A 144,179-nucleotide genomic window follows, 5' to 3' on the forward strand; every position below is an offset into this window, starting at 1 on the left:
GCTCATCGCCGGGTAATCAGTCAGGATCTACACAGTCGCCTGAAGTAGACTGGCCCGGGAGGCGAGTCCAAAGCGGATGCTACTGAGAACATGCAATAGTTGAGGGAAGCAATTGGTATTGAAGGTCCCAATCCCAATGGAGGTAGGAGGGAGGGAGACAGGAGCAGCTGCTGCTTTAAGAGCCGAACTGCTGGGCGCGGTGGCTCACGTCTGTAATCCCAGCACTTTGGGAGGCCGAGGTGGGTGGATCGCAAGGTCAGGAGGTCAAGACCAGCCTGGTCAACATAAACCTCGTCTCTACTAAACACAAAAATTAGCTGGGCGTGGTGGCGGGTGCCTGTAGTCCCAGCTACTCTGGAGGCTGAGGCAGAAGAATCGCTTGAACCCGGGAGGTGGAGGTTGTGGTGAGCCGAGATAGTGCCACTGCACTCCAGCCTGGGCAACAGAGCAAGACTCTGTCTCAAAAAAAAAAAAAAAAGCCGACCCAAGGCCAATTCCCAAGATGAGTTCTTAGACCCAGCGGCCACGCTCGAGCACGAGGTCATGCCTGTTCTCTCGATCAGACTCAGATCCGGGTCAAGCCAGGCTGGCGCACAGAGTGATGTGGCACCAAGGGCAACCTCGGGTGATACCTGAGGGCTGAGCTGTAGTTCCCTTGAGGCAAGGGATGCCCTCGTAGCCTCAGCTGTGGGGCGAAGAGAAAATGGGCTGCAAAGCAGGGCAGGGTTTCATTGCAGCAGCTCAACAAGCGGTAGAGCAGCAAGGCTGGGTTTGAAATCAGAAGTCTGGGGCTCTGACCTTGCCACTTCCTGCCGTGTGACCTTTAGAGTTAACTCTTGGCTGCTTCGTAAGAAACTCTCCAATATCCCTACCCTGTCCACCACACAGAGTTGATGGGTCTAGCAGATAAGCTGCCATCTGGGAAAATGCTTCGGAAACTGCAGCCCTGTTCAGACATTGTGGTGTTCTTCTGCTGATCCACGATGCTGTGTATTTTGTCATCATCTTTGTCCTGGGAGAAATCACTGGGGTTTGACAACAGGTGACCAGCTAGGTGTCATACAGGGCCAGGATGGTCCCCCCGGGTCCCAAGCTTTCTCATCTCCTATCTCCAGAGTCACACACAGCTTCAGGCTGGGGACTGGGGAAGACAGGAAGAAATGAAGCCTCACCCCTTTCTCCAACCTACCTGGCCCATGAACTCTCCAGCCACAAAAGGAGTCACTCCTCCGTGGAGGCCCATTAGTTTCAGGACACACACTCCCAGCCCAGCCGCTAGTCTCTTCTTCCAGCAGGTGCATGAGCAGGTTTAGCCACAGCCTCAACTCACTTCCATGCACAGATCCAGCAAAATCGGGATCCATGTGTACCCACTGTCCTAGGACTTGACATCGTCAAAATAACTTACTGGGTTGTTTCTGATTGTAAAAGTAATGTATCTTCATTTTAGAAAAGTAGAAAATTTAAAACAAAAACACTATTAATCTTGGCACATTTTCTTTTGCCTTGCTTTTTACTTTATTTCCATCAATTTCCCATATCTCCCTGATTCCTGAAGAATTCCATCCGACCTCTAACTGCCCCTCCCTGAACCCTACCTCAGGGAGGCTGAGTCCGGAGATCCTTCTTATTCCCTTCATTCAGCACAGAACTGGGGTGGGACAGTAAGGGTTAAGGACATTACCAATTCCCAGTGACTGAATTGTAATGAGGATGAGATGCTAAATTAAAGTTTATTGCAGAATAAAAGTGTGCAGTCAGCATTTGTAAGAGGCTACAATGAGATGCCTTCTAGGACTTGGCAATACAATTAGGTAGAGTGTTAAAACAGTAGAGTGCACACGCAGATGAGATGCACTGTCTGCAGGAATCACTTTAAAACATCAGTTAGCTTTAGGAAAGGCAGGGCTAGTCTTGAATGCTAGTCAAGAGGTGATTAAACATGGAAGAAGCAATGGCCTCATCAGAGCGTAGAGATATTTGCAGAGATATGGTGCGGGGTGGGCGGGCACTGTATGGAGGACAGAGAAGGGGACAAAGAGGGAAGCCTGTCAGTGTTTCTCCTCCACTGTGTAGGGACCAGGTGCACTGAGGTAGATGAGGCACTAGTCTGTGGGAAGGTGTCTGCTGGGTTAGGGGGATGCAGTAATGCAGACAATGGGCCAAGAGTGCGGACTCTAGAGCCAAAGTGACCGGGTTCAAACGCTAACTGCCACTCATGTACGAGCTGTGCCACACTGGGCAAAGTGTGGACTTCTTGAGCTCTTTTTCCTGATCTGTGAAATGGGGCTGCTGTAATCTCCCTCACAGGGTTGCTGTGGAGATTATGCATAGAAAGCTTAAGGTAGCCACTGGACTATAATTAATACTAACAAGGATTTTATTACTGATAAATAATTTTATTTAGCAGTTCCTAGGAAGGCTGTTCAATAGACTCCAGCCCCTGAAGCTGTTCTTTTCTGAGTATGGACTTGCTGTGCTGAGGCCTGGCCCCCGAGCCTTGGTGACCAAGCAACTCCCCCCCCAGACTCTGCAGGGCAGCAGCCTCCCTCGATGCCCAATCTTCAGTTAGAACTGCGGCCAACACTGCCCTACATGGCACGTGTAAGCCGAATAGAAAGGCTGTAACTGCGGTGAAATAAATGCTATTTGGTGGATGTGGGTATCAAGTTTTATTTGCTATAAACCCAGTGTAGCCAGAGTTCTGGGAGTTATCATGAGTGGTGACTGTGAGTAGATACTGCGGACAGTACAATTTATCTGCACCTCATGAGGTCTTGTAAAGGTTTAGTGGGGTAATGGCCATACACTGTTTCCCAGCATGCAGGAAAGACGTGATACATAAATGTTTCACACTTTGCAAACGTGAGTTTTGGTTTTGGGGTTGGGTGGGAGGCATTACTCTGCACTCCAAAATAGCAGATTTGTTCTGGTATAAAAGAAAAAAAAGTCACGTTTATTTTACAAGGCAGTATTTTCCTAAAGTGTTACGTATCAAGGAAAGTTGAGCTGTCTGTAGGAAAACAATATAATTAGTCAACATTGTGCTTAAAACTTTAAAATAGTTTTTAAAAATAGCACAGTGAGTGAATATTGCCAGGTATGAACAGCCTTAAAAAGTGAGGTGGACACAACGATATAGAAGCTCAGTATTACAGCCGCTAGTGATAAGTCGCTTTGAGAAGTGTTCAGGCTACTAAGAGAACACTGCTTCAACCTTAATCGAAAAAAGAATTCATAGCACTAACTGAGACATGGCCTTTTCCTAGAACAGCTAACTCTCAGTTATCTACAGTAATGAAAAAGCAGTGACAATTTTTAAATGGTGAATAATGCCAAAATTAATGTTGAGAAGTGCCTATTTATGTGTTGATGCGAGAGACACTGACATCCGGGAACTTACAGCACTGATCATGTGCGTGGAACTCCCACTGGCTTCTCCCTTCCTCCCTCCTCCTCAGTGGGAGAAGACAAAAATCATAACTACCGAAAAGCCGAAAATATAACTGGCCTCCTCAGTTCTGGTTCACACCTCCTCTGGAGAAGGGCACAGAGGAGAAAACTGTTAAAACTTTGTTTTCCTCATATAAAAAAGCCAGAACGTGACAATAAAATTTTGCAAACAAGATGTGGGAATAATTAAGAGCTGACTGTAGAAATATTTTAACTTGTGCTTTTTCTCCTGCCCAGTAGTATCTGTACCACTAAACTTAGATCTATGGACAGCTTTATAAATTATCCAGGTGCACCCTATGACCCAAGTCAAGAATTAAATTAGCATAAAAGGGGTTTGTTATCAGTCCCAAAATACTTGTGATGGTTCAAACAGACCAAGAAGTGGAGGATTAGAAGCAAAGCTGGCCGGGCGCAGTGGCTCACACCTGTAATCCCAGCACTTTGGGAGGCCGAGGTGGGCGGATCACGAGGTCAGGAGATCGAGACCATCCTGGCTAAAGTGGTGAAACCCCGTTTCTACTAAAAATACAAAAAATTAGCCGGGCGTGGTGGCGGGTGCCTGTAGTCCCAGCTACTCGGGAGGCTGAGGCAGGAGAATGGCGTGAACCTGGGAGGCGGAGCTTGCAGTGAGCCGAGATGATGCCACTGCACTCCAGCCTGGGCGAAGAAGCGAGACTCTGTCTCAAAAAAAAAAAGTAAAGCCACTACTCCCAAGATAGAATCAAATCCAAAAAGTATTTCAGGAAAGCAACTACGTTGTTTTGTTCTGCTCTTGGTGCTTTTGTTTGTTTTCTTTTGTATTGTATGACCTTGAATTACAAGTCTTCCCCTCCCAGGAAAGCAACTGTTCTTCAGGGCTCTCCTCAGATTCTTATTTCATATCTTAAAAATTACACAGTAAAAAAGACCTACATGTGATAGTAAACCCTTATTTTTTAATATACCAAACGGTTGTAACCACAAAAGCATTGTAATCATCATTTCTTGGAAAAGTTATAAGCATATTTGAAACTTGAAACTTCTAAAATCTTGGTTAGAGAAGAAAACTAAATTCTACGTTTAGTGGAATTAAGCTTCTACCTAATAGCTTTTATACCAACTTTCCAAAAGTAGGAGTGGCACCAGGTTTCCATGCAAACCCAAGAAAGCAGTTTATCCATCCACACAGCCCAACCCTTGCTCCAATGAGCATATTACTGGGTCCAAAGTATAAAGCTTTCCTATCTGTCAGTGTGCGAGTGTTAACCACAGGCTACTTCATGTGACTGTGTTCAATGTTATAGTGCATGTTGCAGTCTAAACATTTTCTAAAGTGCCTATAAGTATACAAATTAGCAACATAATATCAGTGTTACAGAGAATTCCTTCACATAATATAGAACAGGCCTAGAATTTAAAGTGAAACTACAATCTGTTTCAGTTGGTTTTGGAATGCAAGCATAAAGAAACAACTCCAGTTCAGTAACATATTTCAGAGTGTTATCAACAGTGCTAGGACAAAAATCTTGTGCTTATTTAGAAAAGGTCATTTTGAGATCCAGGAGTGTCTGATACTTAGAATCCAATGGAATGTCTCTAATTCTATATAGTAGATAGTAGTAAGTGAAGCTTAGTGAGTTTTTCATTATAAAGAGATTATGCAAATATATAAGGTGATTATCAACTATTATTAAATCCAAAAATTCCATTAAAATTGTGTCTAATCAGAATGGCAGTTCAAGAGTGTAATAAAACAGGAGCCTAGACAGAAGCCCTAGATGCTGCAGAAACGTGGCCCCGAGACCACATATCTCCATGGCTTTAGAAATCCGGTCAACTCCGCTGGTTTACTGGGTGGGAATGTGGGCCTGTACAGAACACTGACAGGAATGGTGTAGAGGAGAAAGCCCCTTTATATGCCCATCTGGAGAACGGGCTCACCCACAGGGTAAATCTAGACAGGGCCCTAGTGTTGCTGTTACGAACCTGAGTGCGTGATGCATGACTGCACTGCTGTGGCCTGACACACGGCTTGCAGGCATTTGGCTTCCACACCTGTCTTCAGTGAGCCACTCACGCAAGGCAGGCACCGAGAGCCTCGGGCAGGGCTCATCAGATGTCCCTGTGCCACCCAGGCCATGCCCGGGGCAGGGGGAAGTTCCTCCTGCCCACGTCTGCCTCCACCTGCCCTCTCCTGGGCCTGTTCCTAGAGCTCCTCTGACCCCCTTCTTGGTTTGTCTTGTTGAATCTTTAAATGTCAGTAAGTGGAGACTTTATGCTGCATTCCCATTTAGCATAGAAAGTTTTAACTCACACTGTTTGCAAAGGAAAATGCATACTCTGCCTTCTAAACCTATAGATGTCTTGGCCACCTAAACCTAAAAAAAAGTTCTATCTAATAAACGACTTAAATTATACATACACCTGGGAAAGCAGATTCTTCCTTGAGTAGTTTGTGAACAATGCCAAATGGAGGCTTCAGGGAAGAACACAACTTTTTCTTACAAATCCGGCTGGGCACGGTGGCTCACGCCTGTAATCCCAGCACTTGGGGAGGCTGAGGCGGGTGGATCACAAGGTCAGGAGATCGAGACCATTCTGGCTAACAGGGTGAAAGCCTGTCTCTACTAAAAATACAAAAAATTAGCTGGGTGTGGTGGCACGTGCCTATAGTCCCAGCTACTCAGGAGGCTGAGGCAGGAGAATCACTTGAACCCAGGAGGTGGAGGTTGCAGCGAGCCAAGATCGCACCACTGCACTCCAGTGTGGGCAACAAGAGGGAAACTCTGTCTCGAAAAAAAAAAAAAAAGAATGTGATGTAGAGATGTACCATAATGGTGCCAGAGCACAAGGGAATCTCAGAGCACAGTGGCCTGAGAGCATGCTTCTGGATAGTTAGGATGGAAGTACTGGTCTGTCTCCAACTCTGATGTTCTCATTAGGCCATACTTAAAATTTCCAGGATTTGAAACTATGCCTCATGGATAGAAGGTTTGGAGAAATAGCAGTTAACTGACTCACAAGAATACCTGGTATAAATGGAGAGTAGAAGTAGAATTCTGAAGAGAGCTAAACAAGAAAGAATTAGTCACTATTTTGTGCATGTGAGGGGAGAGAACACATACAACAGACAGACTGTGGGAAAGTGAATGACGATTACACTGAATATTTTCTCCTGACTTAGCAGCAAACTATTTCAACTGCTTTTGCATCTGCATAAAAATCCATGCATCATACTGAATTCTAATCCATTCCTCACTTTAGCCATATTAATGCTTCATACAACCAAATGAAGCAGAATTAATCAAACCTATTAGATTCAGTCCTAATCCCTAAAGGGCTTCTGTCTTTAGCATTTCCATGCTAACTAAAACTATTAATTGATTTTTTTTTTCCTTAAGATGTCAGATGTGGCTGCCTCCTAAATGTGATACCTATATAACTTCCTAAGAGTTTTTCCCAGACTTGAAGAACAATTAAAAGCAGAAAAATGTTGGGGAAGCCACCAAGAGGCCAGCTCAAATGCTGAAACACCTTCCCCAGCTGGCCCCAGCCAAGTAAATCTCATCCTGCCCCTGGGTTCCCAGAGCTTTCTGGGTGTCATGAGTTGAATGTGTCATATATAGGACTGTGGGCCCCTTCGTGGTGGGAATCAGGTCTTATGCTGTGTCCCCACAGCACCCTGCAGGGGACAGGTGCTCAGCTAAAGCTGGTTTGAGCATGAGACAGATGAGGTCATCTCTTCTCATGTGAATGTCTAGCTCAGCCCCAGTCATGGAGCCTTGTACAGACACTGGCCACAAACCATGGGCTGAGCTGGCCTCCAGTTACCTGCCAGAAGTAAGCCGAGGCAGCTCTGATCCAGACCCAGTGCAGGTGTGGGGAGAAGGGGAAGGGAAGAAACGGCATCTACCAGTGCACACTCAGTAGGGAGTGCTGCTTGCGTAGGACAAGCAGGACAGGACGGGAGTGCCTGTGAACATGCCAAAGGGAATGGCAAGAGTCTCTCTGTGAAGGACTGGCTACCGAGAAAACACTGGCTCCTTCCCTTTCGGTACCTCCTCAATCTGATCCAAGATTCTCTGCAACCATCACTTCACCGCCTTCAAATCTCCCAGTGAAATTAAGGCTGGGTCACAATTCATGACACCAGATGCTACATAGAAAGTAAGTCGAGATACAAAAGAAAACCGTTTATAATAAAAAGAATGTCTTAGTTGTAAGACGGAGAGAAGCTAATCAGCATACCACCGAACTGCTACGGTTGTTGGTGGGGTTGGGGAGTGCGTAGAAAATATCAACAGCATTGGAAAAAAGGATCCACCAGACAAAGGTACAAAAGCTTGGCGTGGGTGCGAGGCTGCGGCTTCCTGTCTGGACTCTCACACGGTCGTTTCTATGGTTTCAATCACTTCCAGGTCAGACTGCGACGGGGAGAGAAGGGTGCACTCATCCGGTTCCCAGCTGCTCTCTGGACTGTAATCTTCCTCTGAACTCAGTTCTGCTCCTTCTTCTGTGTCCTCGTCACACGATTCCACATAGTGAGCCCCGATCGCATTGATCCCAGAGTCCTCAGAACTTGAGGGAGAAGAGCAGTGATCTATTTTTGGTGTATTGCTCTCTTTTGAAATTAAGGCATCGTGTGCAGAGACCTCCTCAGGGCTCATTCTGTGGGAATGCGGCGCTGGCTGCTTCTGCACATAACACATCTTCCCATTAATACATTTAACCTGATAGTTGTCAATAAAGAGGTCTGAAATCATACAGTACCTTGGTGAGTCAGGGGGAAGGGGAGGCTGGAAGACAGATGCAAATTTCAAAAAGTGTTCAGTGAGCGAGACTGAGATCTGAATGGTGTTTGTGGGTTCCCGAGGCCTGGCAGGAATCTCAGTGCTTGGAAGCTGTTCCACAGGGGTCATAGGCTGATACATGTATTTGCCTGTGGAGACACAAAAAGACCCTTGAAATCTATGAGTATTACACAAACTATATTAACACGGCCATAATGGTTTCTGAGGACTCGATGTCTTTAAAAATATTTCAGTAACACCTCAAAAGAAACTAGTAATAAAATCATTCAACACTGGTATAGTCCAATTAAAAAGTCAGCATGGTATATAATTTTCATCTAAAAGACTCAATCTACTTTCTAAATCTCAATTTAGATTTGTGTCTTTCTGATATCTCTGAAGTAGGTGGATAGATACTATAATCCTTATTTTACAACTTTAAGTCATTTGCTCATTATACTAGAACAAAAAAGGTCCACAATATAGCATGGTAAAAAATACAAGTTGTACAGCCGGGTGCAGTGGTTCACACCTGTAATGTGCAGATCACTTTTAGGTCAGGAGTTCCAGACTAGCCTGGCCAATGTGGCAAAACCCTGTCTCTACTAAAAACACAAAACTTAGCTGGGCATGGTGGCACACGCCTGTAATCCCAGTTACTTGGGAGGCTGAGGCACGAGAATCCCTTGATCCCAGGAAGCGGAGGTTGCAGTGAGCCGAGATCGTGCCACTGCACTCCAGCCTGGGTGACAGAGTGAGACTCTGTCTCCAAAAAAAAAAAAAAAAAAAAAAAAATACAAGTTGTAAAACAGTATAATGTACTGTAAAATTATAATTCCATGGTTATCTCTAATAATGTTTGTGTTAATGTATATATTTTTCCAGTTTTTAAATGTATGTAAGTTTATCATCAGAATTATGGGAGATTTTCACTTTCCAGGTGTATGTTCTAATTATAATATACATACACCTATATATTTATTTAATAGGTAATGGCCCACTGGATTGTCCTGGCCACCCTCAATGACTGGGGTAAGGTTTAGGGTGGGAAACGGTTTCTCTGAGGACCAAAGCTCATCAGTGGTCTAATCAGGAGGTGTCTCCCCTGCACCCCCTCCCCGACACCAATTCCACTGGCACTAAGCAACCTAAGCCAAGCAGAAGCAAAGGGCAAACGCACAGAGGGATGCAGAGGGCACCCTGCTGGATGTTTCTAGGAAGCCCACAAGCTTATCTCCAAGCCTTCCTCTCTGCTCTGAGCCTTCAACTGTTTCCCACATAGTTGACATGGAAGTAAAACCTAAATGGATTTGGTCCTAATGTGTCCCTTTCCTCATCCCATTTTTCATTCAACATCTAGCAAAGCCTCCCACATGCTAAGGAAATAGGGTTGAAAATATCCCATCTGTAAGTCTAAAGTGATTTCAAAACAAAAAGCTAAAGCAGGGATGGGGAGGCCTAAAACTCCCAGAGACAAGTAGCCACAATTGTGGGCATCATTTTGAATTTTTCCTAATTTAGGCAATTTATCGGTTCACGTTGTATCTTCACCACATTGTTGACAGGGCTTTTAACCTTAGCACCACCTGCATTTTGGACCAGATAATTCTTCGTTGTGGTGGAAGTGGGGGGGTGCTATCCTAGGCAGTGTGGGGTGTTTAGCAGCATCCTCGGCCTCTCCCCACTAGATGCCAGTAGCAGCTCCTCCCCAAATAAGACAAATTCCCTGACGGGTGAAATCACCCTGGTTGAGAACCAGTGATTTATGGTATCTTCATGGGCATCTTTTTGTAGCCCAGTTACTCATATGTATGGCACTTGCTCCTGTTTATTTCTTAGACTGGAAATCCTTCTAGGACAGGATTCACATTTGTAAGGAAAACTAGCTTAGGTTTTATAATGTTAATGATGCCGCAGGAGAGCAGCAATTTCAGATGAGAAATGTAAGTAGTAAAGAGGCCACAAATCATGCAACATCAGTAATCTATTAAGATCAATCAAGCCTCCTTATATTTTTTGTTTTTTTTTTGGACTCCTGTACAAAAAAGCCACTCAGGTACCACAATTTCTTTATAACCAAATTACTCTAAAAATACCTTCATTTATATGAAAAAAGTACATTTAAAGTCATTAAGCCTCTGGGTTCCCAGGGTGCTTCCAAGCCTGGGCATACCTTATGCAAACCCCGTGGTCTGATAAAAACGCATTGAGAAGAACCCAGTCACACCTGCCTGGGGGAACTATGTTTAAAATATACCAGGCGTCTTCATTTCTCCAGCTCTTTAAAAGGTAGTTAGTACTTGTCAGGCAGAGTTAAAATCAGGTCAGATCTAAGAGGTGGTATAGTAGGACCTCTGCCCCTAAGCACTGTGGACACTATTGGCTGAAGGGCTAAAGAAGGCTGACCTTTACATCTCCCTCCCCTTTACACCTCCCTCCAGATCCTCCAGCCCCAGGATTAGAGCAATGTATGTTTGGGTACGGGAGAGAATGGACTTAGAGAACCTGGGGAACTACTCTTCTGTCCACAGAGTGGTAAATAAAACGTGGAATGAAGGTTTCGTCTTTTCCATTCTTGGCTGGTAGTTACTGAGCTCAGGAGGCTGTGGAAGGCAGGTAGTCAAGATGTGCTTGTTGTATACGCTGATTAGGTTCATCCTGTCCTAAGTAACCTGTGGTTTAGTTATCCACTTGTCACAGCCACAGGAGGATCCCCGTAGTTGATTCATGCCTTCCAGAACCATCCTCAGATCCAGAGGGAACAAGGCTGTATTTGTCCAAAGATAGAGGGAAAAGGTGAAGCCTGGCTTTGGGACTTCCCTCACTCCATCTGTTTTTTTCCTTCTCCTCTTTTATGCTTCTTCATCATTTCTTTGCTTTCTTTCCTTTTTGTTCTACTCTTTCTCTTGTCTCCTCTCATCCAAAGTTCTGTTTTTCTTTCTTGAAGTGTAGTGCTATGGAATGAATGTTTGTATCCCCACAAACCCTAATTCCCAATGTGATGGTATTTGGGGGTGAGGCCTTTGAGGAGTGCTTAGGTTTAGATGAGGCAATGAAGGTGGAGCCTCTAATCATTGGTTTAGTGCCCTATGAGAAGAGGAAGAGACCAGATCCCTTTCTCCTCTATGTGAGGATACAGCATCTGCAAACCAGGATGAGCGTCCTCATCAGACACTGACTCTGCCTCACTCTTAGAATTCTCGGCTTCTAGACTGTGAGAAATACACGTTTGTTGTTTAAGACACCCAGTCTATGGTATTTTATTATAGCAGCCCAAACTGACCAGGACATGTAGTAAAAGGGAAATGCAGCTGGGTGAGGAAGATGTGAACCAGATTCCACTTCTTTCTACAAGGTACATCTATTAAATGTGTTTACTCAGAGCGAGGGTGAGAGCCCATTATCTGGTGATATGGGGATGCAAAGAAAGAGAGAAGGAAAATAGTAAAGATGGCCACATAAAAAACAACCTTTAGTAACCACCTTTGAAATATCAATTATTATATAATACTATATTATTTATAAACAGAGAAATAATTAAACTCAAAGGTTTAGTTTTGTAGGGCTGTGAAGGGTTAGTGCTTTGCTCCAATCCCTGATAACTTATATCCCTGGGGTATCCTAGGCCGAGAATCCATGTTCACATAGCTCCGAGGCACTGCAAGATCCTGAATTATCAGAGAGATTCAATTATGTTTACTACAAGAATAAAATGAACACACTTCTTCAACAGCAAAGATTGAAACGAGTTTCTGGCGATTTAGCCAAGAAATTCAATAACCACTATATTCTCTGAACAATCTTAATTAAGGATTTACTGTGTTACTTAAAGAATAAATGGTTGAGAACTTTTAAAACCTAAAGCTCTAAAAGGAAAAAGATACTCAGAGGTGAGGGCTTAAAGAAAAAGAGCAAAAGGAGGATCATTTTGATCCAGCAATTCCACTTTTGGGTACATACCCAAAAGAATGGAAAGCAGAGTCTCGGGGATATTTGAATATCCATGTTCACAGCAGCATCATTCGCAACATCCAAAAGGTGGAAGCAACCCAAGTGTCCATATGAGCAGATAAACAAGAGGTCATATACACGTAAAATATATTAGCCGTTAAAAGGAAGGAAATCCTGATCCATGCTACAACTAGAAGAACCTTGAGGACACTATGCTAAGAGAAATAAGCCAGTCACAGTAAGACAAATACTCTGATTCCACTTGTTTGATGTATCTAAAGTAGTCAACTCACAGAAACCGAAAGCAGAGTGGTGTTTGCCAGGGACTGGGCATACGGGGGGATGGGGAGTTGTTGTTTAATGCGTAGAGTTTGGGTTTTACAAGATGAAAAGAGACGTGGAGATGGATGGTGGTGATGGTTGCACAATATAAATGGACTTAACACCACTGAACTGTACACTTAAAAATGGTTAAGATGGTATGTATATTTTACCAAAATTTACCAAGAAAATGAGCGGCCTGAGGTATACTGCATGCATAGTTCAGTTCTTTGACTTTATATATTTTAAATTAGTTTTACACTTTTTTTTTTTTTTGCGATGGAGTCTCTCTCTGCTGTGCAGGCTGGAGTGCAATAGCACGATCTCGGCTCACCACAACCTCTGCCTCCTGGGTTCATGCGATTCTCCTGCCTCAGCCTCCCGAGTAGCTGGGATTACAGGCATGCATCACCATGCCCGGCTAATTTTGTATTTTTAGTAGGGATGGGGTTTCTTCATGTTAGTCAGGCTGGTCTCAAACTCCCGACCTCAGGTGATCCACCTGCCTCGGCTTCCCAAAGTGCTGGGATTACAGGTGTGAGCCACTGTGCCCAGCTATACTTTTAAATTAGTATAATTCACTGTATTAACAGACTACAGGGAAAAAACCCATATGATCTGGAGTATTTAAAGAATTCTTGCCACTCCATAATGAGAAAACAACCCAATTTTCTTAAAAAGGGGTGTGGCTACATAAGAGTAAGACTGAGGGATCTTTACAGTGATGGAAATGTTCTGTATCTTGCCTGTATTCATGTCAACACCTTGGTTGTGATATTGTACTACTGTTTTGCAACTTAATTGCCATTGGGGGGAACTAGGCAAAGGGCACATGAGAGCTCTGTATTTCTTAAAATTTTACATAAACCTATGGTTTTTTTCAAAATGTATAATCTAAAACAACAGGGAAATATCACCATAGATGTGATGACATACCCTTTTTGGTGTATTATATCAGGAGGTACATGCTGTTGATACATTTCATTACAGGTGATGTTTATTAACTTTGTGGTGCCTGTCTAGGTTTCTCCATTGTAAAGTTACTATTTTTCTCTTTGTAAGATATTTTAGGACTGTGCAAATATCCTGTTTCTCACCATACTTTCACCAATTTTAGCATGGATAGGTGGCTCTTGTCTGCAACAAATATTACTGTGGTGTTTGCCAAACTGATTTTTTTTAAACCACACACCATGATTCTTCAGATCTTCTATTTACGTCATTCCTTCTACATTAATTGGAATTCTATGTGTGAAATTGAAGATACTGGGATGAAATCACATCTTGTCAGACCCAAACAAACTAAAGCCAGCAGAGCCTGAAGAGGGGAGGGTTTGTGCTATGTCTGAGATAAAGACTTGTCTCAAGGACTTTCTAAAATAACTCTGAGATTCTTTCTTTAAGACTGCAGCAATTCAGATAAGATGCCCTCAAAAGAACACCTGCCCAGTAACGGCATCTATACTGATAAACTCAGGCCAACTTGCGTTATAATTCCCAAATAAATTCAACATATTTAAAGACTTTTTTCTGACTTTTTTTTTCTTGGTTGACACAAGTAAGCACCAAAAGCTGTTCCTTCTCCCTTATTTATTTATTCAATTATTTACATAAGCATGGACCCACAGATATTTATTCTGTGTATTGCTACCTGTTACTATCATTTATTTTGTTACTTATACTGTTCCAGATTTAGCTCTTGGGACCTGTCCTTTCAACTATTCCCATCCTTGACTGAAGACTTCTTTACTTTCTGGCACTAGAAGACATTACTCGTTTATTTGTACTTTACCTGCAGCCATTTCTCCAAGGAGCCCTAGTTCCTTTTATTAAGAACTTACACACATTCTTCAGCTTGTTGTTAAAACACTCCTGTGAAGTGGAATCTTAGTTTGCTAATGACTCATTCAAATCACTCTCAGAGCTCATCCATAGGAAAGTGAAGATAATACCTTATTATAGTACCCAGCACCCATTTTAAAAATAATATAAAAATATCACAAACCCATTAATTTATCTTTAATCTTTTTAAAGGGAGCTGAAATCACTTTCTCAATAATGAAAGTGATCATACAACATGACTAACACAAAAACCAACTGTGACCAGAAAATGAAAAATAAAATTTTTTGAGGGTGGAGATACTGTCAGCTGTTTTTCAAAGGCCAATCAAACCACAAATAACTTCCACTATTAAAGTTTTGATTCATAATATTTATGTTTTCCTTCTTTGCTGTTTGGCAATAATATGCCTTTTCACAATGCCTCAATGAAACACTAAAAAAGATTTATATTCTCATCCTAGCTCTTTAGTTGAAAAAAGAAACAGAAGAGTTATTACATTCTCAAACTCTTATAACAAGATAGAAGTCAATTCTTAGACTCGGCCTTGAGACACCCTGTGTTCTTTCTTCAGGAAGATACCCATTACTTAATAAGGTTTAGATCATGCTCTATTAGTTACCCTGTCATTCTCTGCCCTTAGCTTCAGCTAACATTGCAATTTGCAGCACTGTATAATTACATAGCAGATATAATTCCTTGAAAATGTTTCTTTCTCTTGGTTGTAGAGTACAAAGGGAATGAAAAAGAAAAAATAAGCCCAAATATAGAAAATAAAATAAATGTATAAGCCCTGCTAAGCTACTGTGTGTACCTTGCTCAACTATTTGATCAGTTGTACGCTTTGATTCTTAAAAAGATCCTTTGGGGGGACAATGAGCTTTTTGCTTTTGCAGATAGTTTTATGGTTGTTAAATGTGTGTCCTGCTTGACACAAGTATACTGCTCTCAGGGAATGCAAAGTAATTTAAATATTTGTGCGAGCAAAATATAATTAGAAAGGTAAATCTACTGAAAAAAAATGAGTGGCCTGAGGTAAATTGCATGCACAGTTCAGTTCTTTGACTTTATATTTTGAATTACAATTATGTTTATTTTATTCCTAAGGGCATTCATTATTTTGAAAGTAATGTTAAATATTCTAATTTAAAAATTTCTGGAAGATGCATTTTTCACTGAATAGCATATCACAAACCAAAAGCAAATGAACTTAGTATTTATGATAGCCAATATTTTTTGTGGCCTGGCCCTTCATCCTGCCCCACTGGCAGTCAATACACCAATATTTTTGTACTTTGAGCTGTGAGGACACTAACGTTTGCATATTTCCCAAGAAGTTGAAATTCTCAATCAGAAATATATGCAGGATCCTAGTTTCTTCATTTTAAAATTGCATGTATAACTTCTTTAGTGTGGCGGAACATACTGTAAAGCAAATCTAGTGAGACAGACCACCAGACGCATGGCTTATTTACTCAGCAAATCCTTACTGCATATCTACCATGTTTATACTACTAAGTCAGATGCTATGGGGAAATAAAATGAAGTAGAGTATGTAGTCATGCTTCTAGAAGCTTTCAGATAGATATAGAAGATAAGTAAAACAAGAGTTGAATAAGACTATAGGCATATATGCAAGGACGTTCACCAGGCAGTGGAACAGGATTCCAAGTTTCATTGAAGGATTTTACATGGATATTAAAAGACAGAGACCGGTATTGTAGCAAGCAGAATGGCTTCAACGTCTATCAGCTCGGCATTTGGGGTTAGATAGTTGATCAAAAGGGCAAAGGAGGATAATGTTTCTGAGGAAGACTGAGGCTGGATGGGGCTTGGAATGCAAAGCCAAAGAGTTCAGATTTGGGTAGCAATAGTGAATGGCTACAGATTACTGAGGAAGCAAGTAATGACAAAAGGAGGGCTGCAGAGAATGTGGTCTGGTAAATGTGTGCTGATGGACTGGAAAGACAAGAGATGGGAGTTAAGAGGCTGCTACAGATTTTCAAGCATGAGGTTCTAAGTCCCATGGCTTAGAAGAGGAGGAGACACATCTTGTGAAGGTGGCAGAGCCCAGGGGGGTTAGGACAAAGACAGTAGAGTCAGACACACCTGGATATGAATCCCAGCTCTGCTACTTAGAGCCGTTTGACTTTTTTTTTTTTTTTTGAGGCAGAGTCTTGCTGTGTTGTTCAGGCTGGAGTGCAGTGGTGTGATCTTGGCTCACCGCAACTTCCGCCTCCCAGGTTCAAGCGATTCTCCTGCCTCAGCCTCTCAAGTGGTTGGGATTACAGGCACCTGCCACCACACCCAGCTTTTTTTTTGTATTTTTAGTAGAGACAGGGTTTCACTATGTTGGCCAGGCTGGTCTTGAACTCCTGACCTCAGGTGATCCACCTGCCTCAGCCTCCCAAAGTGCTGGGATTACAGGCATGAGCCACTGTGCCTAGCCTGTTTGTTTGACATTTTTGAAATTGTTTCTCATATTTTCAGTTTCCTCTTGTAAAAGTGATTAATGATATCTACCTCAGAAGGTGGCTGAATGGTTAAACATGAAAATGCTTTCAAAGCAATGACCCAGTATCTGGCACACTGTAAACATTCTGTTATTCTTGCTGCTTACAGAAGGCAAGGGCTGCCTGGAGGTGTCTCCAAGCCACTCTAGAGCTTTTCTCAGCTGCATTTGGCCATCCCTGCCAAGCCCAGGGCCCTTCCATTCTTAAGTTTCTGGTACCCAGCTTCCTGATTCAGTTGCTTCCATAAACTCCTCTCTGTCCAGATCTCTGCCACCCTACCTCACCTACCCCCAAACCCTAGTCTGCTTTCACTCTGTTTTTCAAACTAGTATTTATTGAGCCTCAATTATGTGCCAGGCACTGAGCTAGGTTCATGGGGTAAAAACAGCAGGCAAAACAGACAACCCTGTCCTCATGGAGCTTACACTCTAGGAGAGTATGCATACCTCAAATCTCACATGAAAAGATATAAATGATTAAAACCAATAAAAGTGATAGGCAAAAAGTGATAAGAAAGTAAAGGCAGTGATTAGAAATTATATATTTGGGGCCAGGCACAGTGACTCACGCCTGTAATCCCAGCCCTTTGGGACGCCTAGGTGGGCGGATCATGAGGTCAGGAGATCGAGACCATCCTGGCCAACATGGTGAAACCCCGTCTCTACAAAAATACAAAAACTAGCCAGGCGTGGTGGCTCATGCCTGTAATCCCAGCTACTCAGGAGGCTGAGGTGGGAGAATTGCTTGAACCCAGGAGGTGGAGGTTGCAGTGAGCCCAGATGGTGCCACTGCACTCCGACCTGGGTAACAAAGTGACTTGGTCTCAAAAAAAAAAAAAAAAAAAAAACCCAGGGTATAACTCATTACAAACCATTTACTTTGTATCAGGTACTATAATCTAGAGAGGATTTAAAATATACAGAAGGATGTGCATAGGTTAGACGCAAAATACCATGCCATTTATATGAGACAGCCCGTTGGCCAGGCTGGTCTCAAACTCCTGACCTCAAGTGATCTGCCCGCCTTGTCCTCCCAAAGTGCTGTGATTACAGGCATGAGCCGCTGCGCCTGGCCTATTTGTATTTTTTATTGTTGTATTGTTATTTCTTAGTTCTTTTCCCAGGTATTTTTAATCCATGATTGGTTGAATCCACGGATGCAGAGCCGGTGAATATGAAGAGCCCACTATAATGTGGCAAGAGCAAAACCCTTCCCTTGCCATGGGAGATGGGATATACTAAGAGTTTTCTGCTGAATAAACCAGCACGATGGAGCCCTTGAACCTGTAGACACAGCTAATTCCAGTTGAGAGAGGCTCCTTCTAGGGCCAGAGAGTTTAGAAACTTCTGGTAGATTAAAAAAAAAAAAAAAAGACGTCTCCTAGGCTTCCAGTTCCTATTACGTGGCCAAATAAGGGTTTCATATAGCAAATATGTCTGCTTGTTTCCATGTAAGTTGGAAAGTCATACTTATCCACCTGGAGCTATTCTGCAGAGCTAGCTGAATACAGTTATTGGTTAGAAAAGAGAGCTGAGGGAGCCTTCTCACAAGGAGAGGTCACTGGGGGTGAGACGAAGCATGAAAACCATATGCTCAGAAAAAGGACGGCTGCTGACAGGGCACACAGAGACTCAGCCAGTCTGTATTAAGTGTCTGCACTCTGCAGTGTAGGAAAACAGTGCAGAGAAGTGTGATGTGGGGAAGAGGCCTAAATAGGGGAGTGGCTGACTGCAGAAGCTACTGTTGTTACAAGGTGAGAAAAACTGCATGAGTACCACTGCTTTTCAAATCTAAAGATGGTTCTTCAATGAGAACTCATGGACACAGGAAGGGGAACATCACATTCCGGGTACTGTTGTGGGGTGAGGGGTGGGGGGGGGGCGGGGACAGCATTAGGAGATATACCTAATGCTAAATGACGAGCTAATGGGTGCAGGAAATCAACATGGCACATGGATACATATGTAACAAACCTGCACATTGTGCACATGTACCCTAAAACCTAAAGTATAATTAAAAAAAAAAAAATATGGTTCTTAATGTCTTTCATTTACATTACCATTATTATCTTTGATATTTTAGTAACAAGCCTTGACCTTATGGGCATTTTATGAGACCATCTCAGCCTCCTGTCCTTCTCTGCAAAAATCACTAGTGCGTGGGTTGAGTTACTAGACTGAACAACAGATTTCTAAAATTGCAGTCTGAAAAAATCCGTTTTGAGAACAATGAAGTCCCTATCGGGGGAGGGGCAGCAAAGTAGAGCCTGGAACATGATGATTCTCGTGTAGTTTTCTGCCATTGTTCTAGCACACAGCTGTAGAGTTCTACAGACACCAAACAAGTTATTAGCAGCCATTAAGTCAATGGACAGATATTGCTAACAGACTAAGCTAAGGGAACCAGTAAAAGACATCTGTCACATATTTATTGATAAGGGGATGAAAAGTTCAGAAAATTACAAGGGTGCTAACACGTCAACCTGATTTAAGAAAAATAAGATCTTGAAGCATCTGTGCTTAGCATAGGAACTCAGACTCAACATGTTTACTGATTTTTTTAAAAGATTAACTTAGTTAAAACTTTTGTAGGGGAACGTGTCTGTATATTATTCGAGAACCTCATTTTCAATATAAAACAAGCCAATACAGCATTCTGAAACTTTTTTTTTTTTTTTGAGACGGAGTCTTGCTCTGTCACCAGGCTGGAGTGTAGTGGCACGATCTCGGCTCACTGCAACCTCCACCTCCTGGGTTCAAGCAATTCCCCTACCTCAGCCTCTCGAATAGCTGGGACTACAGGTGTGTACCACCACTCTTGGTTAATTTTTTGCATTTTAGTAGAGACAGGGTTTCACCATGTTGGCCAAGATGGTCTCTATCTCCTGACTTCATGATCCTCCCGCCTCGGCCTCCCAAAGTGCTGGGATTACAGGTGTGAGCCACCATGCCTGGCCAAAACTTCATTTTTTAATAACCGTAATAAACACATTCAAAATATCAATGAGCTATTAACATATACATGAATTATAGTTCCCAATCTAATCAAAGAAAATATACTTATGTTTTTTCTTTAATAATTACCTCTCATCTCTCCTGAAACTGTAGTTAAACCAGCCAATTTCAAAATTGGTGCCACTGAGGAAATCCAAAGCATTAGGGGAAGTAATGAGTTTAATATTTACAGGTAACTAGTGTGTCTACTTCATTGTCTGTCTAACTACTCCTGAATGGGGACAAGAAAACTAAGATGATGGTACCAAAATTCAACTTGAAGCTTTGTTCCTGAACCACCTCTTCCTTACAATAGTTGGGTTGTAAAATCTATGAATGGAGTCATTCCACAGTAAGCATTAAATAGTAAAGAGAAAAAAGGGGTCCAGAGTACAATAAGACTATGAATGTGCTAGCTGTCAATTCACTGCCACTCAGCTCCAAATTTTCCCTTCCATATATGCTCTGCCGTAATGGACAGAATTGCTTTACAGCGAACGTGATGACGCTTTCTTGGTGGTGGGCGCAGAGGACTCTGCAGGAGGAAGGGGCTCTGCCGCTGCTGGCTGCTGAGAGTGTGAGGGGTCTGCGGGAGGTCTGCTCCAGCCATGCGCCCAGAACATGTGGTTCCTTGGCTCACTTACAGTCTTGGCTTGGCCTAATGATAACCTTCCCATGCCCTCTCCACAAGGCAACCAATATTCTGAAGACCTCCAGCCCACACTAAGCTTCTGCTCCCTCTACAGAGCCACACCACTAGTTGCTGATTGCCTGTGCCCACCTGCACTGCAGAGGGCTGCTTCCTGCTTGCCAAGCAACTGCAGACCAGTACAACCTGGGGAAGCAGCGCATTTCTCTGCTGTCCTTTGGGCTGAACCCCAGCTGTGGGGAGAGGACCTCCTTCCAACTTTGTCTTTCCTTGGGTATTCTCCCAAGGCCCTGGGGGACTGCATAGAATTTCCTTAATTTCTCAGAGTTTAATAATACTCTCTATTAAACTTCCTCCCCATTCAATCCACTGTGTGGTTTCCAACTCTTGTTTGGTTTTAAATTGATTCAATGACCAAGGTATGGGATTTCTTACAGTAGTAATTTTGATTGTCTACTGAGAAAATAGCATTAAGAAGTAGTTTATATATTTGGAACCTATACTAATAGATAATAAATGTCATATATTAAAATGCTACTAATTCTTTAGATGTTTATAACTGGACATATTGATTAATTTAACAAGTTTAATATTAATGGAGGAAGACTTTAGAAGAATGTATACTAAAACTATTTTTTAAAGAACATTATCTTTGTTACTTGAATATTCTATCTCAATAATATCAAAAATAACTAAGTGAAGCCAAGAGAGCTTACTGAATATCCTTGATTATTCTCCCCCAAAGGAATGGCATATAAAACTACTGAATTAAAAGTGTTTTTCCTGAAAGAACAAGCTTCGGAAAAGAACTGTGAATCCAGTCTTCGTAATAGATGAACACATGTTAATCTTAATTCTAGAGCGAAAAACTTTAGCAGCTAGGTGAGAGTAACATTCAGTAGCTTTATGAATGAGAGCAGAGCATCATGGCTGACCAAGGATAATACAGCTCTTTTTCCCAGGAACCTGGAATAAGCCCTCGAAGAGAAAAGAGACAGGGAGGAAGCACCCCTGCCTATAAAGCATGTGGAACACAGAAGGCAGAAACAACCATTTGAGAAAAGAAATGCTGATTTACGTGTGAAGTTCTAGACAAAACTGGAGCAGTATATAAAACCTAAGACATTCGGCACTGGGTTGGGTGCTGTGGAGCTTTATACCTATTTGTCCACGTTATGTGTGTAGAAACTTACAATTATAGCAGATAACTTTATGGTTTTAGCTTGAAATATCAATGAGATTAGGTAATATGACAATGTAGGTTTTCAAGACCAAATAAGATTTCCATGCATGATGGGGTTTTTAAGATTATCACTTGACAATATAATAGATAAAAGGTACCACCAGCACAAATATGACCCTTGCAGAGAGACAAAGTCATAAGCCTGCAGGGGAAAGGCTGTGACTAAAAAACACTGCCAGAGACGCCAGCCCCACAGCAAGGATGAAGCCTGTCCAGGTACAGCTGTTTTGGATATGCCTAGGCTAAAACTATCCTGGGAATTATCTATGCAGATGGCTGGCTCAAAGAGGTCCCCAGCTGTTCTTAACCTATACTAATAGATAATAAATGCTATGTATTAAAATGCTACTAATTCCCAACTGGGGAACATTTTTAATGTTGCTAATAAAAACCAAATAGGATTTCTGTGAATCCTTTACAGACCATGAGCCTAAAATGCCAGATGAGATCTCATGGATGGTTTCAAAGACATTAATTAGGATTTCATTACTTCGGTCTGGAATACAAGCAGGGCACATTTCAAACTAGTAGGTCCTGGAGTCTATTGATTAATGCTAATAACTCAGAAAATCTATAGTTTTCCCATAAAATCTCAAAGGATTACAAAATGTGATGAAGGCAGAAAGCATCTCCCTTTACAGTTGATATTTTTATGAATCCACAGAGAAAAAAATGTATTCATATATCATACTGAGAACTAATTTCAAAACTACTCATTTTACTGTGTGGTAGATGTGACGGCTAATTTTCTATGTCAATTTTGAGGGTGCTTTGAATGAGATTAACATTTAAATCAGTGAAGTCTGAGTAAGCCAACTGCCCTTCATAATGTGGGTGGGCCCAATCCAAACAGTTGAAGGCCTGAATAGAACAAATACCAGCTTCCCAAGCAAGAGAAAAATCTCCAGTGATTTCCCATGGACATCATCCACACTGTCAGCTCTCCAGGGTCTCCGGCCTGTCTGCTGGCCCACACTGCAGATTTGGGCTTACCAGTCTCTATAATCACGTGAGCCAATTCCTTACAATCAACCAATACCCATCTATCTCTGTTTCTCTGGAAAACACTAATATAGTGGAACTCCTTTTACCTGCAGTGGTAAGATATAGCCATAGCACTATAATCCAATATGACCAATTTTAATTTTAAGACATGGGGAGAGTGTAAGCAACATGGAAAACATAATTCAGGATATCATCTGGGAGAACTTCCCCAACTTAGCTATAGAGGCCAACATTCAAATTCAGGAAATGCAGAGAACCCCAGTAAGCTACTTCACAAGAGGATCATCCCCAACACAATCAGCAGATTCTCCAACGTTGAAAGAAAAAATGTTAAAGGCAGCTAGACAGAAAGGTCAGGTCACTTACAAAGGGAAGTCCATCAGACTAACTGTGGACTTCTCAGCAGAAACTCTACAAGCCAGAAGAGACTGGGGGCCAATACTTAACATTCTTAAAGAAAAATTCCAACACAGAATTTCATATCCAGGCAAACTAAGCTTCGTAAGTGAAGGAGAAATAAGATCCTTTTCAGACAAGCAAATGCTGAGAGAATTCATTACCACCAGATCGGCCTTACAAGAGCTCCTGAAGGAAGCAGTAAATATGGAAAGACCCTTACCAGCCACTACAAAAAACACACTGAAGGACACAGACCAGTGACACTATAAAGTAACCACATAAACAAGTCTGTAAAATAACCAGCTAACAGCATGATAGGATCAGATCCACACATGTCAATACTAACCTTGAATGTAAACAGGCTACATGCCCCAATTAAAGGGCATGGAGTGGCAAGCTGGATAAGAACCAAGACCCATTATTATGCTGTCTTCAAGAGACCCATCTCACATGCAATGACACCTACAGGCTCAAAATAAAGGCATGGAGAAAAATCTACCAAGCAAATGGAAAACAGAAAAAAGCAGGGGATGCAACCCTAATTTCACACAAAACACCCTTTCAACCAACAAAGATTTAAAAAAAGGGCATTACATAATGGTAGAGGATTCGATTTAGCAAGAAGACGTAACTATCCTAAATATATATACACCCAACACAGGAGCACCCAGATTCACAAAGCAAGTTCTCAGAGACCTAAAGAGACTAAGACTTCCACACAAGAATAGTGAGAGACTTCAACACCCCACCGACAGTATTAGATCACTGAGGCAAAAAATTAACAAAGATACTCAGGACCTGAACTCAGTAGTGGATCAAATGGACCTGACAGACATCTACATTACCTCTCCACCCCAAAACAGAATATACAGTTTTCTCAATGCCACATGAAACATACTCTAAAATCAACCACATAATTGGACATAAAACACACCTCAGCAAATGCAAAAGAACTGAAATCAAAACAACCACACTCTCGGACCATAGTGCAATCAAGTGGGAAATCAAGACTAAGAAATTCTGTCAAAACCATACAATTATATGGAAGTTGAATAACCTGCTCCTGAGTAAATTTTGGGTAAATAATGAAATTTAGGCAGAAAAAGAAATTCTTTGAAACCAATGAAAACAAAGATACAACATACCAGAATCCCTGGGACACAGCTAAGACAGTGTTAAGAGGGAAATGTATAGCACTAAATACCCATATCGAAAACTTAGATCTCAATTTAAAAACCTAACATCACAACTAAATGAACTAGAAAACCAAGAGCAAGTCAATCCCAAAGTTAGCAGAAGACAAGAAACAACCAAAATCAGAGCTGAACCAAAACAGCATTAGACATGAAAAACCATCCAAAAGATCAACGGGTCCAGGAGTTGGTTTTTTGAAGAAAAAAAAAAAAAAAAAAAAAATTTCACAAAATAGATCACTACCTAGCATAATAAAGAAGAGAGTAGATCCAAATAAACATAATTAGAAATGACAAAGGGTATATTACAAATGAACTCACAGAAATACAAATAACCATCAGAGAATATTATGAACACCTCCGCGCACATAAACTAGAAAACCTGGAAAAAATGGATAAATTCCTGGACACATCCTCCCGAGACTGAGCCAGGAAGAAATGGAATTGCTGAATAGACCAGTAACAAGCTCTGAAATTTAATCAGTAATAAATAGCCCACCAATTAAAAAAAGCCCAGGACCAGAGGGATTCAAAGGCAAATTCTATCAGATATATAAAGATGAGCTGGTACCATTCCTACTGAAACTATTCCAATAAATTCAGGAAGAAGGACTCCTCCCTAACTTATTCTATGAGGTCAGCATCATCCTGATACCCAAACCTGGCAAAGACACAACAAAAAAAAGAAAACTTCAGGCCAATATCCTTGATGAACATCAATGCAAAAGTCCTCAACAAAATACTCGCAAACCAAATCCAACAGGACATCAAAATGTTTATCCACCATAATCAAGTAGGCTTTGTCCCTAGAATGCAAGGTTGTGGATCAACATACACAAATAAAAAAATACGATTCATCACATAAACATAACTAAAGATAAAAACCACACAATTATCTCAATAGATGCACGCATTCATCCATTCTTGCACTACTATAGAGAACTACCTGAGACTGGGTAATTTACAGAGAAAAGAGGTTTAATTGGCTCACAGTTTTGCAGACCATATAGGCATCTGCTTCTGGGGAGGTCTCAGGAAACTTACAATCATGGTGGAAGGTGAATGGGAAGCAGATACATTTTCACATGGCTGGCAGGAGAGAAAGTGATGGAGGAGGTGCTACACACCTTCAAACAGCCAGATCTCGTAAGAACTCTGTCAATGAGACAACACTAGGGGGATGGTGCTAAACCATTAGAAACCAGCCCCATCTCCAACATGGGGATTACAATTTAACATGAGATTTGGGTGGGGACACAGCCAAACCATATCAATGCAGAAAAAGGCTTTCAATAAAGTTCAACATCCCTTCATGTTAAAAACTCTCAATTAACTAGGTATTGAAGGAACATGCCTCAAAATAATAAGTACCATCTATGACAAACCCACAGCCATCATCATACTGAATGGGTAAAAGGTAAGGCATTCTTATTGAAAACCAGCACAAGACAAGGATGCCCTCTCTTACCACTCCTATTCAACATAGAATTGAAAGTCCAGGCCAGATCAGGCAAGAGAAAGAACAAAAGCGCATCCACACAGGAAGAGAGGAAATCAACTATCCCTCTTTGCAGACAACATGATCCTATATCTAGAAAACCCCACAGTCTCGGCCCAAAAGCTCCTTCAGCTAATAAACAACTTCAGCAAAGTCTCAGGATACAAAATCAATGTACAAAAATGACTAGCATTCCTATATACCAACAGCAGGCCAACAGCCAAATCAGAAACACAGTCCCATTCACAATTGACACAAAAAATTAACCAGGAATATAGCTAACCAGGGAGGTGAAAGATCTCTCCAAGGAGAACTACAAAATACTGCTCAAAGAAATCAGAGATGACACAAAGAAATGGAAAAACATTCCATGCTTGTCATTAGAAAGAATCAATTTCATTAAAATGGCCATAGTGCCCAAAGCAATTTATAGATTCAATGCTATTCCTATCAAACTACAAATGACATTCTTCACAGAACTAGAAAATCTATTTTAAAATGCACTGGAACCAAAAACGAGCCCGAATAGATAAGGCAAAGCTAAGCAAAAAGAACAAAGCTGGAGGCATCATGCTACCCAATTTCAAACTCTACTACAGGGCTATAGTAACCAAAACAGCAAGACACTGGTACAAAAACAGACACACAGACCAATGAAACAGAATAGAGCCCAAAATAAGGCCACACGCCTGCAACTATCTAATCTTCTACAAAGCTGATAAAAACAAGCAACAGGGAAAGGAATCCTTATTCAATAAATGATGCTTAGATAACTGGCTACTCACATGCAGAAGATTGAAAATAAACCCCTTCTTTAAACCACATAAAAAAATTAACTCAAGATAGATAAAAGACTTAAATGTAAAACCCAAAACTATAAAAACCCTGGAAGATGGCCAGGAGCGGCAGTGGCTCATGCCTGTAATCCCAGCACTTTGGGAGGCCGAGGTGAGTGGATCACCTGAGGTCAGGGGTTCGAGACCAGCCTGGCCAACATGGTGAAACCCCATCTCTACTAAAAATACAAAAATTAGCCAGGTGTGGTGGCACATGCCTGTAATCCCAGCTACTCAGGAGGCTGAGGCAGGAGAATCATTTGAATCTGGGAGGTGGAGGTTGCAGTGAACAGAGATCACGCCACTGCACACCAGCCTGGGCCACAGAGTGAGGCTCTGTCTCAAAACCTGGAAGACAACCTAGGCAATACCATTCTGGACATAGGAACGGGCAAAGATTTCACGACAAAGACACCAAAAGCAATTGCAACAAAAGCAAAAATAGACAAATGGGATTAATTAAAAAGCTTCTACACAGCAAAAGAAACTATCAACAGAGTAGACAGACCACCTAGAGCATGGGAGAAAATTTTTGCAAACTATACATCTGACAAAGGTCTAATATCCATAATCGAGAAGAAACTTAAATTTACAAGAAAAAACCATTAAAAAGTGGGCAAAAAACATGAAGAGACACTTTTCAAAAGAAGTCATATGCACAGCCAACAAGCATATGAAAAAAAGCTCAACATCACTGATCATTAGAGAAATGCAAATCAAAACCACAATGAGATACCATCTCACACTGAGGGAGAAGAAAAGGAAAAGTCAGTTAGGTAAACAGTTAAGACTGGTCCTCAGAGAAGCAGCCTGCCTGAAAAATCATGGCTACAGGCAAAAATAGAGCAGCCTGGGGAAAACTCAGGCTGTACCTGCACAGATAAGCAGGTAAGATCCAACACAGAAGCCTTTTGTTCTTTCTGTGATTAGTGGGCTCCCAGGAAAAAGGTTCCTGTCCCTTTCAGGCATATACATGGTGGGCTCTGTGGGAACCTGCACACGGAGGAGGAGGACTTACCTAAAAGAAACCCACAGTTATACAAACAAGAGAAGCGGTGCTTTGTGCATGCCTAGAGACATATGCACAACTACACAGATAAGGGGGAGTTATGCAAACAGCTTTTCAGATAAGAGAAGTTACTCAAACAGCTACAGAGATGAGAGGAGTTTCTTATAAACGCTTTTGAATTCAACTGTAAAACAGCAATCCACTCTGGCTCCCGTCTCCGCTGTGGAGAGCTTTCTTCTTTTGCTTATTAAACTTTCCCTCCAACCTCATCCTTTGTGTCCATGCTCCTTAATTCTCTTGGTTGTGAGATGATGAGCTTGGATAACACCTTAAGACAACGAGACCAGTGACCCTGACCTGTTTCAACACCAGTCAGAATGGCTATCATTAAAAAGTCAAAGAATAACAGGTGTTGGAGAGGTTGCAGAGAAAAAGGAATGCTTATACACTGTTGGTGGGAGTGTAAATTAGTTCAGTCACTGTGGAAAACTTTGTGGCAATTCCTCAAAGACCTAAAAACAGAACTGCCATTTGACCCAGCAATCCCATTACTAGGTAAATACCCAAAAGGAATATAAAATCATTCTATCATAAAGACACATGCATGCATATGTTCATTGCAGCACTGTTCACAGTAGCAACAACATGGAATCAACCTAAATGCCCATCAATGATTGATAGACTGGACAAAGAAAAAGTGGTACACATACACCATGGAATACTATGTAGCCATAAAAAAGAATGAGATCATGTCCTTTGCAGAGAGATGGATGGAGCTGGAGGCCATTATCCTTAGCAAAATAATGCAGAAACAGAAAACCAAATACCGCGTGATCTTAGTGGAAGCGAAATGATGAGAACACATGGACACATAGAGGGGAACAACACATGCTGCATACCAGAAGGTGGAGGGTAGGAGGAGGGAGAGGATCATGAAAAATAACTAATAGGTACTAGGTTTAATACCTGGGTGATGAAATAATTTGTACAACAAACTCCTATGGCATAAATTTACCTTTATAACAAACCTGCACACGTACCCCTGAACTTAAAAAATAAATATCCAGCAACCAACAAGGTAAAATACACAATGCTGACAACCAATTAAAGATTACCAGACATATCAAATAAGGAGAAAATACAACCAATAATGTAGAAAGTATCAATTAAAATCTACCCAGAACTACACGTTCAAAGCAGTGTAGAGGGAAATTTATAGCACTAAATGCCCACAAGAGAAAGCAGGAAAGATCCAAAATTGACACCCTAACATCATAATTAAAAGAAATAGAAAAGCAAGAGCAAACACATTCAAAAGCTAGCAGAAGGCTAGAAATAACTAAAATCAGAGCAGAACTGAACGAAATAGAGACACAAAAAACCCTTCAAAAAATTAATGAATCCAGGAGCTGGTTTTTTTGAAAAGATCAACAAAACTGATAGACCGCTAGCAAGACTAATAAAGAAGAAAAGAGAGAAGAATCAAATAGATGCAATAAAAAATGAAAAAGGGGATATCACCACCGATCTCACAGAAATACAATCTACCATCAGAGAATACTACAAACACCTCTATGCAAATAAACTAGAAAATCTAGAAGAAATGGATAAATTCCTCGACAAATACACCCTCCCAAGACTAAACCAGGAAGAAGTTGAATCTCTGAATAGACCAATAACAGGTTCTGAAATTGTGGCAATAATCAATAGCTTACCAACCAAAAAGAGTCCAGGACCTGATGGATTCACAGCCGAATTCTACCAGAGGTACAAGGAGGAACTGGTACCATTCCTTCCGAAACTATTCCAATCGATAGAAAAAGAGGGAATCCTCCCTAACTCATTTTATGAGGCCAGCATCATCCTGATACCAAAGCCTGGCAGAGACATAACCAAAAAAGAGAATTTCAGACCAATATCCTTGATGAACATTGATGCAAAAACCCTCAATAAAATACTGGCAAACCGAATCCAGCAGCACATCAAAAAGCTTATCCACCATAATCAAGTGGGCTTCATCCCTGGGATGCAAGGCTGGTTCAACATATGCAAATCAATAAATGTAATCCAGCATATAAACAGAACCAAAGACAAAAACCACATGATTATCTCAATAGATGCAGAAAAGGCCTTTGACAAAATTCAACAACCCTTCATGCTAAAAACTCTCAATAAATTAGGTATTGATGGGACGTATCTCAAAATAATAACAGCTATCTATGACAAACCCACAGCCAATATCATACTGAATGGGCAAAAACTGGAAGCATTCCCTTTGAAAACTGGCACAAGACAGGGATGCCCTCTCTCACCACTCCTATTCAACATAGTGCTGGAAGTTCTGGCCAGAGCAATCAGGCAGGAGAAGGAAATAAAGGGTATTCAATTAGGAAAAGAGGAAGTCAAATTGTCCCTGTTTGCAGATGACATGATTGTATATCTAGAAAACCCCATCGTCTCAGCCAAAAATCTCCTTAAGCTGATTAGCAACTTCAGCAAAGTCTCAGGATACAAAATCAATGTACAAAAATCACAAGCATTCTTGTACACCAATCACAGACAAACACAGAGCCAAATCATGAGTGAACTCCCATTCACAATTGCTTCAAAGAGAATAACATACCTAGGAATCCAACTTACAAGGGATGTGAAGGACCTCTTCAAGGAGAATTACAAACCACTGCTCAATGAAATAAAAGAGGATACAAACAAATGGAAGAACATTCCATGCTCATGGGTTGGAAGAATCAATATTGTGAAAATGGCCATACTGCCCAAGGTAATTTATAGATTCAATGCCATCCCCATCAAGCTACCAATGACTTTCTTCACAGAATTGGAAAAAACTACTTTAAAGTTCATATGGAACCAAAAAAGAGCCCGCATCATCAAGTCAATCCTAAGCCAAAAGAACAAAGCTGGAGGCATCACGCTACCTGACTTCAAACTATACTACAAGGCTACAGTAACCAAAACAGCATGGTGCTGGTACCAAAACAGAGACATAGATCAATGGAACAGAACAGAGCCCTCAGAAATGATGCCGCATATCTACAACTATCTGATCTTTGACAAACCTGACAAAAACAAGAAATGGGGAAAGGATTCCCTATTTAATAAATGGTGCTGGGAAAACTGGCTAGCCATATGTAGAAAGCTGAAACTGGATCCTTTCCTTACACTTTATACAAAAATTAATTCAAGATGGATTAAAGACTTAAATATTAGACCTAAAACCATTAAAATCCTACAAGAAAACCTAGGCAATACCATTCAGGACATAGGCGTGGGCAAGGACTTCATGTCTAAAACACCAAAAGCAATGGCAACAAAAGCCAAAATTGACAAATGGGATCTCATTAAACTAAAGAGCTTCTGCACAGCAAAAGAAACTACCATCAGAGTGAACAGGCAACCTACAGAATGGGAGAAAATTTTTGCAACCTACTCATCTGACAAAGGGCTAATATCCAGAATCTACAATGAACTCAAACAAATTTACAAGAAAAAAACAACCCCATCAAAAAGTGGGCAAAGGACATGAACAGACACTTCTCAAAAGAAGACATTTATGCAGCCAAAAAACACATGAAGAAATGCTCATCATCACTGGACATCAGAGAAATGCAAATCAAAACCACAGTGAGATACCATCTCATACCAGTTAGAATGGCTATCATTAAAAAATCAGGAAACAACAGGTGCTGGAGAGGATGTGGAGAAATAGGAACACTTTTACACTGTTGGTGGGACTGTAAACTAGTTCAACCATTGTGGAAGTCAGTGTGGGGATTCCTCAGAGATCTAGAACTAGAAATACCATTTGACCCAGCCATCCCATTACTGGGTATATACCCAAAGGACTATAAATCATGCTGCTATAAAGACACATGCACATATATGTTTATTGTGGCACTATTCACAATAGCAAAGACTTGGAACCAACCCAAATGTCCAACAACAATAGACTGGATTAAGAAAATGTGGCACATATACACCATGGAATACTATGCAGCCATAAAAAATGATGAGTTCATGTCCTTTGTAGGGACATGGATGAAACTGGAAAACATTCTCAGTAAACTATCACAAGGACAAAAAACCAAACACCGCATGTTCTCACTCATAGGTGGGAACTGAACAATGAGAACTCATGGACACAGGAAGGGGAACATCACACTCCGGGGACTGTTGTGGGGTTGGGGGAGGGGGGAGGGACAGCATTAGGAGATATACCTAATGCTAAATGACGAGTTAATGGGTGCAGGAAATCAACATGGCAGATGGATACATATGTAACAAACCTGCACATTGTGCACATGTACCCTAAAACCTAAGTATAAAAAAAAAAAAAAATCTACCCAGAACTGACACAAATGTTAAAATTAGCAAATATACTAAAACAATGACTACAACTGTATTCTATATGTTCAATAGGTTAAGTAGATGTTGGGACAACTGGATATCCACATGTGTTGGGAGCAGGCCCCCCAAAACTGGCCATAAACAAAATCTCTGCAGCAATGTGACATGTTCATGATGGCCATAACGCCCACACTGGAAGGTTGTGTGGGTTTAAGGGAATGAGGGCAAGGAACACCTGGCCCACCCAGGGCGGAAAACTGCTTAAAGGCATTCTTAAGCCACAAACAATAACATGAGCGATCTGTGCCTTAAGGACATGCTCCTGCTGCACTTAACTAGCCCAACCTATTCCTTTCATTCGGCCCATCCCTTCGTTTCCCATAAGGGATACTTTTAGTTAATTTAATATCTATAGAAACAATGCTAATGGCTGGCTTGCTGTTAATAAAATGTGGGTAAATCTCTGTTAGGGGCTCTCAGCTCTGCAGGCTGTGAGACCCCTGATTTCCCACTTCACACCTCTATATTTCTGTGTGTGTGTCTTTAATTCCTCTAGTGCTGCTGGGTTAGGGTCTCCCAGACCGAGCTGGTCTCGGCAAGTGGTGTCCATCATGGGGGCTTGAATCCAGGTCGAAGGGTCACCGGAGCGACAGTTGGAGAACGTGGAACTAGCTGGAGGACACCAGAGTACTCTTAAAGCAATCCCTGTGGTGAGTAAGAAGGGGAGCTCGGAAGCGTCAGGGTAACAATGGGACAAGTGTGGGGTGTGGTTTGTTCCACCTTGGAACTTTTTCACACTGATGATGAGGAGGAAGGAGAGTATAGCAAAGTAACAGAAGAGGTTACAGAGCCTGTTTATTTACCAGCTAAAGTGGCAAAGGAAGGAGAGGTTCATCCCTATCCTTCTGCACCCCCTCATTATTATTTTGAAGAAAAAGACCCTCCATATCTTTCTTTTCCAGAGGACACTGGGCAAAAAGCAGTTGCCCCAGTGACTGTTCGAGCAGCGCCTCGAGCAACCGCTCTTAGTTTTATTCAGGCAGGAATTCAGCAAGCTAGACGAGACAGTGATTTAGAGGCTTGGCAGTTCCCTGTTAGAATACACCCCTTAGATCAACAGGGAAATATTATAGCTACATTTGAGCCTTTTCCTTTTAAATTCAGGAAAGCACATTTAGTTGATTATATCAAGGCCTGTGACGGTATTGGCGGTAATCTGCATAAAGCTACTCTGCTAGTACAGGCAATGGCAGGACTGAGAGTAGACAAAGGAAATACTCTGTTTCCTGGAGCTTGTTTTAACTGTGGGAAGCATGGTCATACTAAAAAAGAATGTGGAAAAAATCAGTGAGTCAGGCCGCCAGTGAGGGAAAAAAAGAAAACTGCTGAGCCTGAAATATGTCCAAAATGTAAAAAAGGAAAACACTGGGCTAATCAGTGTCACTCTAAGTTTGATAAAGAAGGGAACCTGATTTCGGGAAACACCATGAGTGGCCTGTCCCAGGCCCCATTCTAAACCGCGGCATTTCCAGCTCAGACCATTCCCTCACCCCTGTACAACGTCTGTCCCCCGCCACAGCCGGTAGTGCCGCAGTAGATCTATGCTGCACAAAAGCTGTAAGCCTTCTGCCTGGGGAACCCCCGCAGAAGGTCCCAATAGGAGTCTGTGGACCCTAGCCAGCGGGGACAATAGGATTACTTTTAGGAAGGTCTAGTTTAGGTTTAAAAGGGGTACAAATACATACAGGAGTCATTGACTCAGATTACAATGGGGAAATTCAAATGGTTATATCTACTTCTGTTCCCTGGAAAGCAGGGCCAGGAGGGAGCACAGCACAGCTCCTGATTGTGCTGTATGCAGAAATGGGGAAAAGTGAAATTAAACGAACAGGAGGATTTGGAAGCACAAATAAACAAGGCAAAGCAGCTTTTGGGTAAATCAAATTACTGATAAACGTCCTTCCTGTGAAATAACTATTCAGGGAAAGAAATTTAAAGGTTTGGTAGATACAGGAACAGATATTTCAATCATTTCTCTACAGCACTGGCCGTCCGCGTGGCCAATTCAACCTGCCCAATTTAACATAGTTGGAGTTGGTAAAGCCCCTGAAGTATATCAAAGTAGTTACATCTTGCATTGTGAAGGGCCCGATCGACAACCTGGGACTATTCAACCAATTATAACTTCTGTACCTATAAACCTATGGGGGAGAGATTTATTACAACAATGGGGAGCACAAGTTCTAATTCCAGAACAATTATATAGCCCTCAAAGTCAACATATGACACATGAAATGGGGTATGTCCCTGGTATGGGACTAGAAAAAAAATTGCAAGGTTGGAAAGAACCACTTCAAGTGGAAAAACAAAGTTCCCGCCAAAGATTAGGAAATAATTTTTGATGGCGGCTATTGCCATTGTTAAGCCTCCAGAACCTATACCTTTAAAATGGTTAACAGATAAGCCAATTTGGATAGAACAATGGCCACTAAGTAAAGATAAACTGGGGGCTTTAGAGAAATTAGTTACTGAACAATTAGAAAATGGGCACATAGCTCCAACATTTTCCCCTTGGAATTCTCCAGTTTTCCTAAGAAAAAATCAAGTAAATGGAGAATGTTAACTGACTTAACAGCCATCAATTCAGTTACACAACCTATGTAGGCATTACAGCCAGGATTGCCTTCTCCTGCTATAATTCCAAAAAATTGGCCTTTAATAGTCATAGACTCTAGATTTGCTAATTTTTTCAACTCAGCATTCACCTACTGGTGTTATTGTCCAAGAACAGGACTTAGTAAGAGTGGCTTTTTCTTCCAAATACTAATTCACAGACTCTAACTCCTTATTTAGATCAAATCGCTACTATGATAGGGATTGAGAGAACTCAGATTGTTAAATTACACAGATATGATCCTAGAAAAATTATTGTCCCTCTCACGAAGGCACAAATACAGCAAGCTTCTATAAATAGTCTTACTTAGCAAACCCATTTAGCTGACTTTGTAGGTATTCTCGATAATCATTTTCTTAAAACAAAACTGTTTGTTTTTGAAATTAACTAATTAGATTCTCCCTAAAATAACTAAATTTAAACCAATTGAAGGTGCGGAAAATGTTTTTACAGATAGGCCTAGTAATGGTAAAGCTTCTTATTCTGGCTCAAAAAGTAAAGTTTTTCAGACGTCCTATACTTCAGATCAAAAAGCGGAGCTTGTAGCTGTAACTGAGATATTGACTGCTTTTGATATGCCTATTAATGTGATTTCTGATTCTTCATACGTGGTTCATGCCACACAGTTAATTGAAAATGCTCAGCTACAATTTCATACAAGTGATGAACAACTGATGACTTTATTTACCCAATTGCAAACAGCAGTTAGAAGTAGAATGCACCCTCTTTACATCACTCACATTAGGGCTCATACACCTCTTCCAGGACCTTTGACTGAAGGGAATCAAATGGCCAATCGCCTAGTTGCTAATGCAGTATCTAATGCTAGACACTTTCACAATTTAACCCATGTTAACGCCTCTCATCTCAAACGCAGATACAGCATTACCTGGAAAGAAGCTAAAGCTATTATCCAGCGATGCCCAACTTGCCAAATGGTACATTCCTCGTCTTTTAAAGGAGGAGTTAATCCTCGAGGATTGGAACCTAACTCTCTTTGGCAAATGGATGTCACACATGTTCCCTCATTTGGAAGACTAGCTTATGTACATGTATGTGTGGACACCTTTTCTCACTTTGGGCTACATGCCAATCACGAGAGTCTTCTGCCTGTGTTAACATCACCTTTTTCAGTGTTTTGCGGTGATGGGCATTCCAGCTTCTATGAAAACAGATAATGCCCCAGGCTATACTAGCCAAGTTCTAGCTACATTTTTCTCTGTGTGGAATATTAAACACATTACTGGTATCCCATTCAATTCTCAAGGACAAGCCATAGTGGAAAGAATGAATCTCTCCCTAAAACAGCAGTTGCAAAGGCAGAAAGGGGGAGACAGAGAATATGGAACCCCACAGATGCAACTGAATCTAGCATTATTAACTTTAAATTTTTTGAGCCTGCCCAAAGGCCAGATGTTATCAGCAGCTGAACAGCAACTACAGAAACGAGCTGCAAAGACAGAAGCAAAAGAATTGGTTTGGTGGAGAGATCTGATAACAAAAAGTTGGGAAATAGGTAAAATAATAACTTGGGGTAGAGGTTATGCTTGTGTTTCTCCAGGTCAAAATCAACAGCCGATTTGTATACCATCAAGACACCTGAAACCTTATCATGAGCCAGATGCCGAGGAAGAGATTCTGGGAGGATCCCAAGGACCCCCCCGGTTGCAGCCACGTCAAGGCTAATGCTGAGGAGGACCCCAACTGTTACAAGCAACACCCGTCGAACACAGCTACTCATCTGGGGACAGATCAAGAAGCTGTCACAGATGGCAGAAGAAAACCTGAGGAAAGTGGGACAGCCAGTCACAATGAGTAATTTAATGGTAGCTATGACAGCGGTTATCACCACTGCTGTGAGTATTCCTTCAACAAGGGCTGACACAGAGAACAATTATACTTATTGGGCATATTTATCAATCTTGGCTGGCAATAATGCCTAGATGTAATCACTCTATGACACAGTTACACATGCTTTCTGATCTCAGGATTTACCATAATAAATCTGCTCCTATAATTGAGGCATACCGCCCTCAAAAACCTATTTGTAAACAAAATTGAACCTGGCCAGAAATAATGAACATACTTGTTTAGGAAGATTGCACTGCAGAACAGACAGAGGTGCTGTACAACGATTCCTATGGAATCATTATTGATTGGTCCCCTAAGGAGATGTTTAGCTTAAATTGCACCTCTCAGTCTGTGTGCCACAGCCACACTATGTTCAGCTGGTCTGAACAAAACGGTCAGATGGTAGAAATCACAAAAAGTATGACAAGAGTTCCTATTATCTGGAACCATGGCGGTATAGTGGCTCCTCAACCTCATATGATATGGCCTGCTGTAGGAGCTAAACACAAGGATTTGTGGAAACTATTAATAGCTCTTAATAAGATCAAAATTTGGGAAAGAATAAAAAAGCATCCAGAAAGACACTCTACAAACTTGTCTTTGGATACTGCAAAATTAAAAAACAAATATTTAAAGTATCCCAGGCACACCTGACCTTAATGCCAGGAACTGGAGTGCTTGAAGGAGTTACAGACAAATTAGCAGCTAGTAACCTATTAAAATGGATAAAAACACTTGGAAGCTCTATGATTTCAATGACAATTGTGCTTTTAATCTGTGTTGTTTGTCTTTGTATAGTCTGCAGATGTGGGTCCTGATTCCTGCGAGAAGTAGCTCACCATGACAAAGCTGCCCCTGCTTTTATCAATTTGCAAATCAAATAAGGGGGACATGTTGGGAACAGGCCACCCCAAAATCTGGCCATAAACTGGCCCCAAAACTGGCCATAAACAAAATCTCTGCAGCAATGTGACATATTCATGATGGCCATAACACCCACGCTGGAAGGTTGTGGGTTTACAGGAATGAGGGCAAGGAACACCTGGCCCACCTAGGGCAAAAAACCACTTAAAGCCATTCTTAAGCCACAAATAGGATGAGCGATCTGTGCCTTAAGGACATGCTCCTGCTGCAGTTAACTAGCCCAACCTATTCCTTTAAGTCGGCCCATCCCTTCATTTCCCTTAAGGGATACTTTTAGTTAATTTAATATCTATAGAAACAATGCTAATGGCTGGCTTGCTGTTAATAAATATGTGGGTAAATCTCTGGGCTCTCAGCTCTGCAGGCTGTGAGACCCGATTTCCCACTTCACACCTCTATAATTTTGTGTGTGTGTCTTTAATTCCTCTAGTGCCGCTCGGTTAGGGTCTCCCCGACCGAGCTGGTCTCGGCACACATGCAAAAGAAAGAAAATTAGATCCCTGTCTCACACTAAGTACAAAAAGCAACTCACAATGCATCATGGAACTAAACATAAAAGCTAAAGCTATAAACTCTTAGAAGAAAACATAGGAATAAATCTTTATGATCTTGAATTAGAGAATGTTTTGTTAAAGCATAAGCAATGCAAGAAAAAGTAAATTTGATTTCATCAAAATAAAAAATCTTTGTGCTTCAAAAGATACCATCAAGAAAGTGAAAAAAGACAACCCACAGAAAGAGAGAAAATATTTGCCAGTCATATATATGGCAAAAGATTTATATCAGAATATATAAAGAACTCTCAGAATTCAATAAGAAGACAATCTAATTTAAAAATGATCAAAAGGATTTGAATAGATATATCTTTAAAGATGGTCAATAAGCAAATGAAAAAATGCTCAACACATCATTAGCCATTAGATAAATGCAAAACAAAACCACAATGAGCTACCATTTCACCCCCATTAGGATGACTTTAATAAAAAAGACAATAAAAACGGTTGGCAAGACTGTGGAGAACTGGAACTCTGATAGTGGGGATGTAAAATGGTATACAGCTGCTTCGGAAAACTATTTTGAAAAACAATTTGGAAGAGTTGATAGAGGACCCCAGAATCTCCAGCCACACTGATTGGTGGAGGTACAAGTCCAGTCAGTAAGGACTAGGAGAGGGTTCTCTTCTATCTAATATGTACACATCAACATAAAGAGTAAAGGAAACAGAATCAGGCAATGATGTTTTAAAGGAACAAGATAAATACCAGAAACTGACCCTAATGAAATGTAATTATATTATTTGCCTGACAAAGAATTCAAAATAACAGAGATGCTAACTGAAGTCAAGAGAACAATGCATAAACGAAGTAAGCATTTAAACAAAGAGATAGAAAATACTTTTAAAGCACCAAACAGAAATCATGGGGCTGGGACAGGCGTGGTGGCTCATGCCTGTAATCCTAGCACTTTGGGAGGCTGAGGCAGGTGGATCACCAGAGGTCAGGAGTTCGAGATCAGCCTGGCCAACATGGTGAAATCCTGTCTCTACTAAAAATACAAAAAAATAAGCCAGGTGTGGTGGGCGCCTGTAATCCCAGCTACTTGGGAAGCTGAGGCAGAAGAATCGCTTGAATCTGGGAGGCAGAGGGTGCAGTGAGCCAAGATCGCGCCACTGCATTCCAGCCTGAGCTATAGAGCGAGATTCCATATCAAAAAAAATAAACAGAAGTCACTCGTGGCCCATATTCTGACTATATTCTGACTGTAACAAGAAACTGGCTGAATGACTGGTCATTTGCCACCTGGTTCTCCTTTTCCTATTCCCCAGCAAGCATAATTTCACTAGTTTTGCTTTCTCCCATCCATTTAGACTTGAAACACTCTGCTTCTATTGCCAAATAATTCCACGATTTTCAAATTTCACTAGAAAATTTATTTAAGCAAAGTTTTTCAACAAATCATATCAGCATTCCTTGATAGGCTAAAAATTACACTTACGCTGTTTGCACAACCTATATTCATTTATTTTTAACATTAAAAAATTATGAAATATCTTTCTCACACAAAGGTATATAAGTTATTTCTGTACTCTATGTACTCCATGTACCCACCATCCAGTTAAAAGATAAAACTATCAATATAGTTGAAGTCTCTGCATATTCATACCCAACCTAATTATCCTCCCTCCCCCTCCCCTATCACAGTAAGAGGTAACCTCTATTTTGAACTTTTACCTAATGTATTTTTCACTATATCCCTGGACTTTGCATGTCTAAACTAATTAATATTTTCTTTTTTGAATATTACATGCCACCAAACTCTCAGTATACAATAAATAATAACCAATAATGCAAGTTCAGTAAAATTCCCATGACATTATTTCAAACTTGAGTCACTGAACATGAGTTAAATTTTTAACATTTTTATTCCAAAATAATAATTGCCATTTGACATGCACATAAATCCCATAGAGATTTGCAACGAAAATAAAGTAGGACCATCTAATGTTTGCCTTCAAATAGAAGTTTTTATCTATACTAAAAAAAGATCTACAATATGTAGAAAGTTAATGGCAATGTAGGGCCATGCACGGTGGCTCAAGTCTGTAATCCCAGAACAAAGTGAGTTCCCCCCCGCTTTTTTTCATAATTTTAGTTCAGCAAAAGAATTTCCAAAAGCAATAGTCTTATGTCTGGAGATCTGGAGAGGCCAGAGGCGGGCGGATCATGAGGCCTGGTTCTCATCATTTGTGTACCACACATACACACACACACACACACACACACACACACACACACACACAGAGAGAGAGAGAGAGAGAAAAGAACAGCCACTGATATGGCAGAACTGCAGGAACGAAAATATGGTATTAAAATTTAAAAACACAGAACCTATCATGCATTATTTAGCAAAGAAACAAGTAGATACAGCCTTGCCTTCCACAGTAACCTTTCTCAAGAAGATCCTTCTAAAACACAAATCTGATTATGTTTCTCCCAACTTGGCTTCAAATCCTCAAACGGTTCACAATATCAATCACCTTCAAGATAAAAAGCAGTTTTCCTAGAACGGTATACAAGTTTTTCCATGATCCTGTTCCTGCCTGCTTCTCCAGCTTGTCTTTTCCTTCTCCCACATGTGCGCTACATTCTAGCCAGACTGAACTCATTGAAGATCTTGAAAGATACTCAAGAACCTACGTTTTCTAACAGTAAAAGTGAAATCAGTACAATTTTGTGTAATCTTTGTTTATGGACCCATCCTTCAGTTGTCAGGTTTAGTGTTACTTCCTCAGGGAATACTGCCCCAATCCCCACTCTATTACACATTCTCACAGCTCCCTGGACTTCTCCTTCACTGCATTTATCACAACTATAGTTTTTACAATTTTTTGTGATTATTGTATTATTCTCTTCATATGCCTAAAAAGGCAGGAAGTGTGTCTGGTTTTATGTTCTAATATGTCCCCAAGGCAGTATTATATTGTATATGTCTGGCACATAATAGATGCTTAACAAACGTTTGTTGAATAAATGAATAAATGAATGTTCTTTCATATCTGCAAGTCTTACTGGAGATGGGACATGATGCTTCTTTCCTTCTTTAGCCGATTCCTGTTTTCCTTTAAGCTTGGGCATCCTTCGTTCTAGAAGTCTTCCTGATGCCCTAGGTCTTAGATACTCTGCTTCTGTGCTGACATACCATCCTGGATATACTTTTATATAGCATATATACTTGACTATAGTTTTTACTTATCTGTCTCTTCTGCTAGACTATGGGCTCCTTAATGACAAAGGCTGTGTCTTTCATCTTTATATACCTTGTTGGTAGCACAGTGCTTAACATAGAGGGGGTACTCAGTAAATGCCTGAACACATATGAATATGCACATACTGCACTTTGTAACACAGCCTCACTACTTTATAGTGAAAACATTATAAAGATAAAATAAAACTTGAAATAAAGCCCTAACATTTAAATTACGTTAAAATTTTTTCAGAAAAGACAATAACGTAAAAAAATTGCTTACTTTTTTTTAACTACTATTTTCCTTGTCAGGCTTCCAGGGTAAAATTTAAAACAAGTATCAGAACACTAAATAAAAATTTTAAAACAATTTAGATTCATGTATGACTTCTAGGAAAACAGAAAAGTTGAATATTGTACTCTATGCAAGTTAAGTCATTTTAAAATGATATGATCTCAAGAACCACTCTACCATGTTACTCTACTACTGAAAAGACACTTAAACTTAAAAACTCCCCCTGCAAATTACTTTGTCCCTTTACAGACGATGGTAATGATGTCTGTAAATTTCTCCTGGATTCCCATATTGAAAGAGAGGAGTTGGTTGCTAAGGCAACTTCCATTTTCTTAATACATGATCTATCCCTTCAGAGTTTTGAAACATTTAAATGTTTTCCCAATGAGTCTTTAGTGGGCATAATTAAAACAGTAACAGGATGGAAGCTTATGTTATTTGTTTGCTTCCATCACAGCTTATAAATGACTACACATTTGCCCACATTTTAGTACTATGAGGTAGCCTCTCCTAAACCAGAACATACCAAGTTTTCAAGAAACAAATTAATGACCAATAAAGGGTACAAACTTGCAGTTTTAAGATGAGTATGTTCTGGGGACTTAAAGTACAGCACGGTGACTATAGTTAATAATAATATGTTATATATGGCACTTGAAATTTGTGCTAAGAGAAGCCGGGCGGGGTAGTTCACGCCTGTAATCCCGGCACTTTGGGAGGTTGACGCAGGTGGATCACGAGGTCAGGAGATCAAGACCATCCTGGCCAACATGGTGAAACCCCGTCTCTACTAAAAATACAGTCATTTTAACAGAGCTTAAAGTTAGTCATCTAATGTCAAATTTAAATAATATACTATATCTCATTACATATGTAAATGTGAAAATGAACTGAAAAGGCACGTGTAAAAAAGTTTATGTTGGTCTTTCAGTTAATCTCTGAATTTTTCAGAAAAGTACATCACTAATCTATTTTCAGTTTAATGTTTCCTCATTTTATCTGCATCTTAGGGAATTTGGGGTGCTTTTAAAAAAATGAAAAAGGGCTGGGTGCGGTGGCTCACGCCTGTAATCCCAGCACTTTGGGAGGCCAAGGCAGGCAGATCACAAGGTCAGGAGATCAAGACCATCCTGGCTAACACGGTGAAACCCCGTCTCTACTAAAAATACAAAAAATTAGCCAGGCATGGTGGCGGGCGCCTGTAGTCCCAGTTACTAGGGAAGCTAAGGCAGGAGAATGGCGTGAACCCGGGAGGTGGAGCTTGCAGTGAACCGAGATCGTGACACTGCCCTCCAGCCTGGGTGACAGAGTGAGACTCCGTCTCAAAAAAAAAAAAAAAAAAAAAGCAAGAGTGTAAAGGAAATATACTATGCAAACATTAATCAAAAGAAAACTAGAGTGACTATATTAATATCAAAGTAGATGATTCCAGAACGAGTAATATTACCAAGGATAAAGAAAGACATTACATAATGATAAAGGGTCAACTGACCAAGAACATATATAAGCCTAAATATGTATAAACCTAACAATAGAGTCTCAGAATACCATTGGCCCTCCATATCCGTGGGTTCTGCATCTGTGGATTCAACTGGGTTTGGATCACAATCTCAAAAGACAATCCCAAATGCCATAATCCCAAATGTTGAAATCCCAAAAGATCAAAATCCCTAAAGTCGAAAGCCCCGAGTGTCTAAAATCCTGTAAATCACCATCCGAGGATAGTTGCATCACGGAAAGCAGAACTATTACCTTGTTATTGTCTTTTTTTGGAAATTAAGTATGGTTTAAGGACATGCATATGGGTGCCAAGGTGATGACAGATGGACTTGTGGACTTCACGTTAGGGGTCAACTTGATTGGATTAAGCAATATCTAGAAACCTGGTAAAGCATTATTTTAGGTGTGTCTAGGAGGGTGTTTCCAGAAGAGGTTAGTGTGTGAGTCTGACTAGACTAGGTAGGAAGATCTGACCTCAATGTTGGCAAGCATCATCCAACTGGCTGAGGGCCAGGAGAGAACAAATACAAAAGGCAAATTGGTCTCTGAGAGCTGAGACAGGCTTTTCTTCCGTTCCTTGGACATCAAAAAATTGACTCCATGGGCCAGGCACAGTGGCTCATGCCTGTAATCCCAGTACTTTGGGAAGCCGATGCAAGTGGATCACCTGAGGCCAGGAGTTCAAGACCAGCCTGGCCAACATGGTGAAATCTCATCTCTACTAACAAAAAAAAAAAAGAAAAAGAAAAAGAAAAGAAATACAAAAATTAGCCAGGCATGGTGGCACACACCTGTAGTCCCAGCTACTCAGGAGGCTAAGGCAGAAGAATCGCTTGAACCTGGGAGACGGAGGTTGCAGTAAGCCGAGGTCACGCCACTGCACTCCAGCCTGGGTGACAGACCGAGACTCCATCTCAAAAAAAAAAAAAATTGACTCCACGAAACTGCATTATCGCAATGTTGACTCTGTGTGTAAGCATAAAAGCTGAAACTTAACAAATAAAAAAAGTCCCTTTTTTACATTTGCATTTGTGAAAGATAAATTTCTTGAGATCTCGGCTCTTTGAATGAGGACATATGTAGTGGTGACCCATCGTGGTTTTTGACATATCTCATCAAAAAGCTTAGATTGAACATCATGGTATTTCGAGTGACTACAGTTACAAAGCTGGGTACATACAATTACCAACTATAGTGATGTGCATTTATACATTTCACTTTTTGATATATTTTTCTTTCCTTTTTTTTTTTTAAGGAGATGAAGTCTCACTACGTTGTCAAGACCAGACTTGAACTTCCAGGCTCAAGCGATCCTCTCCCCTCAGCCTCCCAAGCAGCTGGGATTATAGGGACACACCATGGTCCCCATCTTTATGACCTGTTTCTTTATGAATATGGTTTGTCTGCTCATAATCGTTATACATATGTGACTGTTGTTACTATATCTGAATATTTATGATTACAAAAAACATATATTATTGCCTATTTTATTGTGTAAACTGGCTATGAAGTATTCTATCATATTTTTATAGTTTCTCAAATAAATCCCACTTCTAAATGTAAACAAATGTCCTTTGAAGAATTTTAAATTATTTTTTCCAGAATTATATTTTCAGGATTTTGATCTTTCAGAATTTCAACATTCAGGATTACACTGTTTGCAATTTTGTCTGTCAGAATTATGACAGGCTCCTGATTCAACAACTGAAGATTGAAAATATTCAGGGAAAAACTGGATAGTTTTGTCTTTACTGAACATGTATAGACTTTTTTCTTGTCGTTATTCTCTAAACAATAACACAACTGTTTCCATAGCATTTACATTGTATTAGGTATTATAAATAATCTAGAGATTTAAACCTATGCACAAGAGAATGTGCATAGGTTACAAGCAAATACTACACCCTTTTATATAAGGAACTTGAGTATCCACAGATTTTGGTGTCCACGGGGGGATCCTACAATCAATCCCCCACAGGTACCAAGGAATGACTGTACATGAAGAAAAAGCAAATCTTTCCAAATTGATACACAAATCCAATGCAAGTGCAGTCCAAATCAAGAAGCTGATTCTAAATTGCATATGGAGAGACAAAGGAATTACAATAGCTAAAACAATTTTGAAAATGAACAGTAAAGTTGGAAGACTTGCACTGCCTGATTTCAAGACTTACAATACAGCTATGGTAATTAGGACAATGTGGCATTGGTGAAAGGATAGACACAAATTTGTAAATAACAAAATTTTGTAAATAAAGGAGTCCTAGAAATGAAGGAGTCAGAGAGACTTAAACATAAAACTTACACTATAAAATTTCGAGAAGAACATATAGGAGAAAATCTTTGTGACCTTGGATGAGGCAAATCATTCTTAAATAGAACATGAAAAGCATAAACCATTAAAAAAATGTTAAATTGAGCATCATTACAATGTAACGCCTCACTAGACAGTGTAAGAAAATGAAAATCCACAGACTGGGAGAAAATATTTGCTAACATATGTCTGACAAAGGTCTGATATCCAGTATATAGAAAGAGTTAAAAAAATTAAAAAGTTTTTTTAAAAAAGTGAGCAAACAATTTGAACAGATATTTCACCAAAGATTATACAGATGGCAAACCAGCACATGAAAAGATGTCCAACATCATTACATTAGAGAAGTCCCATTAAAACTACAATGAAATACTATAACACACATATTTAAATTGATACTTTTTTTAAGAGCTGACATCATCGAGTGCTGGCAAGGATGTAGAGCAACTGGTATATTCATTCATTATTGGTGGGAATGCAAAATAAAACCACCACTTTGAAAAACAGTTTGGGCCGGATGTAGTGGCTCACGCCTGCAATCCCAGCACTTTGGGAGGCCGAGGTGGGCAGATCACCTGAGGTCGGGAGTTTGAGACCAGCTTGACCAACATGGAGAAAACCTGCCTGTACTAAAAATACAAAATTAGCCAGGTGTGGTGGCACATGCCTGTAATCCCAGCTACTTGGGAGGCTTGAGGCAGGAGAATCGCTTGAACCCGGAAGGCAGAGGTTGCGGTGAGCTGACACCATGCCATTGCACTCCAGCCTGGGCAACAAGAGTGAAACTCCGTCTCCAAAAAAAAAAAAAAACAACCAGTTTGGTAGTTTTTTAGAAAATTAAACATCAACTTCTATGACCTAGTAGCCCATTCCTAGGCATTTACTTAAGAGAAATGAAGACATACATTCTCACAAAAAATGCATGCAAATATTTATAGCAGCCTTATTCTTAACAGGCAAAATAGAAACAATCCAAATATCCACCAGCTGATGAATGTTAAACAAATTGTGGTACAACCAATGGAATGCTAAACTGCAAAAGAAAAGAATAAACTACTGATACACTCGACAGCATGGATGAATCTCGAGATCCTTATGTTAAGTGGACAAAGCTACATGCTACGTGATTCCATTTATATAACATCCTGGAATATTATAAAAAGTATAACAAAAAGGTTGCATATTGCATGATTCCACGTATAAAACATTCTGAAAAACACAAAACTATAGGGCATAAAAAGAGGTTAGCAGTTACCAGGGATGGGGGTGAGATGGGAATATAGGACTGACTATAAAGTTGAAAGAAATTTCTTGGATGATAGGAATATTCTACACTTTGATGATATGATAGTTACACAATTATATATGTTTGTTAAAATGCACAGAACTGTACAAATAAAAGTGTGTGAATTGTACTGTATATAAGTTATACTTAATAAGCCTGACTTTTTAAAAAAGGATCATGGCAAGTACAACAGGATGTCAATGAAAAAATGAAGGTAAAAATGATAAATCGCTAACAATTCTATAATGTTCAACTTTTCTAAGCAGTTTTTTACATATAATTTCAAGCCTGCTCTGTAACTTAATTGGTCTCTGGAATTTAACAAGTATCAAATGATACAGTATCTAAGTTCAAGCTGCCAATGTCTTTGTATAGCTAACAACTTATGACAGCTGAAAGCTCTAGGCCCATTTCCTAGGTAAAATAGCCTAGACAAGTTGTTGCAAGATGATAGAAAAGGATGTCAGTCACAGACTGAAGGATCTGTCTTCTCAGACAAGTGAAATTCAGGGATACATGACAAAACAGATATAGAATAGCATCATTACTGTCAGTACAGAGTCCCAAATAACTTCCCTGGGTGCCTCTAGATACAAGCAGCCAGGAAGAAATACGTGAGAAATAATATAAAAAACAGAAAGTTACAATGCATACTGAGGAGACTCAAAATGGACTTCCGACTTCCACGTTTTAATTCATCTTATCATAAACAACCCAAGAAATAGATATTATCTTCATTTACATTAAGGACATGGTTTCTTTGCTTTAAGTGAAACAATCATGGGAAAAAATAGGACTGACCCTATCATTTCTGGGTCCCAGTGCAAAACGAAAATGCTGGCCCCTTGTTCAAAACTTACAGAGCACATGGCCCTTCTAAGAGTGGGACCTCTCCAATCACACAGTTGTATGGCCACAAAACACGCCCTGGAGAGAGGGTACAGTCCACTGACAAATTTTAAACATGCAAGAAATCACTTGTCCATTCCCTTACTGCAATGATAATCACACGATAAAAATATTATTCAAAACCTTCACATTCAAATCCCCAAAGGAGATTCTATAGCTTTTTAAAAATCCACTTTACTGTCTCCGCAAAGATATCCAGTTATCTGTTTTCCATCTTTTCTATTGATATTCCCCAATTCCCTTATCTCATATCCAGGAAAATCTGAAAATGTCTTTCCACTGCCTCCTGTAAGAGGTCCCTTTTATATGCCTGAATATCATTTTGGGCTGTCTATCTAGAACCATAGCATGAAAAAGTAAAAGTAAAAAAAACTAATTCATTTTGACAGAACTAAAATAAGCTAACAGCTGGGAAGATATTAATCAGTTTAAAGACTGGGCCTAAAAATGAGATAAATAAGGTGTTACTGAAAAACTAAATGTTGTTGCAGAACTGTAAACTTTTTGTAATTTTATCTCAACTTTTAAGAAGTCTAATTTCTAACTCCCCGAGAAGATATATGGTATAGATTAGCTTGAAGAAAGGAACTAAGACCTAGACATTCATTCTTTTTTTAAATTATTATTATTTTTTGAGATGGAATCTCATTCTTGTCGCCCAGGATGGAGTGCAGTGGCACGATCTCAGTTCACTGCAACCTCCGCTGCTGGGGTTCAAGCGATTCTCCTGCCTCAGCCTACTAAGTAGCTGGGATTACAGGCACATGCCACCACGCCTAGCTAATTTTTGCATTTTTATTAGAGACGAGGTTTCCCCATGTTAGCTAGGCTGGTCTCGAACTCCTGACCTCAGGTGATCCATCTGCCTCAGCCTCTCAAAGTGCTGGGATTACAGGTGTGAGCCACCACGACCGGCCACTATTTGTTTTTTTAATGTCCGAGTAAACCGACTCCCTCAAAAAGAGCAAATCCATATAATCAACATGTGAACAATCTAGAGTAGATACAACAGCTTTAAAAAATTGAGACGTTGAAAAGCAACTTTTATGAGTTAAGTTACAGGATGATTCGGCCCAGGAGATTTTCCCCTCAAGATCAGCTTCAATTTTTTCATTAGTGTGGATTTACTAAAACAAACAAAGTTAAGCATAAACCTCTTATGCTTATAGTTCTTATACAACTGCAAAACAGAAACTAATTTTCAAATTAAATACACAAGCAACAAAGCCAATAATCATCAAATGGGCAACATTAATTTAATATGACATATAATGCTGATTTTTAGACAGTTAACTGCTGCTTGAAACCTGACAATGGTCCTCACTGCTACAGCATAGATTCTTTAAGGATGGTATCAGCCCTGAAGACTTTAGTGAGTGCTTTTATAACATAACAAAACCACCAGGTAAAAAAGTGAAAATCGGCCAGGTGTGGTGGCTCATGCCTGTAATCCCAGCACTTTGGGAGGCGAGGCGGGTGGATCACCTGAGGTCAGGAGTCCGAGGCCAGTCTGGCCAACATGGTGAAATGCCATCTCTACTTAAAATATAAAAATTAGCCGGGCATGGTGGCACACGCCTGTAATCCCAGAGGCTGAGGCAGGAGAATTGCCTGAACCCCAGAAGCAGAGGTTGCAGTGAGCCGAGATCGCACCACTGCACTCCAGCCTGGGCTACAGAGCGAGACTGTTTTGGGGAAAAAAAAAAAAAAAACCACTAATGAAATCAGAGTTTTTGAGTTTTCTAACTCCTTTTCTGAAAATAAATGGATTTGTATCTGATTAACCTTGAAGGCTACTTAGTCCAGAAAAACATAACTTTGTTTTATGATAATGTTGATGGTTTCTTCAGTTTCCTCATTTTATGTAAAACAGATAAACACATGCCTGAAGTAGAATGGGGGACCCAGCACAGGTCACTTTTACTATGAATTTCCTTCTATCAAACGCACTTCTATGAAACTCTGTCTTAGCATAATTTGAAAAACTATGAAAGAGATGATCTCAAGGTGTTTTCTTTCCTAAGTTCTAGAGAACTTAGAGGTAATTTCTATCATACCATGAATGTATGGATTTAATCAAGTGATTAATATCTGAGTTTAATCATTAATAACAAATATTCCTTGAGTGACCAGCATGTTGATCATAATTTTAAAAATTCAATTGTCTATTTCTCTTTAAAAGTTTCTATGCACATAAATTTTAAATTATTATTTTTTCTGTGAGTCAAAGACAAATACTATTAAATACATTAGCCATGACTTTTTTAAATTACAGCTTTTATTTTAGATACAGGGTATATATGCGCAGGATGGTAACAGGGGTATATTGCACCCAGGTAGTGAGCATAGTACCCAACAGGTAGTTTTTCAATCCTGGCCCCGCTCCGTCTGCCCTCTAGAAGTTCAGTGTCTATTGTTCCCATGTTCATGTCCATGTGTTCGCATTGTTTAGCTCCCACTTATAAGTGAGAACATGCGCTATTTGGTTTTCTAGCTTTTGCATTCATTCACTTAGTGGCCTCCAGCTACATGCATGCTGCTGAAGAAAACATAATTTTGTTCTTTTTTACGGCTGCACAGAATTCCATGTGGGTATGTACCACATTTTCCTTATTCACTCCACCACTGATGGGCACACGTAGGTTGATTCCACATCTTTGCTATCGTGAATAGTGCTGTGGTGATCATATGAGTGCATATGTCTTTTTTCCTTTGGGTATATACCCAATAGTGGGACTGCTGGGTCAAATGGTAGTACTATTTTTCCTTGAGAAATCTCTAAGCTGCTTTCCACAGTGACTGAACTAATTTACATTCCCACTAACAGTGTAGAAGCATTCCCTTTTCTCTGCAGCCTCACCAACATCTGTTGTTTCTTGACTTTTTAATAATAGAAGGCAATATTAAACTTGTCCCATTACCAAAATATTTATATTCAAACAAAATTATAACATGCTTATTCATATCATTTTGAATTAAGAGCCGATTGTAACACAACATCCAAAAAGTAAAGCCTATATTACAATAAACAGACTAAAGCATAAGTACTATTTTCACTGTGGTTAAATAATCAACGATAAGCAATCACTGACATTTTGGCTTAGAGATATTCTCAAAATAGGCAACTAAAATAACAACCAGGCTTCTGTTCCAGTGTACCTCTTGTAATATAATCCTTTAAATTAAGGTTAAATAGTATTACTTGTTTCTATTTTTCCTGTTTCCTTTTCTTCCTAGAAAATTATTTCATGTTTTGTCAATTATATCACAAATTCATCCTATAAAAATATTTTACTAAAGTTTGGGCTAAAAATAAACATATTGGCCGGGCGCAGTGGCTCATGCCTGTAATCCCAGCACTTTGGGAAGCCGAGGCGGGCGGATCACGAGGTCAGGAGTTCGAGACCATCCTGGCTAACACGGTGAAACCCCGTCTCTACTAAAAATACAAAAACAAAATTAGCCGGGCGTGGTGGCGGGCACTTGTAGTCCCAGCTACTCGGGAGAATGGCATGAACCCAGGAGGCGGAGCTTGCAGTGAGCCAAGATCACACCACTGCTCTCCAGCCTGGGCTAAAAAGTATTCTTCATACAATTTTTATTAGTATGACCCACATAACCATAAAATTTATCCTTTAAAAGTATATACTCAGTGGGTTTAGTATATTCACAAAGTTGTACAAACACCACTACCATCTAATTCCATAACTTTATCACTGCCCCAAAAAGAAACCTCTTGTCCACAGCAGTCACTCCCTATTCTCTCCTTCCCTGGCCCATCGCAACCCCTCATCTACTTTCTGTCTCTACAGATTTGCTTATTCTGGCCATTTCATATAAGTGAAATCATGCAATATGTTACTTTCTGTGTCTGGCTTCTTTCCTTCAACATGTTTTCAAGGTCCATCCATGTTACTGAATGTATCCGTATTTCATTCTATTCCTTTGCATTGCCAAATAATAGTCCATCTGTGTATTTTCTATACCTTGTTTATCCATTCATCAATTAAAGGACTTTTGGGTTCTTTCCACTTTTTGGCTATTATGATTAATGCTGCTATAAACATATTTATACAAGTTTTTTTATGGACATATGTTTCATTTATTTTGGGTTATCTAGGAGTAGAACTGCTAAGTCATATGGTAACTATGTTTAACATTTTGAGTAACTGCCAAACTGTTTTCCAACGTGGTTACACCGTTTTATATTCCCACCAACAATGCATGAGGGTTCTAATCTGTCCACATCCTCACCAACACTTGTTATCTTTCTTTGTGATTACTGCCATTCTAGTTGGTGTGAAGTGGTATTCATTATGGCTTCAAAATGTAATTCTTAAATGGTGCAGTCTAAAATAGTAAACAATTAAACGAATATCCACCTTAGCCAAATCAAACTAATTTTACAGAAGCTGTTGTAATTTAACCTGTATGTTAACCATCAGAGGTGTATGACTAGGTGATCATTTCCGCAGTGTTTTGAATGGAGGTGCTTACCACTCAACAAAAAGTAACCAAGTGATAATATCTTGTTATAATAGAGTTTTCCTGAAGTCTGATATCTGGTTAAACAAAGCATTAATATATTTATTGCCTCTTATTATACTGAATTCATATGTACATGTATTTATGTTCCATGTTGTTCAAAACTAGCTTTGAAGCAACTTTTTTAAAAGGGACATACAATATAGCAGGATTTTTGTAACAGACTTTTTTCTGACCGAATGGTCTACCAGGTAACCTGAATAATCCTTCTGCAACTGAAAAATGCTAGAAAAAAAATTTAATATTCCTCACTACACTGATGAACTGACAAAAATAAGGAATATTCAAGCAGAAACCCAAGTAAAGGTAGAAATTCAGAGAAGCAAGTGGAAAATTGAGCACAATGTTTACTTTCAGGATATCTGCTGGGATAGGTAAACTTTGGATTTTTGGTTTCTGTAACCTTTTAGAAGCTCAGGGTTCACGAAATAAAGCTTAAGGCTTACTACAGATATTGTAAAAAGAAACTCTCCAAAAAGTTAACATCAGTATAAGAGTAAATTACAAATAAACCAACTCCTACAGGGGTTTTACATAGCTTAAACTCAGGACACAAGAGGAAAGAGAGGAGGAAAAATTGTAACTCACAAGCAAAAGCTGTCCTTCCACAGATTCCAGCCAAACTTCAGACTTCCAGGCAAGCTACTTGTTTAGTCTAAAGCAATCCTGTAGTAATAGTGTCCCTAGGCATCTGGAGAAAGCAAAAGCAAATCCGATCTGAAGGAATTCCATGGGATAACATTCCATGGGATAAACTGGAGCTCACAGTTAAAAATTGCAAAACATACAAATGAGCAAGGCATTTAGTAAAATCCAGTAGAATCAGATCTGCAGAGATTCAAATATTGGAACTATCAGAAACAGAACATAAAACAAGTATGTTTCCTGTGTTCACAGAAATAAAAGAAAGTGAAGACATGAGTAAAAACAAGTAACTATTAAAAATGAGGAAGTCCTTTTCAAAATGACTATTTGAAAAGAATCAAATAGAAGATCTGTAAAATACTTAAAAAAAGATTAAAAACTCAATGCATTAAATATTGCCTTCTGGACAATTTCTTCAGATATGCCTTCCACTTTAGTTTGATTCAGATCTGTGAACAAAGTGAAAGCATATCTGAAGAAATTCTCCAGAAGGCAGTATAGAGTGACAAAGAGATTCAATATGAAACAGACAATATAAAACAAAGGTTAAAAAATGAATGACAAAGTGAAAATGTATAATACATATCTAATCAAAGTTCCAGAAGAAGAAGACAATGAGAATGGGGAAAGGACAGTATTTGAAGAGCAGGTGGCCAGGTATTTTCTAAAATTGATGAAGGACATCAATCCACAGATTGAAGAAGCTAAATTAATTCTAAACAGGATACATAAAAAGAATTCCAATACAGACACACAGAGAAATGTAGAACACTAAAAACAAAGATACTATCTTAAGGCAGCCAGAGAAAAAAGAGACAGATAACTTTCAAAGGAACGGCAAAAGAGACAGATATCTTTCAAAGGAATGACAACTGACAGCTGACTTCTTCACAGCAACAAAGAAATCCAGAAGATGGTAGTATGATCTTCAATATACTGGAAGTCTATTATACTGTCACACTCGGTGAAAATATCTTTAAAGAACAGTTAAAAACAAAAACATGCTCAATTCATAATATGAGAAATGTACATTAAAACCACTGAGATACCATTTCTCACTTATAATCATTGGCAAAAGCTCAAAAGCTTGACAATACACTCTGTTGGTGAAGCTATGAGAAAATAGGCATTCTTACATGTTGCTGGTGGGAGGGCAAATGGTACAACCCATATGAAACAGAATTTGGCAATATCTAATAAAACTACAGATGTATTTATTATTTGGTCCAGCAATCCCACTTCTAGGACTTCAGAGATGTACCTTCACGAATAGATCTTGACAACATATGCACAAGTTAATCAATGCAACATTATTTGTACAAGTAAAATATGAGAAACAAACAAAATGCTCAGCAATAAGAAATTGGTTAAAAAACCTATTACACAGGCCAGGCATGGTGGCTCACGCCTATAATCTCAGCACTTTGGGAGGCCGAGGCAGGCAGATCACCTGAGGTCAGGAGTTTGAGACCAGCCTGGCCATCACAGCAAAACCCTGTCTCTACCAAAAATACAAAAAAAGTTAGCCAGGCATGGTGGACACCTGAATCATAGCTACTTGGGAGGCTGAGACAGGAGAATCCCTTGAACCCCGGGGGGTGGAGGTTGCATGCAGTGAGCCCAGATCACGCTACTGCACTCCAGCCTGGGCAACAGAGTGAGACTTGTCTCAAAACAAAAACAAAAACAAAACACATCTATTACACATATATGCAACAAAGTAGCATGCAAGCATAAAGAAATGAGAAAGAAGCCACCTATAATCCTAGCACTTTGGGAGGCTGAGGTGGGCGGATTGCTTGAGCTCAGGAGTTCAAGACCATTCTGGGCAACATGGTGAAATCCCATCCATACAAAAAACAGAAAAATTAGCTGAGCTTGGTGGTGCATGCCTGTAGTCCCAGCTACTCAGGAGGCTGAGGTGGGAGGATGGCTTGAGCCCAGGAGTTCAAGGCTGCAGTGAGCTATGATTGTGCCACTGCATTCCAGCCGGGGTGATACAGTGAGACTCTGTCTCAAAAAGAAAAAAATACATCATATATATAATATATTTAGAGGAGATGGATTCAAAGGCAGTAGAAGATATTGGGATACAAATGAAACTTTTTTAGTATTCTTTTTTACATAGGTTGACTTTTTATTCTGGTGAAAGTAACACCAAATAGTTTGACTTTTGAACCATGAAAACTTTTACCTATTCAAAAATTAAAGTCAAATAAAAAAGATGGAGACTAAGATTTCCAGGAAAATGAAATACTTTTCCCTATTCCTCCCCACTAAGTATAGCTAAATACCTTAGACATTACATATAAAACAAACAGAAAAAGACTGAAAGGTGGGGAGAAGAAGCCTGACCAACTAGGGACCTTGGGGCCCAAGCAACCACATGGTAGCGAGTTCCCTGGTATTTTCTTGTGTATCTTTTTCTCCTCCTATTTTGCCAGACTTGGAGCTAAAAAAGTCGTCAATCAGGAAACATAAATGGCAGCAGACAAAAGAAGCCCTAAAAAATGCCTGCTCTCTCTAGCCAACGGACCAGAGAAGGAGCAACCTAAAATGACAAAAAAAAACTTTCAGAGAATAACTGCTCTACTCCAGCCAAACATCAGAGGAAAAAAATTGTGTACTTTACCCCAATCCATGCCAGTAAAGGCTGAGAGCTGGGACGAAAGATGAACTTCCATCCTTGAAAGGCTCTAAAAAGGTACCTCAATACTTTAGCCAGGAAGTGTCAGAGGCCTTGCAGAAGTCAGGACTCAGTGGTACTTAGGCCCCCCATGGTGCTATCAGTGGAGGCCTAAGGGAGAGCGAAAACTCCCACTCCCACCCAGAGATACCAAAGAGCCTCATCTCCAGGGTGTCCATGGAGGACGAGTGTGGAATCTGGACTTCTATCTCCATCTGGCAATAATGAGGGTGCAGCCCCTTCCCCTGCCAGAATGGCACCCCAAAAAAGCCAGTAAAAACAGAAGGATCTTATTTAATTAAGATTCAGAGTCTCTTCATATAATGGAAAAACATTAAGATTTTAATTGAAAATCATTTGTCATAACAACAAACCAGGGAGAACTGAAACTAAATGAAAAATAACAATCAACAGATGCCATTACTGAGATACAGAGATGTTAGAATGATTTGACAAGAAATTTAAAGCAACCATGAAAAAAAAATGCTTCAGTGAGCAACTGCAAACACACTTCAAGCAAATGAAACTGTAGAAAAGACTCAGAAAAGAAATAATCTCGGCAAAGACAAGAAGAATAAAGAACCGGGCCAGGTGCAGTGGCTCATGCCTGTAATCCCAGCACTTTGGGAGGCTGAGGCAGGCAGAACACCTGAGGCCAAGAGTTCAAGACCAGCCTGGTCAACAGGATGAAGCCCCGCCTCTACTAAAAAATAATAATACAAAAATTAGCCAGAGGCTGGGAAAGATGTGGGGAGGGGATGAATAGAAGTTGGTTGATGGGTACAAACATACATTAGATAGAAGAGATAATTTCTGATGTTCGATAGCAGAGTAGGGTAACTCTAGTTAACAACAATGTATTGCACATTTCAAAATAATTAAAACAGAGAACTTGAAATGCTCCCAACATATAGAAATGATAAATACTCAAAGTGATGAATACCGAAAATGCCCTGACTTGATCACACAGTCTATGCATGTAACAAAATATCACATGTATCCCATAAATATATACAAATATTGTGCCAATAAAAAATTAAATTGAATTTTTAAAAAGATACACAAAGAAGACATTCAAAAATATTAGAGATAAATCAAAACGGAATTCAAAAAAATGTTCAAATAAATCACATGAAGGCAGGGAAAAGAAAAGAAAAATAAAAAATGAGAAAAAAAATAAAATATAAAATGGCGGACATAATCTATAACTCATCAATAATCACATAAAATATAAATGGTCTAAAAACATTAATTAAAAGAGACTGGCAGAATGGCTTGCAATGCAGGACAAAAATATGTCGTGTACAAGAAACTTACTACAAATTTAACAGTATAGTGAGGTTGAAAATAAAAGGAAGGAAAAGATACATCATAGGAACATTAACCAAAAGAAAGCAGTTATGGCTATATTAATATCAACTAAAGTCAACTTCAGAGAAAAGAAAATTACCAGATACAGAGAGGGACATCAGATAATGAAAAAAGGGTCAGTGTAACAAGATATTGGCAATCCTAAATGTGTATGCATCAGACAAAAGAACTACAAATATCTGGCCAGGCATGGTGGCTCACGCCTGTAATCTCAGAACTTTGAGAGGCCGAGGCAGGTGGATCACCTGAGGTCAGGAGTTGGAGACCAGCCTGGCCAAAATGGAGAAATCCCGTCTCTACTAAAAACACAAAAATTAGGCCAGTCGCGGTGGCTCACACCTCAATCCCAGCACTTTGGGAGGCCGAGGTGGGCGGATCACAAGGTCAGCAGATCGAGACCATCCTGGCTAACGCGGTGAAACCCCATCTCTACTAAAAATACAAAAAATTAGCTGGGCCCACAGTGGTGGCAGGCGCCTGTAGTCCCAGCTACTCAGGAAGCTGAGGCAGGAGAATGGCGTGAACCCAGGAGGCAGAGCTTGCAGTGAGCCAAGATTGGGCCACAGCACTCCAGCCTGGGCAACAGAGTGAAGACTCTGTCTCAAAAAAAAAAAAAAAAAGACCACAAAAATTAGCTGGGTATGGTGGTGCACGCCTGTAATCCTGGGTACTCAAGAAGGAGGCAGGAGAATCGCCTGAACCCAGGAGGTAGAGGTTGCAGTGAGCCGAGATTGCGCCAATGCACTCCAGCCTGGGCAACAGAGCAAGACTGTCTCAAAAACAACAACAACAACAACAACAAAAAACTACAAATATCTGTGGGTAAACTAATAGACTTAAAAAGACGAACCCACAATTTACGTGAACCCCTCTGATATGGTTTTGTTGTGTCCCCACCTAAATCTCATCTTGAATTCCCACGTTTTGTAGGAGGGACCTGGTGGAAGGTAATTGAATGTCTCTCCCATGCTATTCTCGTGGTAGTGAATAAGTCTCATAACATCCCATTGTTATAAAAAGGGGAGTTTCCCTGCACAAGGGCTCCTCTCGTTGTCCACTGCCATCCACATAAGATGTGACTTGTGGCTCCTTGCCTTCTGCCATGATTGTGAGGCTTCCCAGCCACGTGGAACTGTACATCCAATTAAACCTCTTTCTTTTGTAAATTGCCCAGTCTCAGGTGTGTCTTTATCAGCTGCGTGAAAACGAACTAATACACCCTCTTTCAACAACTGACAGAACATATAGACAGAAAATAAGCAAGGATATAGAAGAACTCAACAACAAAATCAATAAACAGGATCTGAAAGACATTTATAGAGCACTTCATCCAACAACAGCAGCATACCCATTCTTTCCAGGTGTCCATGACACTTGATCCATATCCTGGGCCATAAAACAAACCTCAACAATTTCAAAAGAATTAAAATCATACAAAGTAGAATCAAGCGAGAAACCAGTTAATAAAAAATTAGAAAAATCTCTGAACACTTGGGATAATCTATGGTCAGAAAGGAAGTTTCGAGGGAAATCAAAAGTTACACGGAACTGAAAGAAAATTAAAATAAAACACATAAAAATTTATGATACTCAGCTAAAGCAGTGCTGAAAAGGAATTTTTACAGTAACAAATGCATATATTAAAAAGAATAAAAGCCTCAAATCAGTAATCTAAGCTCCCACCATCAAGAAGCTAGAAAAAGAAGCACAAAATAAACCCAAAGTGAGCAGAAAGAAGAGCATAATAAAGATGAGAGCATAAATCAAAGACACATTAAACAGAAAAACTGACAGAAAGAAAATTAATGAAACAAAGAGCTGCCTCTTTTAAAAGGTCAATGAAGCTAACAAACCTCTAACAAGACAGACAAAGAATAAAGACAAACAACACAAATTACCAGTATCAGGAATGAAGCAGAGGATGTCATTACAAACCATGGAGACAACAAAAGTATAATAAGGAACTACTATTAACAACTCTACAAGCATAAATTTGACAACTCTAAATGAAATAAACCAATTCCTGAAAAAATGCCAATGTTCTACACTCATTCCTTGATAATAATTTGACTAGCCCTATAATAACAAGAAAATTGAATTAGTAATTTTTAAACTCAAAAAAAAAAAAAAAAAAAGAAACCTCCAGGCCCAGATGGTTTTACTGGAGCAGTCTACCAAATGTTTAAAGAAAATTTAATATCAGTTCTGCACATTTTCATTGAGAAAATAGAAGAAGGGGAAAAACTTTCTAATTCATTGTATGAAGTTACCATTACCAGACACCAAAACCAGATAGACAGACAGCAATAATAAAAAAAAACAATGACCAATACCTGTCATAAATATAGACATAAAAATATTTAACAAACTATTAGCCAATAGAATTCAACAATATACTAAAATAATTACACCTTAATCAAGTGGGGTTTATTCCATGGATGCAAGGCTGGTTCAATACTTGAAAATAAATCAATATAATCTACCACATGAACAGGTTAGTGAGGAAAAATTACATGATCCTATCAACTGATTTTAAAAAAGCATCTGACAAAACTTAATACCCATTCAAGATTTTTTTATAAACCTCTCAGAAAATAGGAATAGAGAAGGAACTTCCTCAACTTGATAAAGAATACCTACAAAAAATCTACTGCTAACATTATACTTAAAGGTGAAAGATTTGGCTGGGCACAGTGGCTCACAGCTGTAATCCCAACACTCTGAGAGGCCAACGTGGGAGGACTGCTTGAGCCCAGAAGTTTGAGACCAGCCTGGGCAAAATAGTGAGACCATGTTGTCTACAAAAAAAGTTTTTTAATTAGCTGGACATGATGGCATATGCCTGTAGTTCCAGCTACTTGAGTGGCTGAGGCAGGAGGGTCATTTGAGCCCAGGAGGTAGAGGCTGCAGTGACCTATGATCACACCACTGCACTCCAGCCTGGGCGACAGTGAGACCCTGTCTCAAAAAAGGAGAGGGAGAGGGAGGAGGAGGGGGAGGGGGAGGAGAAAGGAGAAGGAGGAAGGATGACGAGGGAAGAGGAGGAGGAGGAAAGAGGAGGAGGGAGGAAGAGCAGAAAGGAGGAGGAGGGGAGAGGGAGGAAGAGGAGAAGAGGAAGAAGGGGCAAGAAAGAAGGCGACGACAACGAGAGAAAAAGTGGAAAAAATCAGTCTACCCAGCCAGGCTTGGTGGCTCACGCCTGTAATCCCAGCACTTTGGGAGGCCAAGGTGGGCTGATCACCAGAGGTCAGGAGTTCGAGACCAGCATGGCCAACAGGGTGAAACCCCGTCTCTACTAAAAACACAAAAATGAGCCAGGTGTGGTGGTGCACACCTGTAATCCCAGCTACTCAGGAGACTGAGACAGGAGAACTGCTTGAACCCAGGAGGCAGAGGTTGCAGTCAGCCGAGATCGCACCACTGCACTCCAGTCTGGGTGATGGAGCAAGACTGTCTCAAAAAAAAAAAAAAAAAATCAGTCTACCCAACTTAAGGACTTCTTATACAGCTACAGTAGGCAAGATTGTATGGTACTGGCAGAAGAAGAGACATGAAGACCAGAGGGACAAAATAGAAAACCCAGAAATAGACCCACACAATATGATTTTTAACAAGGGTACAACAGCAACTCAATGGTAGAATGATAATCTTTCAACAAATGGTGCTGGAGCAACTGGACATCCATAGGCAAAGAAGTGAATTGTGATCCAAGCCACACCTTATAAAAAAATTACCCATAATGGATCATGGAATTAAATATGAAACTTAGAACTATAAAAATTTTAGAAAAAAATAAAAATATTTGAAATCTCAAGCTTGGCAAGGAGTTCTTAAAAGCATCAAAAAGCACAATCCATAAAAGGAAAAACTAATAAACTGGACTCCATCAAAATTTAAAATTTTGTATCTCAAAAGACTCTGTTAACTCACCAAATTATACACAGTCATCCCTCAGTATACATATTAGATTGGTCCAGAGCCCCCACCTGAACATACTCAAGTCCCACAGTTGGCCCTCGGTACTCATGGGTTTCATACCCTAAGAATACTGTATTTCCAATCCACATTTGGTTGTAAAACCCAATCATAAGTGGACTCATGCAGTTCAAACCCATGTTGCTCAAGGGTCAACTATAAACTAATCATGCAGTTTTTTGGCATATAAATAAAGATGGGGGAAGCCTCTGCTAAGAGGATGAAAAGATAAACTACAGATAAAATATCCGCAAACCACTAGACAAAAGTCTAGTATCTATAATAAAGAACTCTCAAAACTCAGTTTAAAAAATCCAATTAGAAAAGGATAAAAGACATGAACAGACATTCACTAAAGAAGAGATATAAATGGCAAATAAGCGGGTGGAGCCAAGATGGCCGAATAGGAACAGCTCCGGTCTACAGCTCCCAGCCTGAGCGACACAGAAGACGGGTGATTTCTGCGTTTCTGTTTGAGGTACCGGTTTCATCTCACTAGGGAGTGCCAAACAGTGGGTGCAGGACAGTCAGTGAAGCGCACTGTGTGCGAGCCGAAGCAGGGCGAGGCATTGCCTCACTCGGGAAGCGCAAGGGGTCAGGGAGTTCCCTTTCCTAGTCAAAGAAAGGGGTAACAGACGGCACCTGGAAAATCAGGTCAGTCCCACCCTAATACTGCGCTTTTCCAATGGGCCTGGAAAACGGCACACTAGGAGATTGTGTCCCGCACCTGGCTCAGAGGGTCCTATGCCCATGGAGTCTCGCTGATTGCTAGCACAGCAGTCTGAGATCAAACTGCAAGGTGGCAGGGAGGCTGGGGGAGGGGCGCCCACCATTGCCCAGGCTTGCTTAGGTAAACAAAGCAGCCAGGAAGCTCGAACTGGGTGGAGCCCACCACAGCTCAAGGAGGCCTGCTTGCCTCTGTAGGCTCCACCTCTGGGGGCAGGGCACAGACAAACAACAATTCAGCAGGAACCTCTGCAGACTTAAATGTCCCTGTCTGACTGACAGCTTTGAAGAGAACAGTGGTTCTCCCAGCATGCAGCTGGAGATCTGAGAACGGACAGACTGCCTCCTAAAGTGGGTCCCTCACCCCCGAGGAGCCTAACTGGGAGGCACCCCCCAGTAGGGACAGACTGACACCTCACTCGGCTGGGTACTCCTCTGAGACAAAACTTCCAGAGGAACTATCAGACAGCTGAATTTGTGGTCTCACGAAAATCCGCTGTTCTGCAGCCACTGCTGCTGACACCAGCCAAACAGGGTCTGGAGTGGACCTCTAGTAAACTCCAACAGACCTGCAGCTGAGGGTCCTGTCTGGTAGAAGGAAAACTAACAAACAGAAAGGACATCCACACCAAAAACCCATCTGTACATCACCATCATCAAAGACCAAAAGTAGATAAAACCACAAAGATGGGGAAAAAACAGAGCAGAAAAACTGGAAACTCTAAAAAGCAGAGCACCTCTCCTCCTCCAAAGGAACGCAGTTCCTCACCAGCAACAGAACAAAGCTGGACGGAGGATGACTTTGACGAGTTGAGAGAAGAAGGCTTCAGACGATCAAACTACTCCGAGCTATGGGAGGAAATTCAAAACAATAGCAAAGAAGTTAAAAACTTTGAAAAAAAATTAGACGAATGGATAACTAGAATAACCAATGGACAGAAGGGCTTAAAGGAGCTGATGGAGCTGAAAGCCAAGTATCGAGAACTACGCGAAGATTGCAGAAGCCTCAGTAGCAGATGCGATCAACTGGAAGAAAGGGTATCGCTGATGGAAGATGAAATGAATGAAATGAAGCGAGAAGGGAAGTTTAGAGAAAAAAGAATAAAAAGAAACGAACAAAGCCTCCAAGAAATTTGGGACTATGTGAAAAGACCAAACCTACGTCTGATTGGTGTACCTGAAAATGACGGGGAGAATGGAACCAAGTTGGAAAACACTCTGCAAGATATTATCCAGGAGAACTTCCCCAATCTAGCAAGGCAGGCCAACATTCAGATTCAGGAAATACAGAGAATGCCACAAAGATACTCCTCGAGAAGAGCAACTCCAAGACACATAATTGTCAGATTCACCAAAGTTGAAATGAAGGAAAAAATGTTAAGGGCAGCCAGAGAGAAAGGTTGGGTTACCCACAAAGGGAAGCCCATCAGATTAACAGCTGATCTCTCGGCAGAAACTCTACAAGCCAGAAGAGACTGGGGGCCGATATTCAACATTCTTAAAGAAAAGAATTTTCAACCCAGAATTTCAAATCCAGCCAAACTAAGCTTCATAAGTGAAGGAGAAATAAAATACTTTACAGACAAGCAAACGCTGAGTGATTTTGTCACCACCAGGCCCACCCTAAAAGAGCTCCTGAAGGAAGCACTAAACATGGAAAGGAACAACCGGTACCAGCTCCTGCAAAAACATGCCAAATTGTAAAGACCATCGAGGCTAGGAAGAAACTGCATCAACTAACGAGCAAAATAACCAACTAACATCATAATGACAGGATCAGATTCACACATAACAATATTAACTTTAAATGTAAATGGGCTAAATGCTCCAATTAAAAGACACAGACTGGCAAACTGGATAAGGAGTCAGGACCCATCAGTGTGCTGTATTCAGGAAACCCATCTCATGTGCAGAGACACACATAGACTCAAAATAAAGGGATGGAGGAAGATCTATCAAGCAAATGGAAAACAAAAAAAGGCAGGGGTTGCAATCCTAGTCTCTGATAAAATAAACTTTAAACCAACAAAGATCAAAAGAGACAAAGAAGGCCATTACATAATGGTAAACGGATCAATTCAACAAGCAGAGCTAACTATCCTAAATATATATACACCCAACACAGGAGCACCCAGATTCATAAAGCAAGTCCTGAGTGACCTACAAAGGGACTTAAACTCCCACACAATAATAATGGGAGATTTTAACACCCCACTGTCAACATTAGACAGATCAACGAGACAGAAAGTTAACAAGGATATCCAGGAATTGAACTCAGCTCTGCACAAAGTGGACCTAATACACATCTACAGAACTCTCCACCCCAAATCAACAGAATATACATTTTTTTCAGCACCACACCACACCTATTCCAAAATTGAGCACATAGTTGGAAGTAAAGCTCTCCTCAGCAAATGTAAAAGAACAGAAATTATAACAAACTGTCTCTCAGACCACAGTGCAATCAAACTAGAACTCAGGATTAAGAAACTCACTCAAAACCGCTCAACTACATGGAAACTGAACAACCTGCTCCTGAATGACTATTGGGTACATAATGAAATGAGGGCAGAAATAAAGATGTTCTTTGAAACCAACGAGAACAAAGACACAACATACCAGAATCTCTGGGACACATTCAAAGCAGTGTGTAGAGGGAAATTTATAGCACTAAATGCCCACAAGAGAAAGCAGGAAAGATCCAAAATTGACACCCTAACATCACAATTAAAAGAAATAGAAAAGCAAGAGCAAACACATTCAAAAGCTAGCAGAAGGCTAGAAATAACTAAAATCAGAGCAGAACTGAAGGAAATAGAGACACAAAAAACCCTTCAAAAAATTAATGAGTCCAGGAGCTGGTTTTTTGAAAAGATCAACAAAATTGATAGACTGCTAGCAAGACTAATAAAGAAGAAAAGAGAGAAGAATCAAATAGATGCAATAAAAAATGATAAAGGGGATATCACCACCGATCCCACAGAAATACAATCTACCATCAGAGAATACTACAAACACCTCTATGCAAATAAACTAGAAAATCTAGAAGAAATGGATAAGTTCCTTGACAAATACTAAAGACTAAACCAGGAAGAAGTTGAATCTCTGAATAGACCAATAACAGGTTCTGAAATTGTGGCAATAATCAATAGCTTACCAACCAAAAAGAGTCCAGGACCTGATGGATTCACAGCCGAATTCTACCAGAGGTACAAGGAGGAACTGGTACCATTCCTTCTGAAACTATTCCAATCGATAGAAAAAGAGGGAATCCTCCCTAACACATTTTATGAAGCCAGCATCGTCCTGATACCAAAGCCTGGCAGAGACATAACCAAAAAAGAGAATTTCAGACCAATATCCTTGATGAACATTGATGCAAAAATCCTCAATAAAATACTGGCAAACCGAATCCAGCAGCACATCAAAAAGCTTATACACCATAATCAAGTGGGCTTCATCCCCGGGATGCAAGGCTGGTTCAACATACGCAAATCAATAAATGTAATCCAGCATATAAACAGAACCAAAGACAAAAACCACATGATTATCTAAATAGATGCAGAAAAGGCCTTTGACAAAATTCAACAACCCTTCATGCTAAAAACTCTCAATAAATTAGGTATTGATGGGACGTATCTCAAAATAATAAGAGCTATCTATGACAAACCCACAGCCAATATCATACTGAATGGGCAAAAACTGGAAGCATTCCCTTTGAAAACTGGCACAAGACAGGGATGCCCTCTCTCACCACTCCTATTCAACATAGTGCTGGAAGTTCTGGCCAGAGCAATCAGGCAGGAGAAGGAAATAAAGGGTATTCAACTAGGAAAAGAGGAAGTCAAATTGTCCCTGTTTGCAGATGACATGATTGTATATCTAGAAAACCCCATTGTCTCAGCCCAAAATCTCCTTAAGCTGATTAGCAACTTCAGCAAAGTCTCAGGATACAAAATCAATGTACAAAAATCACAAGCATTCTTGTACACCAATCACAGACAAACAGAGAGCCAAATCATGAGTGAACTCCCATTCACAATTGCTTCAAAGAGAATAAAATACCTAGGAATCCAACTTACAAGGGATGTGAAGGACCTCTTCAAGGAGAACTACAAACCACTGCTCAATGAAATAAAAGAGGATACAAACAAATGGAAGAACATTCCATGCTCATGGGTTGGAAGAATCAATATCGTGAAAATGGCCATACTGCCCAAGGTAATTTATAGATTCAATGCCATCCCCATCAAGCTACCAATGACTTTCTTCACAGAATTGGAAAAAACTACTTTAAAGTTCATATGGAACCAAAAAAGAGCCCGCATCGCCAAGTCAATCCTAAGCCAAAAGAACAAAGCTGGAGGCATCACGCTACCTGACTTCAAACTATACTACAAGGCTACAGTAACCAAAACAGCATGGTACTGGTACCACAACAGAGACATAGATCAATGGAACAGAACAGAGTCCTCAGAAATGATGCCGCATATCTACAACTATCTGATCTTTGACAAACCTGACAAAAACAAGAAATGGGGAAAGGATTCCCTATTTAATAAATGGTGCTGGGAAAACTGGCTAGCCATATGTAGAAAGCTGAAACTGGATCCCTTCCTTACACCTTATACAAAAATTAATTCAAGATGGATTAAAGACTTAAATGTTAGACCTAAAACCATTAAAATCCTACAAGAAAACCTAGGCAATATCATTCAGGACATAGGCGTGGGCAAGGACTTCATGTCTAGAACACCAAAAGCAATGGCAACAAAAGCCAAAATTGACAAATGGGATCTCATTAAACTAAAGAGCTTCTGCACAGCAAAAGAAACTACCACCAGAGTAAACAGGCAACCTACAGAATGGGAGAAAATTTTTGCAACCTACTCATCTGACAAAGGGCTAATATCCAGAATCTACAATGAACTCAAACAAATTTACAAGAAAAAAACAAACAACCCCATCAAAAAGTGGGCAAAGGACATGAACAGGCACTTCTCAAAAGAAGACATTTATGCAGCCAAAAAACACATGAAAAAATGCTCATCATCACTGGCCATCAGAGAAATGCAAATCAAAACCACAGTGAGATACCATCTCACACCAGTTAGAATGGCCATCATTAAAAAGTCAGGAAACAACAGGTGCTGGAGAGGATGTGGAGAAATAGGAACACTTTTACACTGTTGGTGGGACTGTAAACTAGTTCAGTCATTGTGGAAGTCAGTGTGGCGATTCCTCAGGAATCTAGAACTAGAAATACCATTTGACCCAGCCATCCCATTACTGGGTATATACCCAAAGGACTATAAATCATGCTGCTATAAAGACACATGCACACGTTATGTTTATTGCGGCACTATTCACAATAGCAAAGACTTGGAACCAACCCAAATGTCCAACAACGATAGACTGGATTAAGAAAATGTGGCACATATACACCATGGAATACTATGCAGCCATAAAAAATGATGAGTTCATGTCCTTTGTAGGGACATGGATGAAACTGGAAAACATCATTCTCAGTAAACTATCACAAAGACAAAAAACCAAACACCGCATGTTCTCACTCATAGGTGGGAATTGAACAATGAGAACTCATGGACACAGGAAGGGGAACATCACACTCTGGGGACTGTTGTGGGGTGGGGGGAGGGGGGAGGGACAGCATTAGGAGATATACCTAATGCTAAATGACGAGTTAATGGGTGCAGCAAAACAACATGGCACATGGATACGTATGTAACAAACCTGCACATTGTGCACATGTACCCTAAAACCTAAAGTATAATAATAAAAAATAAAAATAAATGGCAAATAAGCACACGAACATTAGCCATTAGGTGAATGCAAATTAAAACCAAAATCAGTCATCAATACACACCTGTTGTGGGCTGCATGTTTGTCCCCCAAAATTCATACGTCGAAATCCTAATTCTCAATGTGAGGGTCTTAGGAAGTGGGGCCTTTGGGAAGCAATAATAGGTCTTGAGGGCAGAGCCCTCATGAATGGGATTAGGGCCCTTATAAAAAAGACGCCAGGGCCAGGCGGCGGCTCACGCCTGGAATCCCAGCACTTTCGGAAGCCCACGCGGATGGATCACTTGAGTCCAGGAGTTTGAGACCAGCCTGGCCATCATGGTGAAACCCCGTCTCTACTAAAAAAAAAAAAGAAAAATACAAAAATTAGCCAGGCATGGTGACCCACACCTGTAATCCCAGCTACTTGGGAGGCGGAGGCAGGAGAATCGCTTGCACCCAGGAGGCAGAGGCTGCAGTGACCTGAGATCGTGCCACTGCACTCCAGCCTGGGCGACAGAGCGAGACTCTTGTCTCCAAAAAAAAAGAAAAAGACCCCAGAAAGTGCTCTATCCCTCTTCAAGTGAGGATATGATGAGAAATCATCAATCTAGAACCAGAAGACAACCCTTGCCAGAATCCAATGATGCTAGCACCCTTATCTTAGTCTTCCAGCATCTAGAACTGCGAGAAACAAACTTCTGTTGTTTATAAGCCACCCAGTCTCTGGTACTTTGTTATAGCAGCCTGAACTCACTAAGACAAAAGCTATCAGAATGCCTAAAATAAAGACAGTGACACCACCAAATGCTGGTGAGCATGTGGTGAAGAAGCTAGGCCAGTCATACATTGCTAGTGGGAAAGTAAAATGGAATAGACCCTCTGGAAAACAGTTTGGCAGTTTCTTTAAAAAAAAAAAAAAAAAAAGTAACTATCATACAGCCTAGCACTTGCACTCTTGAACATTTATACCAGAGAAATGAAGACTATGTTCAAGTAAAAAACTGTACACGAATGTTTACAGCAGATTTATTTATAATAACTAAAAACTGAAAGTATCTTAGATGTCCTTCAATAGGCGAAAAGTTAAACTGTGGTACGTGTATACCACGGAATACTACTCGGCAATAAAAAGGAACAAACTACTGATATATCCAACAAACTGGATGGATCTCCAGAGAGTTATGCTGAATGAAAAAAGCCAATCACAAAAGGTTACGTACTCTATGTTTTCACTTATATAACATTCTGGGAATAAAATTATAGAAATGAAGAATAGCTTAGTGAGTATTATGATATATTAGAAACCAGGGTTTTACTGACGAGGGAGGTACAAGTATGCAGTGGGGAAATGCAAAGGAAACACACACACACACACACACACACACACACACACCCTAAATTTGTCCACTGAAAAGTCCTAAATGCAATAATCTCTTAATAAAAATAAGCAGACTCAAAACCCAGATAATGGTTTCCATACCATTTCTCATGAAAAAGAACTCAGTTTCCTTAGAAAAATGATTTCTGATCTGGGGCAGGGAAATTATTAGGTAAGCCTGGGACATCTCATGCCAGAAAACTGGGAAATGTTCAAATAAATGTTGAGATATATTAAAAAGACATAGAAGCCGGTTTGCAGGCATTCTCACTGGCCAAATTTAAAAACAATTTGAACATCAAAAATAATTATAATACTTGATTATAACATTCTGAAAAAAAAAAAAAAGAATGAATTTGGCTGGGCACTGTGGCTCACGCCTGTAATCCCAGCACTTTGGGAGGCCAAGGCGGGCATCACTTGAGCTCACAAGTTCGAGACCAGCCTGGACAACACAGTGAAACCCCCCTCTCTACAAAAATAAAAAAATGAGCCAGGCATGGTGGCATGCTTCTGTGGCCCCAGTTACTTGGAGGCTGAGGTGGAAGGACTGCTTGACCCTGGGAAGGTTGCACTGCACTCCAGCCTGGGTGACACAGCAAAACCCTGCTCAAAAACAAAGAATCAATTTGTCTATAGTAACATGAGAAAGATGGGGTACAGTTAGAGAACCTCTTCATTATAAAAGATGTCATCAAATGGTAGAAGGAATGACAAAATTTGAACATCACTGTTTTGCAACCACCAACATAGTAAGTGATGCATGCAAGGATCTTCAGCCAATACTAAAATCACTGGGTTAAAGTTTGTTAGGGAACAGACTATTCACTTAGCATCAAAGTATCACCCCACAGATTACTTATTAAAAACCAAAGGGAAAAAAAGCAAAAGGCATCTTTATAATGGAAAGATGTGGCAGTTACCACCTTAGCCTTGGCAGAACAAGACAAATGATGTGTTTTCTCATGTGATGCTGTGAGAAGGGCACAATATCACTCATGTAATAACGTGACAAAAATGTTTAATCTAAATCTAATCATGATGAAACAATTAGGCAAATTCAGAATATAGGACATTCTCCAAAGTTAACTTGGACTCTTCAAAAAATTCAAGTCATCAAAAAAGTGTGATTGGTTTAGAGTGATTAAAAGAGGCTAAAGTTACCTAACAATGAAATGCAATATATGAATCTTGATTGAACCCTGGATTTTTTATAACGTCATTTTCTTTACAATTAAGAAAACTATGGTAGACTGAATTACTGTTAATTATCTTAGGTGTGAGTATAGATAGTATTGTGGTTACACAGAAAAATGTCCTCATTCTTGAGACAGGCATACTGATACATTTCTCTTTTTTTGGCATACTGATATATTTTGGTATGAAGTGTCATGATGTCTGCAACTTTCTTCTAAATGTATTGGGGGGAAAAGTGAGACAGAGGAAGAGAGTGTGTAGTCAGAAAAAGGGAAAGATAAAGCAAATGAGTCCAACGGATAAAATTTTCCATGAAATACCAAATTGTTATATTCTTAGTGCTTTTATTTCACTAAACATCTATTAAAATGAGATAGATATATACAGAAGTACATCTGTATTACACCAAAACACCCAGTTTTAAATGGACAAACAAGCACTAGAGAGGTTAAAGAATTTGTCCTACTTGGGAAGGCATTGTACAGATACAGCTGGGGGAGTGTTTGTATTATACATTGTTGGCACTCCAGATATTACACATTTTTGGCAGTATGATTACAAAATACTCTTAAAATATCAGAAAATTGAAGAATAAGAGAAGCAAAGGAAAAATCCTGTGAATTTGAGTAAAATAACTTGGAAAGACTGCAGTTACGTTTGCTGGCCCATCATTCTAGCAACCAGGACTCCTCTATTAACTAGCACTCTTGCCATTTTTTCAGTACACACTGATGAGACTTCTAAAGCACTAAAGTTGAATACGTTCAGTTTCACTTTAACACAGGATGAGCTCTATAATATTTGAATCCTTTGAAACTTGTTAACCCATGTTTGATATATATGATAGCTCTCTATTATTTGGTATATTTGATTAACCAGAGCTGTCCATTGCTTAACAATGGAGGAAAACAGGATGAAGCTGGGGAGTGAGAATTGGAGCAAAATATAAGATTCTATGGTAAACACACACATACACACACTCATCACATAGGAACTATTACAAAATAGAACTTTCCACAATGAGAACAATAAAAAAAATCTAAGTGTAATATTCAAAACATGTATTTTTATTCTTCGTTGTTTTTCAGTGTTTAATTGAACAAATCAGTACGGTCACAGGGTAGATTCCAGATTAACCAGGACATTTGAGGAAGGGGGAAAACAATTGCCGACTTTGACAATCACAACACCAAGAAGCTGGTACTATTATCCCCATATTAACAACATGAAAACTGAAAGACGGGTTAAGTAACTTCCCCAAACCATGTAACTATTAAGTAGGCAGAGCTCATTCAAACACGAAGTCTGACTCCAGTGCCTGCCATCAGGACATCTACATTACCTAGTATTTCCACTGCTTTTTGCTTTTTTTGGAGGAGGGGCTGATCCTTCCCTTTACTGAATACTTGCACTAAGTACTTTGCTTGTAATATATTATTTATTTATTTATTTATTTTTGAGACAGAGTCTCAATCTGCCACCCAGGCTGGAGTGCAGCAGCACAATCTTGACTCACTGCAACCTCCACCTCCCAGGTTCAAGCAATTCTTGTGCCTCAGCCTCCCAAGTAGCTGGGATTACAGGCATGTACCACCATGCCCAGCTAATTTTTATATTTTCAGTAGAGACGGGGTTTTGCCATGTTGGCCAGGCTGGTCTTGAACTCCTGACCTCAGGTGATCCTCCTGCCTTGGCCTCCCAAAGTGCTGGGATTACAGGCGTGAGCCACCATGCCCAGCCACAATATGTCATTTAATCTTCGCAACAACTCTGTGAGGTAGGATTTCTTTAAGAGATGGAGGTCTTGCGATGTTGCTCCCGGGCCAAAGTGGTCCCGAGTAACTGGGACTATAGGCACCCACCATGGTGCTTGGATGAAATAGAATTGTTATTCCTGTTTTTCAGAAGAGTACAGTGAAGCAACAGGAGGTTTAGTAATCTACCCAAAGTCACCCTGCAAACAATAAGACTCACAGTTCAAACACAGGTGCTCTTTGCTGGACTATACTCTGCCTTCCACATTCTATGTATATACAATTCCTTATTTTTTAAGAAAACAAATCTTCTACTAGACAACTTCTGGCTGCCGAAGGCCTATGTTCCTATACTGATTTGGAATTACAATTTCCCTGGAAACATTCTTTCCTGTAATTAATGAGATCTATAACATGAAAGAACAAATTTGGATGAAGTGAGGATTTTGTAATGTGGGAAATTATAGAAAGGCCCGCAAAAGCCATGTGGTTTAAATCTCTAAGTTCAACAGGCTTGGAAGCCAGTAATAATTAATGGTATGTATACAAATCTAAAAACAGCCTGTGCCAGTCAGAGATTAGTTGAGGATATGACATGACTGAAGCTTCGTATCATACAAATAATAAAAACTGCCTAGTCTTTTTTGCTTCTTTTTATTTTAATTTTATTTTATTCAAATACATTATTAAATGTTTTTTAAAGCATGGTTTTATAGAGTTCACAACCATTCCAAAAATATTCATACTGCATATAATTGCCCTTCTCTTAAACTCAGAAAGCATTCTCAACATGCTGGTTCCAAAAGGAATTTAAAACAGCTGAAATCATCCTCAGTATACCTTCAGTGGAACCAAGAAACCGACAGCCCTGGTTGCCAGCTGGTTTGTAAGATTTTGATATACATTTGCCACAGGCAGCTAGGGGTACTACACGTGACCTTGAGCAAATTTCCTAATCTTAAAAATGAGGATAGTAACAGTACCTATTTCACAAGATTGTTGTGACGTTTAAATGAACAAACACATGCAAAAAGATTACAAAAAGTTATGTGCCTGCACATAGCCATGATGCATGTTATTTGTTATTGCTGAAGTTTACGTGCATTCATTATTGAAGCACCAGCTACATAGAGAGACACCTATCAGCGTTCTTTATCTCTGGAAGAACCTATCAGTGTTCTCTACCTCTGGAAGAACCTATCAGCTTTCTCTATCTCTGGAAGAACCTATCAGCTTTCTCTTCTCTGGAAGAACCTATCAGCTTTCTCTGTCTCTGGAAGAACCTATCAGCTTTCTCTGTCTCTGGAAGAACCTATCAGCTTTCTCTGTCTCTGGAAGAACCTATCAGCTTTCTCTATCTCTGGAAGAACCTATCAGCTTTCTCTGTCTCTGGAAGAACCTATCGGTGTTCTCTATCTCTGGAAGAGCTTTGAGGAAACTCACTCAGAACTTCACCTCACACCTCTCCTCTTAAAATCTGTATCCTCTTCCTTCAACCACTAGACAAAGTTAGAACTCTCATTCTTTTTTTTTTTTTTTTTTTTGAGAGGGAGTTTCACTCTTGTTGCCCAGGCTGGAGTGCAATGGCACGATCTTGGCTCACTGCAAACTCCACCTCCCAAGTTCAAGCGATTCTCCTGCCTCAGCCTCCCGAAGAGCTGAGATTACAGGAATGTGCCACCACACCCAGCTAGTTTTTGTATTTTTAGTAGAGACGGGGTTTCTCCATGTTGGTCAGGCTGGTCTCGAACTCCTGACCTCAGGTGATCCACCCGCCTCAGCCTCCCAAAGTGCTGGGATTACAGGCGTGAGCCATCGCGCCCGGCAGAACCCTCATTCTTAGAAAAAAACTTTAGTTGACTTTTCCAACCAAACTACCATTCGTTATTTTTTGTTGTTGCTAGTTTTCATTTATCAAACTACTTAAACACATTTTTGCAGCTATTGTTATTGATATGAATCAGAAGTCCTTTAGGAAAACCAGGTGGCATTTTCCCGTGGAAGTCAGAACCTGATTTTGTGAGTTTTTCTAGAGTTGTATAGAAGCACAAAAACAGAACAAATAGAATAACACAAAATCACAATGCTAATTTACTAACGAAAAGAAGTATATTTGCCCCAAGGTCCTGACAGTTGAACCCTCTAATCAACTCCTTCTCTCCCTACAGAAAATCTATAAACAGGAAGCCAAATGTATAACCAGACATTTGCTGGGATAGCGCAGCCATATGGACCAGAGCTATTAAACTCTCTAGGCAGCATAACATCTTCTCTGAACAGTCTTGAAAAGCACTCCCAAATTCTGCCTCTCCAACTCCCATTTGTCTCTATTTCTATGCTGCCCATCTACCTTTTGCTGTGACAGTCTTTCTTTAGATATGCTAATATCACCTATTAGACTACATCAAGTCCCACTCTTCTTGCTTTCAACCTGAAACAGAATCTTTTCAGATTTCTTCTACAGAAAACTGAGCTTATGTGATTTTCTTAAGCCAACTGAGTTTGGCTGGTAGCACCTACATCATACCACATCCACCCACTCAGCCCCACCTGTCACCTTCTAATCACTTTCTCCTCCTTAACCCTTAACTTGAATGTCATTTCCTATTACATACAGTGACCTCTTTACAGTTCTCATTCTTCCGGATTTAACTACTGCAACTGATACAACTTGCCACCCATTTCTTAAAAACTTTCCCCATCATTGGCTTTAATGGAACTGAGCTCTGTTGGTTCTGCTCACTAATTTTAAATTGCTCTACAGTGCAATGATGGTTAAGAGTCCGGGTGTAGAATCAAACAGAGCTAGATCCGAATCCAGGCTCTACTCCTTACTATGTGCCCGTGGAAAAGCTCTAAGCCTTTTTCCTCAACTGTGAAATGGACATAATTACATAATTGGCTATTAAGTGCTCAGCATAATAAGCTTACTCTGGTACAAAGTAATCACTCAGTAAATATTAACAATTATCTGTGTCCTAATTCTTAGCTCCTAACGCTCTGTTCTCTTTTGCCTTGAAGAGCCTCCAACAGCTTTGACTAATGCTTCAATTAAGTATATTCCTGAAGTCACTGTTGCAAGACTAAACCTTTCACCCTCTTCTCCATAATAATGAAAATCACTATTTGTGTATTTTACCAATATCTAATAACTAGCCTGCTGAAAACTGGTTTCATCTTCATACTCTTTCTTAAAACACTAATTTCCCCTGGCTTCTGCAATACCGTATTTTCCAGATTTTTTCCTCTAGCCATCTCTTCTTAAGACTCCTCTGCCAGCTTATCCTCTTGTACTCAGACTCTGATGTCCCAAAAGAAAACACTCTGGTGTTGTAAAGGGAAAGCTTCATGGTTTTCTTTACTTGTCATGCTACAGTCTCTCCCTTGGTGCTCATGCTTCATCACAGCTACAGCTGCAACCTATAAGTAAGTAAATTACTTACATATTATTTCTAGCCCAGATCTCTCCTCTGAGTTCTACATCCCTGTATCTAATTGCCTACTGACATCACCATGTGAGGACAAAGGCAGCTTAAACCCTACAGATCCAAAACTAGATTCATGACCTTCCTCCCAATCCTAGTTACCCAGTATTTTGTTGTTAGTGAATGGCACCACCATCCACAGCTGCATAAAGCAGAATTCTGGAAGTTAACCTTAATAATCTTCCCCTCCCTTCCCGACCAAATTTAATCAACCCCATAGATTTCACCTTAAATATCTCTCAAATACACTCTTATCTCCACCTCCACCAATCTAATTTCTTATTCTTTCTAAGTATTCTAAGTAGCCACAAAACTCTACTTTACAATACCTACATATGATTTCTTTCCCATCCCTCTTCTCTCGCGAAGCCATGTATTTCTTTCTCTCTCAAAACGCCTCTTGAAAACAAACCTTCACTCATTAATTCAAGCCAGTATCACTCCTTACTGGGAAAAATTAAGTTACACATTCAGATTCATGGTTTATTCAGCTTAATAATCTATTTTTGACAGTGATACCAACAGAACATATAATGCTTTCCTCCCAGGCAACATCCTCAAAAATGCACCATTACCCAAATACACTAGTCATTTCCTTTAATAATGCATCGAGCACTGAATCTGTGAATGTATATGTGCTTTATGTCTTTTATGGACATGTACATATTTTTAAGCTTTTTCTATTTTATAAGTCTATATATTTCACAAGAGTAAAATCAATCACATAAAACTGAACTTCTTTGTTTTGAATCTACCTTTTTCAAGCATCAGGATAATCCTCTCATTTTAGTATTCTCAGATTTGGCAAACAAACTGATAGTTTTCTCACTTCTATCATTTGTGATTTTAAAAGAATTACAAAAGTAAATACAGTATGGGCTGGGCATGGTGGCTCATGCCTGTAATCCCAGCAGTTTGGGAAGCCAAGGCAAGCAGATCACCTGAGGTCAGGAGTTCGAGACCAGCCTGGTCAACATGGTGAAACCCCGTCTCTACTAAAAATACAAAATTAGCCAGGCGTGGTGGTGCATGCCTGTAATTCCAGCTACTTGGGAGGCTGAGGCAGGAGAATTGCTTGAACCCGGGAGGTGGAAGTCGCAGTGAGCAGAGATCGCACCACTACACTCCAGCCTGGGCAACAAGAGCGAAACTCTGTCTCCTAAAAAAAAAAAAAAAAAAAAAAAAAACAGTAAATACAGTATGATTGTGTCCTTAGACTCTGCATATAGGGTCCATAATGGTCCATATGGGGTCCAGTGTGATCCAGCTGTATTCATATTTGTATTCTGAGTTTCCAAAATAATGTCTCATAAAGAGAAGGTATTCAATATATGTTCAACAGAATTAAAGGAATTCTGCTTAGGACTGATACTGTAAACTCCATGAATACCAAAAAGAAAGGAGAACTTCTCAAATATGTTAACTCTGCTTATTTTGGGCTAAAAAGGGTAGAGAGAATTAATTCCCAGGATAACTGAGGAGACTGTAACACAGCACCTAGCTGCTTTAAATGAAGTCAAGCTTTTAGTGAATGGGATCACTGAACTGCTGCCAGTGGAGGAAGCGTAGAGAAGCGGAGGATTGCCAAAGACTGGAAAAGAACAAGTAACTGTAGTCTTGATTTTTTAAAAAACAGAAAGAACTGCCAACGACAGTCCAGTATACTTGACGTCAATCCTTTTCTAAATTCAGATTATTTATTTTAAAACAGTTTCTAACCATTTAGAAAAGAAAATGGTAACCATTTGTGGAATCAACCAGAGTTTTACCAGATTAATCTAATTTTTTTTTTTTTTTTTTAAAAAAGAGTGTATGTACAGAAAAGTAACAGATCAGAAAGAAGCAGTAAAAACAGTGTGTTGGTAGGATTTCAATAAGGTATTTGGCCAGGTTTTCATTACACCCGTATACAAGATAAATATAAGATGGATAACAGCGCAACTAGGTGGCTAGGTAATTGTTTGAACAATCATAACTAACAAGTGCTCATTAATGAATTGCTATCAACCTGAAGGGTGGTTCTACCGGCAGCTTCAGGACTCTATCTGTGGCTTTCTCTTGTTCAACAATTTTATCAATAACTTTAATGAAGATGTACTGTACTATTGTTGGTATCCAGTATGTAGATGACATGAACCTAGGAGAAACAGCTTATAAATATATTAAGAAAGAGCCAGGATCTAAAAACACACACGCACAAAATTAGGCTAATTCTAATGAAATGAAATTTAATAGGAAAAGATATCTAAGGGATCAGTACCTGTGTCCAAAAATATATATATAACTGTGAGATGGGCAAACAGTGGCTTAATTGTCACATATGTTAAAAAAAAAACAACTCAATGGCTTTGATGGCAAGCTTAGTTCAATCTGACAGCAGCAAGCTCAGTATGTGATGAAGATATCAGAAAAGCTAATGTGATGCTAGCTGCAGCAGTAGTAGTATCTCGAACATGGGAGGTAGTGGTCTTGTTCAACTCTAGACTGATCCGACCACAACTGGAATATTGTCTACCTTTCTATGGGCCACAGTCTTCAAAGGATCAAAACCACCTTCGCACATGTTCAGAAGAGAAGAACCAAGACGCTTAGGAGCCTGAATACTATTCCATAAAAGGAAAGGCAGAAGGGACTGGAAATGTATAAATAGGACAAAGCAATGCCTTAAGAGAAAGATGATCACTAGCTTCATTCAGTCATTCAGTGAACATTGTTGTTAAACCTATTTCAGGAAAGACATTGTGAGAATGGTCAGGGATACAGAGAGAAGACAGTCCATATGTGCAAGACATTCATATGTATATTCAGCTATGTATACATGAAGAGTTGAAACAGCCATGATCTAAAAAAGGATTCGATTGTTCTATATGATTTCATAAGGCAGAAATAGGAGCAGAAGAAAGAAGTTAGAAAGTAACTGATTTCAGCTCCATATAAGGAAGAGTATCTTATGAGTCAAGGCTAATGAAGGGAGACGCTGTCTGAGAAGACTGCAAGGTTCCCATCAGTAACGGTGTACTTAGAGGAGACACTGTCAAAATAAGACAGACAGTAACCTGGACTATCTTGAATATTCCTCACATTTTACACAACGATTCTATACTTTCCCACGAAATGAATTAAAGTCTAGATTCTACTTGTGCACTTCAGCATCCCAGGTTTCCTGGAGTTGCTACTTCCAACTCGGTACCCTGTCCCACTGTGAAGCAATGCTTTATATTAACAAATGAGAACAGATCTGAGCACAATAGGAATAATGAGAAATAGGAAGAAACTGGCCCATAAGCAAATGGAACACCAAAAATCAATACTGTTCTATGTGCCTGGAATTTGTAAAGAAAATGATCCTCTATCCTTGAATTCATAAATTCGATTTAAAATATTCATTTATGTTCGATTAATGTAAATAAGGATTTGTTATGTACTGCATTCCTGGTTGTCAGCTATTTTTTCTCCTCAACAAAGAAAAATTCATTTTAACTTAAGATCACTTGGAAAATGTCCTAAATAAGCATTCCAAAACCCTCTATTATAAATGTATGTGGAAACTAACTTTAGAATGTATTTCTTTTTTTTTTTTTTTTTTTTTTTTTTTTTATCTATTTTAATGGGTTACTCTAGAATGTATTTCTTAAAAGGAATGATTCATCGGATATAGTCCAAATACTATTAGCTAATCAAATTGTGAAATTCTAATTAAATGGCTACTTAAGTTTAATCTATTTAAAAATCACAGGCAGGAGGCTAAACACAGAGAAAGGGTTTAGACCATTTGATTCTAGCTTTTATAAATTGGTTTAAGACTATTAAACTTACTTTCACTCATTTTATTTTGTAATTTTGTAAGTCTCATTTATTTGGCTTTAAATTTTACCTCTGGGTATTTAAGGAGCTCGACCTTCCAAACTGTTAATATTAACTTCTTGGACGCACTCCCTCCCACATTAGCGCTTTTTCTCAATTTGTGTACAATCAAGGGGGAAACACTTGGATATCTAAGGGCTCCTTCTTTTAAACAGCAGCCCAGGAAGACAAAAGTGAGAAAGAAAAAGAGGAGCATCTTTAACCAGCAGCCTTGAAAAAAGGCATCCCCAACGGCTGTCACCAACTCTGCTGGCTCGCTCCCATTTCTCAAAACACTGCCTGGACGCTTTGGTCAAAAAAAGGAAAAAAAAAAAACCAGATTCCCGCTTCCCTGGGACAGGGAGCTCCCTTTTGTAGAAGTAGCTAAGGAAAGCGAGGCGCCCCAAGGGATTTCATCTCGTCGCCAAGGCAGCGCCAACCCGAGCCGTCCGGCGCGAGGAAAGCTCCGGCGGGCCCCGAGCCCACGGCGGCCCCAGCCTGCGGCAGAGCAGCCCCGGCAGAGCCCGGAGCCCCGCGGCCGCAGAGTCCCGGCAGCGACCCCCCGGACGGCCCGGCGGGCGTCCCCCGGACACCGGCGGAAGGCGGGAAGACGCGGCTAGACTTACAGTGACACCATCCTAGGTGACAGCACCAGTGCAGCTTGAAGCACTTGCCATGGCTGTGCGTGGCACAGATGGACAGCCCGTCGCACGGCTGGAAGTCGGGTCTGCGGGCGGCGCAACTCCGCGCCAGGGCCTGAGCCTCATCTAGTTTCTCGCTCTTCCAACCCCGCTCGGGCGCCGGCCATGCCGCCGCACTCATTTCCTCTCCCTCCGCGCGGAGCCGACACCGGGAGCCCGGGAGAAGCGACGTCTGGGTGGGCAGGAAGCCGAGCCGGCTGCGGACGCGGGAGGGCGCGGCACGGGCCGGGAGTCACGCCAGCACGCGGCGGCGCGGGGAGCGTGATGGTCCCAGGCTCGAGGAGGAGCCGCCCCGGGCGCTGCAACCGGGGCCGGGCCTGCAGCCTCCCTCCCTCCGCCGCGGCGCGCGCCGCGCCCCACGCGCACACGCACGCGCACAGGCGCGCGCCGGTCGGCCCCGCGCGACGTTCCTCAGCGAGCCCGGCCTCCTCACACACACCCGCCAGGGAGCGCGGCCGTCGGCGTCCCCGCTGGTCACAGCGAGGTCCTCCTCACATACTCCTTCCTCGAAGAAAGACCCCGACGGAGGGCCGTGGTGAACACACACTCATCGGCCGCTTTGTACTCACATGCACGCCAGCTTACATATACACTTCCCCTAGAGTGACACTGGCCACCGAGAACTGACACACGCGTCCACACGCTCCACGGAGGGCTGCGCACACCCGGCCCACGCCCACCCAAACCTCCTAGTGGCCCAGGCCGGGTGCATCGCGTAGCGAGAATCTCACACACACAGCCTCTCCCCACAGGCGTCTCACATCTCCCCCGTACACACCTCCCCGTGTCTGGGCATGGAGCCCCTGGGAGGCGCGCACACGCTCGTGCACACGCGCGCACTCCCCCAACCCAGGGCCGGCCTCCCGCCCCAGCGCGGCCACACGGCGCGTCAGGGGCCAGCACCACCAACCCCTGCCCGCCTCGCCCCAAACCCCAGGCCAGCGCGCCCGGGCCTTCCCGCTCCCGCCCCAACCTTCGCCGGGACTGCAGCCCCTCCCCCTTCTCCTCCCACCCCCGCCTCCGTTGAGCGGGAAAGCAACCAAGCTGGGTGCATTGATGTGTGTGTGTCTGTGTATGTGTAGTTTGGTGTGCTTGGGTTGTGTGTGTTGCGTGCGTGTGTATGATTATTTGGAGTATGTGTGGTGGGTATGCGTATGTGGTTGGTGTGTGGTTAGGTGCGTTCATGGTACTGGTGGGTGGTATGCGTGATGCAAGTGACTGGTGAGGTGTGTGTATACGTGTGTATGTGAAATGAATGTTATAACTGAGGTGGAGTGTGGGTGGTGTGTGTAGTTGAGTGTGTGTGGTGTGCAGAATATGTGTATGTGTGTAGTTGGGTGTGCATGTGCTTGTGCACGTGGTGTGGGGGTGGGTATGCTTAGTAATATAGAGTATTTGGTGTGTGTATGGTATATGTGTGGCAGTGCAATGCGTGTATCTGGCATGTCGAGTGTCCGCATGGTATATATGGATCAAATCGGGTGTGTGTGGTACATAGGGGTGGGTGGGCACACAAACGGGACTCATGTACGCGGAGGACTCTGCCTTTGTGTGTTAGTGCCTGCTCTGGCCAGCAGGTGTGACTGACCCTGTGGTGGCTGCAGCTTCCCCACACAGTCGACTTGCACTCTTCCCTCCTGGGGACAAGTTGCTCCAAATAGATTTTCCATGCCAGGCTCTGCTGCTGAGAACCGACCCCAGGCTGGATTCAGTGAAGAGGAAACAAACCATTTGCTCCCAGGGTGCACTGCTGGGAATTAGTGTTTCCCTGCAACAAGGCCAGAACCCAGCCTTGAACACAGAAAAGGAGGGGACACCCCCTCCTTATTTGCCAAACGTTTTTCACAGCACAGAAGAATGCTTGTTCAAGGAACAAGGCTTTCAGCACAAACACTGTGGGAACATGTTTATGCCCAGGTCCACTTTCTCTTTTATGCCTTTCCTGCTTCGCACTGACAAGAGACTCATCATGGTTTTGAAATAACCAAATTCATCCTCAAGCGCTGAAAATCCTTCCTGCCATAAGCAATCTTTCATAATTTCCCCTTTTATTTAACCTTGGCTTGAGAAGGGAAATGTAATTTGCATATATCTGACTCTGGTGAAATCTTCATTTATTAGGGATTGGGGAGAGACTCAGCTTGGCAGCAAAAGTATTTTCCAGAAAGGTCTGAATCAAACACAAACTCTACTTCCCCCATTAACCTAACATTGAAACAGTTGCAAACATGAAGAATCATCTCATCAGCTTCCACCCCAACTGCTCCCTGCCTCAAAAAATCCTAAAGGAATACATCTCTGACATAAAATCTATGCATGCCTGCTGTTAACTTCACAGTCTGACCTACCTCAGAATAACCTAAGTAAAAGGCAGAGAAATCTTAAAGAAATCCATACTCCATTATTACTGCAGCAAGCCAACCAACAATTTTTCAAACAAAGGGGACTTTCCATCTGTTCTACCCTATTTTTCTCTTTCTCCAACCTATGACTCACTCTAATACTGCCCCTATCATAGAAGGCCTTATGACAGCATCCTCTCTGTATTTCAGTAACTAATACTTGCATGGGATCCTTCCCCTGACTTTTACTCCAGGGTGAACCATGTGGTAAGATTCCACAATATATGAAATATACCATCTCAGCTAGTAAAAAATGATCATGAGAAAGAATGCAATATAGCACTTTAGCTAGGAGGCAAGATAATTATCCAAACACCTTATTTTAGGTTAGACACATGATTTGAAGTTGAGAAGCCTTTACGTTTTCTGTACCATGAAACTCATTCCATCCCCTTGCCCTAAAGATGTTATTGATTTCTGCTGTCTGGTGTAGAGCAGGAGGAGGTAATTGCTGTGACCTCTCAAATATATACACACAGCTTTCAGGATGTGTTGTTGGGATACGATTTTTAAATTTTTTATTATGAAACTTTCCAAAATATACAAACATCAAGAGATGAAGATAACCCCCCATGTACCCATGTACCCATCACCCAGTTTCAACGATTATGAACTCATTTAGAAAACCTTGTTTCATCTACAGCGGCACCCACTCCAGGCCCCCAACCTGTCCACTGGATCATTTTTAAGCAAATCTCAAACATCAAATCGTTTCATCCATAAATATTTTGGTGTATATCTCTAAAGGAAATTTTAAAAACTCTAACCATAATTATTGCATAATAGCATACAATTTGATGATAAATATGAACTTGTCCCGTAGCTGCTGACCACCTCTCCAGCTCCCCTTTAAGAATGCTACTCCCAGCCGGGCGCAGCGGCTCATGCCTGTAATCCCAACACTTTGGGAGGCCAAGGCGGATGGATCACCTGAGGTTAGGAGTTCGAGACCAGCCTGGCCAACATGGTGAAACCCCATCTCTACTAAAAATACAAAAATTAGCCGGCCATGGTGGTGCGCACCTGTAATCCCAGCTACTCAGGAGGCTGAGGCAGGAGAATCACTTAAACCTGGGAGGTGGAGGTTGCAGTGAGTTGAGATCGCACTGCTGCACTCCACCCTGGGCCACGGAGCGAGACTCCAGCTCAAAAAAAAAAAGGAGTGCTACTCCCTGCCGGGCACGGTGGTTCATGCCTGTAATCCCAACACTTTGGGAGACAGAGGCAGGCAGATCGCCTGAGGTCAGGATTTCAAGACCAGCCAATATGGCGAAAACCCGTCTCTACTAAAAATACAAAAATTACCCGGGTGTGGTAGCGCACACCTGTAATCCCAGCTACTTGGGAGGCTGAAGCAGGAGAACCACTTGAACCTGGGAGGCAGAGGTTGCAGTGAGCTGAGATTGCACCACTGCACTGCCTGGATGACAGAGTAAAGCTCCATCTCAAAAAAAAATTAAAATATAAAATAAAATAAAATAAAATAAAGAATACTACTCCCTCTGCCTGGAATTTTCCCCTGTCCCTGGCTCTTAAACCCCCATCTACCTCTTCAGCTTAAGTGCCATTTTCTCTGACTCGTCCAGACTGAGCTATACATGCTGTCCATTCAGGTCACTTATCCCAATTGTAAACAAAACTTAAAGAAGGAATTCTTCAATTAATATGTTTCCCTGTGTCCCTTCCCCGACACAAACTGTACGCTCTTTGAGGACAGGAACCGTTCCATCTTGTTTTCAATATTTAGCACAGAGAATAAATAATTGTTGCAATAGTGAAAATAATTTCATCTCAGGTTCTAAAGGGCTGGAAAAGATTCATCTTTGGTAAATTGTTTGCAAGTATGTATAAATAATTCATATAATTACTCTTCTTATAACTGTACCCTTGGATAGTCACCTCCCACACTGAGCTTAGCTGTATGTATTAGTTATCTATTGCTCTGTAACAAATCACTCCCAAATTAAAAGAACACACAGTTTCTGTGAGTCAGGAACCCAGACGTAACTTCAGTAGGTCCTCGGCTTCTAAGTCTCTCACAAAGCTGCAATGAAAATATGGGCCAAGGCTGCCTTGCCGTCTAAAGTTTCAACCAGGGAAGGGTCTGCTTCCAAGCTTACTCACTCACTGTATGTTAGCAAGATTCAGTTCCTTAGGGAACTGTTGTTTTTCACCGGTTGTTTGGATCTCCATGGACCTCTCCATAGGACAGTTCACACGTGGCAGCTTGCTTTATCAGAACAAGTATGTCTTTAAGAAGAGTCAGAGAGAGCACCACAATCCTTTATAACCTACTCTCAGGAGTGATATTCCATCAATTTTGTCATATTCTACTCATTAGAAGCAAGTTGCTAGGTCCACCTCCATGCAAGGGGAGAAGATTATATGAGGGCAGAAATGCCAGAAGGCAGGAATCACTGAGAGCCATTTCAGAAGCTGCCTGCTACACCATGTGACTTGCTTTAGCCAATGAAAGAGTAGCAAGGATGGTAAAGATTTGCTAAGAGCATTCTCATTGGGATTTGCCCTTTCCTTCTGTGTTGGAACCCTGAGACCACCATGTGTACAAGTCTGAGCAAGCCTGCTAAAGGATAAAATGCTTTGTGAAGGAGAATGAGGTGCTCCAGTTGACGAGCAGCCGATCCCCAGCCAATGGTCTGTCAACCACTAGAACTATGAATGGGGCTATGGCAGATCATGTAGACCGACCAGCTGGTCACAGAGGCATGAGAGTCCAGCAGAGATCTGCTGAGCCAGTCCAGACCAGGACAACCACCATGATCAACCACAGAATCATAAGCTCCATAAAATGGCCATTATTTTAGGCTGCTAGGTTCTGGGTGGTTTCTTACACAGCAAAAGCTAACTGATACATCCACCAATCCTTCCATGTTGTAGACAAAATAATTGAGGATTCAAGAGGCTAAGTGACTCCATGTCATGGTGCAGCAGGCATGGTAGGAAAATGGCATCAAAACAATACAAACAGTTCAAGTCTAAGCTCCGTCATTTTCTGGCTGGGAGACCTTGGCAAATCCCTTATGCTTTCTAGGCTTCAGTTTCTCTATCAACAAAAAAGAGCCCAGAACTTTCTCCAGAACATCTTTTAGTGTTCAAAGTTAAGACTTGTCCAGTTGGCTATAGAGCTGGGATTAGAATTATTCTGGTTCAGCTGTCATTTGTGAATAGTCAAATATTCCGCCACTGTTCTATTGCATACATTGGTCTAACGCTAATATGAGTTATATATATGCACACCAACCATTTGGAACAGTTTGATAAATCGAGTCATTACAATTCAGTTACTTTTTGGTTGCTTGATTGAACTAAGCAACTAATTCCACCATGGTTATAAATAACCTGCTAGTAATTGGTCAATTTGTCATATTAAAGCAATTAGAATGATGAAGTGGATGGAGAAGCTTCCAAATGAGGTGAAACTAAATTAAGAGTCTTCTGTTGGGAGGGAGGATGCCTCTTCAGTGTTGCTGACGGCAGAATTCAGACCCTCATCATCCCCTCAAATGAAAAGAAAAGAGCAGCAGCTTTGGAATCAGACAGAGTGGAATCAAAGCTTAGGTCGACCACCTCCTAGTTGGGTGATTTGGAGCAAGTTATTTAGCCTCATCTCTTAAATGAGAATTGTAATTCCTACCTCATACACTTGCTGTGAACATTAAATACAGTAACATATTTGAAGAGCCAAACCGTGTGTCTAGCTCATTGCAGATGCTCAATAAATATGAGTCCATCGCTTCCCAGCACCTTCAAATGCCTCCATATCCACAGAGTCTCCTTGCTGCAATCCTTCCTTCATGAGGCTGAGATCTCCTTAAAACATAAATCTGATCACATTATACCTGGGCTTAAAATCCTTTGATGCGTCTAATTGCCTACTTGAAAAAATGAAGGTCCTTTGTGGGATATACAAAGCCCTCCCAACTTCCCCACCTCTTCTTCCCTAGGCCTCTGTATCTGGAAACTTCCTGGATTATTGTCTTGTTTCTGGAAATGTAATATCCTCTCCTGCTGCTTGGGTGCCTTCTCTCATCCTATTCTTTTTGCCTTGAATTGCCTGGCCACCCCTTTTTACACATGTGGAATGCTGCCTTTCCTGCAAGTTCTGGCTCAAATGCTTCTTGAAGCCTTTTCTTAATTCACTTTCTCCTCCATACTTCAGGACTCTGTATCTACCACTTCGTGCCTCAAGTAGTGAGGCAGGGGTGCACAGAAGATACTCAACAAATAGTTTTGAATGGATTCATTGAAAGATTTATGACTGAAAATTCACAAATAGGATGGAATTTGTTTTTCAAATTCCTGTCTTGCAAACCTTAGACCCTAAGCATGAGGAGATTCCTTTGTAGTCTTTGAAATTAAAAAGAAGCCTAACTTAAACAACTAGCTTGTAATCTTACTGAACATCTTACCTCTATAGGTGACCCAGGCTGAAATAACCACAAATTCAAAGCGGTATTTTATTCATTTATTTATTTATTTATTTATTTAATTTTTTGAGACGGAGTCTTGCTCTGTTGCCCAGGCTGGAGTGCAGTGGCACGATCGTGGCTCACTGCAACCTCTGCCTCCTGGGTTCAAACGATTCTCCTGCCTCAGCCTCCTGAGTAGCTGGGATTACAGGCACCCGCCACCACGTCTGTCTAATTTTTGTATTTTTAGTAGCGACGGGGTTTCTCTGTTTTGGCCAGTTGGTCTCAAACTCTTGACCTCATGCTCCGCCACCTTTGCCTCCCAAAGTGCTGGGATTACAGGCGTGAGCCACCACACCTGACCAAAGCAGTATTTTATACATTGCATGAATGACAGACCCATAGTGGAGAAATATTCATGGTTCCCCCTCTAACCTTTTGATAGTGCATCACGAAGGCCAGCTTTCCCACAAAACATATCATTGTGCCACCATCAAAGGCAAAATAGAAAGCCACACAATGCTAAGCCAGTCCAAAATTGCATTTCTTATATTTTTTAAGTGGTGGATTGTGGATCACCTTAATATGAATTTTTAAAATTTGCCATTATCTCCCTCAGCTGCTCTTTGAAAGGAACACAGCAGTTTTGTACCAATTTGTTTTATCAACTGGAGAAGTATTTTTATCTATGAAAATGTTTAGTGGAAAAATGAACCTCCAGAGTAGGTTTTGAACATAGAAGGGGAAGGCAAAAAGGCCAGTCTTTAACCTCCCAACGATCTGGCCCCTGGTGGGCCTCGGTAAACGCTCTCAGTGTTTGTGCTCATCGGGACCAATAAGCAGAGAGCTTCTCTTGAGTGATGTGATGTGACACTAATAGGTGTAGGATCAGGTCGATTTTGTGCTCCACACAACACAACCCATTTTTTACGCTTCGACAGTCCTCACCTACTTCGGGAAGCAAAGGATCTCTCATCATTCTGAAACAGCAACACTCTTGCTTCTTTTAACGGTAGGATAACATACACATACCATTTTCATTTTTAAAAAAATATTTTCTCTTGATGATTAGCAATTAAAATAGTTCAGCTTTATCTCATTTCAGGAAGCAGCTAGAGGCTGAAATGACAGTGGAGAACAATCTGGAATACAATGACTGACTCATGGATTATAAATGAGGCAGCTGAGGTTCCATGTGCAAACTGTGAAGATGCGAGGCTGCGGTCAGCCCTCCAAGCACACCCAGGGCCCCGTGCACTCAGAGAGCATCTTGCTCACAATGCTGGGCTCATTCATCCACTCCACAAATAGCTAGTGAGTGTCTTCTAAGTGCCAGGCCCTGGGCTGGATGCTAGAGAAAACTTCGGGGGAAGACATAAACCAACCATAGGAATATAAAAGGTAACTGCTTTGATTAAGGGGTTTAAACAAAGCACCGTAAGAGAATGAGGGAGAAACAGGTCTGCCTGGAGCCATCTAAAAACATTTCCCAGGAAGGATGCGTCGGCACTGGTGACGCAGACAAGCTGGGGTGGGGTATAATGAAAGAAAGGCAAGAAAGGCAAAGGCTGCTGTGTGGATCTGTCTTGTCTGAAAGTCATGTGGGAGCAGTCAAACAAGAGGTGCAACTGGTAGGCAGGGGCCAGATCACGAAAAGCCTGGTAGAGTTTAGACCGAGTCCTCTAAACCCATAGTTTTTGTATATCGTTCAGCTGGGCGCACTTTGTTCAATTAAAAAACTCATCAGAAATCATAAATGAAACATCTGTAAAGTCCAGCTGCTCCAGCTGAGGCTGTTGCATGTTGCTGGGGTAAGGCTGGAACCCCGTTTGTTTGTAATTCCCACAACACCAGAGCAAAACCACTGCTCCAGGAAGTGGGAAGTTGCGATGGGCAACCTCTAAGATGGCTCCCGCTACTTCCTGGTGTTCATTCTCTCCCCTGGAGTACGGACTGGACTTAACAATCCTAGAAGTAGTGATGGGAGTTGTTTCCAAAGTTAGTTGACAAGGAAAGTGACTTCTGTTGTGTTGGTCTCTTTCTTTCTCAGGGACTTCACTCTAGGGAAAGCCAGGCGCCATATTGTGGGTGGCCCTAGGGAAAGGCCCACATGACAAGGACCTGACATCTCTGGCCAACAGCCAGTGAGGAGCCAAACCCTGACAACAACCATGTGAGTGAGCTTAGAAGCAAATCCTTCCAGTAGAGCCTGAGATGAAACCACAGTCCTGGCCAACACCTCGACTGCAGCCTTGTAAGAGACCTGGCCAGCGCAGCTGCACCTATATTCCTGACGCACAGAAATTGTAAGATCATAAATATTTCTTGTTTTAACTTGTTCAGTTGTGGAGCAATTTGTTCTGCCGCAATAAATGACAAATACAGGACCCACTGAGGAATGCTGAGCCCAGAGTGACGGGATCAAATGGGCATTTTGAATGCTGACTCAGGAAAGACCCAGGAAGATACATTGAATGGAACAAGACCAGAGATAAGGCAACTGCTAGTCCAAGAGGGAGACGAAGAGGGTTGAATGATGGGGGTAGGAAGGAGGGGAGAAGAATGGTAGACATCCTGGGAAGGTAAAATCAATAAGGCTTGGAATTGTTTCTGGGGAGCGGAGGAGTTTCAAGGACAATGCCAGTCATTAGCTAGGGAACAAGGATGGAGGAACATATTTGGAGAGAAAGAAAAAAATGTTGAATTTGGGATGTGTGGAGATCATAGTGGCTGCGAGTCACTTATATGAAGCATGCAAACAGTCAATATGCAGTTCAAAGCAGTCTGAAAGAAGAGACTGTGTAAGAAGTTGAACTTATACATTCAGGTTGCTTCGCTCACAGAGGCTGCAAACTCCAATGCCTCTGCGCCAAGAAAATAACATCAAGGAGTGAAGGGTCCTGGGTGAAGAGTCCTGTATTCAGGAGCTGCAGGGACTGCGTTGAATTGCAGAATGCCTGCCTTCCTTAGAGGTACCAAAGCCACACATGTGTGAAACGCAGCTGTCTGCGATGCTCAATTCAGTTTCAAGAGAAGCTGCCTTGAGTGGCACTCCTTAGGGAAGTGTCACAGCAGAATGAAAAGGACAAGAGCTTTGGAGTCAGACAGCGCCGAGTTCTAATCTTGCCTCTGCCACATGCTAACTGGTATCCCTGGACGAGTTAATTATGCTCTCTGAGCCAGCGTTTCTTTGGCTGCGTAAGAGACTAATAATACCAGTTTTAGGAAGGTTGTTGTGATTAAATGAGATACTGCTTGTTAAATATCAAGTACAGTTCCTGGCACCACAGAGGTGCTTGAGAAGTGGCAGCTGACATTCTGATAGTGATATAATAATGGCCATCATCTCCAATGAAGGAGGAGAGACTCCAGCACACAGCGAATGTCCTCGCCATTCTATTCAAAGAGAAGAGTCATCCTGGAACAGCCGTGCTGGAACTCTCAGAACTTACTGTGCACGAGGGGTATGTGGATCTGTCTTTTGGTCGTGGGTACTTTAAGTGGTGAGAAGTTTAATGTCAGGAGGCACATGGTGCAATAGGAGACTCCAAGAACAGAAGTCACAGTACATCCAGGACTCCAGGAAGTGGGGCTGGATCCAAGGCAGCCTGAACTGGCAGCAGCAGAAGTTAATGCGGCTTCACTGCTATGCTCCAGAATATGTGATTTTGCTGTTACCCATGTGTAGGTATCCCATATCACCAACACCTCTATTCTTCCTATTTTGTCTTTTCTACCTTGTAGCTTCTATTTACACATAGTATCAGCCTGTTTCCTTCTACTTTGACTTCCTCTAATCCCAACTCCATCTTATTCTTTTCCATTATAAATCTTTTCTAATTCAGCTCTTGATATGACCTGCATTTTCCTCTTCCCTTCCAGATTAAATTCCCGAGAGTTAGAATTTGTTTCAACCATTATCTTAGCAGTCATCCACAGCTGAAGGAAGAGAAGGCACATCATGTGATGTAAACAAAGGCCACCTAAACTGCTTCTTTAGCACGAGCTATGAGAGGACAATTTCCCATAGAAGGGACTGGGCAAGGAGGCCCTATGATTGACATGCCTCGGATAGTGCATATGTGTGTGTCCAGTGGAGGCTAGGAGGCTGGGAGTGGTAGGGCACATCAGAAATATGATACTCTTGGGCTGGGCGCAGTGGCTCACGCCTGTAATCCCAGCACTTTGGGAGGCCAAGGCAGGCAGATCACCTGAGGTCGGGAGTTCGAGACCAGCCTGACCAACATGGAGAAACCCCATCTCTGCTAAAAATACAAAATTAGCTAGGCGTGGTGGTGCATGCCTGTAATCCCAGCTACTCGGGAGACTGAGGCAGGAGCATAGTTTGAACCTGGGAGGCAGAGTTTGCAGTGAGCTGAGATCGCATCATTGCACTCCAGCCTGGGCAACAAGAGCCAAACTCCATCTCAAAAACAGAAAAAGAAAAAACAGAAAAGAAATATAATACATTTATGTATTTATGTATTTATTTATATTGAGATGGAGTCTTGCTCTGTTGCCCAGGCTGGAGTACAGTGGCACAATCTTGACTTCAGCTTCCCGGATTCAAGCAATTCTCCTGCCTCAGCCTCCTGAGTAGCTGGGATTACAGGCGCGGGTCACCATGCCTGGCTAATTTTTTTGTAATTTTAGTAGAGACGGGGTTTCACCACATTGGCCAGGCTGGTCGCTAACTCCTGACCTTAGGTGATCCGCCCACCTCGGTCTTCCAAAGTGCTGGGACTACAGGTGTGAGCCACCGCACCCGACCTTATTTTAAATGTCAGTATGAAATTGTTGCAGGAAGATGACATGTAACCAGTATAAAACCAGAAGCTTCCTCCAAAAGTCCCTCTCCCTTTTCCTGATACTCAGGTACAAAGGACCGTCAAAGCAATTAGCTTCAACCGTAATGTCAATGATCTCAGTGGTGCTAGGTTCTTTACATAGCTATCTGGAAAATGAACCCCTTTCCTGCCCTGGCTTCAAAAGCACAAGGATAAGGCTTGCTCTCTTTCTCTGCTACTCACACCTACTCGGCCTGGGTGTATACCTGTGTAGGATTTGGATGCACTATTGTTACCCTAGTTCAGAACAAAGCTAGTTCACCTGGGGTGAAATGAGGGCGGAACCAAGGCTTCTTCTCCCTCCCTTGCAGCTGGCTTCCCCCAGGCAGCTGCTGTCGGGACAGTTTCATCTCCGCTTCCTGGAGGGAGATTGCTGAGCCCCAGTGACAGCTGTTGTGATTTCCAGGAGGCACAGGGCTGGGGACTCCCCGCCCTCCTCACATCTCCTGTGGGTATCCAAAAGCGTATGTTCCTTCCTGAAGCTCAAGGTGTAAATAGCTGTGGAACTGACGGAGAGATTTGTGGATTCATAGAGTAACACTCCTGGTTAAGTAAAATGTCCCCTTTATTATTCAGGAAAGTGGAATTACAGAAAGGCGATAAGGTTACCTGCTCAAGGTCATAAAACCACTCGTCCCACAATCTATTCCTGGTGGAGAATGAAAGAGTCCATATTTAGTGATTCCAAAGCCACACTGCTCTGCTTTCTCCCTTAGTGGTATGAAGGGAAATTGGCTGATGCTTGTACGCATTTTAAATCTTGATGACTCCTTTTCACTCCCTGCCCATTGTTGGTCATTAGGGCGATATTTTGAGCCTGTGCTATTATAGGCAAGGACCCAGCAACACCCTAGCCCTGCTTGCCACACCCCTCTCCCCTTCCCATTAGACCCCCAGGAAGCTAAGCATAATAAATGATTGTAGATTGTGAAACAGGTACTTTTTTTTTTTTTGAGATGGAGTCTCACTCTGTCACCCAGGCTGGAGTGAAGTGGCACAATCTTGGCTCACTGCAACCTCTGCCTCCAGGGTTCAAGTGATTCTCCTGCCTCAACCTCCCAAGTAGCTGGGATTACAGGCATGCGCCACCATGCCCAGCTAATTTTTTTTTTTTTTTGTATTTTTAGTAGAGACGGGGTCTCACCATGTTGGCCAGCCTGGTCTCGAACTCCTGACTTCAGGTGATCCACCCACCTTGGCCTCCCAAAATGCTGGGATTACAGGCATGAGCCACCACGCCTGGAAGAAACAGGTACTTCTTTATTAAGAAGGTCCGAGCACCCATACCCCAATGTAGAGCTCACTGGTGAGAGAGGTAGGGGCCTCCTACCTCTTGGGATCTTCCTGCTCTCTGACCGGATGCAAAGAGGAGGAGGTCTAAGAAACAGGGGAACTGTGTGGCCAGGATTGCATAGCAGGCCTTGGCTTATTTGCTCACCTAAATGAATGTTAGGGGGAAAGTAGATAAGAGAAGAAATGAGCTAGGCCTGATCCACCTAGAAATGATATAGGAAGCACAAGAAAGAAGCATATAGGGCCAAGCGCAGTAGCTCATGACTGTAACCCCAGCACTTTGGGAGGCTGAGGCTGGAGTATTGCTTGAGTCCAAGAGTTTGAGACCAGCCTGGGCAACATAGTGAGATCCCATCTCTAAAAAAAAAAATGTTTTTAAACAGCTAGACGTGAGGTGCATGCTGGTGGCCCCACCTACTCAGGAGGCTGAGGTGGGAGGATCGCTTGAGCCCAGGAGGTCAAGGCTGCAGTGAGCTGAGATCGCGTCGCACTGCTGCGCTCAGCCTGGGTGACAGAGCAAGATCCTGTCTCAAAAACAAAAACCAAATCCATAAAAGGGAAGCATATAGGTTCACACCCTTTAGTAAATGCATCTTTTGGTAAATGTGTTATTTCCCTAGCGCTGCATAACAAATCACTCTAAAACTCAATGGCTCACAACAATAATCATTTATTATCTCTTGCAGTTTCTGTGGGTTAGGAATGCACACAAGGCAGAGCAAAGATGGCTTTTCTCTGTCCCACCATGTCTGGAGTCTCAGCTGGAAGACTCAGAGGCTGGGAACTGGACCTGCCTGAGGAAGCAGTCACTCACACGTCTGGTGGTTGGCTGTTGCTTAGCGCACTAACACATGGGCCCTCTGTGTGGCTTCCTCAGAATACAGGAAGGGTCCTGAGAGAGAGCCAAGTGGAAGTCATATTGACTTTTAGGACCCAGCCTCAAAAGTCAGGCAGCATGACAGTCCAGGCGCGGTTGCTCATGCCTCTAATCCCAGCACTTTGGGAGGCCGAGGTGGGCGGATCACCTGAGATCAGGAGTTCGAGACCAGCCTGACCAACATAGAGAAACCCTGTCTCTACTAAAAATACAAAAAATTAGCCAAGTGTGGAGGTGCATGCCTGTAATCCCAGCTACTCAGGAGGCAGAATTGCTTGAACCTGGGAGGCAGGAGTTGCAGTGAGCTGAGAGCGCGCCATTGCACTCCAGCCTGGGCGACAACAGCGAAACTCCCTCTCAAAAAAAAATAAATAAATAAAAGTCAGGCAGCATGACTACATTCGATTAGTTGAGACAGTAAGTAAGGTCTGCTTAGGTTTGGAGGGAGACCCCACCTCACAACAGAGACGTGCTAGCATCACATCATAAGAACAGCATGAGAGATGAGATGTTTTTGGAAAATACCATCTGCCACATAGCCTAGTCGATGTGTTGGGCTCTGACCACTCAGATTAGAAACTTCTTTATTTATTTATTTATTTTTCCTCAAGGCAGATTCTTGCTGTCCCCAGGCTGGAGTGAAATGTGAGATCTCAGCTCACTGCAACCTCCACCTCCCAGGTTCAAGCGATTCTCCTGCCTCAGCCTCCCAAGTAGCTGGCATTACAGGTGCCTGCCACCACGACCAGCTGATTTTTTGTATTTTTAGTAGAGATGGGGTTTTACCATGTTGGCCAGACTGGTCTTGAACTCCTGACCTCGGGTGATCTGCCCTCCTCGGCCTCCCAAAATGCTGGGATTACAGGAGTGAACCACTGTGACCGGCCCAGAAACTTCTTCCTCACAGAGGAGGTAGGAAGGACTGGGACCTGAGGTTCGCATGGCCGGGAAGAGTGCCTAAAATTTTGTTTTCTCATACCACCCCTACCTTTCTTTTTTACAGTTATTCATTTAGAGACTCCTTTCCACTCCACTCTTTTTAACTTCCTTTCCTTCCTTGACCCGTGACAAAAATTCAATCTGTTTTGTTTTTTGGGGAAGACAGGGTCTCACTCTGTTGCCGAGGCTGAGTGCAGTGGCATGATCACACCTCACTGTGGCCTCAACCTCCTGGACTCAAGTGATCCTCCCACCTCAGCCTCCCCAAGCAGCTGGGACCACAGGTGAGAGCTACCACACCTGGTCAATTTTGTAATTTTTTTGTGGAGACAGCGTCTAACTATGTTGCCCAGGCTAGTTTCGAACTCCTGGACTCAAGCAGTCCTCTTGCCTCGGCCTCCCAAAGTGCTGGGATTGCAGGTATAAGCCACCATGCCTGGCCTGCAAACTTTCTGGTTTTGATATTGAGATAGGACTAGGTTGATGGGTAAGAAGGTACATATGTGGATACACTAGAAAGACCCCTACCCAATCAACCATCTTCGAAAACAAAATAAAACAAAACTGCAATCTAACACTTCATTTTACTATGCCATAAAAATCTGCATGAAAGTTAAATTTGTCTTAAAACTGCATCAAATGCTACATTCAAATAAAATAGAAGTGCTGTCTTATGAATCATGTATTACCTTAGTGGAAATTCATTTGGGTTTGAAATGGGGGGAAAGGGTGACTGGCGATGGAGCTGAGAGGGCTAGTGAGAGACAAGGTAGAGGTGAAGAGAACAGCAGAAACAGCAGAAGCCGTAATTACCTGGAACACCGCCTGTATTATCGTTGACCAACAGCTGGTCTTTGTAAGCAGTTTCCACGCTTTTCCAGGTGTAAACCCACAGTATCAGCTTGGGGGTCACAGACCCTTTTGCGCCCCTCACTCAGAGACCAACCGCCAAAGCCAAGGCTTCTCTTTCATCCTGCTGCTCACTAGAAATGCCCCTTTCTTCTGAGTCCTCCTACAGATAATTCATATTTTCTAATTAATAGTAATAACAATGACAACTAATACACTAACATTTGTTAACAGCCTACTAGGTGCCAAGTGCTATGTTAAAAGCTCACTTTATCTCACATAATTTTTATAAAAATAATCTATGAGGCAGATCCTGGTAACTACCCCTACTTCACACATGAGGATGCTGGAGGCACAGAGAGGTTAAGGAACTTGTCCAAGGCAGCATAGCTAGTAAGGCCTGAAGCTGGGATTTGAACCCAAGCAGCCTGACCCTGGTGCCCAAACCTTTAACCATTGCATTATTGTATACTTATTGTGTTAAAAGATCATCCTAAATACTTTTTAAAAAAATTGTTTTATTTATTTTATTATTATTATTTTTTTGAGATGGAGTCTTGCTCTGTCGCTAGACTGGAGTGCAGTGGTGAGATCTCAGCTCTCTGCAGCCTCCAACTCCCTGGTTCAAGCGATTCTCCTGCCTCAGCCTCCCGAGTAACTGGGATTACAGGTGTCCGCCACCATGCCCAGCTAATTTTTGTATTCTTAGTAGAGACGGGATTTCACCATGTTGGCCAGGATGGTCTCGATCTCCTGACCTCGTGATCCACCTGCCTTGGCCTCCCAAAGTGCTGGGATTATAGGCGTGAGCCACCACACCCAACCAATACTTTTATTAATTTAAAAAAATGGTAAACATGTTGAACTGAAATTCCACTTAAAATATTTAGTGGGATGAAAGTGGTTAGTCTAAAGTAGGAAAAATAAAACAAGATTATATGTAAATAAAATGAGGAACAAAACCAGACTAGTATATCGAAACAGCAAAAAGTAATTTTTCTACAAAAGACTATTGTCTCCATCAAAACAAGAAGAAAGAATACGTGTTAACAAGATGCGAATAACACAAAGTAGACTTGGCATTTAAAAGAATATTATTTCTATATATGTATATATAAGTAAATTTTGATACCCAAATGTGTACTTGCTGATAAAATTATAAAGCACTGTGACAGATGAAGTAACCAGAAAAGAAATACAAGAAATTACACCCCAAAAGATGCCTGGTCCTTAAGGGTTTACAAAAATTTTGTAAACTTTCAAAGAACAAAAAAAAATTCCTGTTATACAAACTTTAAATGTATGTGAGTGCTCATGTGTGTTGTATGTTACCCAGCTTGTTTTGTGAAAAGAAAATGATTCATTTCAAAATCTGAATAGGAAACTGAAATCAAGTCTTATTTATGAACATTAATATTAAGATTTCAACTTGGTAGAAAAAGAGAAAAATTATTAAACACAAGTTGATTTAACTTGTAGCAAGGTTTATTTGGAGTACATTATACTTTATTCTAAAGACACAAAACTGGTACACAGAAGAAAGGATAACATAACATATCACATTGACAGGAAAGACAAATATATGTATACATATAATAATTATCCAAAGAGATTTTTTTTTTGAGATGGAGTCTTGCTCTGTTGCCCAGGCTGGAGTGCAGTGGCACGATCTCGGCTCACCGCAACCTCTGCCTCTGGAGTTCAAATGATTCTCCTGCCTCAGGCTTCTGAGTAGCTGGGATTACAGGCGCATGCCACCACGCCCGGCTAATTTTTGTATTTTTAGTAGAGATGGGGTTTCGCTACATTGGCCAGTGTGGTCTCAAACTCCTGACCTCAAGTGATCTGCCCGCCTTGGCCTCCCAAAGTGCTAGGATTACAGGTGTGAGCCACCGCACCTGGCCATCCATAGAGATTTTAATAAGGTATTTGCTATAATTCTCATTCTCTTCTTGATGAAATTCTAAAAATCAGGTGTTAGTAATTTCGGGATTATTTTTTGTCCTATGGGATTTACTTCAGTAATGCACCAGAAAGGCAGATTGCCTGGTCTGCCTTGTTCAAACCCATTTTGCTTATATGACAATATATCCTTTACTCCCAGAGAAGGAATAATCTGTTTTGCAGATGACATGACTACAAACCTAGAAATCTAAGGAAATCAACTGAAAATTACTGAAAGTAATGAGTTCAGTTGCAGGACTAACCCTAATACCTCTAAAACATTTGTATGTACGTACATGTGTGTATGTGTGTATATCTACTATATGTTGTATGTACGTATACTGTTGTATGTATATATGCCAATATTAAACTGATATCTAATAAGGAAATACAAAAAATAAATTTTATTGTTGCTAGTACAACCAAAACAGATTAAACACATGGGGTTGATTTAACTTACAGTAAGGTTTTTTCAGAGAAATTACAGAGGACGTTGTTAATAAATCAAGTTCCATATCTGATTAGAAAAGTAAATAAAATAGTATTTCCTAGGTTAACATGTAGATTTACCAATTAAAGCCTCGGCAGGTTAACTTCAAGTATCTAACAAAATAGGAGGGCAATTCAGCTGGATAATAACAAGAATGCCAAAGAATACTTATTTTAGAGGATGTAATGATTATTGGCCCACCCTATTGTATATTTTTGGCTGTACTGAATTTTAATATATGTAACAAAGTGATCATTATAAAAGCAATGGAACATTAAGTTAAAAATAGAATAAGTTACTGAACCCGAAATAAACGGAGATTTAACACATTAATTCAAACACTAAGAGCTTAATATATGACAAAACAGAAGGAGTACAGTAAGGAAAAGAATCCCGACAAAATGCTATTGGTGTAAAGAAGCATTTACATATATATTTATACATATATGTGTATGTGTGTATATAGATAGAGAGAGTGCGCAATTAAGAGCAGTATTTTGGAATCAGACAGTCTTTGGCAAGTTCCTTAAAATTTCTCTCTCCCTTTCCTTAGTGGTAAAATGGGACCCATAATACGTATCTTGAGGGTAATTTTGCAGAATAACTCAGATATTGTATATAAAGCACTTAGCATAATGCCAGGAACATAGTAAACAGTTATTATCATGAGTCAGAGTGTTAAATATAAACTAGAACCAACTGGTTAAATGCTGTAGAAACACAAACAGGAAAACATGTTCCCAGTGGAAGAAGGGAAACAAATTTCTGATTATGGAAGCATGCAGGACGGTATCATAGACAAGATGGATGTGCAAAACGTTAAAAAAAAGAAGAAAAAACTTATAAACAAAACATATTATTGAGAGTAAACACAAATTGTTGAGCTCCTGAATGAGGTAGTTTTGGAAAGAGCAGTGCCAGGCCAGAGGAGATGGGCTAAGTTTCAGGATGGCCTGAAATCTCACTATTTGTCAAACAGCCCTTCCAGAGCTGTGCCTGAGAAGGAAAGTTCATGGACCTTTCATGTGACCCCAAAGGCAATCAATCCCAGTGAAAGTGGTCCCCCTTCCCATTCTCTCATTCTCTTTGGCTAGGTCTGTCCAGAGCCCTGTGGTCCCTCCTTCTCCAGCTTGGGCTGCAGAGGCGCTTCATGTGGGCTGGATGGACTTGTGGTTCTCACTGGTCACCTGAGAGCTGTGCTGTCACCCTCTGCTCCCAGGGCTGCTCCTCTGGCACATTTCCAGCCAATCCAGCTGCTCCTTTAGCTTGCCCAGTGCTCCAATGTCTCTTTACTCCTTTACCTTAGCTGATGAATGTTCATTGCCTCACTGTTTTTTTGTTCTACTAATCTGGAATTCCATGTCATTCCCACAGCCCCAGCCCAGTCAATACACCCAATGCAATATCATAATTCATATCCCTAAACCCCACTTTTCCTTTCTTCATCTGGATGATTACTTTATCCTGTATGACTCAGGTCACTCCAGGAAGCCTTCCTTGACACATCCTAGCTGAGCTCAGGGTCCCTCTTGTAAGAATCATGGCAGCTGGTACCCCTTGATTAGACTGTAAATTCCTTGTGTGCCAGCGACAGTCAGAGCTCTTAGGCATCTTTGTTCCAAGCACAGTGCCTGCCCCACAGGAGTCCTAAGAAAGGTTTGTGCCATTTGCTGCTGTCTCTCCCACTGCTGGGCACTAGCCTTGACTCCACTGTCTGTCCTACTGAAACTGCACGTACTAGTTTGGGCAGTGGTTCTCCAACCTGACTGTACGTTGACACCTCCTGGGGAGTGATAAAAATACCAGTTCACTGGGCCAAGTCAGTCAGAATCTCTGGGGTTGTATTTTTTCAGAACTCCCCAGATTGTTCTTCTGTGCAGCCAGAGTTGAGAACCACCAATTTAGGACATTATTCAGAGCCCAACTAAGAGATCTTAATTCTGAGTCTGACTAGGGCAGATGAGAAGCGCGCCCCTGCTGACATGGTTGCTATGCAGAGCCTAGGGGAGTCAGGAAGCATCCCAGCTCCCTCTCAGTGCCCCTCTCTCCACACCCCCACCCCCATGAGGCTGAATACTTAGCGCGATCACTTTCACTTCTCCTTGGAGGGTAGCTGTTTTAACCCTTTTTCTGGGAACTGGCTCTGAACCCGCCTCAGCAATTCACATGTACTCCCATCATTGGCTCTAATCAGAGGGGCGGGGCACTTTACCTGTCATTATAGTACCTCATTTCTCAGATATTCCTTTCAAGTGGAAGGATAGCGCAGCAGTAATTCGGCGGATCCAATGAGAACCCGAAAGGTATATAATTTTAGGGGCCCTCTTTAAGGAAAAGAGTACAAGATTACAAATCACAAAATTGCCAGGGCCTTCCTGAAGTCTTGGAAAGAGCCCCTGCCAAGTGCTGTAAGCTTTGCTAGCTTCAGAGTCAATCTGCTTCTGAGAATAATGGCTACCATTTGTTGTGTCAATATATATCTGAGACTTTTTATATATAGCTGTGCTTACAACAAACAAGCAAGGATGTATTATCCTCCTTTTACAAACAAGGAAACTCAGGCAGGGAAAAAATTCATTGTTTATTTCAGGTTGCATATGTGGGACTAGAATTCAAACTCATTTCTGACTGGCTTGTGAACTCAAAATCTTTCCACCACACTAACAAATTCCAGCATCTACAAAGGTTATGCACACCGGAGGCCCAGAAGAAGCAAGCAAATCCATATATATACTGAGTATTCTATGTAGACTGAAAAATTAATGTGACTTGCATATGTGTGGGCCACTTTTTACATTATGTAGGTGCTGCTGTAATAAATCAAGTCATTTAAAAGCACATGTTACTCAGTAGCTTCAATTATAGTATCTTTTCTCAATCAACAGATACAAAAGGTACAACTCTTTTTTTTTCTCTTTTTTTTTTGAGATGGAATCTCGCTCTTGTTGCCCGGGATGGAGTGCAATGGCACGATCTCGGCTCACTGTAACATCCACTACCCGGGTTCAAGTGATTCTCCTGCCTCAGCCTCCGGAGTAGCTGGGATTACAGGTGCACACCACCATCCCGAGCTAATTCTTGTATTTTTAGTAGAGACGGGGTTTCACCATGTTAGCCAGGCTGCTCTAAAACTCTTGACCTCAGGTGATCCGCCCACCTCGGCCTCCCAAAGTGCTGGGATTTCAGGCGCGAGCCACCGCACCCGGCCTAAAGGTACAACTCTTATATGAGCATCCGCAAAACTTGTTTGTGTTAAAAAGGAAGCATGGTGCTAGAAAGTATCGAAAGCTCACTGTATTAATGGTGAAGTGGTACAGCTCATGTTCCCTGAGTCTGTCGTGGTCAGGCTCTTTCCACAGGGCTCCAAATTCTCAAACGGTGGTCTCTAAAATGGGGGATTACAAGACAATCTATTGGAGTCAAGGAAGAAAATATCAGAAGTTATATTTATATTTATTTTTAACATTGCCTTTTAAAAAGTCCATATATGTTTGTGTTTCATGAGGTATATATTAATGTTATTATAGTAGCATACGTGTGTGATTTATAAATAAGTACAAATTGCATAGCATAATAGTTAGGAGCATAGACTCTAGAGCCAGATTGCCCAGGTTAAAATCTTGGGTTTATCACCCAGAGACAGGTTGATAGCTGCAGCAAACCACCATGGTACATGTATACCTATGTAACAAGCCTGCATGTTCAGCACATGTATCCCAGAACTTACAGTAAAAAACAAAAACAAAAACAAAAAAACAGCTGGGTGCAGTGGTGCATGCCTGTAATCCCAGCACTTTGGGAGGCCGAGGCAGGCAGATCACGAGGTCAAGAGATCGAGACCGCCCTGGCCAACATGGTGAAACCCCCATCTCTAAAAATACAAAAATTAGCTGGGCATGGTGGCGCACACCTGTAGTCCCAGCTGCTCAGGAGGCTGAGGCAGGAGAATCACTTTAACCCAGGAGGCGGAGGTTGCAGTGAGCCTAGATTGCACGACTGCACTCCAGCCTGGCAACAGAGCAAGACTCCATCTCAAAGCAAAAACAAAAACAGAAACAAAACAAAAAACAAATAAACAAACAAAAAACTTGGGTTTATCTCAGTGTGTTCTTGGGAAAGTAATCTTTCTGTGCTTCAGTTTCTCCATCTGTAAAATGGTGATAATAATACTGGAATGCCTACTGCATAGGGGTATTGTGAGAATTAAATGAGTTAATACAAGCAGAATATTTAGAATGCTGCTCTGCAATATTAGGGGTGGTGTTGTACTTTTTTAATGATAAAGACAGTGATCCACAGATGATGAACTTGATGGGTGGACTGAGACAATGTGCTGTCATGTTCTGATTTTAGAAAAAAAAAAAGAAAAAAGGACAATTATTATTATGCATATATATATATATTTTAAGGTATATTAAAGATGCATTTTGTGTCTCTCTCTTGCTCTCGTCTCTCTCTCTTTGACCCAAAAAGGGTGCGGTTTTACACATTTGGCAATTATGGCTCTAACTATTCTACTAACTAGAGGCACAAAAACAAATGACTCTGGGGCATCAGAGCAAGACCACTCCCCAAATTGCCCCTTCCGCTTAAGCCAGCCTCCAGCCTTGGAATCTGGGCTAGCACTGCCAGGTTGCCTAACTCCACAAGCAGTAAAAGAGGGCCCTAATATGCTGGGGTTATTTATCTTGGTGTTGTCCTCTGGCCCAGCCCTGCCCAGGAACAGGAGACAGACTGCCACATAGAGCCTTCCCTCTGATAACTGGGGGATGGAGAGGCTGAGAAACAAGGCTTCACTCAGCAACTTCCTGCTCCCTCCGAGGAAGAAGAAAGGGGTATTTGTGCTAGAGCCACCGGCCTGCCAGCAGCCCAGCAGAACAGCTGCTGCTCCCCTGCAACCCCACGTCCCGGCGGAGGCCCTGGGAAGCGGGACCATCAGCTGGGAGAAAAGGAGAAAGCAGTACATTGAGTGTTGCTTAGGCCGCCTGCTTTGCTTTCTTCTCTTGCCCTCCCCAGAGACAATCTCGTGGCCTGTGTTTCCCCGCAGGCAGGCCCCAGCGCTCTCAAGCCCAGATGGCTGCTGTCCATGCTCTTCTGACTTCCTGAAAGCTAACATCTCAGATTCCCTCACCCTGGGAAGGAAGTCTCAACCCCCACCCCAGGCTCTTTGCTCTTCTCAACCCCCACCCCAGGCTCTTCGCTCCCCCTGGGTCTACTTCTCATTCTCTCAGATAGATTTATAACTTATGTAAATAAATGTACATGATTAGGCAAATGATTATGTAAATGATGCCTTCTTTTCTCGTCCCAATTCTGGTAACAATAATGATTAAAAGATGGAAAATAGAGTCAACATGTAAAAGGTAAAGAAGCTGGAATTTAATCTGAAAAAGCAAGTGTAATGGCTATTTCATGGCAAGGTTCCATTTGCACAGAGGATAAAAGAGGTCATTGACTCTTAAATTTCCATGAAAGCTCCAAAACGGTAGCAAATCAGGTAAAATCTGACTACCTAGATTCACTAATTTTCTCATCAAAATTAGTGGCTCTTAGGAAATGGCCAGGCAGACTAATTGCTATACTGTATGAATGGCTCATACTATTATTACAGTGATATACAGTATATAGCATACACTCAAAAAAATCCCTGAATTTACTAAATAGACAAAATACCTGTGTAGAAAGAGCCACAAATACAACTGTTAAATTATTATTTTTAAAATTCTTGCCCATATTTTAAAGAATTAATAAAGCCAGCTTTTCAGGAACCATGTAAGAATAAGCAATTGGATTTTTAAAATTGAAACGGTATTATTATGCTCACTCTTGTAGGTTGAATAAGAGCTACAAAAAATTATGTACATCTTACATAATATTTTAACTCTGGGACGCCAAGTACAAAATGATCACTGAAAATCTACTAATTTCAAATGCTGCAGCAGCTGAAATTCTATCTCCAATTTCCACCTACTCGCATTGCCTATTATTTATGAAACTGACCCACATCCCACCCATGCACAAGTTCCAGGAGCCTACAGAACATTTTGTCTACAGTAATAAAAACAATATTAGAGAACCGCTATTGAACACAGAAATTATATTCTATTAGTTAATAGTTGACCCCGAACTCAGAATTTTAAAGAAAACTTCTCAACAGCACCACCTGGTGGGCAGTGCAGCAAAAACACAAAACAAAACACAGCCAGACAAAACCCACACTCCATACTTCCAGTTCTTGGAAGTGATTATCAATTGCGCTTCATTAAGTTTGTTTTATTTTCCAACGTAGAGTCTACATTATGAGATGTTTCTGAGGACCAGTTGGGTAACTGACAATTTAGTGGTATGGCCAAGACGTTTTCTGTAACAGTTCATATTTCAAATACTCATACATTCTAATAATTCTTGAGTTTTATATTCTTTGTTATGTAATATTATTGTCTCAAAAAAGTGGATTTGTAAATTGTACAATGAAATGTAATTTGATTTTTAATTCTTTTAATTTTTTTTTTTTTTTGAGACAGAGTCCAGGCTGGAGTGCAGAGGCATGATCTTGGCTCATGGCAACCTCCACTTCCCGGGTTCAAGCAATTCTCCTGCCTCAGCCTCCTGAGTAGCTGGGACTATGAGATTTTTTTAAAATGTAAGTCACAAATCAGCAAACTTTTTTTGGATCATTTGTTCTATAATTAGGGGTGGGTAGACAAGGCGAAAGTTAGGTTACCAATGGAAATTTGGCTTTTACATTTCTTATGTTAAGCTGTGCCAGGTAGTTTTGAGACAGATGATGGATGAGCAATCTTTCTACGGCCTTCCTTCAGTGTTCTAACATAGCCTGGGCTAATCTCCAGCATGCAGAACACAAGGTGTGATCTTTTAAAATGGCTAGTCTAAGACAAGGTATAAACTAAGATTTTTATTTCTTCAACAAATATATTGAGCATCTCCAATGTCCAGGCACTGGTCTAGTTTCCAGACACAACAACAAACAAAACACCAAAAATGACTGCTTGTGAGGAGTTGACATTTTAGAGGGGGAAGCATAGAAATATTGTCAGACAGTAACTGTGCTATGAAGAAAATGCAAGATCAAGGAGACAGGGAATATTGGGGAAGGGAATGGTTGCTGTTGATATGGAATAATCAGAGAAAGCCCTTCTAACAAGGTGACCTCACAGCAGAAGGAAAGAAGTGAGGCAGAAATCTGTGCAATAGCTGAGGGAAGTGAGTTTCAGGTAGACAGAATAGGAGGTGCAAAGGCCCTGGGGTGGGAGTTTGCTTGGCATGTTCAGAAAATACCAAGGAAGCCACGTTGGCTGGGACAGAGAATGAGCCAAACATTCAAAGGTGAGGTCAGGGAGGTAATGGGGTTAGATCATGTAGGGTCTTGTAGCATTGTAAAGGCTGGCTTTTACTCTAAATAAGATAGAAAATCATGGAGTATTTTGAATAGAAGAGCTATTCTGGCTGTTGTGTTGACATGGTCATAGCAAAACAAGGGCTGAAGCAGGGAGTCCAGTTAAGACACCACTGCCTCAGAGGAGAGGCAATAATAGGTTGGACCCAGTGATAGCAGAGGAGGCAGTGATAAATAGTTGTATTCTGAATATATTTGCTGGTAGAGCCACCGAGATTTACTGATGGATTAGATGTGGAGAGTGAGATAAAGAGAAGAGCTGAGGATGACACGAAGGTGTATGTCCTGAGCAAATGGCAGAATGGAGCTATCACTTACAGAGAATGGGGCAGATTTACAGAAGTCTGTTTTTGGGGAGGACTGGAAGGAGGATGGGGAATATCAGGAGTTCAATTTGAACACGTTAAGTCTTAGATATCCACTAGACATCCTAACATAAATGTCAAATAGACAGAAAAACAAGGGAGAGGTCTAGGCTGAAGGTATGAATTTAGAAGTTCTCTGTGTACAGTTGATATTGAAAACCAGGAAACTAAATGAGATCACTGAGACAGCAGGTATCGGGCATGAAAAGAAGAGATTCAAGGCCTGGGCCCTGGGCTTTCCACTATTTAGAGGTGGGGGAGATAGACAACCAGTAATGGAAACTGAGCAGGAGACCAATGAGGTGGAAGAAATAAAGAGGCTGGTGAAGTCCTGGAATCAGGCAAAGCAAGCTTTGTAAGGAAGAGGGAATGATCGATGAGTTAAGTGAGATGAAAACCAGGAATTGATCACTGGATTCAGCAATAAAAGTGTCACTGGTTGGCCAGGCGCGGTGGCTCACATCTGTAATCCCAGCACTTTGGGAGCCTGAGGCGGGTGGATCACGAGGTTAGGAGTTCAAGATCAGCCTGGTCAAGATGGTGAAACCCAGTCTCTACTAAAAATTAGCTGGGCGTGGTGGTGAGTGCCTGTAATCCCAGCACTTTGGGAGGCCGAGGCGGGTGGATCACGAGGTTAGGAGTTCAAGATCAGCCTGGCCAAGATGGTGAAACCCCGTCTCTACTAAAAATTAGCTGGGCGTGGTGGTGAGCGCCTGTAATGCCAGCTACTTGGGAGGCTGAGGAAGAGAACTGCTTGAACCCGGGAGGCAGAGGTTGTAGTGAGCCAAGATTGTGCCACTGCACTCCAACCTGGGTGACAGAGCGAGACTCCGTCTAAAAAAAAAAGAAAGAAAAAAAAAGTGTCATTGGTGGACTTGACAAAGGCAGTATTGGTAGAGTGGTGGGGATCAAAGCCTGACTGGAGTAGGTTTAAGGAAGAATGAGAGGAAATGATAGGAAACAATGAGAAAAATCAGTAGAGAAGTTTTGCTGTGAAGAAGCAGCAAGCTGGTAGCCAGAAGGGGAAACGGGATCAAATTTTTTTTAATAGAAAAAGGATTTTTAAACAAGATTTTATTTAAGATGGAAGAAAGTACAACTTTATGTACTGATTAGAAGGAAGCTGTGGAGAGAGGGAAGTTGATGAAGCAGAAGAAAGGGGAGAGAATTGCTGGGACAAGGTATTTGAGTAGGTGAAGGGAGATGGTATCTAGAATATAGCAGAGGAGATGATTTTTAATAGATGGGCAGATAGTTTATTTACAGAAACAAGAGGGAAGGCAGAATATGTGAGCACAGATGCAGGGAGGTGGGTAGATGTGTTGGTGGGCACTTGAGGAAGCTCTCCTGATTGCTTCTATTTTCTCAGTGAAATAAGCAAGGACATCAGCTGAGAAGGAGGATGGAGAAGGAGGTGACAGAATCTGGAAGAATAGGAGGTATGAAGGAATCATCTAGAAGAATGGGGGAATGAGTGGTCTAAAGAAATGTGGTAGCATGGCCTCCTTTAGGTTAAGGAGCATGAATTTTTTAGTGACTACCTTCTTCTCTGAATTCCAGTATTAACATTCTACATCATTCATTTGGCACTTGACACTCATTATATTCAATTATCGATTATCTGTTCTTGAGAGTTCTATCTCCCTCTTTTTCCTGATTGTACCTCACCTGTTAGGGCCTGAGACAACTAACGTGCCATAGGGAATCATTTAAAACCATATAACTGAGGGCTTTAGAAAATGTGAGAACATACATGTGGCCCCCTGCTGCTGTGACTATGCAGGGTGGGCCGTCTAATTCTCCAGCGCAGTGTTATCAAGTCCATGGGGTTAATCTACATCAAACCACATCCTCCTGCCTGTCCTCTATCTCTAATAAAGGTGCTATTTTGGCCTCCATAGTTACTTTTTGTTTTATTTTTCAATGTATTCAAAAGCTGGCTGATGCAGTCATTTATTAGAGACTCTCTTGAAGACCCCAAGGAGATACAGAAGTGTTCAATACACATTTGAGACTAGAGGGCATGCTGATGCAAATGTTGAGTTTGAGAGGACTCAGGAGAAGGATTTGGAGAGCTGAGGAAGATCAGACACCAGATTAGATGCCATACGATGAAAAGAGTCCACGGCCACACAGGGATGAATGTCCAGGTGAGGAGGGATGCTGGGAGTTGCAGGTTCCTCGAGCAAATTACAAAAACAGCAGCTTAAAGTCTAATGAGAGTGATTAGAGCAATAATGAAGGTCTACAAGGCAGAGCTCTGTGTTTGATGCTGTGCCGCACTAACCAGATTCTCCCAGCTGCTGCGAGTACTGGCTGTAAGGACCTGAACTGATCCCAGGATACTGATCTTGGCTGATGGTATGTCCGAGGCTATGCCTTCCTCTCTAGGGGCAACCCACAGCCAAAAGCAAGTCAAGGTCGGGGTACAAAGGTCCATCCCCCTTGCCTTAATTTAGGATCTCTGAAGGACTATCCAAGCCCCTGACCTCCCCATGGGTCCACTGAAGCCCCTGTTACATCTGTATCAACCCCTCCTTCTGCTCAATCCTGTTTCCTTCACTCCCTTACAGCTGCTGTTGCCAAGAGCATTCACCAGTAGACCTGCATGGAAATCTCTGCTTCAGGTCTCCTTCCCATTCTATGGCAATTTTAACAGAAGTGGTCCTAGGAGGCAAACTGCTAAAATGGAATTTTGGAACTGGATCATCAACCAGCCACCTGGCATTGAGGACGTCATCCCTCGTAGTAAGTGGAGTACTGATACCACCTGGCATGCTGTGGCTGCAAAAGTTAAAACTTTTACCCATGGAGAAGTTGTGATGGGATATCGGTAGGAAGTAATGAAAGCAATATCTCAGGCATTTGAGAGGCTTATCGGAAATTATGATTATATGGAGTCAGATGGTGGTTGCTGGAGGCTATTGCTGCAGTGGAGAAATATAATAAAAGATGTGAAGGTGATTAATTACCAGTGTAAGATGAACTGTGAACATCACAGGACTTCCCTGGCAGCATATGAAGAAGCTCATCTCCTGTAGTCACAGGGGAGAAAAGGCAGAGTATCAGGCCCGGGACTTAATTATAAGGAAAGTGGAGTTCTGCAAAAGGCCGAATTTTCATGGTAAGTCCACTATGATAAGGTTAGGACTTTGATTAGGAAGAAGTGGGACCCTGTGACTTGGGATGGGGACATCGAGTCAATGAATCTGAAAATCTCAAATTCTGAGATTCCCCTAAATGCTCTGGGCCTGCAGGAGTGACCTGCCTTTCCCTGCTAAACACTAGTGCTCCTCACTTGCTTGAAGATAAGAGGTTTCCGTCCTATAAGACAACACATGCCCAGCTCTGAAAATGCCCCTAGGACAATAATTAGAGTTAAGTCACGAAATAACTCATCCAGGGAGGTGTTGAGATCACTAGGGGAGAAAAGGGATCATACCCTTAAGGTGCTGTAGGACGTAGCCAGCACCTATTAGCAGAAGCCAGGAGAGTATGTATGGGACTAGACCTGAGGGTGCTAGTTCAAGTGAGCGGCAGAACATAAACTTTGGTAGGTAGAGTTTATCAACATGGAAACACTCTTCAAGACACAGGATTCAACACCTAGGCACTCTCGGAGACGTTGTTAATACACTGCTAGGTTAACCGTTGAAACTGCTATGGCAGATGGTGGAGGAAGAGATCCAAAGACTCACAGAAGTAGCTTGAGGTAAGGATATGTGGGCAATGGTAAACAGCCTGGATGGTTGGTCAAGGCCTAGAAGGAGGAATATTGGAAGTCAGGGGACAGTGAGAACTAGGGAACTAGAGATGGATGACCTGTGGGAGTGGGTGTGAAATGTGAAAAGTGGTGTATCACATGTTAATGACCTCCAGAGAACACCTACCACAGAAGATGAATGAAGCAACCAAGTAGACAGAGTGGCCAGGCTAGCTGACATCAACTAGTCATGATCACTGCCCACCTTAGCACTGGCATGACTGGCCTGTGAACAGAGTAGGCATGGTTGCAGGGATGGAGGCCATGCATGAACCCAGCAGAAAGGGCTCCCACTCACCAAGGCTGATCTAGTTGCTGAAGGTACAATTTACTAGCCAGAGACTAGTAAATGCGGCACCCCGGGGGCTGGTACTCAAGGATAGCAATCAACCACTCGGTGGTAAGTCGACTACATCGGAACTCTTCTACTCTGGGAGGATCGGTGATCCATCTTGATTGGAATTGACACATATTCCAGATACAGGTTTTTCTTTTCTGACTACAGGGTGTCAGCCCCATTCTCCAAGGACTTAGAATCTGAATCAGTGGTACAAGACCTCACATAATATTGCATCAGGGAAAAGGACATACTTTGGAACAAAAGAGGTATAGAAGTGGATGGACGACTACGGGGTCCTCTAGTCCAGTCACATATTGTACTACATAGAAGCTGCTGGCCTTTCTCTTAGAGCAATGGGATATATCTTTGCAGGTACTGCTGAGGTGCCAGTTTCGAAATGATGCCCTGTGAAATGGGGTATCACTCTCCAGGATATAGTTCATACTCTAAATCAATAATCACATATGGTGCTATGTTACCAATAGATAAAACACAGGGTTATAGACACCAAATAGTGGAAGTAGAAGTGGCCTCCTTGGGGAATTTTATTTCCTGCACAAGCAACTAACACGGTATCTAGAAGTCCTGGTTCCTAGAGGGGAAATACTTCCACCAGAGATACAGTAAGAATCCCTTAAGCTATGACTGCCCCCCAGTCACTTCTGGCTCTTTGTAACCACCCTGGCATGGGTAACTGACCCTGCTCATCAGAGGGAGGTAAGAGTACAGATAAAACATAGGCAAGGCTGTATAGAAAACTAGAGTAACATAATTAACAAGCTTGATCTAATAGCAGAATTCCATATTCATGAAATAGAGAATGAAATTCTAGCACACATAGGACATTTATAAAAATTGATAGCATGTGAGATCAAAAGAAGTCTATTAAACAAATACTGAAGAGTTGCTGGCTTGTAGGTTGACGATTGCTAAGCATTTTTTTTGAGATGGAGTCTCAGTCGGCGGCCCAGGCTAGAGGGCAGCGGCACAGTCTTGTCTCACGGCAACCTCTGCCTCCCTGGTTCAAGCAACTATCCTGCCTCAGCCTCCCAAGTGGTTGGCGTTATGGGTGCACACCACCATGCCTAGCTAATGTTTTGTATTTTTAGTAGAGACAGGGTTTTGCCATGTTTGCCAGGCTGGTCTCAAACTCCTGACCTCAAATGATCCACCCCCCCTCGGCCTCCCAAAGTGCTGGGATTACAGGCGTGAGCTGCCATGTCCGGCCTGCCAAGTATTTTTAATCATGCACCTTCACTGTTGTAGGTTAGGTTTCCTGGGAGGCAGACTCTGAGATTGAGATTCATGTGCAAAATTATCAGTCATAACCCAAACCTTGGCATCACACAATATACCCATGTAACAAACCTGCATGTGTACCCCCGATCTAAAATCAAAGATGAAATTATAAATAAACAAATAAACAAAAAAAGTCCAAAATGTTTAGGGAGTGGTCTCGGAATTAACACCATTGCAAGAGAGGAGAGAGAAGCGGGAATGAGCAGAGGAAGAAGTGGAGGAGCATTGCAGGATGAAGGAAGACCTCATTCCAATCAATGTGACCCACCAGCAGGAAGACCTCATTCCAATCAGTGTGACCCACCAGGAGCTCTAGACTATGCCAGCCCTGCAGAGCTGGGGCAAGGGGACTCCTGCACGGAGCAAATTACCTTTGGAAGAAGCTGTGACCTTGAGCAAGGCAGTCCTTAAAGAAGGCCATCTTCTGGCAGCACTTCTGGAAGCTGGGAGAATTAATCTTTCATTCCTGAAAGAGGACCTGGGTAGCACATCACAGAAAATTTGAGTATATATATCTAATATGCAGAATGCTTATTGACTTACAAATCATATACTTTTCCTATTATATTGATATACATGTACATTATACAACACAAAAAAGAAATTTATAAATGATTAGATATTGATCAAATGATATATTAAAATATCTTACTAATATGTGATGGTTTCATATTTTCATTAGCTAATATCAGACAGTACACTTTTAGGGCAAACTTCACTATTTATGGCAGGTACATAAATATTTATTTTTAAAAAATGTATTTATTATTATTATTTTTGAGATGGAGTTTTGCTCTTGTTGCCCAGGCTGGAGTGCAGTGGCACGATCTCAGCTCACTGTAATTTCCGCCTTCTGGGTTCAAGTGATTCTTCTGCCTCAGCCTCCCGAGTAGCTGGGATTACAGGTGCGCGCCACCACACCAGTTAATTTTTGTGTTTTTAGTAGAGACGGGGTTTCAACATGTTGGTCAGGCTGGTCTTGAATTCCTGATCTCAGGTGATCCACCTGCTTCAGCCTCCCAAAGTGCTGGGATTACAGGCATGAGCCACCGCACCCGTCCATCAATCAAAATTTCTAATAATCTTCTTGATAATTTCCATTTTTTTGGCCAACTTCTTGCAGGATTTGACTAATTCATTCTACCTTGTAATGCAGCTGACTAAAAGCTGACACCAGAACTACCAGCTCTGCCATTTTCTCGTTGCTCACCTTTGCTTGCTTTGTTTTATCTTCAATTGAGCTTTCTTTGAAGGAATCCTTTTTTTATAATTTTATTTTTTAATTAACAAATAGTAGCTATACATATTCATGGGGCTTTCCCCTTACCCTTCCCAGCCTCTGGTATCCTCTGTTCTACTTTCTTCATTTCTATGAGATCTGCGTTTTTTAGTTTCCCCATATGAGTGAGAACATGTGGTATTTAGCTTTCCGTTCCTGGCTTACTTCACTCAGCATAACATCTTCCAGTGCCATCCATGTTGCCATGAATAACAGGGTTTATTCTCTTTTATGGCTGAACAATATTCCATTGTGTATGTGTACCCCATTTTCTTTATCCATTCATAAGTAAATTTTTTAAGAGGGCTTCCCTTCAAGGAATTTTTTGTGAGGGTTAGTTTAGTTAAATTAAATAATTTAGTCTGACTATCCACTTACCCCATTACATAGAATCTACAATATTTCTCAATACGCTGAAAGCAAATGAAAGTGGGAGGATACCTCTGTCAGCCTCTACATTTTGGATGTTGCCTCCTTTGCTCAGGACGCCTCATAGCTGTCTGAGATGCAGCCTGTTGATGGCAACAGTGTACATCAGCACACAAAATATTAATCAAGATTAAGTTCTTATTTTGTAGGCAAAAATAGGTAGCAATGGTAGTTCTAGTATTTTCTGCGTACGCCTCTGTGGATCATTCTTCATGCTCTTTTGAGTAGAGGCACCCCATTTTGAAGATCTCTGATCTAGTGAGCAGAAAGTTTATGCACCCCAGATTTAGTACTTTTAGTTAGTGCTGAGAGATGCTGCTTTTCCAATTTTTCTTCTTTTCCCTTATGCTATTGTTGATCACTTCTCCTTCTGTTAATACATATTTTCTTCATGAATGTTTTTTATTTCTAATTAAGTAATAGTCAAGCTGAGGTTCAAGTAGGCCTGTGAGACTATTTCCTACTAAATGTTTATTTAAAGCCCTATTCTCAGGTTCTTATTGGGCATCTCCGTCTGCCCACAACAACTATATGTGAAACATAAAAATTTCTGAGTAATTCAACATCAAGTTGAAAAATACATCAGACTGGCGAAAACATTTTTTAAAAAAACAAATTTTGTTTCATGAGACTAGATTCTTAAAACTACCTGTGTGGCCGAGCCTGGTGGCTCACGCCTGTAATCCCAGCACTTTGGGAGGCCGAGGCGGGTGGATCACCTGAGGTCAGGAGTTCGAGACCAGCCTGGCCAACATGGTGAAACCCCATCTCTACTAAAAATAGAAAAATTAGCTGGATGTGGTGGCACATGCCTGTAATCCCAGCTGCTTGGGAGGCTGAGGCAGGAGAATTGCTTGAACCCAGGAGGCAAAGGTTGCAGTGAACCGAGATCGTGCCATTATACTCCAGCCTGGGTGACAAGAGTGAAACTCTGTCCCAAAATAAATAAATAAATAAATAAATAAATAAAACTACTTGTGTATCAGAATTGCCTATAGCACTGAGAAACAAACAAACAAACAAAAAACAAAGAACCCCAAACTGTACTAATTCTTGGATCCCATTTGCATTCATTCAGATTTTAGGGTCAGCTATGAGTAAAGACTTAAAAATAACAGGAAATTCTCCATGATACGAGTTGATCGCTCTCTCACATAAATGACTGCTGGAGAAGAGTGGCAGTGCTGCTCCACGAGCTCCTCAGGGACCCAAGCTCTTTACTGCTCTTCATTCTTGCTCTTCATTCCAGGGCCTGGCCTCTGTCTTCATGGTCTAGTCTAGTGGCTGCAACTCCGGCCATCACATCTGTGTTCCAGGCAGGAAGATGGAGGAAGAGACAAAAATGAAATGGGCAAAGGCTGCACATCATCTGACTGTGAAGGCCAGTTCCCAGAAGCTGCCATGTGACACTCCCTCTGACATCCCATCATCTAGAACTTAGTCACATATCCACAATTTCATATAAGAGAAGCTGACAAATACGTTGTGTATTCTGGGCAACTATATACTTAGCTAACAATTGGGACATTTATCCCTACATAAGAAAAGAAACTTTGGGGGACAGCCAGCGGTCAATTTACAAATCAACAACAGTCTAGGCCTCGACCAGCTTTGGAAATCCATGTGCATTTAGGATCTGGTTGGAGACAGTTTTACCCTAAGCTCATCCTAGGGATATCACACTATGGCTAGAATGAGCAACTGTTTATGTGTCATCTTAGAGCATGTGGAATAGCCCTAAGTACAGTGAAAATGTGCGCACGAGTGACTGCATTAGCTCTGCTCATGTCATCTTATGAGATGCTTTCAGGCACTCATTCTGCCAGGCTGCTTTAAGTTTGGGTGAAAAAGAACAAATAAATATTTCAATTGAAACACGCAGGGAGACCAGGTGCAGTGGCTCATGCCTGTAATCTGAGCACTTTGGGAGGCTGAGACAGGAAGATCACTTGAGCCCAGAAATTTGAGATTAGCCTGGGCAACATAGTCTCTATAAAAAATACAAAATAAATTAAATGCCCTGGTATTCTTTGGACAAGAGTTTAAAGTTCTGTTCATCTCTCTCATATTCCTCTTTCTCAGGGTGCTAGGAAAAAAATATTAAAAAGAACAAACCAAATGCAATCATTTTGTCCCATTTTGTCCCAAATTTGGTCCCACTGGTGATCCAGTCTAAATAGAGGTTTTTCCAGCCACTTTTGTCAACTATTATTTAGAAAGATACAGCAATAACCAGAAGAGTTTTTGGCTTGAAACTGCCACACAGAGTGTCCTGGAAACAAAACTAGGCATTATACAATTCCTGGGGATGTCATTCATATCTTTTCCATGTGGATGACAACCCCTTGGTACACAGTATGAATGGTGTCCGCTGGAGTTGTGCAATGCTACTGTCCTGCCTGGAAGCAGTGTAACTTGTCTGTTAATCTCAAAATACGTATAAGCTGGTAAGATAAGCAGATGGTACTGACAGTCCCAGGAATAGTCAAGAACTATTCTGTTCTTGCAAAAGCTGCTTTTAAACATAGTCCAGAGAACTTGATTTAATCTTATCAATGGCTACCAAAAGGGTTCAGATAATCTAGTGAGGCTGCAATATTTCTGATTTCTAGGTATCTGTTTTAAAGACAAACCTAAGACCTTGAAATTTTAGGTTCCTACAGTGCAGTAGAGTGTGGTTTGCATAAAGAATTCTGTAACATCATTAATCAGGGGAATTTAGGATTACTCACTTTATCGCTGTCATGCACACCTGTTCCTGCTGGAAGTAAATAAATAGAGAGCAACTGCAGCTGCATGGTGGCTTTACTGATTTAAGTAGTATCATTAAGAGCATCTTTCAAGCTGGGAGTCTTATAGCTTCAAAGGTGTTTCCAATATATAATTCCCATCAGAGTCAATTATCATTAGAACATATTTTTTAAAACGAAATCCAGAGGTTTTTTTTTTAAAAAAAAGTTTTAAAATTAGTAACAAAATCAGCCTTTTAAGCAAGTATATTTTCAAGGACAGGAGAGGATACCCTGAAAATTTCATCATATTAACTCCTATTATACGTAGGACCCAGCAAATTCCAATTCGTTTGGCTTCATTTGACGTAAAATAAGAAGGAATGAACTCATATTTTCCTCTTACCGTTTTCTTTCTTTCTTTCTTTTTTCCTAAGACGGAGTCTTTCCCTGTCACCCAGGCTGGAATGTAGTGGCACGATCTTGGCTCACTGCAACCTCCACCTCCCGGGTTTAAGGGATTCTCCTGCCTCAGCCTCCCGAGTAGCTGAGACTACAGGCATGCGCCCCAACGCCCAGCTAATTTTTGTATTTTTAGTAGAGATGGGGTTTCACCATGTTGGCCAGGCTGGTCTCAAACCCCTGACCCCAAGTGATCTGCCCACCTTGGCCTCCCAAAGTGCTGGGATTACAGGCATGAGCTACCATGCCGGGCCGCTCTTCCCATTTTCTATCAGTCCTTAACCTTTATTGGGTCATACGTTTTTTGAGACAGAGTCTCACCCTGTTGCCCAGGCTGGAGTACAGTGGCACGATCTCGGCTCACTGCAACCTCTGCCTCACCGGTTCAAGTGATTCTCCTGCCTCAGCCTCCCAAGTAGCTGGGACTACAGGCGCGTGCTACCACGCCCGGCTAATTTTGTGTATTTTTAGTAGAGACGGGGTTTCACTGTTTTAGCCAGGATGGTCTCGATCTCCTGACCTCATGATCCACCTGCCTTGGCCTCCCAAAGTGCTGGGATTACAGGCGTGAGCCACTGCGCCCGGTCGGGTCATGATACTTTTTAGAATATGATGTAAGATATGGTACCTCTTCCAAGAAATGCACTCAGATATATATACACAAATTTTATCATAACATTTCAGGGGTTATTGACTCATAAAATCTATTCATAGACCCTCTAGTTTCAAAACCTCAATCTAGGCCAGGCACGGTGGCTCATGCCTGTAATCCCAGCACTTTGGGAGGCCAAGGTGGGTGGATCACGAGGTCAGGAGATTGAGATCATCCTGGCTAACATGGTGAAACCTCGTCTCTACTGAAAAATACAAAAAATTAGCCAGGCGTGGTGGCAGGCGCCTGTAGTCCCAGCTACTCGGGAAGCTGAGGCAGGAGAATGGCGTGAACCCGGGAGGCGGAGCTTGCAGTGAGCCGAGATTGCGCCACTGCACTCCAGCCTGGGCGACAGAGCAAGACTCCTGTCAGAAAAAAAAAACAAAACCTTAATCTAGAGGCTACTGTAGGGTGAAAATAAGTTGCAAGAACTCAAAATTAATTCCTGGTTTGAAGAAAAAGTTAGTGGGTTTTTTTAACATTAATTTGAAAACAAGTCACTTTGAAGACAAAATTACTACTTTCAGGAATCATTTTTATTGATGTCTTTAATTTCACAAACCAAATTATATAAAATTAAGTAGTATGCATTTCAAATATAATAATTGTGCTCTGTACAATTCAAGGCACCCTTGGATTTTTTGTTGGTTTTTTGTTTGCTTTTTAACAACAGAAAACTTATACTCTATTCATTCAAGATTTTTCCATCAGAACTTTCATCATTTTGTTTGGGTTCACAGGTGAAAATATTGTGAAAGTTCATTTACACCACAATGAAGGATAACATCTTCAGCCCCATTTATTTACTAACAACTTTATTGAGATATAATTCACATACCATATAATTCACCCACTTAAAATATACAACTCAATGGTTTTTAATATATTATTATGTGACCATTACCACCATAAGTTTAGACCATTTTCATGAACCATAAAGAAATCCTGTACCCATTAGATGAATCCTGTACTCCCCATTCATCACCCCCAATTCTAGCCTTAGGCAACCACTAATGTACGGAAAATATTTTTTGTAGAGACAGGGTTTTGCTATGTTGCCCAGGCTGGTCTCAAATTTCTGGCCTCAAACAGTCCTCCTGCCTCAGCCTCCCAAAGTGCTGGGATTACAGGTGTGAGCCACTGTGCCTGGCCGTTTATTTCTTTCTATGGCTGAATAATAGTCCATTGTATGGCTATACCAGATTTGGTTTATCTATTCATTAGTTAATAGACATTTGAGTTGTATCCAGCTTTTGGCCATTATGAATAATTCTGCTATAAATATTTGTGTACAAGTTTTTGTATTGACCAGCCCCTTAATTTTTAACTAAACAAGGCAAAAAGTAAAAAGAGAAGAACTCTTACAACAAAATCATACAAAATATGTTTTGTGACAATTTTAGATTTTTCAAGATTCAACCATTTCCATATGTAACATCACAGAGGCTTGTCATGCCAGGGAAACTGGTGTCATTACTCTATCACAGAACTGGGAAATCCTAGAAGGTTAGATGTTCTGTAAGACCCTTCTTACACTAAGTTAACGACTTACTGCTTTCTATTATTTCTCCATAAACACAAGAGGGAAGACCAGAAGAGGAAAGGCTTGCCACACTAACCTGAGTTCCCTGTGATGGTTTGAAGTACTCAGTTCCCTTACCAATTTCCAACTGTGTTTTTCCTACAACTTTAATGTTTGTTGAATGTATGTATGATTCATAAGATTTCTGATCAACGCTATGTGTGTGACATTGAAAGGAGTCAAAATGAATGTATGACTTGGCTGCATTTATCATTTATTAATTGATGACACATTTATCCAATGATCAAAGCACCTGAGAATCTCAACTTAGGCCTGCGCCTCTTTCATCAGCTATTACGGTATCACATTCACACAAGTCCATGCATTGAATTTATCTGGTAAGGACAGATTCAGAAGCACATTCCTGAAGATTTGACCATTAGAGTCGTCACACAGAAGATTCTACTGATTATTTCTTTTGCTTTGTATTTCAGAACAATCGTACTTTGGATTTTTGATTTAATTTCACTGAAATTCAGTCAGCATTTCCTGATGCTAGCATGTGAGGCATACTCTGGAAGGCTGAATCACAATTTACTGCTAGGGGAGCCTGCCAAGCTTTGCCATTCTTTCAGGGGAGGGTTTCCCTGAGAAGCCAGTTTTTTTAGATAGTCACTGGGCTCCAGTTGGGGAATATCAGGGTTCTGCCTGTAATATTTCTGCAACTTCTCTAGAACTGTGGGCAACCCCACTGTGGAAGCATAGAACATGGGCCCACCCTTGTGCCTTGGCCATCCATATCCATGTAAATAGACAACATCAACGTGCTCTGGGCTAGCAGCTATCCCTTCTCCCAAGATACGGAATGCTTCATTGATAAGTGAATATAAGCAGCGTTCGAGGATCTCATCCTGGCTAATGGTACGTGGTTCAATGTGATGGGTTTCTCTATACTGTGATAAGAATTTGGAAAGCCAGGGATCGGGTTTGTGAATCCTACCCAATGGCTTGTCATATTGATACCAACCCTTACCTGTCTTCTGGCCAAATCGTCCTAATTCACAGAGCACATCAGGAATTGGGCAGTATCTCCTATTACCCCTTTTTCGGGCAGGAGTTCCTGGAGGCAATGTAGGTCCAGTAAGATCTTGCCCCTTTCTAGATTTCCAGCCCACATCCAACCCAGCAAGATCAGACACTCTAAAAGGTCCCATTTTAAAACCAAACTCTTCTAGCACCTGATCTACCTCCTCTGGTTTGCTGCCTTCTTCTAACAAGAAATATGCCTGATTGTAATAAGGATTCAACATTCGATTCCCCACAAATCCAAAACAGTTGCCTACAACGACTCCAATCTTTTTAATCTTTTTTGATAAGTTCATAACAGTGGCAATGGTAGTGGGGGAAGAGTATCGGCTGGGAATAACCTCTAACAACTTCATGACATGAGCTGGCGAAAAGAAGTGGGTGCCAATGACCAAGTGAGGACGATCAGTGGAAGAAGCAATCTCATCAACATCCAGGGCTGAAGTATTAGTGCACAGAAATGCTTCTGGTTTGCACACAGCTGAGAGTTCAGCAAAGACCTGCTTCTTCAGGCTCATTTCTTCAAATACTGCTTCAATGACTAAATCTACACCACCAAGCTCCTTCATAGATGAAGTTAACCTGGGTTTTGGTCCTGACCAAGGGTGGCCGCTCTGTTGCATTTTGGAGGCTTCTTTTTCCAAGACAGAAGTTATCATCTTGTTTGCAGTTGCTAGCTGGTTTTTGTCCGAGTCTACAGCAATCACAGGAATCCTGGCCCTTGCAAAAGAAATGACAATGCCTCGGCCCATTGTTCCCAAGCCTGCAGATAAAAATCAAAGGAGAAAAAGAACGATTCAGTGGTATTGGGAACTGATAAATTATTCATTGGATGGAAGGCTTATGTGACAATGTGGCATTTAAAGAGATTGATTCAAGAAACACAAATGGATTGAGTACTAGTTAAGACTGCACTCTGTTAAGTGTTTCAGAGGATATAAAAATTAGTCGGATTCACACACACAAATAGAAGCTATACAAACTAATAAATGAGTCCAACAAGATTGTAGGTACACAACTGATATACAAAAATCAAGTATATTTCTATATATTAGAAATAAACAATCTGAATATAAAATTAAAAGAAACAATTCTACTTACAATAGCATCAAAAAGAATAATATACAGGAAGAAATTTAACAAAGAATAGGAGGATTTGTACACTAAAAACTACAAAACATTGTTAATAGAAATTAAATAAGACCAAACAAATGGAAAAACATTAAACGTTTTTGTATCAGACAACTCAATATTGTTAAGGTGGCAATACTACCAAAATTGATGTGAAGAACCAATACAATTCCTATAAAAATCCCAGCTGGTTTTTTGCAGAATCAATAATCTGATCCTAAAATTCACATAGAAATGCAAGAAATCCAGAAGAGCCAAACAATACTGAAAAAGAACAAAGTTGGAGGATTCACCCTTCCCAGTTTCAAATTGTATGACAAAACTGTTCAAGGTTGGGTGAGGTGGCTCGTGCCTGTAATTCCAGCACTTTGGGAGGACAAGGTGAGAGGATCACTTGCAACCAGGAGTTTGAGACCAGACATAGTGAGACTCCAACTCTATAAAAAATTAAAAATCAGCCAGGCGGCCAGGTGCGGTGGCTCACACCTGTAATCCCAGCACTTTGGGAGGCCGAGGTGGGCGGATCACCTGAGGTCAGGATTTCGAGGCCAACATGGAGAAACCCCGTCTCTACTAAAAACACAAAATCAGCTGGGTGTGGTGGTGCATGCCCGTAATCCCCACTACTCGGGAGGCTGAGGCAGGAGAATCACTTGAACCCAGGAGGCAGAGGTTGCAGTGAGCCAAGATCGCACCATTGCACTCTAGCCTGGGCAACAAGAGTGAAACTCCATCACAACAACAACAACAACAACAACAATTAGCTAGGCATGATGGTGCATGCCTATAGTCACAGCTATTTGGGAAGCTGAAGCAGGAGGATATCTTGAGCCCAGGAGTTTGAGGATTGCAGTGAGCTATGATCACACTACTGCACTCCAGCCTATGTGACAGAGTGAGACCCTGTCTCAAAAAAAAAAAAAAAAAGCCTACAGTATTTAAGACAGTGTAAGACAGAGTGGTCATAGCAAAAGGATAGACATATAGATTAGCAGAATAGAGCTGATAGCCAAAAGTAAACCCACACAATTATGGCCAATTGATTTTTAACAAGAGTGCCAAGAACATTCAATGGAGAAAGTATAGTCTTTTCAACAAATGATGCTGGGACAACTGGATATCCACATGCAAAAGAATGAAGTTGGACCCTTACCTCACAGCATATACAAAACTAACTCAAAATGGATCATAGGCCTAAATGTAACAGCTAAAACTATAGAATTCTTAGAAGCAGATCTTAGGAGTAAGTCTGATGGATGGATACATCTTTGTGATCTTGAATTAGGCAATGGTTTCTAAGACATGACACCCAAAGCACAAGCAACACATAGGTAATAATCACATGAAAAAATGTTCAACATCAATAGTCATTAAGGGAATGCAAATAAAAACCACAGTGAGATAATGCTTCAAACCCACTAGGATTGCAATAATGAAAAAGACAGACAATAACAAATTTTGGTGAGGATTTGGGGAAATTAGAACTCTGATACATTGCTGGCAATTTTTTAAAATGGTATAGTTGCTGTAAAAAGCAGTTTAGCAGTTACTCAAAATGTTTAACATGGAGTTACTTTATGATCCAGCAATTCCACTGATATCTAAATCTCCAAGAGAACTGAAAATATATGTCCACATAAAGCTTGTACATGAATGTTCATTAGCAGCATTATTCAAAATAGCCAAATGCAGCCATAAAAAAGAATAAAATCGCACACTTGCAAACAACATAGATGCAGCTGGAGGCCATTATCCTAAGCAAATTAATACAGAAGCAGAAAACCAAATACTGCATGCTCTTGCTTATAAGTGTGAGCTGAACACTGGGTACACATGGCCCCAAAGATGGGAACAATAAACACTGGGGATTTCAAAAGGGGGGAGTGAGGGAAGACAGAAGGGTTGAAAACCTACCTATCGGGTACTATGCTCACTACTTGAGTGAACGTTAGAAACCCAAACCTTGGTATCACGCTATATATACACCCATGTAACAAACCTGCACATGTACCCCCTGAATCTAAAATAAAATTAAAAAAAAAATTTCAGAAACCCTGAGCTAAGGCTGGATCCAGAAAATTGTGTATATTACATGTACACAGAATGTATATACATCTTTCTTATCTCCTCCCCAGGAGAAATAGATCAGTGGCTATCAGTACTTGTTAATTAAACTAGGGGGCATTATATCTTCAACAGAATCAACTGTCTTCCACAGAAATGGAATCTTTCAAAATCTGAGATACAGTGAGACATTTTAAAATGAAATCTATTAATTTAGTGTAGTTCTCCTGCTTTGTGATTTTCCTATATCAATGTCATTTGGCATTTTTTAAAGCTTTAAAATATTTTCCTGTAATTTTTGCATTTATACAATAAAAATAAATTTTTCTCATATTAAAAAATCAGCCAAAAAACGGAAGCAATTTGAATGTCCATCAACTGGTGAATGGATACATAAAATGGAGAATATTATTCAGCCATAAAAAGGAATAAAATATGAGGCAGGCAGATCACCTGAGGTCAGGAGTTCAAGACCAGCTTGACCAACATGGTGAAGCCCCATCTCTACTAAAAATACAAAAATTAGCTGGACGTGGTGGTGCACACCTGTAATCCCTGCTACTTGGGAGGCTGAGGCAGGAGAATCGTTTGAACCTGGGAGGCGTTGGTTGCAGTGATCCGAAATCACGCCATTGCAATCCAGCCCGGGCAACAAGAGCACAATTCTGTCTCAAAAAAAAAAGAAAAAAAAAAAGAATAAAATAATGATACATGCTATAACATGAATGAATCTTGAAAGCATTATGCTAAGTTAAAGAAGCCAGGGCCGGACGCGGTGGCTCATGCCTGTAATCCCAGCACTTTGGGAGGCCAAGGCTCAAGGATCATTTGAGCTCAGGAGTTCAAGACCAGCCTGGCCAGCATGGCAAAACCCTATTTCTACCAGAAATGCAAAAAATTAGCGAGGCATGGTGGCATGTGCCTATGGTCCCAGCTCCTCAGGAGGCTGAGGTGGGAGGATTGCTTGGGCTCAGGAGGCAGTGGTTGCAATGAGTCGAGATTGTGTCACTGCACTCCAGCCTGGGTGACAGATTGAGACTCTATCTTGAAGAAAAAAAAAAAAAAGCCATACACAAAAGGCTACATGTTGTATGGTTCCATTTATATGAAATGTCCAGAATAGGCAAATCCATAGAGACAGAAAGTAGATTCATGGTTGCCAAGGGCTGGAGGGAAGGGTGATGGAGAGTGACTATTGATGGGTAGAGGATTTCTTTGGGGAGTGATGAGAATGTTCTAAAATTGATGTGACAATGGTTGCATAAACTCTGTCAATATCTAACAACCATTGAATTGTATTCTTTTTTGGTGATACTCTTACTATGCATTTTCTTATTTTTAAAAATTGTGGCAAAATACACATACGATTTACCATCATAACCCTTTTTAAGTGCACAGTTCAGTGGCATTAAATACATTCACAATGTGTGCAACCATCATCAGAACTCTTTCGAATTGCAAAGCTGAACCTCTGTACCTACTAAATGATAACTCCCCATTTTCCCTCTCCCCAACCCTGGCCAACCATTCTATTTTCTATATCTGTGCATTTGACTACTCCAGGTACCTCATATAAGTGGAATTATGCAGTATTTGATCTTTTATGATTGGCTTATTTCACTTAGCAGTATGTCCTCATGGTTCACCCATGTTGTAACGTGTCAGAATTTTCTTCTTTTTTAAGGCTGAATAATATTCCATTGTATGCATATACTAAATTGTATTTACCCATTTATCCTTCAATGGATACTTGGGTTACTTGTACTGTTGGGCTATTGTGAATAATGCTATTATGAACATGAGTGTAAAAATATCTATTTGAGTCCCTGCTTTCAATTCTTTTTTTGTTTGTTTGTTTGAGATGGAGTCTCTCTCTGTCACCCAGACTGGAGTGCAGTGGCGTGATCTCGGGTCACTGCACCCTCCACCTCCTGGGTTCAAGTGATTCTCCTGCCTCAGCCTCCCAAGTAGCAGGGATTACAGGTGTGCACCACCACGTCCAGCTAATTTTTGTATTTTTAGTAGAGATGGGGTTTCACCATGCTGGTCAGGCTGGTCTCGAATTCCTGACCTCAAGTGATCCACCTGCCTTGGCCTCTCAAAGTGCTGGGATTACAGGCATGAGCCACTGTGCCTGGCCCCTGCTTTCAATTCTTTAGGGTAAATATCCAGAAGTGGAATTGCTGGATTATATGGCAATTTTTACCTTTTTGACGAACTGTCATGCTATTGTCCACAGCAGCTGTACCATTTTATTATTTATTTATTTGTTTATTTTTTGAGATGGAGTCTTGCTCTGTTACCCAGACTGGAGTGTAGTGGTGTGATCTCAGCTCACTGCAACCTCCGCCTCCCGAGCTCAAGCGATTTTCATGCCTCAGCCTCTGGAGTAGCTGGGATTACAGGCACCTGCCACCATAGCTGGCTAATTGTTTTGTATTTTTAGTAGAGACAGGGTTTCATCATGTTGGCCAGGCTGATCTTGAACTCCTGACCTCAGGTGATCCACCCACCTCGGCCCCACAAAGTGCTGGGATTACAGGCGTGAGCCACTGTGCTCAGCTGCAGCTGTACCATTTTACATTGAATCACTTTAAAAGGGTGAATTTTGGCTGGGCACAGTGGCTCATGCCTGTAATCCCAGCACTTTGAGAAGCCGAGGCAGGTGGATCACTTGAGGCCAGGAGTTTGAGACCACTCTGGCCAACATGGCGAAACCCCATCTCTACTAAAAGTACAAAAATTAGCCAGGCATAGTGGCACATGCCTATAGTCCCAGCTACTCAGGAGGCTGAGGCACAAAGCATCGCTTGAAACTGGAAGGTGGAGGTTGCAGTGAGCTGAGATTGCGCCACTGCACTCCAGCCTGGGCAACACAGCAAGACCCTGTCTTCAAAAAAAAACTAAAAAAAAGATACATACATAAATAAAAGGGTGAATTTTATATGTGAGTTACATTTCAATTAAACTGTTATAAAAAAAAAAAAAACCATGAAGAGCATCAACCTTCAGGGAGCTTCTGATCTAGCGGTGGAAAGATTCCATATGGTAAAGTAAATGATGTGAAAAGTTCAAATTTCTTTGATTCAAAGGGAAAAAATTACATTCAGTTGGATGAATCAAAAAAAGCTTCAAGACAGACATTTGAAATGGACCTTAAAGGAAGATTAGACTGTAATAGGTAAAATTGAGGAAGTTGAACCATCCAGGTCAAGGAAGGGAAAAACATAGGGAGGAATATTTTAAGCAAAGGCAAGAAAAAAATGGAAAATGAAGGAAAATTATTTGATGAAAAATGTTATTGTTTGTTCCCAACACCAATTCATTTTCCTCCTGGCACACAGAAGACTGTACTTTCTGGATCCCTTGCATCCTGTTAGGGCCTGTGAGTAACTGTGGTCAATGAAATATGATGGTGGTGATTGGGGGCAATGTGGGTTCTTGGATTGGCTCCTAAAATCTCCCACAAGATCCTCCATTGCCACCCGGATGTAGAGAACGCAGAGAACGACTCTGAGGCCTTGAAGGAGGCCTAAAGTAGGTGACGGGGTAAACTGTGGCCTGTAGGTCAAACCCCGCCCACTGCCGATTTTTGCACTGCCTGCAGGCAAAAACATGTTTTTACATTTTTAAATAAAACATTTAAAAAGTACCATTTTGTGGCACATGAAAAATTATATCATATTCAAAATTCAGTGTCCATAAATAAAATTTTATTGGAACACAAGGCTAATTTGTTTCCATATTGTCTATGGCTGGGTTTTTGTTTTGTTTTGTATTTTGTTTGTTTTTAGAGATAGGGTCTTGCTCTGTTGCCCAGGATGGAGTACAGTGGTGGCATCATGGCTTTCTGTAGCCTCTATGTCCTGGGCTCAAGTGATCTTCCTGCCTCGGCCTCCCCGGTGGCTGCAATTGAGGCATGTGCCACCACGCCTGGCTCTATGGCTGTTTTTGTGCACAATGGTAGACTTGGGTAGTTGCAACAGAGACTGTATGGCCCACAAAGCTTAAAATATTTACCATCTGGAACTTTACAGAAAAAGTTTGCTGACCCTTATCATGGAGAATGGCCGAGCCACTAGTGGGAAAAAACCCTGGTCCTAGAATGACCTTATGGAATAAGCATTAAATAAACACTTTACAGTGTTAAGCTACTGAGATTGCTGGGTTACCTGTTACAGCAGCAGATGATCTGTTGCCTAACCAGCCCACTGTGGATGAAAACAGCTTTGTGAAAGCCACTTATATATTACTCCTCTATACTTTGTATTTACTAGCATGGAGGATTGGTTTTGAAGATAGGATGTATCAGTCATCAGAAATCACTGATGTAGTCTCTCTAGAACATATTTATTTAATTTTCCAAGTGTATTACTCAATACTATATAATAAATATATTAAATTATTAAGAACACAGTTTTCCAAATTTATTAACCCCCTGCACTTCTCCCAAGAACAAGAAGGCTGAATAGCTCTCACTTCTATAGCAATTTGTATCCTAAACTTTAGCTTTGATAAACCTTTTCTACATTAAAAGGTAGAATGTGGGGTTTGAAACTCTGGCCTCCTAGCTATTGGTTTCAAGCTTCATATAGTTCTCTAATTTTGCCTCACAGATGCACATAGACAGGGGCAAGGAGTCCTGCTCCCCTGCCAAATTACTGCTTTTGACTGCCATGGAATTGAATTTGATCAGGAACCTCTTCTACTCAGAGAAGTAAATACCAAATAAGGATGTTTTAAATGCTAATTTTGCAGTTTCTGATCAACTACATTCCCCTGTCCTGAGAGGCCTGGGAGCTTGGGTGTGGTGTGAGAACGTGAACTCACAGGGTTACTAATCGGAACTGCGTCTCCTGCGGGGCTGAGAAGCCTGGGCCCGGGCTAATGGAAACAAGCCAAAAATTGAGATCATCAGGGTTAGGATTTTGCGGGGAGCACAATGGAAGGACAATGAATCACGGAGTTTGGAGACTTTGGCCTGAGAGTGGCTGAAATGATAACTCTTAAAATTAAAGCTGAATAGAGAAGAAAATAAAGATAAGGGGAGCTGATCAAGTAATGGATGTAGTTGAAATAATCAAGTAAGAAAGATACAAGCAAAGATACGAGGTGGTGGTGGTGGTGAAGAGAGGGGTTTCAGATTTTGGAAGTGGAGAAATATTCAGGGTAACGATAAGCCCTGTGGAGAAGCAATGAGTGTGGAATGTGGAAGTGAGGTGAGGTGAATGTCCCTGAGTCTGAGGAGGAAAAAACCCAGATGCTATAAGGAGGGAATGATTGTCCATAGAGACAATGAGGACAACCAGGATGGTAGCAGGGTTTGGGGCAAAGTGAGTAACTGTGAGCGAGGTACTAAACTGTTCAGCAAATGGAAGGGAGTCATGACAGTAATGAAAAGGGATAGAACAACAAGACCACAGTGCAGGACCACAAAGGACAGTGTCCCGTAAAGCACAATGGTCTGAGAAGTGACCCAGAGGTCCATGGAGTGTGGGAGAAGCGGCAGCATTCCCTGGAAAGGGCAGCAGACGCAGGTCCTCAGGGTAAGCCAGGTTTCAGTCAGGAGGCAGAGGAGGGTCATGGAGTCTGTCAGAGGACACGAGGGAGCAGTGGAAGGCTGCAGCACGAAGATGAAACGCAGGGCAGTGTGGCAATACACGCAAAGAGGGCAGAAAGGTCCAGATCCTCTTACTTGATTTCTATCTATGTGTCTTTTATATATTTAGCATGCCCTTTCCAATATCTTTCAAAACAATGTGGATATCATTTAAAAAAAATACTTCAAACTTTTAAACATTATATGCCAGAAACAAACCTGAAGGCTTTTAAAGAAAGGTTCACAACAACAAAATCAGGAAATCCTCTCAAACAATGGTTGACAAACACGATACTGATACACTTACCAGCTTGCTATTATTTGCATTAATTATTCTTGGCTTGAAGGAATTGAAGGAGAAAGAGGTAACTGCACAACTAGAAATAAATATTGGTATTGCTGAAATATTTAATAGTACAAAAAGAGGAACAGTCATAATTCTTTGTCACTCCACTTATCCATCTTCTTAAAAAATCACAAGTGAGGCCGGGCACAAAGGCTCACGCCTGTAATTCCAGCACTTTGGGAGGCCAAGGTGGGCAGACCACCTGAGGTTGGAGGTTCAAGACCAGCCTGGACAACATAGTGAAACCTCGTCTCTACTAAAAATACAAAAATCAGCCAGGCTTGGTGGCGCAGCACCTGTAATCCCAGCTACTTGGGAGGCTGAAGCACGAGAATTGCTGGAACCTGGGAGGCAGAGGTTGTGGTGAGCTGAGATTGCGCCACTGCACTCCAGCCTGGGTGACAGAGCGAAACTCCACCTCAAAAAAAAAAAAAAATCCCAAGTGAATCAAGGGTAGACCTCAACAGAGTCAGAGCTGAAAGTAGCACATGTATTTATATTAGAGACATGTTCTTTGATACCAAAGTTGAATTGAGAGAACAAACAGACTGAGAAAATGTGGAGTGAGATCTTTGCCTCCAAGTTGGGTTGGTGCTACAGCAGGCGTCCCCGACCTCTGCCTGTGGACTGGTACCAGTCCGTGACCTGTTGGCACAGCAGGAGGTGAGCAACAGACTAGGGAGCATTTCAGCCTTGACCTCCGCCTCCTGTCAGATCAGTGGTGGTATTAGATTCTCATAGGAGCGCAAACCCTATTGTGAACTGTGCATGTGAGGGATCTAGGTTGCGCATGTGAGGGATCTAGGTTGCGCACGTGAGGGATCTAGGTTGCGCATGTGAGGGATCTAGGTTGCGCATGCGAGGGATCTAGTCTGTGCATGCGAGGGATCAGTCTGCGCATGCGAGGGATCTAGGTTGCGCATGTGAGGGATCTAGTCTGCGCATGTGAGGGATCTAGTCTGCGCATGCGAGGGATCTAGGTTGCGCATGTGAGGGATCTAGGTTGCGCATGTGAGGGATCTAGGTTGCGCATGTGAGGGATCTAGGTTGCGCATGCGAGGGATCTAGGTTACATGCTCCTTCTGAGAATTTAATGCCTGATGATCTGAGGTAGAACAGTTTCATCCCAAAACAGTCATCCCCCAATCCGTGGAAAAATTGTATTCCATGAAACTGGTCCCTGGTGCCAAAAGGTTGGAGACCACTGTGCTAGACAGCTGGGCAAGGGTTAAGAAAGTTGATGCTTTTACACAAAAGGCAAATATCGTAAGTTCTCACTCATATGTGGGAGCTTAAAATGTAGATCTCATAATGATACAGAGTAGACTGGTGGTTGCCAAAGGCCAGGAAGGGGGGGGGAAGGGAGATGAAGGGGAAAGAAAGGATATAAATGTATTTATTACTACTGAACTGTATACTTACAAATCATAAAGATGGTTAAAAAAAAGAAAAATCAGAATAAGGGCTATAGATTAATAATAGTTCTTTATCTATATTAATTGCCCTGTTTTTTAAAATAAATTATACTGTGGTCATGTATAGCATATTAATATTAGGAAATACACAAAAGTCTGTAACTTTTTCTTAGAGTTCAGAAAAGAGAGAGGGAAATAAAACACATATAGTAAAACGTTAACATTTGGAGGATCTGGATAAAAAGTATATGAGAATTTTTTGTACTATTATAACTTTCCTGCATGTCTTTAATTATGATTTAAAAAACTTAAATATAAGAAAAAAAGGGCAGGGCGCGACAGCTCACGCCTGTAATCCCAGCACTTTGGGAGGCCGAGGAGGGTGGATCACAAGGTCAGGAGATCGAGACCATCCTGGCTAACATGGTGAAACCCCATCTCTACTAAAAAATACAAAAAATTTGCCAGGCATGGTGGAGGGCGCCTGTAGTCCCAGCTACTTGGGAGGCTGGGGCAGGAGAATGGCGTGAACCCGGGAGGCGGAGCTTGCAGTGAGCCAAGATCGCACCACTGTACTCTAGCCTGGGTGACAGAGCGAGACTCCGTCTCAAAAAAAAAAAAAAAAGAAAGAAAAGAAAGAAAGTTGATGCTTTTAGTAAACTATGGACCCTCTCCCCAGAAGACTGTACCTAAGCTGGTGCAAAGAATGTTTCACTTACCATCTCAAGGGATTTAAAATCCACCAAAGACTGTTCTTGAGCCAAGACTAAGAGCAAGTGAAGCTTAGGAAAGTGGCCCAGAGAAGCCAATCAGGGAGCTAGCGTCCGAGGAAATAAGATATTTTGTTTGGGAAAATTCCAGAGGAAAAAAAGTAGGAAAGCCATGGTTTCAGGGTTAAGATGGATTTGAGGATAGTGGTTTTGAACAGGAGAAATGAATGGATCAGGGGCCGGAAAGACAGAGACTTGATTACAAATACCTAGCTATGAGAGTGACAGGCCACATCTTGAAATGTGGTACAAATCATTATCATCAGGAAATCCAGGAATGAGAGATTCATACAGGGAAGAAGTAGCATAGAATAGAAAATGCCAGGCCAGGAATGGTGGCTCACACCTGTAATCTCAGAAATTTGGGACGCTAAGGCAGGTGGATCACTTGAGGCCAGGAGTTCGAGACCAGCCTGACCAACATGGCGAAGCCCTGTCTCTACTAAAAATACAAAAATGATCTGGGCATGATGGCAGTAGTCACAGCTACTCAGGAGACTGAGGAAAGAGAATCACTGGAACCCAGGAGGTGGAGGTTGCAGTGAACCAAGATTGTGCCACTCCACTCTTGCCTGGGTGACAGAGCAAGACTCTGTCTCAAAAAAAAAAAAGAATAAAACATTCCCAGTCTGGAGTCAGACCTAGGGTTAGACTTTCACCCTACTCGTGTTTAGCTCACTGTTGAGAAGGCTGGTGTCTCTAGGCCTCTCATATTAAAGAAGAGAGCTCATGGGGCGGTGTGAGAATTAGCTTAGCTAACACAAGTAATGTGTCTTATGTGAAACCTAGCATCCGGTAGCCCTAAGCAAATGGTAGCACATTACATGAGCAGATTTGGAGGATTCCGTTTGTTACCCCCATGCTCTTACCGACAACACCAACCGAGGACACAGGCCGTGCTGATGCTGTTTTCCACGATGCTCCGGAGGGAGTTGACCACTTATTTGCTTTCCTTTCAGCTAAGAAAGCATATTGCAGGGCTCTAGCCTGCCCTGATTGCAAAAGATATAGAAACAGCTCCTCCTCCTTCTTGATGCCCACTTCATAGGGATACTGCACAGCAGCCTGCACTGCACGGACACAAGCCTCCTGTGCAAGACACCCAGGGTGCTGCCTCCGCATCTTCAAGAGGGCCTCACTAAAAATGGTGTCCATGTTGGGCAAGCTCTGAATTGGCTTGTTGCAGAGTCTACGGGATTCTAGAGGTTGATCTGAAAGGAATAAGAATGATCAGAGCTTTGGAAATGTTACTTGTGCAAAGGGAATGTGAATATATAGTAATAACAATAACCTGTTCAAATTCAAAGCACAAACTAAAAGCTATTCATTAAGACATTTAATGTACACTAAACACAGGTACACTAACATCTCTGATATCTTTGCAACATAGTCCTACAAGATAGAATTTAGTAGATTCAAAGCAATTTTAGGTTACCTAGTTTAGGCATAAAAGTTGTATTTTCTTTTTAATCCAAGACCAAGACAATTTTATAATAGATTAATGATTAAATTAAATTAATCAATAGATTAAATATTAATTACAGATTAAATATTAATCTGTAATTAATATTAATATATTAAATATTAATGAGTCTAAGGAAAACAGTTCTGAGTTAATATTTTATTTATTAATTTTTAAAAATTATTTCAGCTTTTATTTTAGATTGAGGACATACATGTGCAGGTTTGTTACATGGGTATATCACACGATGCTGAGGCTCAAGATATGAATAATCCTGTCACCCCAGTAATGAGCATAGTACCCAAAAGTTGGTTTTTCAACCTTTGCCATCCTCCCTCCCTTCCCCTGTAGTAGAGACCCTAGTGTCTATTATTGAGTGAATATTTTAGATTCAAAATAACCTTAACTCCATTCCTAATAGTAACAAAAACTTTAGAATACCTAGAAAAGGAGACAGTGTGATATTGATGCAAGGATAGGCATACGTATCAATGGAAGAGAATTGAGCGTTCACAAATAAATTCTTACAATTATAGCCAATGATTTTCAACACAGGTGTCCAAACAATTCAATGGAAGAAAGGAGAGTCTCTTTTTTCCACATTCAGAATTTTAATTTTAAAACAAAGAATCGGAGCAACATTAATAATAGAAAATCCATATGGAAATATTCACAATCTGCTCAGTGAGAAATGGGAAAACAACTTCCCTGCCTTACTGCCAACCTACTGTTTGAGGAGCCAGACGTTGACGTGAGGTTGGAAGGTCATCTTTTCCAGCTAAATCCCACTGACTAGCTGTGTGCATTTTTATTCAAAGGCTCCACAACCAGAGGGAACAGAACTGAGAACCAAAATACTGTTATTGGCAAGGGTTTGGCTAAAGGGTCTGAGATGTGTAAGCACCAAGCAGGAATAGGGAGATCAAGCAACATATGAAAAGGGGGGCCGTAGGAACAAGCACAGAGAAAGTAAGTCAACTATAACCTACTTCCACCCAGAGCAAAGTGACTGTGCACATAAATTCACACTCTCAAGTGTGGGCTACACTGCACGCTGACTCATATGATCTCAAATGTGATTTATTGGAAAGATTCTAGTCCCCTAAGGGCACTCAGCGGAGGACCACAGTGACATGGTAACAGACACACACAAGCATACTGTGACCCTAAAGCAACAACACACTTTAGATAATAATTGTCCAGAAAAAAATCCTCAAAAGGAGAGTCTTTCAACAAATCATAGTGGGATAATTGTATATCCACATGCCAAAAACAATCAAACAAACAAAAAAAACAAAAAACAAAACTTAGGTCCTTACCTAGCACCATATATAAAAATCAACTGAAAATAGGTCACAAATCTAAATTAAAGAACTAATACTATAAAAATTCCTAGAAGAAAATATAAAAAAATTTTCAGGACCTTGGGGTTAGGCAAAGTATTCTTAGATACAACACCAAAAGCATGACGTACAAAAGAAACAAGAAATCAGATTTCATAAAAATTAAAGACTTTTGTTCTTCAAAGGATATCAATAAGAAAATGAAATGACAGCCGGGTGCAGTGGCTCATGCCTGTAATCCTAGCACTTTGGGAGGCCAAGGCGGGTGGATTGTCTGAGCTCAGGAGTTCGAGACCAGCCTGGGCAACGTGGTGAAACCCCATCTCTACTAAAATACAAAAAATTAGCTGGACATGGTAGTGTGCACCTGTAATCCCGCTACTCGGGAGGCCGAGGCAGGAGAATTGCTAGAACCTGGGAGGCGGAGGTTGCAGTGAGTCGAGATTGCGCCATTGAACTCCAGCCAGGGTGACAGAGCGAGACTCTGTCTCTAAAAAAAAAAAAAAGAAAAAAAAAATGAAATGACAAGCCATAAACTAGGAGAAAATACTTGTATGGTAGTCAGAATAACACCCCCCTAAATGTTCACGTCTTAATTCTTAGAATCTGTGAATGTATTACCTCACATGGTAAAGAGATGTATAGGTGAGATTAAGATTAAAGACCTTGGCTGGGTGCAGTAGCCCACGCCTGTAATTCTAGTACTCTGGGAGGCCGAGGTGGGCAGATCGCTTGAGCTCAGGAGGTTGAGACCAACCTGGGCAACGTGGTGAAACTCTGTCTCTACCAAAAATACAAAAAATTAGCGGGGCATGGTGGCGCACCCCTGTGGTCCCAGCTACTCTGGAGGCTGAAGTGGGAGAATCATTTGAGCCCGAGAGGTTGCAGTGAGTGAGCCAAGGTCGTGCCACTGCACTGCAGCCTGGGTGACAGAGTGAGACCCCATTTCAAAAAAAAAAAAATTAGACCTTGAGATAGGGATATTACCCGGTATTATCTCAGTGAGTGCAATCTAATCATATGCGTCCTTAAAAGCAGAGAATCTTTCCTGACTGTGATGAGGGGGATTCAAGAAGGAAGAAAGGTTAGAGAAATGCAACATGCAAAGGACTCGACCTGTTGGCACTGATGCAGCTTTGAATATGAGGAAAGGAGACCAAGAACTAAAGAATGGAGCGTTCTCTAGAAGCTGGGATTGACCTTTAGTTTACAAGGTCGCAAGTTTGCAAGCAAGAACATGGGGACGCTGATCCTACAATGCAAAGTACTGAGTTCTGCCAACAACCCAAATAAGCAGGAAACAGTTTCTCCCGTAGAGCCTCCAGAAAAGAGTGCACCAGCTGACACCTGGATTCTAGCCCAGGGAGGCCTCTACAATATTTCTAGTCTACAGAACTCTAAGAAAATAATTTCGGATGATTTAAACTGCTAAGCTTGTGGTAATTTGTTATCACAGCAATAGAAAATACAATTGACACATCAAATATCAAATAAAGAACTTGTTTCCAGAATATGTAACAGACTCATGACTCAATAATTACGTAAACAATGTAATTTCTTAAACAGGCAAAAACTTGAGCAGATACTTCATCAAGGACCGTATGTGAATGGCTAATATGCACACGAAAAGATGCTTGACATCATTGAGTCATTAAGGAAATGCAAATTAAAACCACAACAAATGTGGTAGACAGCCTCTAAGTAGTGGGCTGTCATTTCTAGATTAGGTTATAAAAAGACTCTGGCTTCAGTCTTGCTCATACTTTCTTGCCCTCTCAGATTGGTCACTCTGATGGAAGCCAGCTGCCCTGTTGTGAGCCATCCTGTGGTGAAGCCCACGTGGCAAAGAACTGAGGGAGGCTTTCAGCCCACAGTCAGTGAGGAACTGAGGCCCTCAGTACAACAGCCCATACGGAACTGAATCCTACCAACAACCGCTTGAGTGAGTTTGAAAGCAGATTCTCCCCCGACCCCCAATCAACCCAAGATGACCACAGCCACAGCCAACACCTTGATTGTAGCTTTGTTTGAAATCTGAAAGCCAGAGGACCTAGGACACTTGGATTCTGTACCCACAGAAATTGTGGAATAATGTTTGATTTTAAGCCACTAAGTTTTGGGGTCCTTTGTTATGCAGTTAGACTTACTAGAATGACTATAATAAAAAGACATCACTAGTGAATGCTGGTGATGATGTAGAGAAACTGGAAGCCTCATACATTGCTTCTTAGAGTGTAAAACAGCACATTGCTTTGGAAAACAGCTGTTTCTTAAAAAGATAAACATAAACTGATTGTTCAACCCAGCAATTTCACTCCCAGGAATCTACACAAGAGAAATGAAAGCATATGCCATAAAGAAAACTTGTCTACAAATACTCATGGCAGCATTATTTATAATAGCAAAATCTGGAAACAATCCAAACATCCATCAGCTGCTGAATGAATAAAGAAATTTGATAGAGCCATACAATAGAATATTATTCAGCAATAAAAAGGATCAAACTGTTGATACATGCTACAATACAGATACAGATGAGCCTCAGAAACATTATGCTAACTAAAAGAAGCCAGATGCAAAACACTACATATTGCATGATGCCATTTAGATCCAATGTCCAAAAAATGCAAATCTATAGAGACAGATCAGTGGTTGCCTAGGGCTGGGGATGTGAGTAGGAGTTAGTGGTAATGGGCATGAAGCAACTTTTTGTGGGAGTGGACAAGTCTTAAAATTGATTTATGGGGATGGCTGCACAATCTATAAGGCAAATCACGCCTCATTAAAGCTGTTAAAGTGTATCTAGAAATGAATTTATCAAGAAAGGTACAAGACCTTTCAGAAGATAACTATACCATTTTATTGAAGAACATAAAACAAGACCTTAATAAAAACAGAAAAGCCCCATGCTCCTGGATATAAATATTTAATAGCATAAAAATATAAGTATTTTCCATATGTATTATATATGAAATTTTAATAAGAATCCTTATGGTACCATTTTAAAAAATAACTTTACAGAATGATTCCAAAGTTTTCATAAAATAATAAATTCATAACAACTTATAGTTACCAAAACTTCAGCTATACCAGAAGTTGTTTTCTATAATGTACTGGCATCTCTTAAAAAATAAAACCATTTTATCAAAAATGTACATCTTAGTTATTTAGACAGAAAGCCTACCAGGGCTTATACTAGAGCAGTTTCACCATAAAAAGACATATGAACATAAGCCCATCTGGCATTGAGCTCCTCTGGCATTGGTGTGTTAGGCGTGTGCAAGGGAACGTGAGTAAGGTTTGGATGTAATCATGTGCACATGGTAATATAGATATACTGTATAATCTCAGCCTCCTTTTTAAATCAAAGAGACAAGAATATTTTCTTAATGCTTGATTAGTAAGCAGTGTTGGAAAGAATGAGTTTCTTAATTAATGATTTCCCATACGATGTTAAAGATTAGGATTCAGGAATGGAGAGAAGACAGTGGTTATAGGCATGTGGTCCCTCTCACCCTACTACTTTGAAAAACATGAACTGTATCCAATATGCCAATTACTTGCTCAATTACCCAAAGAGTTAGCCCAATCCTCAATTTAAGGGAAAGCAAACTCAGCAGAGAAGAATGGGGACTCCCCCAGGGTCTACAGATGATTTAATGTGCCGGTGACCTAAAAGGAAAACAAGAATGGACGATGGGGAGAGGAAGGAGAGAACAAGAGCATGGAGGCACAAGTGGAGGGGAAGGCAGGCTGGGCTGCTGGTGCAATCTATGCCATGTAACACGGCATAGACAGCGCTGGGATATCTTAGAGTTAGATCTCTGTCTTGTGATACTACCTCTGTTCCCAGCATTCCTGGGGGTGCTTCTCAACATCATAGCACACATCAGATTTATTTGAAGAGTTTACGAAGTTCAGATGCCCACATCATACCTCAAAATTAACTGTTGAATTTTTTAAGAGTAGTCATGCCCAGGCCTCACCATAGATTCAGTTAAGAATCTTTGCCGGGCGCAGTGGCTTACGCCTGTAATCCCAGCACTTTGGGAGGCCGAGGCAGGTGGATCACGAAGTCAGGAGTTCAGGACCAGTCCAGCCAAGATAGTGAAACTCTGTCTCTACTAAAAATACAAAAATTAGCCAGGCGTGGTGGGTGCCTGTAGTCTCAGCTACTCAGGAGGCTGAGGCAGGAGAATCGCTTGAATCTGGGCGGCAGAGGTTGCAGTGAGCCGAGATTGTGCCACTGCACTCTAGCCTGGGCAACAGAGTGAGACTCTGTCTCAAAAAAAAAAAAAAAAGGACTATTTGAAGGTGGGGCCTAGTAAGACTATTCTTGAAAAGTCCCGAAGCTGATTTTAAGGCATGGCCTCTGGGAGCTCCAAGAGCAGAGAGTGTTGTCCGCCACTGAATCAAGGACAGCTGCAGTTCCTGGCAATTTCATTTTAGGCCAGAGATTGAAAAGAAAAGACGGGGGAGAAAAAGAGAGAAGAGAACAAAACCGAAATGAAAAGAAAGCCTGCTTAATGGTGTGCGGTAATTATTTCTGATCAGCATAATCCTATTATCCCGGGGACACTGAAAACCTCGCAGACTACATATGGGCATTTTGGGAGCTCTCCAAGGCACTTGTCTAGACCAGTCCTAGGGCCAAACTAAGCATATCCACTGGAAAATTTTGGATTTGGGCATAATCATAGATGGTTTTTCCCTGCTCGATTTCCTATCTCTTTCTTGCTGCAGCTATAACTAAGGATACTGTTATCTTACAACTTCGGTTATAAGATATTCAGAATTTCCCCTTTGGGTCTATAAGTACAGTTGTTTTCAAAGTGTATTTATTGAATACTTGGTAGTTTTCAAGTCACTCAGCAGTACCTATACAATAAGAGAGGCAAGTGTCAGTATGTCAGCATCAGCATTGGCTGCCAAGGGAAATGGGGAGGAAAGAAACTAGTCAGTGATTCAAATATACTATTAATTGAATTCTTTCCTTGACCCATTCACATTTTTTCTTAGTTCTATGAGGTAGTCTATGACATTTTTGATAAAAAAGATAAGTGAGTCACGTTTCTGAAGGAAGAAAAGGAGGTGATTATTTTCCCTTCTTCTTCTGCTATAATGGCAGGAAAAGATTTTCTCTGCCTAGGCTAAAGAGAGACTCAACATGCGGTTCACAGAAATCATGAACACAGACATCAAGGAATCTGTCTCTCTCTCTCTCTCTCTCTAATCCTGATAAACAGAAAGCTGTGTCCATCATAAAAGCTTTGCAAAGGACAGACAGAATAACTGCACATTAACAGGCTTCAAGAAGGTGACCCACAGAAATTGTCTAGCAAGTAAAAAGGAAGCTCAATTTAGCCATGTGCGTATGCCTCCTATGTAAGGCAGGTCACTCTGCTCTTTTGAAACATGTTCATATAAATGTTCGCAGCAGGTAAAAATAAATTACAAAGTGAAGAAGATAAAATGAAGAGAAAGACAAATAAAACCACTAAGGTTTTTTAAAAGCCACAACTCCAAAAGAACAAATAGACCAAGGTCTTTAGGCAGAATTAGAATTGTTAAAAGTGGCTAACACAGCCCAGCACAGCCACAGGAACAGGACCAGGGTTCATTATGGAGACAAAAACGGAGCATTAGGTTCCAGAGTTGAGACTCCCAGCTGGATAATTCCCTGTGCCCATTCTAGCTGGGGAAGGTAGAGAGAGAGAGAGTCTGTAGTCTCTTGGTCTTTGAATAACAGCACACACATCCAGCGTCATGCCAGAAACATGCACATGACAACAGGAGTTCTTAGTTCAGAAACAGGTAGGCTGCTAGCCACATGCATGTGCAAATAAATATATAGCATTTTACAGGATGCTCCCCTCCCTAGTTTAGCCAATGCAATCTGGTTTGGCCAAGTAGTTCTGCATTGCACTGCTATATCCATTGCGCTGCAGTAGTCTGGGAGGCTTCATAGAATACGAACATTAAAATGCACAAAGCTAATGAACTTCCACAGTCAACTCACCAGGATACAGTGTTAACTCTGTAGAGAAATGTGCAGCTAAGTCCCAAATTGCGTTTTAGGTATGTTAACCTTCTACACTCCCTTCCCACCCGTAATTGGTTCCAAAAGTGCTGATTGGAACATTAACCATTGGAAATTCCCTTTTCTCCCTCCTTTCCTATAAGAAGTAGAAACTAAATAAATGTTCTTCATCTTCTTCTTTCGTTGTTGTTTTAAAGCAAACATTTGAGCAGTGGGAGTGAGAATAGGCTGAATAATTGGAATATGGTTACAAATGGGAAAAGGGAATACAAAAATTTTACATGTATTTTTTAAGACAGAGACAGACTTTGCGTACCACAAAAGTCACCACTTTAAAGTGTATAGTTTAGTGTTTTTCAGAATATTCACAAGGTTGTGCAACCATATGTGGATGTATTTTAACCATGCCTTTCATAACTGATTTATAAAAATATCTTTAAGACTATAGCAGCCAGGTGCGGTAGCTCACACCTGTAATCCCAGCACTTTGGGAGGCAGAGGCAGGTGGATCACTTGGGGTCAGGAGTTTGAGATCAGACTGGTCAACATGGTGAAACCCCGTCCCTACTAAAAACACAAAAATTAGCCGGGTGTGCTGGCATGTGCCTGTAATCCCAGTTACTTGGGAGGCTGAGGCAGGAGAATTGCTTGAATCCAGGAGGCAGAGGTTGCAGCAAGCCAAGATTGCGCCATTGTACTCCAGCCTGGGTGAAGAAGCAAGACTCTGTCTCCAAAAAAAAAAGATTATAGGTAGTGTTTGCATGTCAGGTGTAAAAAAATCAAAACTAGCAAAAATTATCTCCTTTCTTACCCTTGTTCTCTGTGTATCAATGGTTCTCAAAGTGTGGTCCCCAGAACACAGCATCAACATCACCGAAGCATGTTTGTTAGAGATACAAATTCTTGGGCCCCACCCCAGATTTAATTAATCAGAAAGTAATGAGTGGGGCCTTGCTAACTATGCTTTAAGAAGCCCACCAAAAAGCAATTTTGATGCATAGTGAAGTTTGAGGACCATGGCTCCAGATCAAGACAATTGCTCTAGCTTTCCATAATTACAGATTTCTAATAAATGCATGTATATTTAATGTAATTAACATATTGAATTTTTGTGGAAACTTTCCTTCAAGTTAATCCATCAATTTTGTTCTGCTAAATGACCACACACTAACAACTGTATTTAAAACAAAGAGGCTGGGTGCAGTGGCTTGCGGCTGTAATCCCAGCACTTTGGGAGGTAGAGGCGGGTGGATCACCTGAGGTCAGGAGTTCAAGACCAGCCTGGCCAACATGGTGAAACACCATCTCTACTAAAACTACAAAAATTAGCTGAGTGTGGTGACGCATGCCTGAAATGCCAGCTACTCCAGAGGCTGAGGCAGGAGAACTGACTGAACCCGAGAGGCGGAGGTTGCAGTGAGCCGAGGTCATGCCATTGCACTCCAGCCTGAGCAACAAGAGCAAAACTCCATCTCAAAAAAAAAAAAAAAAAAAAAAGAAAAGAAAAAAGAAAAAGAAAGAGATAAAAGAGGAAAGTGGGGAAGCACAAAAAGAAAAGATAGGCACAAGACCTCAAATGAAAATGAAAGGCAAAATAAATAGGCCTCATTAAACTACAAATTTGGTAAGAGAATAAATGGCAAATGCAGATAAGATTCTGAGTTAATCCTTGGTTGATCTGTCCTTTTCTCTACCTTGATCTCTAGCGTTTGTCTATTACAAAGCAGCACCAAGAAATCATAGGATTGCAAACAGTGGAACTCATTTAAAAAAGAAAAAACAGTAAAAGTCCTAGGGTTTCCGTGGGATTCTAATCACTAAACCCCAAAACAGGCATTACACCCCAAAACCTTGCTTGAGTTGCTGCAAGGACAAATAACTAGGCACCCAACCACTGTAGCCTGTGAGGTCTCAGAACATGATTTGAAACCATCTAATTTTGTTGAACCCTTTCTTTTACCAATACATGAAATAAAGCCCCAAAGGTGATTTGTTAAGGTCCCTGTAGCTAAGGCTGAGACCTCTGTCTCTCCTGACCTCCAGTCCCGAGCCCATTTCTCTAACAGACTGCATCTTTTCCACACTGGCCTCCCAAAGGCATCCCTTTTTTTTGGGGGGGGCGGGTAAATTTAATGACTCAGATATTAGGAAAAGATAAATTTTTTTTCAAATCAAGAGTCTAGATTACCTACCACCCAAATACAACCACTACTGAAAATTTGTTACATCGCCTTATAGTTTTTTCCTTATGCAAATACGTATAAGAACACACGCACACACTTGTAAAATTTTCTATCTGGCTGTTTTCTTCTTAATACTATATGTAAGCAATTTTCCGAGTTCTTCAACTTTAAAAATGGAAGTTGTAATACCTGAATGGAGTTAGTTCTTTGAGATTATTGTTTTTACATAATTAATGTCCCAAGGCTAAATATTTGAGTTGTTTCCAATATTTTACGATAATCTAGAAGCTTTAGTGAGCATTACTGTATACAAATCTTTGTGTATTTATGTGATTATTTCTCTGTGGTAAATTCCTAAGAACAGAAAAACTAAGTCAAAAGGTATGAGTAATTTTAAGCCTCTATAAGTGATTGTCCAGTTGCCTTCTAGATAGGCTGTATTACAAGCATTCTAATGACAGCTTATTTAAACTCAATCTACCGTATTTTTTCCATCTGTTCTGATCTGCTTGGCAAAAATTAGTGTCTTTTAAATCACTGATTTTTTATTAATAAATTTTAAAAAGCATTTAAGAGTCAAGCATACACTTATTACAACCCAGCAATACTATTCTCAGGTATTTACCCAAGAAAAAGGAAAAATTATGTCTACAAAGATTTGTGGGCCGGGCGCGGTGGCTCACGCTTGTAATCCCAGCACTTTGGGAGGCCGAGGCGGGCGGATCACGAGGTCAGGAGATCGAGACCACGGTGAAATCCCGTCTCTACTAAAAATACAAAAAAAAAAAAAAAAAAAAAAATCAGCCGGGCGTGGTGGCGGGCGCCTGTAGTCCCAGCTACTCGGAGAGGCTGAGGCAGGAGAATGGCGTGAACCCGGGAGGCAGAGCTTGCAGTGAGCCGAGATTGCGCCACTGCACTCCAGCCTGGGCGACAGAGTGAGATTCCGTCTCAAAAAAAAAAAAAAAAAAAAAAAAGATTTGTGTAGGCCCAAAGTGGAAACAAACTAAATGTCCATCAACTGATAATGGATAAACAAATTGTGGTTTACCCACAATGTGGAATACAAGTCAATAAAAAGGAACAAAATATTAATGCATGCAACAATAGGAATGGCTCTCAAAAACGTTATGCAAAGTAAAGCCAGCCACAGAAGACTATATACCACTGCATGATTTCATCCATATGAAATTCTAAAAAAACCATAAAACGATGACAGAAAGTAGGTCACTGGTTGCCTGTGGCCAAGGGGAAGAAAAAACGATTTATGGGAAAGGGGTATGAGAATACTTTTTAGGGTGATAGAACTATATTTTGATTGTGGCAATGGTTACACAACTGTAAACAACTACCAAAATTCACCAAACTCTCCCCTTAAAATGCATGAATTTTATGTGTAGAAATTACATACACCTCAATAAAGCTGGAAAAAATAAAAACAAAACCAAAAATGATTTAGAAATGTTTGAGAAAACTAACTTAACTTAAGCTGGGGAATAAAACAAAACAAAAGCAAAAAATCACTTAAGAAATTTTGGAGAAAAACTAACATTTTCATTTTTGCTTATTTCCTTTCCATTTGTATCTGTACTCATACATACTCTAGATAATGATCATCACTCTATACACGATTATATACTGTATAATTGCAAATACATGTACATTTATATTCTACACATTTTTATATCACAATTTTACATTTTTCTATATAGTCTTCATGATTATAATTTAAAATAGTAATACATAATTGTGTAAAGCCCTGAAGTGTTAAAAGGTGAATTACAGGTTTAAAGCAAATGGTGCCTCAATATTTGGATGCCACCAAGTGGACAAACTGTATAACGTCATTGAGATTAAACACTATTTTGTAAGTTTTATAAACTAAAAATGTTTAATTTAATGTTTATAATTAATTTTAAATTGTGAATAAATTAAAGCTATAACCAGACCATTTTATAAATGTAGCTAAGGTTGAGACCTGAATCCAGGTCTCCTAGATCATGAACCTCATCTATTTCTTGAAGTAACTTAATTCTCAAATCAGAATCTAGGGAAATCACTTAAGGAAAAGAACTTCCTGTTGAAATTGAGACCTTTACAAACTAAAACTACAGATGTGAATGACAGACATGCATCTATCTTTAGCAAACCAAAGAATAATTTAGGGACCTCCAAATGCAAATAGCCTTTGCTGTGTGTCTATCAAGTGACTTCTAACAAAACAATAAGCCCCCTCGGGAAGCACAATGATGAAAACACAGTGAAGGTTGCCTGAAAGGCAGAGAAAAATAATAGGAAATTTATTTCTATTTGGGCAAGGACTTGCTGATTCTCTTTAGGGGTCTCCATTATTTTCTCCCCACTGTTCCTCACCTCTCCAGTTCAAGCTTTTACTTTCACATTGAAACAGTAACTGGCTAGAGCCACAAAAAAGAAAGATTATTTCAGGAAAGTGTTTGGTCTCTGCCAAGGTCAACAAAAGAATGACTCCTTCAAAAGAATGTCTTTGAATGACACTGGGCCATTGCCTGCCACCAAGCGGGAGACCAGCACTCTGTTCTGCCTGTAACCCAATACTCTTCCAATTATTTTTTTCTGGCAATTTTTACCCTCTCCATCTTGCTCATTTAAAGCTGACAACCTCCATAGACTGAAAAACTGTTTAAAAAGAAACAAACAAAAAAAGCTCTAGGAGTGCCACTGAAAGAACTCTGAAAGGAACATCCCGAGTCCATAAAGTAAGAAACCGCTGAGAGAAGGACATAACT

At 41.2% G+C, this 144,179-nt stretch overlaps 2 protein-coding genes and 1 non-coding gene across 5 annotated transcripts in view; 1 reads left to right on the forward strand and 2 right to left on the reverse strand.

Annotated features, from left to right (window-relative positions):
- Positions 1-7,607: 7,607 nt before the first annotated feature.
- CUNH3orf70 (chromosome unknown C3orf70 homolog) lies at positions 7,608-80,406 on the reverse strand. The gene is made up of 2 exons (XM_032171820.2): positions 79,573-80,406; positions 7,608-8,374 (listed from the first exon to the last, which is right to left on the reverse strand). Exons 1-2 carry the CDS (start codon positions 79,766-79,768, stop codon positions 7,818-7,820), a joined length of 753 nt encoding a protein of 250 aa, XP_032027711.1. The 5' UTR covers positions 79,769-80,406; the 3' UTR covers positions 7,608-7,817.
- Positions 80,407-102,012: 21,606 nt separating this feature from the next.
- Positions 102,013-102,068, forward strand: LOC116481327 (small nucleolar RNA SNORD43). Its single transcript, XR_004251494.1, has one exon. It is a non-coding gene; the product is annotated as a small nucleolar RNA SNORD43 (small nucleolar RNA).
- Positions 102,069-116,967: 14,899 nt separating this feature from the next.
- Positions 116,968-144,179, reverse strand: part of EHHADH (enoyl-CoA hydratase and 3-hydroxyacyl CoA dehydrogenase) — a 94,562-nt gene continuing 67,350 nt past the window's right edge. For 2 of the 3 annotated variants that reach the window (XM_058426168.1, XM_032171821.2), the window contains exons 6-7: positions 131,256-131,597; positions 116,968-119,824 (exon numbers count right to left, since the gene is read on the reverse strand). In XM_058426168.1, the coding sequence (XP_058282151.1) occupies positions 118,563-119,824; positions 131,256-131,597 (1,604 nt within the window). In that variant the 3' untranslated portion in view covers positions 116,968-118,562. The remainder of the gene's footprint in view (positions 119,825-131,255; positions 131,598-144,179) is intronic. The other variant, XM_058426167.1, reaches the window with a different exon arrangement.

Source organism: Hylobates moloch, unplaced genomic scaffold, assembly GCF_009828535.3.
Source record: "Hylobates moloch isolate HMO894 unplaced genomic scaffold, HMol_V3 SCAFFOLD_13, whole genome shotgun sequence".
NCBI lineage: Eukaryota > Metazoa > Chordata > Mammalia > Primates > Hylobatidae > Hylobates > Hylobates moloch.

Coding starts and splice junctions, on each gene's coding strand:
- CUNH3orf70 (XM_032171820.2), bottom strand. CDS start 79,768: ATGAGTGCGGCGGCATGGCCGGCGCCCGAGCGGGGTTGGAAGAGCGAG. Junction 8,375..79,572: donor TCACCTAGGATGGTGTCACT/GTAAGTCTAGCC, acceptor GTGTCTCCACAG/GCAAATACATGTATCAGCCT.